This window comes from Acipenser ruthenus, chromosome 6 (genome assembly GCF_902713425.1).
Source record: "Acipenser ruthenus chromosome 6, fAciRut3.2 maternal haplotype, whole genome shotgun sequence".
In the NCBI taxonomy this organism is placed as follows: domain Eukaryota; kingdom Metazoa; phylum Chordata; class Actinopteri; order Acipenseriformes; family Acipenseridae; genus Acipenser; species Acipenser ruthenus.
Genome location: NC_081194.1, coordinates 17,413,507 through 17,557,685, shown reverse-complemented (window position 1 = coordinate 17,557,685; position 144,179 = coordinate 17,413,507). Strand labels below are relative to the sequence as shown.

The 144,179-nt window shown below is 36.7% G+C and overlaps 6 protein-coding genes and 1 long non-coding RNA gene across 10 annotated transcripts; 1 reads left to right on the top strand and 6 right to left on the bottom strand.

Moving 5' to 3' along the window:
* Positions 1–27,999: 27,999 nt before the first annotated feature.
* moxd1 (monooxygenase, DBH-like 1) lies at positions 28,000–61,370 on the bottom strand. The gene is made up of 12 exons (XM_034019075.3): positions 60,726–61,370; positions 55,663–55,809; positions 54,287–54,454; positions 54,110–54,193; positions 45,472–45,651; positions 44,574–44,676; positions 43,641–43,807; positions 42,943–43,134; positions 42,319–42,378; positions 40,582–40,724; positions 35,374–35,542; positions 28,000–29,841 (listed from the first exon to the last, which is right to left on the bottom strand). The coding sequence occupies exons 1-12, from the start codon at positions 60,996–60,998 to the stop codon at positions 29,674–29,676; spliced, it is 1,854 nt and encodes a 617-aa protein (XP_033874966.2). The 5' UTR covers positions 60,999–61,370; the 3' UTR covers positions 28,000–29,673.
* An 11,899-nt stretch (positions 61,371–73,269) lies between these two features.
* LOC117410508 (syntaxin-7-like) lies at positions 73,270–96,041 on the bottom strand. 3 transcript variants are annotated; one of them, XM_034017101.3, is made up of 10 exons: positions 95,944–96,041; positions 91,559–91,665; positions 81,688–81,757; positions 81,247–81,337; positions 80,235–80,372; positions 77,421–77,458; positions 76,397–76,493; positions 76,140–76,212; positions 74,674–74,756; positions 73,270–73,942 (listed from the first exon to the last, which is right to left on the bottom strand). In XM_034017101.3, exons 2-10 carry the CDS (start codon positions 91,641–91,643, stop codon positions 73,847–73,849), a joined length of 771 nt encoding a protein of 256 aa, XP_033872992.3. In that variant the 5' UTR covers positions 91,644–91,665; positions 95,944–96,041; the 3' UTR covers positions 73,270–73,846. The 3 variants fall into 3 exon arrangements, with proteins under 3 accessions (XP_033872992.3, XP_033872993.3, XP_033872995.3); XM_034017102.3 differs by lacking the exon at positions 95,944–96,041 and adding an exon at positions 95,571–95,699; XM_034017104.3 differs by lacking the exon at positions 73,270–73,942 and adding an exon at positions 73,967–74,084.
* On the top strand, positions 92,480–95,583 carry LOC131737264 (uncharacterized). 2 transcript variants are annotated; one of them, XR_009328854.1, is made up of 4 exons: positions 92,480–92,608; positions 93,114–93,224; positions 94,786–94,881; positions 95,267–95,583. It is a non-coding gene; the product is annotated as an uncharacterized LOC131737264 (long non-coding RNA). The 2 variants fall into 2 exon arrangements; XR_009328853.1 differs by having other exon boundaries at positions 94,974–95,583.
* A 16,654-nt stretch (positions 96,042–112,695) lies between the features above and the next one.
* On the bottom strand, positions 112,696–113,727 carry LOC117411258 (trace amine-associated receptor 13c-like). The gene has a single exon (XM_059025933.1). It carries the CDS (start codon positions 113,725–113,727, stop codon positions 112,696–112,698), a length of 1,032 nt encoding a protein of 343 aa, XP_058881916.1.
* An 8,386-nt stretch (positions 113,728–122,113) lies between these two features.
* Positions 122,114–123,435, bottom strand: LOC117411257 (trace amine-associated receptor 13c-like). Its single transcript, XM_034018546.3, has one exon. The coding sequence runs from the start codon at positions 123,335–123,337 to the stop codon at positions 122,306–122,308; it is 1,032 nt and encodes a 343-aa protein (XP_033874437.3). The 5' UTR covers positions 123,338–123,435; the 3' UTR covers positions 122,114–122,305.
* A 5,253-nt stretch (positions 123,436–128,688) lies between these two features.
* LOC117411259 (trace amine-associated receptor 13c-like) lies at positions 128,689–129,823 on the bottom strand. The gene has a single exon (XM_034018548.2). It carries the CDS (start codon positions 129,821–129,823, stop codon positions 128,777–128,779), a length of 1,047 nt encoding a protein of 348 aa, XP_033874439.1. The 3' UTR covers positions 128,689–128,776.
* Positions 129,824–139,665: 9,842 nt separating this feature from the next.
* LOC117411260 (trace amine-associated receptor 4-like) lies at positions 139,666–142,939 on the bottom strand. Its single transcript, XM_034921637.2, has 2 exons — positions 142,840–142,939; positions 139,666–141,142 (listed from the first exon to the last, which is right to left on the bottom strand). The coding sequence occupies exon 2, from the start codon at positions 141,094–141,096 to the stop codon at positions 140,056–140,058; it is 1,041 nt and encodes a 346-aa protein (XP_034777528.2). The 5' UTR covers positions 141,097–141,142; positions 142,840–142,939; the 3' UTR covers positions 139,666–140,055.
* Positions 142,940–144,179: the final 1,240 nt, after the last annotated feature.

Genomic DNA, 144,179 nt, shown 5'->3' with positions numbered 1-144,179 from the left:
TGGTTACCAAGGTTGCCAATTTGGAGAATGAAGACCCTTTTAAAATCAATTTCATACAGGAATACAATCATTTTAACAGTATGAACTAGGAAGATACTGTTCATAGCAATACCCTAACAGCTTCTCATTGCTATTGTTTTATTTGCATTGGCCTTGCACTTGTTTAACAAAAAAGAGCCTGTGGTGTACTAGGAAAACATATAGTTTAAAATATATCTAACCAGATCTGACCTACTTTTTCATGTCTCTATAGATACCTAAAAAATCTAGACTAAATAAGTAGACTACTTAAAATATTTCCACTATGGTCCAACGGATATTTAACATACGAGTAATGTCAGTGATTATTCTTTTTTGTCCATAGTTCACATAGGTTTGGTAAAGAGCATTCTTTATTTAGAAGCTTTATATAAAAGCGTAGATGGCTCTTGCAGTGCAAACATTCTATCCCAGTTTTTTTGTTTAAAGATTTTTTTTATTTTTCTTGCCACTTAAAGCACTTTTCCCTTGTGACAGCTATAGTAGACTGCTTTTGTTAGGAGGCGTGTGCAGTTGCACAAGAATAAAAACCTTGTGCAGAAGCAGGCCATAAGCATGATTATTCAGGATGATAAATGATTTGAATTTAAATTTCTTGGATTTACAGTCTAAAGCATGATTTACAAACACTTCAATGCCACTTCACATTCATATTGTAAAGTTCAGTTTTACACAGAGTTGAAAAACTAGCACTGGTATCAGTACTACAAAGCATCACCTACTCACTAATAACAGTCTGAAATACAATTGATAAAGTACAGTGCTCTTTGTCAGTTACAGTATCTTTTTAATACAATATACAATGTTGTAAGACATGGGCTGTGTTTCAGAAAGAATAACAGGTGATAATATTGAAAAAAAAATATTAAGGAAATATTTATTGAAAGAATTGGAAGGTATTCTAGGAATATTTTGTATATTTATTTTGGTCAGAGGGATGAAAGAGCTGTTCAGTTATTGAGGTGACATGATCAGTTTCTGGGATGGACTCCCATTGACTCACAGTTTGATCCATTGCTGGTTTTACTCTGATTTTAATAAAACACACCAGAGCTTGTTACCTATACACTGTGGCTAATTAAACTCATAGTAAAACTTGGAATGGGTGAAACATATGTGATAGTAGTCTTATTTCCATCCTTGAGTTTATATATGAAGCATAGAGCATAAAACCACTAACAATCAACATACAGCTATGGCCAAAAATGTTGCTTCATAAAGTTGAATGAAACCTGGGGAATAATGTCACATTAACATATTGAATTACATACCCGCTTTGTAGTTTTCCATATACTTAAAGAAAAACTGACAATTAAAAAATGTGACATTTTGAAATCTAACATGATATACTGTACTACCTTTATGGCTTCCGGTAAATTTTGCAATATCATTTTGTAGTTTCTTTGATTACATGATGTTAAATAAAAATAGTTTTTTTTTGTCACAATCCTAAAATTTTAGGTGATACAAAACTTTTGACAATAGCAGTACTATAGGTAAACTTATGAATTACAAGTTATTACTTATTATGAGTTTGATAAAATTAATTTTTTTTTAAGAAAAAAAACGTTGCAAAAGATATGTTGGAGTAATGATACATCTGGCCCAATGTAATGCACCGCTTCAATGACTTTCAGCAAACTCATTTATAAAGTGCAACAGATGTTTTAAAATGAAATAACAAGACAAACGTCATCTGGATTATAACCAATTGTTAAACAATGGAAAATGCTGTTCATAAATAATAAATGTTTAAGACTGTTTGTATTTAAATAATTAATCTAAGGGAAAAATGTTTGATGGAAGATTCTAATTGTGTTCACTGCTCCAGGATTCATATTTTGTTGCTATAGCATCACAGCTCAGAAAGTGGGTCTGGCATCTCTCTCCTCCTTTTTAAAGCTGTTGACATAGTTTGCAAACAACTTATTGACAAAGGGAAGGATTTTGTCAATTGCCTTCTTCAGCCATCTTGTGCTTATATACCCTCACAGCGCAACAGGGATCATATCTCTCCCTCCCTGCTCTTTTCTGTCCTCTCTGCTCTCTCCCTCCCTGCTCTTTTCTGTCCTCTGCTCTCTCCCTCCCTGCTCTTTTCTGTCATCTCTGCTCTCTCCCTCCCTGCTCTTTTCTGTCCTCTGCTCTATCCCTCCCTGCTCTTTTCTGTCCTCTCTGCTCTCTCCCTCCCTGCTCTTTTCTGTCCTCTCTGCTCTCTCCCTCCCTGCTCTTTTCTGTCCTCTGCTCTCTCCCTCCCTGCTCTTTTCTGTCCTCTCTGCTCTCTCCCTCCCTGCTCTTTTCTGTCCTCTGCTCTCTCCCTCCCTGCTCTTTTCTGTCCTCTGCTCTCTCCCTCCCTGCTCTTTTCTGTCCTCTCTGCTCTCTCCCTACCTGCTCTTTTCTGTCCTCTGCTCTATCCCTCCCTGCTCTTTTCTGTCCTCTCTGCTCTCTCCCTCCCTGCTCTTTTCTGTCCTCTCTGCTCTCTCCATCCCTGCTCTTTTCTGTCCTCTGCTCTCTCCCTCCCTGCTCTTTTCTGTCCTCTCTGCTCTCTCCCTCCCGCTCTTTTCTGTCCTCTCTGCTCTCTCCCTCCCTGCTCTTTTGTGTCATCTGCTCTCTCCCTCCCTGCTCTTTTCTGTCATCTCTGCTCTCTCCCTCCCTGCTCTTTTCTGTCCTCTCTGCTCTCTCCCTTCCTGCTCTTTTCTGTCCTCTCTGCTCTCTCCCTCCCTGCTCTTTTGTGTCATCTGCTCTCTCCCTCCCTGCTCTTTTCTGTCATCTCTGCTCTCTCCCTCCCTGCTCTTTTCTGTCCTCTCTGCTCTCTCCCTTCCTGCTCTTTTCTGTCCTCTCTGCTCTCTCCCTCCCTGCTCGTTTCTGTCCTCTGCTCTCTCCCTCCCTGCTCTTTTCTGTCCTCTCTGCTCTCTCCTTCCATGCTCTTTTCTGTCATCTCTGCTCTCTCTCTGTTAGCACCTTTGAGTTTCACACTGTTCAAATCACTTACCCTTGTTGCCTCCGCCTCATTGTTCTCTACCGCCCTCCTGGACCCCTTGCTCACTTTCTTGATGAGCTCCTCTCCTCCCTCCCATCTCCCTCCACCCCTGTTGTTCTATTAGGTGACTTCAACATCCACCTTTCCAACCCTAACCACTGCTGGATGTCTTCCCCTTCTTCACTTTCTGTCTCTGCCTTCTGCTGATGATGCCCAGATCTTCCTCTCCTTCCCCCCCTCTGATTCTGACATTTCCTCCCATATCTCTACCTGTCTCAGCCATCTCCTCCTGGATGCGCTCACAACATTAAACTCAACCACTCCAAATCAGACCTTTTCTTCCCCCTCTTCCTCCCCCAACGCTGATCTCTCTGTCTCTATTCCTCTTGAATCCACCATCCTCTCTCACTCCTCATCCACCAAGAACCTCTGTGTCACCCTCGACCCCTCCCTTCCTCTCTTACTCTCAGCACATCTCTACTCTGGCACGCTCCTGTCGCTTCTTCCTCAGCATCAGATGCAGAATTTGCCTCTTCTTCACCAACTACTTCACTCAGCTTCTAGTTCAGGCCCTGGTACTGTCCCCCCTTGACTACTGCAACTCCCTCCTGGCTGGCCTCCCTGCCTGCTATCCATCCGCTACAGCTCATTCAAAAGTCTGCTGCCCGCCTCGTCTTTTCCCTTCCTTGTTTTCCCCACGCTACACCGCTGCTCCGCTCCCTACACTGGTTCCCTATCGCTGCTCGCACCCAATTCAAAACTCTTGTACTCGCCTATCGCTGTCTTGACCTTTCTGCTCCTTCCTATTTCCAGACTCTTATTTCTTCCTACACTCCCCCTCGCCCCCTCTGCTCCTCCAACACTGGCAGATTAGCTGTACTCCCCCTCCGCTCCCCTGCTTCCAGATCCTGCTCCTTCTCCACCCTTGCCCCTCAGTGGTGGAACGACCTACCCATGGATATCAGGACTGCTCAGTCCCTGACCACCTTCCGGCGCCTCCTCAAGACACACTTGTTCAGACAGCACCTGCAAACTTCACAACTGGACTGGACTGGACTATATGGCACTGAATTGTACCAGTACTTGCATCATCTTGTACTTGCACTGAACCACTCCATACTTTGCCGTATTCTGCTACTGCTCTTAATTATAAACTATTTCCTGTATCTTGTACTTGATTTTACTCTCATAGGTATCCGTAATCACGTTTTTTTTTGTAATTGCTCTTATTTGAAATTGTTCTTATCCATTTATCGTACTTACTACGCTCTTAATGGAATTTACTCTTATAAGCAAATATTTTTTGATATTTAGTGGAATTTACTCTTATAAGCAAATATCTGTACTGTAAGTTTAACTGCTCTGTTGAACATAATTATTTACTGTATTCTTTATTTTGATCTTATCTGAATTTGATCTTATTTTCTACTCATTTTACTGTACTTTATAACTGCTGATATTCTGTAATGTGATATTTTGTAATGTGATACTTTGTATTGTGATATTTTGTAACAACTGTTGGTTTGCGTTTTGATTTGAGAGAAATTAGAAGGATTTGCTCTGGCAACGAGGGCAACAAGGATTTGCCCACAACAATGTCAACAGAGGTGCGCTGTTTCCACAGAAGCCCTTAGCCTATAGCCAACTATATACATTCCCAGAAATTAGAACTATTTACTGTACCAAATACAAGAATATCTAAAATATTTAAGTACAGAAGGATTGATTGACAGCGAAAACACATAACTTGCACTATTTGCTTAACATAAGAAAAAACTATTTGCACTCCAATATGGACTTGAAATAATTTCAATGCAATGCAACAATCACAACAAACAATTCATTCATAATATTAACTGAATACATTTAAACTTCATCCCCCATGAATTAATTGACCGTAAGGTTGCAATGTTCCATTTGTTTAAAGCAATTCAACAACAAAAACAAAAAAATACAAGACGTAGGCTACAAGCTCAGTAGCAAAAAATATGCACGTTTAAAAAATAATATCCAAGTCCAGCAAGAAAAAAAAAAATAATTAAACTGTGTAGCAATGAGATCTTCTGAGCAGCAGTGTAGTGAATCATAAAAGCATGTTCAGTGAAACAGAACAAGTCCATTCTCTCTGAACTAAGTTAACTTGATCTTAACCAAACTTTCTTTCTTTTCAAGCGCTAATACAAACTATTGATAAAGAAAAATAACAAACAAGCGGCAGTGAGCAAGCCTCAAAGCTAGGCAGTCCCTCCCAGCAGACCTGCAGGTGCGCAGCTAAGTACTGTATGTGAACTTCCCTCGCGCACTTAATGCATGTCTGCACAGGGCTCCCCGGGTCCTAAACCCTACTAGGTACAGACGGGGATTGCAGTAACCACACACAGGCTATGACTTTTGCAGACATTAAAGGTTTGCTGACAAGGTTTTTTTTTTTTACTCGTGTATTAGTAACCCCCCCGCCCCCAACTTCAGGATTGTGTTTGGGGTTAAATTCCTCGACTTATACTTGAGCAAATACGGTATATATATAGTAAAACAGCTTCACAGCTGAGGTTCATTTTGCCCTTTTAAAACAGTCCCAGACAACAGAATTGCACTTTAGCACTTGCGTGCACTTTTATTTACAGACAAAATTAAATAAACAAAACAAAACTCCCACATGGAGCGCTAACTGAACTTTCTCTGTCCAAACTACACACTGGATGGCTAAGCTGTTTACCAGTAAAACATAAACACTTTCACACACACACAACGGTTTCACACAGTACCATCTGTTACTGACAGCCTCTTGCCTTCACACTGACTGCAGACTGCCCAGAACAAACATTTCTGCCCAGTTAAATACCTGCCTGCTAATCACAGGCAGGCGACATTCATTAATAGTGAGAGCCAGGTGTACTTCATCCTGGCTCTCACTGGCTCCTGGCTCCTTCCCGTGGCATTCTGGGGAATGTAGTCTTTAAGCCCCTCTTGGACTACATTTGTTTCTCCTCCTCCCCCTAGTGTGCCACTATACATACATATATATATATATATATATATATATATATATATATATATATATATATATATATATATATATATGCAACCTTTTCCATTAAACAAGAATAGCAAGTCATTCACAGCAAGGAAACATTACGTAACCTAATTAAAATACAAGTTTAATATCAAATTTGCTTCCCCACATACAGAAGAAAATAGAAGCCCGTGACAGGTAAAGATAAGGAATTATGTCATAAGCTAGAATCCCTATAATGAAAGTGGTTTTGTGGGTTGCAGTCAAATGCTGGTTGTGACCCATGTGGCGGGCTGTGTTTTGGGGAAAGTAAGGTGTAAGAACACTAACCAATATTACAGGCAGATTTCTTACGAGGATATGCAGATTAATAATACAGCCAAACAGGTTTGATCCACTTCTCAACAATCGTTTATTCCTTATTAAAAAGTAAGTAAATATTTGACTAAATGTCACTTTTGACTGTGTGGATTCTACTCAACAAGCCCATAGCTGTTTGAGACTCACTGAAAAGAATGGTTTAAAATACCTTGACCTATATATGTTGACACCACACAACACAGGCTGTGTTTAATATTATAGCATATAACTGGGTGTGATGAGAGCTGACATCCAAGCATGTGTTAGTTCAACTCCAAACTATCCACACCAGAATTTGTAGTGCTTTGGACAATTATTGAATAATTGGATCTCCCATTAGTGTCTGTTGTTATGTCTTTTAAAGAAAATGATTAAGCTAGCTTGTGTTATAAAACTTAAAAATACCAGTAGTATTAGTTTATCTTTTTGTTCAGTCTGAGACTTCAACCTAGAGGAACTGTCTGCAGAATCTAGTTGTCTGACTTTTAGAATTTTAGAATTGTATCACATATACAGAAATTACAATTGTGCACATGTGTTCTTGAAGTAGTAACCGATTTCCTTTTTTTTCGTAAAGAAAGATTAGCTTAGGGCATACAAGCTTGTCAAAAGCCTTTAATCAGTTCCACGTGTCAGAGATTAAATGTGTTCTGGTCATGTGGAATCTAAACAGAGAATTATAAACAAACCTCAGCTGAAGGAAAATCAGCATCATACAAAAATCACTTGGTTTATATGATCTTCATTTGTTAAATTCAAAGCCCTACACAAATCAATTGAAAACATCAAGAACGTGGCAGAGTTGATGTTAAACAGTATCACAGTAAATCTTCTGTTTGATAAGGTGTAGCAGGGCAGGAGCCCTGCACATGAAGAGGGGGTTTGTGTGTGAATACATTGTTAATTTAATATTGTGTAAATGTGTGTAATGGTTATTTAATGTATTGCAGTACCTGACGCTCTTGGGATCGCCTGCCTGCTGTGTGTGATTGCCAGCTGTGGATGATCAGCGGGTAGGTGTGTTCCAGCACAGCGTCAGGTATAAAGAGGTCCTGTTTGTTCACCTCGGGGCTGCTGCAAAGCCACGGACAACGGGCTGAAGATCGTCCACGCTACCCGAGCATAGTGAGAGAAATAAGTTGCTGAAATCCTCCGATCGCCGTGATGGTGAACCGGGATCGGAGCCAAAAGAAGCTGCCAATACCGCCGACAGCCGGAGTCGGGGTTTGTGTTGATACATAAAGATTAGTTCGGGGATGGTAGATCCCTTTAAAGTATAGCGAGGTGAGCAAGCGGGACCTCCATGCATTAGGGAGTAGCGCACGCCGTTTTTACGGCACCTTTTATTTTATAGTTTTTTGTATTGTGTTTTATTTTGTTTTTCGTACGCTGGCCGTATGCACTCAGTGAGCTACCATGGTTGGTAGTGTCACGTGAGCTGTGGTGTGTATGTGTGTAAATAAATCCTGCGCGCCTGCGGGGCGTGTCAATTTCAACCTGTCTGGTCTCCTGCCTATCACTCAGCAGCGAATGCACGCACCCACAAGCAAGAACCCTTTCACATAAGGATACGAGGGTACAACCATGCTACCAAAACCTACCACTAAAGGCGCTCTCTCACACATATTACACATGGCAAACCATAGTAAATTTTATTAAATTCACAGTATAATTATGGATAAAGCTTGGGAAAAGTGCAAATTTACTGAGGTAAAATGTTATTAGTGACACACCTTATTACAACGCCATGGTATACTGTAAAACATAACCCTAGTATACTGTGCACCTCATATATTATGTGTAACAATCAGAAATTCTCCATAGAATTGTGTATTTATACCTGGTAATTACTCTACAGGAATTTGTCATTTTACAGTTTTAATAAGGGGTGAGGAAACTGTAAGATACATTTTACAATTTGGTGCAATTTAAAAAATGTGTAATGTGGTAGCTTAACTGACAAATGAAAAGGTGTGTTTGAATGAATAAATGTACATTGAAAATGGTTGCAGAAATGAAACCTGATTCCAGAAAATGTAACACATCACTTCTTGGGAGAATGCCAACTTCAATCATGGTTCCAGCTATTCAGCATCTGGTATATTCTAATTGTCTAAATATAATAATACTATTTATGTTAAGAACCCCCAAGGTTTCAAACAACAAATACATATTTTGTAAACCCATCAGATACGAGGGCAACAATGGAAATGATCATCTGTCATTTCAATTCACCCAACACATCATTCATTTCTGTCCAATGCTTTCACTGTCTGCGTGGCTTTTCTTCAAATTATGCAACAAAGGCATTGGTCAGAAACATGTAGCCTTGTATAAAAGATGTCTCTACGGTTACTATTTGCATCATAAACAGAGATTAAAATTGCCAGAAGATAGCAAAGGGCAGTCTTTAGCAATCTTTGATGTTTCCAATGATTGACATTCCTCTTTGTTCCAGTAGTAATTATCACCGAGCTCACCCTCAGTATAAATTGCTCTCCCAGCAATCCAACAGATTTTCATCAGGACATGGAATTTCTGCGATGTAGTGTTTTAAGCCACCCTCTCTACACCACTGATATTACCTGGTGTCTTAAAGAGGGACCACTGACAGTACATGTCTATACAGGATCTTTAGATCATTTAGGCCTTGTAAAACATTTCCAGTTTAGCTCCTTCAAAATATTTATGGTCAATTCAGTCAAATAGTCCACTGTGCATTTGTTGTATGTGGTTTCTTTCATTAACCTATAGTTTTCAGTTCATCAGAGAATGACATCATAAACATGTTCCAATAATGTATAACGAATGACTTCCACACATTTTTGTGAAGAACCTTGCTGAAAGGTCATTTTGACTGACTTAATAAATAAATAAATAAATAAGATATTGTACTATAATAGTCCCTGACATAATGGATCAAACAGTCCTTTGAAACCCAGGTATTCCCTTTCATCAATGCTCCGCTTTCAAACTCTGTGCAATAGTTTTTTGAAAACACACCTTTAAAACCATAATCTATATGTGTGTGGTAGGTATTAAATGAAATACATATCTATCACTCTATAGATAGTATCTAAATATATACTTCAGTATAATCTATACACACAAGAAAAGAAAATAAACAAATCTCCACTGCAGAAATCCTGGAGATAATTCCGGAATCTGCCACCACACCATGCTGGCTACCCAGCAGCCACAAAGAACACCACTGTGAGGGCCTGCATTCCAATCTTTATAAGTAGCACTCTCTGGTCCCTGGGCTGTGGATGTGTTTTTGTAAGCTACTTTAGAATGTTTATGCAATACACATTTTGACCAGTTAATTTAAAAAAAAAACGAAAAAAAATACTTTTGATGCTTGAGCTATGTCCTGTTGACCTAGGCAGTTCGAACTGGTTTGAAAAGATATAAACATTTTTGGGGTGGAACGGGACATACTTGTTTCTAAATATTTACTGGGCAGCCTAACCACAAGTATTTGCAAGACCCATTTTCTTTACTAATACCAATGTGATTATGTCTTCTCCACTAACTTAGTAAAAAAACCAACTAGATTTGCAAACATATTCACTGATATCTCAATTGACTAAGTTTGCTTTACTTGTCTCTCCACCTGTCTGTCTATCACGTCCCTTGAGCCACCCTTACCAAATGCTCTACTGTGGCACTGCAGTAGCACTACAATGACAAATTAATAGTGTACTAGTGGCATTTGTAGCACACGGGTAGCCACTGTGGTATGAGTATCACAATGAACCAGCAAGGAGAGGTAAGCTTGCGTACTATTGATACCTGCCACGGATGGAGGATTGACATGAATGTGGGAGTTAATTTTTGGTAATGGCTTTCCTGGCCATCAAATGATCATTTTTGCAATGTCACTAGAGTTTCCCCCCTGAAACTTTGTAAAGCACATTCTTTTTTATATTAAGAGTGTTCCGATGCGTTTCCTTGATACGTTTTTATTGGGTTAAAAGCTCTAATTTCTTCTTTAGATATGGCCTGCAACTAGCTTAAGCAGTACTAGCCTATATATTATATTGTATGATACTTTATGCACAACTTTTGGTGTAAATATCTTGCTAAAACTATATTGAGGTGGTGAAGTGCTGCTATTTTTGTCTACTAAATTTATCACAAAGACCATAATCAACTGACTCCCCTAGGACTGAGGTTTGTGAGACAATCCTTATGGAATCAAAAATATAATTTTACAGCAACATAAAGAATCTATTTTACTATGACAGCACGAAACCTTGTCGCTTATGTACGGACCACGGAAAAGTAGACAATTTGCTGTTTAATAAATGTCAACTTGAAACACAAAACAAAATAAACAGCTTGTAAGCCATTTTTTTATATTTATTTATTATTTTATTTTATTTTTTTACTGTCTAAACCACAACCATCTTTTATGGAGGTTACAGGAAACACAAAGTGTGTTCCATAATATGAATACCCACCTTTCCAAATATGATAGTCTGTACGCAAACTGACCATTAAAGCAAACCATAATTAAAGGCTGTATTGCTTTTTGTGAGCTAGAAAACAATGGCTAAAAAAGCACTCACTCTCACTCTCAAAAAGGTATTTTTGCAAGCAACATATGCTATATTTAAAGTCTAGTACTGGATCCCTTTGGATTTATGCTCATTAATATATTTTCCCCATCATAGGTATTTATTTCGCAATAGTCTATGCAAGAATAACAACACATAATAATGAACAATTAAATAACTGACGGTTTAATCCTCCTCCAGGTACTGGAACTTTGTATAATTGTACTGAATTATGGTGGATTTGTGTTTGCATTTGCAGCTACAGACAGTCCGCTTTCCTTTAATTGAATATAAGTAGACAGGACAATGATCATTGTCAACAATATAAGCCTTGTTCTAGTAGTGTCTAGTCTAGGGCTGTGTAGATACTCATATTGTTACACGTAATTGCATTTAAGACAATTGAAGTTGTTGGTAATTAAATAACACATTCAATATGGCTCAACACAAAACAAATATCTTCCTCAATTGTCCTTGTTTGCACAATAATTGAGTAGGAATCAATAACATTCAAATCAGTTGTATTTGTAATGAACTAGTTAGTTCATTTAGAACCTGCCGACAACAAAAACATCTTCAAGGTCTTAAATGGTACATATCAAACATATATCCAATGGGTTTAACCAATCAATTTTAGTTTGTACACGAAACTATACTTGACTACTCTCAATTGTTTATATCAAACTGCAAAAGCACGTATTAATTGACTATCAATTAACTCATTTACTGTACAGGCCAGTAAAAAGACTGCTTTATTACATGCTAATGTGTTACCTTACATTGAATAATACACACAGACACCATATTTCCTAGTTTGGGAGACCTTCTTGGAAAAACCCTTTCAATAAATATATCTAAGTGTTTTGTCAGAAATTATCATATGGTAAAGGTTTAAGCACTAACTTGTATATTTTAAGCATAGAATCATTGTAATTCAATAATATTTTCAGGGATAGTTGCAGGTAATCATTATGTTTGTTAGTATTGACAGAATAAAGTTGAAAACTATAGCTGGAACATTTTACAACATACCGGGGCTGTATTATCATCAGCTAGATCTATTTACATAGTTATTGTGCGTCACTAGCATGGTCAGGTCAAATATTTAAGATTTTTGCAGGGAGGCGAGGAATGTGAATAATCAAGCAATATTCTTTATGTTATTCCCAATGTGATTTCATCTAGGGGATTACAATGCTACCAGGAGAAAAAAGTTGCAATAGGAATGACTACAGAGTATCCCCCTGAAACAACATATATTTACAGCTGCATAATGACAAAGAGCCAGAATAAATTATGTTTGTAAAGAAAATAATTTTCAATTTTGGGTCAATTGCTTATGCACAGAATAAAAATGATTCAGTCCTCAGTACAATATTGAAAGCTTTAAAAACTCTGTTTAAGCAATAACACCCGAAAGGCCAAAGCCAAAATGATTTATAATCTCTGCTTATTGGCATAAATACAGCTGAAAGAACTGTTGTGATTTGACAATTCTTGCATTGCAATATGTTCATTGTGTTTTTTTTCAGTGTCTTGAAAAAGAGATAGCTTTACCTAAACCGAGACATTGCTAAAGAATTAAACTTAAAAAACGTCAATGTCTACTTATTCGTTTAGGTGGATGGCAGTGCCAAAACTTGACTTGTCTATAAACAAACAGATTACTAATATAGAAATGGATTTAAAACCGTAGAGATATAATTATACAACTAATACCGGCTTAACTAAAAACAACAAAAATGTTTTTGTTCTCTAATGACTAAGATACTGTAGCGTAGTAAGTTACCAGACACATTTAGTTTTATATTAAGGTTAAAATAAATATATTAAATGTTTCAAAGGATAGTAGTTTAATAACTAAAAATGACAGCAAATAAGTTGCCAAAAAACAACAACACAGGAGATGTGTTATAGGATTTCAGTTTTTGGCAGTTTGCTCCAAATTGCTGAAACTATGTACAATAATATCAATATTTATACAAAAGCTGGTCATAAACAAATATGTTTTCACTTATACCGCCAGTAAACCTGCAAGGTGAGATGTATCTCATCCATATTTATTAATTTCTACAAATTTCCTATTCACATGGCTTACCACAGTGCCCCTTTTCATGGCTTATATGGAATTCCTTCACACACAAATTTGGTACAATATGAACTTCAGACTTGCTCCAAAGTAAAGTTTACATTCCTCAGAGACTTAGATGCATGTGATGGAATGTGTGGTGTGTATGTTTTTCTTTGAATATGTTACTGAATTTGTAAGTAGGACCGGATAGATATATGTTTTGTGGCAAAGACAGAATGTTCTGAACTCTGTAACTGCAGCTTAGGATTCCTTATTTCCTCTGTCTCAGAAATGGTAAATAAGTTAAGCTATTTCATGTGATTCTTTCATACTTAATATATAGCCAGCTAAATATACGAGGAACTGTCCTGCTTTGTTTTGAATATAAATTAAAGTTAGATATGAATAAACACTGTCTGCAGAATATTCAAAGTGGGTGGGCCCAATGGCTTGGCTGTTCAACCAGGATTCTACCATCTGATTGAATCTTGCTAAAGGTGGAAGCTGATTGGCTGATTTTACTGTTTTTTTTGTATCAGTTAAAGATCTAGAGCTCCACTAGCCAACCCTTGTTTACAGAGACTACTTTTCATGAAAAGACCCTTTAAAATAGCATCTTCACTATTTCAAAGTCAGCACATTCAAGCCTTTCTGTCATAAAGGTAGGGTTGAAGATTTCTATTTCATAATTTAGCTCACTAGTATTTGACACATGGACAATCATTTTGATATTACTCCATATAATGCAACTACACTGTAGTTCATTTTGTGGATAGTATTTATTAATACCAGTTTGACATGTTGCACAAATAAAACGTATTGTATACATGTAAATGCTGCCAGTTTTCAAGTTAATTACAGAATTTGCTTTTTTCAGTACAAATTACAGACAATGAAAGTGAAATTATTCATAATTCTGTTAACAACAAACAGAGACTAAACCAGTTGAAAGAATGCATTCAGCTTTCTCAATGTTTTCATTCTGGTTTTGGCGTCATCCTCTGTAGTGATGTAAAGAGTGGTCAACTCCACCATACTGAGGAAAGCAGAACATGATGTCTATGTAACTGGTTAAGCTTGTGCATTTTGTTAACACAGGGCAAGCATTGAAAGGCAGTGTTGTGGGGAAGTGTGCAGCTATTTCAGTCTTGCCTCAGGTAAGTGACATTACACTATGTGGTGTATTAGATCATTATAACTGGTAGTTTGCCAAAAGAGCAAAGCTGTATAATTTGCACCAGCAAACGACTTACACCTTTGAATCTGTTTTTACTCATTCAGCACACTTAATGAATCTTATGTTCACATGTAAACTAATATTCACTGTGCCTTAAGTGCTCTGTCACACAAATGTCAAAGCCTCTGTTGCATCCAGCTGAAATAACCTTTTTAAAAGTAATTGATGCTAAAGAAATCCATAAATCTCAACCATTTTGCACTTCCATTAGCTAGTACCAAAACTCAAGTGTGTATTCTTTAAATAAACCCATGTTTAGCAAATATGTATTTTCATTTTAAAACAGACATCTGCTACTACACTAGATCTCCGTTACTGCTTTATCTTCTTGGTAATTTCATCCCAGCAGTCTTTAACTTAATATAGTACCAGATATCATGCTTGAAAATGAAAATGAACGTTTGCTAAAAGACCTACAGTAAGGGCCACGGACCAGCCTTCATGGGCCCTGGGGAAGGATTGGTATGTGGGCCATCACCCCCCACCCCCTATGCCCTCCGGTGACCAAATGAGTTGGTTCAGTTTCAGGGTTCAAGGGTCTAAGCTTCACTACAGTACAGAACTGAGAAATAACATTAAAACTGACAGAGCAACTTATTCTACAAATCCACACTTCCAAATAACAACTACTGTAAAATGCTTTTATAGAGCAAGATTAAGGCGTATCCTCACAGTTGCAAGATGTTTCTCACTATATATTTTTAAATACTGAATTTCAAATAAATTAATAGCATTTTGACAGCTGAGGGCTGGCACTGTTAATTGTTTTTATTTTAATTTTGAAATGTTCGGTATTGTTTGACTAAAATTATAATATATATTTTTTGCCTTCTCCAGGGCCCCCTTCGGGGTAGCGGGCCCAGGGGAAATGCCCCCGGCCTCCCTGCCCTCTCGTGGGACTGGTGATGGTATATGCAGTATATAGAGACCTGTAGATGTGTACGGCAGAGAACATTTATGGAATTATTATGTTAACAATAATTAGATTTTACAGATACAAATTATAAAAGTCCCTTTCTGCAACCCATTAGCCATGATTTATAAAATAACCTATTGTTTTCCCGAAGGAATGTCATAAGTCCTATTAATCCTACATCTACAGTACTTGTTTCCTAATCAATTTTCATAGCCTTAGATGGGCAACTGGTCTCTTTAAAAGATTATTTTGTAACCTGTTAAATCTTTCGAGTTTTGTCCATGACCAAGCCCCCATGCTGGTCACGAGAACGATCAACATGAACTGCCAAAAGTAACACATTAGCATGTAAAAGAAAAAAGAAAACAATTAAAAGGATGTACAGTAATTAAAAGAACAAACATAAAATACATATACAATGACCAAGGACAAAGAGAATATGGGACAGTTTCCACATGGTCTGAAAGGATTTCAAATGTATTGGTAAAACACTGATAGGGTATTAGAAACCCTTGTGAGGAAACGTTTACTGTGTCATGTATCTATTGTGAATACAGTACCCAGAAAACAAAACAGTTGCTATACATACTTCAGTTTTGGTACTTGTGGCAGGGCATAGTTGTCCTTCCCCTTTAAGGGTAGAGGTCACATGATTGGCAACCATTCTGGTTCTGGAGTGGAGCTACAGCCCAGAGTCGGAATGGCTGCCAATTAAACACATGATCCCAATCACCAAATTATTTAATTGGCCCAGCTGGCCAATATAAAGCCGGCCAAGCTGCAGCACGCCAGATATTTCTGTTTTGTTTAAATCTTTGTTTTGGCCACTGTGCCCTTTATTTTGCCGTGTGGCGTTTCTTTGTTTTATTTATGTTTTGGTTACAAAAAAAACCCACCATTTTGCTAAAATACCCTGTCTGAGTCTTGAGAACGCCAGTATCCTCTGCCATCCTGTCACAGTACTATAGCCATTTATCAACAACTGTAATTCAACTGCTGTTAAAGTGAATTTAATTGAGACAAATAACCAATGAGACAAATAATGCACTGCAGCTATTACGTACCTAAGCTAAGAGGGGTATCACATTGGAGTACTGCAGCTTGCCATGCATTTTTTTTAATATTGTTTAAAAATCCATTCCACATCAGCCCATGCCCTTTACTTTTATAATGTACCACCCATGGCTTTAACAAATGGCTTTAAAAAAAAGACATATCTGTCTTTTTCTGTAACTTCTTTATGAAACTCTAAGTCATCATGCCTTATATAAGCGGCTGTCATCCTGTCTGCTGAAGAGCCAGAGAATTCACTTTACTGTGAGTGTAAATTGTTGACAGAGCGTCTGCTAGTGTTAAAGTTTTTGGATTCACAAAGGTCACCCCTTAGTGGTTTGGCTAGACTCTTATTTACCTTCTCTGACTTACAGTCTGCGAGGACCTGAGAACTGACACTGGGCATGGCTCTTGTGACTCTTGCTATAAAACAGAAAATATATTTTTCCATCATGTGATGTGTTCAGCTTTGAAAACATTAATCCAACTTGAGAAAGGATTCAGGCCAAACAGTAATGATTCATGATTCTGATTCCTGACATAACTGAATTATTATGCAAGGGTGCTAGGGTGGGAGACATCCTTCTCCTTCAATCTCCAATCAATGGCGCCGAGGTCCGGGGGTGAAAGGGGTAGCCAGGGGAAGAAGGGGGGGGGGGGGAGGGGGGGGTGGGCTAGCAAGGTTTTTCAGGAATAATTGAAAATACAATTGTAAGAATTCACTTTGATTTTGACGAAGTAAAACTTCTAAAATGAAGCCATAGCATAATATGAGATATATTAATTTTGTCCGCCCACCCCCCCCCCCCCCCCAAAAAAAACAAACAAACATGCAGCACAACCAAAAACAACCTTTTGAAAATAAATACATCAGCAGGAAAATCTGAATCGGTCAAAAAAATATATATATATTTTTTATTTTCCAAAAAAACGTATTGTAACATTATTTTAAGATGACTGTAAACAAGACAGTTATCAATCAAGTAACAGTATATCCAAACATTTTAATAAATCAGTTCTGTAAGATTAATCAATTTGATTAATTACTCGATTTCATTAATATATTAATAGCTTCAAATTAGTCACAAAACGCATTAATCATAAGTATCAATTACATTTTCAAATTAATGTTATCATGTAGAAAACATAACTTAGTATGAAAACGTTTTTATTAAAAAAAAAACAAAAAAACATGTTTGCATCTCAAAACTTTGCCCACAGTACAAATGCATTCATGAACACACTAAACAAATGAATATCCCAAAAGCATGTCATTTTTTTTTAAACAGAATTTTTACCATCCGTTAGTTAAGGCAGAATTTCGTGAGGCGGACACACTCGGACACGTTCAACTTGTTCGATGTGGAAATGGAACAGGTTTTATTTAGCCTTTTCACTAGATCATTTAGTTCCATATCTGTTCTAGCATCATGGTCACTATGGATCAAACCTAACATTTTGACCCAAACAAGGTGCCCCTAAATCCTGATTATCGAATTACCATCAGCTGTGTTTGTATAAGGCCCCAGCTGAATCATCCAAATTGGGAGTTATTTCTGTTAATGAAAGGTAGAATAAAGTGCCCCAACATAACACTGTGTCTCCTCACAAACACACACATACAAATTGCTATAAAGAATGCAAGGATATTAATTGCTATAAAGAAAGCAAGTTGTTACAAAGGAGGATATGGACAACATGCCCCACATGTTGACCTGTTCCTACCCAGTTTTAAATAACTTTAGCTTAACAGAGGCAGAAGTGTTAAAGGGACTAGGAGCTGTTAAAATAAACAAATCCCCTGGGCCGGATGAGATCCTCCCAATAGTACTCAAAGAAATTAAATAAGTTATTTACAAACTGCTGACCAAGATCATGCAATAGTCTCTTGAGACAAGGGTTTTGAGGCCAACTACATAGTTATTGGGGTAACTACAGACCAATAAGCCTGACTTCTATTATATGTAAACTTATAGAAACTATAATAAGATCCAAAATGGAAAATAATTTATTTAGATTTCCAGAAAGCTTTTGACAAAGTCCTGCATAAAAGATTATTTCTCAAACTGAACGCAGTAGGGATTCAAGAAAATGTATGCACATGGATTAGGAAGTGGTTAGCATGTTGAAAACTATTAGTACTGATTAGAGGAAAAACCTCAAAATGGAGCAAGGTAATCAGTGGAGTACCACAGGGATCAGTATTAGGCCGTCTACTCTTCCTAATCTACACCGTTGCAGCAGCAAAGGTCATTCAGAATGATCTAGACAGCATTCAGAACTGGGCAGACACATGGCAAATGACATTTAATATAGAAAAGTGTAAGGTATTGCACGTAGGCTATACAAATGTCCACTATAAATACCATATGGGAGATACTGAAATTGAAGAAGGAATCTATGAAAAAGATCTAGGAGTTTATGTTGACTCAGAAATCAAGGGAAGTAATGTTAAAACTTTACAATTAATTAGTAAGACCTCAAGGTGTTCAGTTCTGGTCACCTCGCTACAAAAAGGATACTGCTGCTCTAGAAAGAGTGCAAAGAAGAGTGACCATAATTATTCAGAGTTTAAAGGGCATGTCATATGCAGACAGGCTAAAATAATTGAATCTATTCAGTCTTGAACAAAGAAGATTATACTGTGATCTGATTCAAACATTCAAAATTGTAAAAGGTATTGACATTGTCGACCCAAGGGACGTTTTCGACCTGAAAAAAGAAACAAGGACCAGGGGTCACAAATGGAGATTAGATAAAGGGTCATTCAGAACAGAAAATAGGAGGCACTTTTTTACACAGAGAATTGTGGGAGTCTGGAACCAACTCCCCAGTAATGTTGTTGAAGCTGATACCTTGGGATCCTTCAAGAAGCTGCTTGATGAGATTCTAGGATCAATAAGCTACTAACAACCAAATGAGCAATATAGGCCGAATGGCCTCCTCTCGCTTGTAAACTGTCTTATGTTCTTAAGTAAGACTTGTATTTACTCATCACTGATGTTTCTCAGCAGTGGCTGTTACCAAGATGACTTGATGTGCACCCACTGCCCTCTGCTGGTAAACTATCCTACTTTTTTCTTCTTTTTATTTTTTTTTACTATAATAACATCTTTAGTATGGCTTATATAGTAAGTTTTACATAGGCTAAATTGCTTAATTATCTATTTTTTTGGAAATTAAACCAAAAATTCCTAATAGGTTAATTTAGTGTCTGCATGTACAGGGCTGTAGCCAGCCATGAATAATCATAAGCCACTTGCCCATTCACTGCGTCCCCCCCCCCCCCCCCCCCCCCCCCAAGTTTTTATAACAGAAGAAAAAAGATATGAGGACATTATTATATGTTGTTTATTTAAAAACAAAAGTTTAGTTAACAGGTTTTTCTGAATAAGATACTGGTATAGATTTTTGAGTACTCCAGGTTCTAAATTTTCAGGACCTGTGTGGTTTTGTACAGTGCTGTGACACAGCAACTATATACAGAAATATAAGTCCTCTCATTCAGGAAATGCACTGCTCTGATTGGCTTTTTTTTTACACAACATCATGCTGTTGTGGCGTGATCAATCTCATCTGTGTGACAGTGCAGCAGGGTAAGACCACGGATTCGATCTTCAGACATGGAAGTTCTTGTCCAGTGCTTCAAACAATGAATAATAATTGTGATGATTCATTATTTGTTTGCATTATAAGAGTACTATTTAAAATGCAGAACAATTACTTTTATTCCGCTGCCTTCATTCTGCACATTATTTGCTGGAGTAGAAAGAAGTCTTAAGCCCCTTTCACATGCTCTACTCGGGTCGGAACCTACCCAGGCAGGACCCGGTGTCATGTGGGTCGGCTATGTGATTTCACACTGCTTTTGATAAAGCAGGGTTGACCTGGGTGACAGATGCAAGTTAACAATACGTGTATCAATGCCCTGGAAGCAGCTTGTTGCAGACGCTTCCATCCAAGCTTCTCTGGATTGAACCGTCGGCCCAAATGTTAATTAGAGCAAATGTTTCTTCATCCCTGCTGCAATCTGACTCATGGTGTGTCTCAAGCAACAAAAATATGGCTAAACAGAATAAACAAAAACGTTCCTTGTGGAAATGAAACCTTCATGCAGGCGTGGCTGTTTGTTATTTTGTCAGCCGTCATGCATTTTGTCTCGCTCAAGCCGGTTCAAAGCGTGTCGACCCACATCCTAAGGTGGGTCGCTGGGACCCTGGTTAACCCGGGTACGACCTAGGTACATAATTTCACACTACGTGGGATTGTGACCTGGGTAGCCAGAACCCGGGAAGAAGTGCCAGGGTGAAAGGGGCTTTAGTTAATCTGCTCATTTTACTTTTTAATACAAATAGTCGGCAAAAAACATATTTAAAATAAAACCCCAAAACCAGAAACTCTAAATATAATTTAAATACAGATATAAAATTTAAATAGACAGTACACATCAACATAAGTCAATACAATTTAAGTATGTCGAGCTGCACACTGATTGACTCAACACGAAACAACCATTTATACACCCGATTTCAACTGTGTATTGGCCTATTCACGGAGCCCAATGTTTGGGTCGTGGGACTCAGCTGTGGCAACACCGCAGAAGTCTCTACACGTATAAGGCATATTTATGTATAGTAAGTTTCAATGTCTATTGTTAGCAAGCCCCCCAAACCCTACCTAAAATGACATAATAATATTCACAACCTGGGTACTGTACTATTGTATAGAATTGTTAAAATGTGCATAAACTGGGTCTACTAAACTGCAGTTTACAAGCTGTTTCCACTAGTGGTTTAGAATTGGAATATTATAAGCCATATTCAAAGCCATCTGAATACGTTTAACTAAATGTAAATGTAAGTGTAGCTTATTTGTTCCTCTCAATGTGTTCCTCTCAGATTGTTGGTTTGACTTCTGGAGTACCCCAAGGTTCTATTCTAGGCCCCATTCTGTTTTTGATTTATATGTTACCTTTTGGAATACAAAATATGTTACCTTTTGGAATACAAAATAGTGGCCTTATGTTTCCACAACAACCCCATGTATTGGGGGCGGATGCAGTGCTGTCGGGGTGTCTTACTGAGATTCAAAACTGGATGTGCCAACATTTTTTACAACTAAATGTTAACAAAACGGAGGTTATGTGTGTTGGATCTCATAATAATTTGCTCTCTCTCTCTCTCTCTCTCTCTCTCTCTCTCTCTCTCTCTCTCTCTCTCTCTCTCTCTCTCTCTCTCTCTCTCTCTATTAAATCTGACCTTGGGAAATTGCTGCTTTACTGTTAGCCCCGTCATTAAAAATCTGGGGTTTTTGTACAATTCTGAATTACGCTTAGATGCACATATCAAATTTATCTGTAAATCATCTTCTTTCCATCTTAGATATATTGCACGTGTCCGCTCTTATTTGGAACCGTCTGCAGCGGAGACCTTAATCCATGCCTTCATTAACTCTAGGCTTCTGGCTGGACTTCCAAAATGTGCTATTTCCAGGCTTCAACTAGTCCAAAATTCAGCAGCTGAGTGTTGACTCATGTAAAGTCCCGTTGTCACATAACCCCCGTTTTGTCCCGTCTTCATTGGTTACCAGTCAGTCAGAGAATAAATGACAAAATTGTATTACTTACATTTAACATGGCCTGGCACCCTCCTATCTTTCTGATCTCATACTCCGTTATGTTCCTAGTCGGGTGCTGCGGTCTGCGGAGGCTGGCCTGCTGTTCGAACTGCCACGTACGGATCACATTCTTTTAGCCATCTTGCACTCACACTGCGGAACTCCCTACCTAGGGACATTAGAAGCATCCACTCTCTTCCCCTTTTTAAAGCACATATAAAAATATTTTTGATTGATAAGATTTTTTATTAAAATTCTTATTGTAGTATATTGTTTTTTCTCTGTTTTTGTTATTATTTTTTGCAGATTTTGTAGAGAAAAGTGTTTGTTTTTGCTTTTTCCTTTGCTGACTATGTAAAGCGCCCTGAGACGCTCCCCGTGTATATGGGGCACTATATTAAATGTAAAGTTGATTGATTGATTGATTGATTGATTGCTGTAGAAAATGCAGATGTGCATGCTCGCTATGCTGGCTGTGTTGAACACAGACTCACAATGTTAAGGTCATATAGAAATAGAAAAAAAAATGCAAGTTAAAATATTTAATACTGCTTATTTATTGTATATAATGTATCATTTGTGATAACATGTGAGATGACATTATTTATTTATTATTGGTTCTCCTTTAAATACAGTAATATTAAACATGACCAAAAGGCAGTAACTTTCTAACAATGTCACTAAAATAAATGCCTTCCAAGATAATTAATATGTTAGAAGCTACTGTACTTCAATTTGTCTGGACAGTTATATCAAGTTCTTAATAAAGAAATACTGTATAATCTCAGAAAGCAGAAAGGCAGCAGTGATTTTTACACTGATCTAAACGCAAAATCAAGAGGGGAGGGGGGTTCGAGGGGAACAAGCAGCTCTCACTTTTGGTTACATTTAGCAAGCTGATACGATGTGTTGGTCATTTCTGTTTAGTTGTAATCTCCCAAGTATGTGTGATGAACCATTACACCTTAAAACAACACCTCACTATGGCAAGTCCTGACATGGACGTCACTGATCCAGGAAAAGAAAGGTTTCTTTGTATATTTATTTAATATACAAAAACAACATTTTAACTGATACAAAGTAAAATCCTTTTTATTTTCAGTTGTCTGTGAGTCTGTGAGTGTGAGGAGGCTCACAAGGAATAAATGTATTGCATACACAAGAAGTTCATTTAATATAAGGCTTTAGTATAAATGAGCTTCAGTCATGTAAAATGATCAGGACTTGTAAATCTAAATATAAGTAATATGTAATGCCAACATTAAAATTAACAGCATAACATAAATGAAAGAAACACTGCACACAATCTCAGCTAGTTAATTAAATACAAGCCAAGGGACTCCAAATATTGTAGTTTTGCACTATACTATACTGTTAAAAGAGATACCCAGTCCTCATGCTTGCATTAGCCCTAACTGTTTGGGAGTTGGGACTCCTGCAAAGTTGTACCTTGAAGCTTTAATAGTTTGACTAGATGTTCCATTTATACCTCACAAGGAAACAAGGTTAACACACTTATTTTACAATTAAAGCCTGTGTGTGCTGATGCGCCAGGGAGGCAAAATAAGCTGATCCCTGGAGCCAGCATTACACTTCAGCCATTAACACCAGACAGAAGGATATCTACATCATCATATGGAAGGAAACGTAAATGGATGGAGACGCATATGGATCACATTAGTTTACTGTAAAGCTACGTCTTAGTTGGTGCTTATCTTGGCGAGAGCCGAGTTCAAATCAGCATGAAGTTTTAACATCTACTCTCGTGTAATGGAAATCATGTGTAAAACACCACCAATGGATTGAGCCTATCTATCATTCAAGCACACTTGCATTCTGCAGTGATTCAGCCCAATGCAGTCGCTTAAACCTGTTGTAAAAGAGAAACTGGTAGCAGCCATTTTATTCACAACCAGGGTTGTCAGTCTGTCAAAGGTTTACTTGTATATGGTATAAGCAGCCTTTGGGACACTATGGAACTTCACAGTGCTATCCATTGGCGGCGTTTGTTCCACGGTAGCCCCATGCAAAGCTTGATTCCGGAGCTCCTATTCCCTATTCTTATCAGTATTAGTACGCTACGATACCATGACTTTCAAACAGGGCAACAACAACGCTATTAAATGTATTGCATTTTACAAGAGCAATCGCAAAAAAAAAATCACACTCACAGAGAAATTAACCTTTCATGCTTTTGCCGCTGCAAAGTCTGCAATTATAGCTGAATAATAGATATAGTTGAGCATTGCATGAGTGTTTCCAGGTTCATTTAAACACGTAGCCCTAGACGTGTGAGACACCTATACTTGTATTCCCCTCTAGTTTGCACAAGAAAACTTTGTTTGTAATGTGTCGAAATGAGTTCATTTTTAAATGTCATTTTTAGCTCAAATCGTGGGTTACAGTACATGATTGCAAAGCACATACTATGGAAGGCCATCTGGGTTAAAAACACATTATTTAGTATGCATTTCAAATATTTAGTACATGTTTCAATTTGACTTTAGTATGCGCTGTAATTTTAATTATTACACATACTAATCTGGCCAATCACATTTAAAGAAAACAGTATGTGTAATAAATTATCCAATTAAAAGTCGCCTTACATCTGCCATTCCCGCCCAATCCGTGGCGGTATATGGACTTGGCATTGGGTAGTCTAGTGAAAGACTTGGACTGACACTGGATCTAATATTTGCTATGGTAACTCAATATTTTAGTGTAAAACTTAAATAAATATACCGGTAATTAGAAAAACAAATTGTGCACATTGTGTCACAGTCAATATTGTCTATCTCAAGAAGTCGGCAGCACTCTATATTTGCACAGTAGAAGAAAATCTCTCTCCGCCATATATATATATATGTATTTTTTTTAAATTAATCTATCAAACCATTCTGGCCATTTCATTTTAGATTTTGATTTGTCTACTTTTGGGATGTATTTGTTTTGTGCCTCTAGTACTACATTTTTTAAAAATAGCCATCTTTTCTCAGTGGATGTCTCTATTTTACTCCAATCTACTTTTATTAGTCTCTGTTTCATTCCTTCATAGTTTGCCTTTTTAAAATTGTAAACCTTAGCTTTAGTTGTTACTTTTTGGGTTTTGAAAAGCACTTCAAATGCAACCATGTTGTGATCTGAGTTTGCCAATGGTTCTCTGACCTGTTTTAGTTATTCTGTCTTAGTTATCTGAAAAGACTAAATCTGAAGACATGCCCCCCTCTAGTTGGCGCCTTGACAAACTGTGTTAGGAAGTAGTCATTTGTCATTTCTACCATTTCAATTTTGACATTTGTGCTCCCCACTGGGTTTTCCCATTTTATATAGGGGAAGTTGAAATCCCCTATTAGTATGGCATCTTTTGCTACACGCATTTCTAATGTCATTGTAATACAGATTATTTTGCTCAGTATCTGAATTTGGCAGTCTATATTATTATGCCCTTTGAATTTTTGTACATTATTCGGACCCATTTTGATTCTGCGTTGTTTTATATCTCCCAGATTTAACACTTGGGCTTCAAGACTATTTTTGATGTATAGCGCTACCCCTCCACCTCTTCTGACCTGCCTGTCTTTCCTATACAGTGTATACCCACTAATATTATATTCGTCTCCATCACTCTCGGGTAACCAAGTTTCTGTAACACCTATCACATCGTAGTTACTTGTTAGTGTAGTAGCACAAGTTCCAACATTTTGTTTTTGAGACTTCTAGCATTTAGATAAATACATTTAATGGCCATTTTACCTGAGTTGTTGCCCTTGTTTTGATGTAGTCTCCCTTCAGTTTTTTCGTTAATTTCTCCCCCTTCCTTTCTCGTTTAAATGCATTTGAACCTCCTCGAGGATACTTTCTCTGAGTAGATTGGTTCCCTTTTTATTTAAGTGCAGTCCGTCCCACCTGTATAGATAGTCCTTGTTGTAGAATGTGGTCCAATGTTCAAAGAAGGTGAAGACTTCCTGTGTGCACCATGATTTCATACACTTGCACACAGCTTTAAACCCCTTCTGTTTATGGCTTGTGGAATATAGATAAAACAAATGGTAAAATGGCTAATAATAAGTCATTCATTCTGGTGCAGACTTGAGGTGAATACAAGTTGTTTTTTTATAGTAACTGAGCCATGACAACAGGGCTCCTTGCTGCCTCAGGGATGGGTTCCATGTGCCTAAAACCATTACTGGTGCTGTCAGGAAATGTGAACAAACCCCCTCACTGGCTAAAAATATAAGGCAGCCTCCTCTGCACACATTAATTAAAAATTATACAGACATATTTGTTAATGATATAGGTATTCAGGGGTGCAAATCATTTTGAAAAAAGGGGCTAAACTGTTTTAAAGTTTAGCACCAGACAGCCTAATGGTGCTAAATTATCAAGCCCCCTCACAACTTCCCACACTACACAAAACTTTCTCTATGTGGATGTGGATGAGTGTGGGTGGGTCATGTGAGTAGTCCAGACCAAATGAAAAAAAATCATTATCTATGGTTGCTAAGCAATAGAAAATAATAATAATAATAATAATAATAATAATAATAATAATAATAATAATAATAATAATAATAATATATTAAACATGTCCACCAGCCCCAGAATTTAATGTTGCTGGTGCTGCTAGATGTTAGATATTGACCCCTGATATTATGATAAGCTTTTTTTAAACAATAGTACCCATACATTAGTCTTTATAGACTAATTAGTCTTTATAGACTAATGTACTTCAGAAAATAAAGTAGGCTTTCATTATACTGTACAAGACCTATAAACTATAACTATAAACCATAACAAGCTAATCAATGAGCCTGATGCTTGCACAGATTTCTACATATCCAAACTAAATGCATTCAAAATGTTATTTCAGTTAACATTCACCTTATTAATAATTGTTTATACAGTATGATGTGTTTGTCTTTGGAGAACCCAAAATGTATTAATCATATTTCACAAAGAAGTAACAGGTGCAACTTTGTTAAATGTAGAAGTTTGAATTACCCATAGTTCATATTCCACATTATGACCTGTTGTTAACCTTAATTACCACTGATATTGCAGTGTCTTTATTTGGACATTCCTGTGGAATTAGGAAAAAATGTTAATTCACATTAACCGATTTCTGTCTACAATCTAGCACTTCTATGAACATAAGCTTACCTTTTTGTTGAGTTATGGACGGTCTTCTAATAATCATGCTACCACAATGACAAATCTTGTTTCTCTGTTATGATATAAGCCACCATCCATGCTACTGCATAATGTCACAGCACTTGTTGGTTCAGTTACAGCTACAGTAATTAGCAGAAGCCTGCACACATGTGAAGACTGACTTCAGGAGCATAGTTGATCCTTGTAGTACAGGACGTCCATGGTGGTAACAGGTCTGTTACATAAACCACTGTCTGAGCTCTTGTGGCAATGCGCCCCGCCCCTGTGTGCATTTGTGTGTTGTGTGTTGCGTGCGTGTGTTAATGTTGGTGTATAGTCATTGGTACACGGGATATAAATGGGTCTGTGTTTCACGTGTATTTAAAAAGTGTAGATTTGTATTTAGGCACGAGGAGAGCACAAATCACTTCATGTGCTGGTTAAATGTAATATGTGAGCACGGGGTTGCACAGAATTAATTCACGTGCTGGGATTCAAGTGAATAATTAATTAGTAATTGAATCCCAGCACAACAGTATATATAGATGCACGTTTCTTTCACTCAGGGTTAGGTGTTCGGTGAGTGGAGAACGGGAGAGAGAGAAGGAGTAAAGTAAATCGTTAAGAACGTAAATATTAGTGTTATCTGCTCACCGTGTTTTGTTCGTCTGTCTGTGCACTGTCTAGTCCGTTTTGTTCGTCTGTTTATTTTGGCTACAAGTGCCGTGTCCTGTGTTTTTGTCTGTTCCAACCTTTTATTTTCTGTTCTGTTTATTAAATGCTGAACGCGATCACGCGTTCAGCCTCACCAAAACCCCATCTCTCTGTCGTCTGTTTACTCCCTGCTTCTGGTCTGACGCCACCCACTCCGGCCGTCTTTGTGACAGCTCTCCAGAACAACAGGGGACCAAGTCACATTTTGAGAAAACAAAATGTTTCACTTAATAAAAGCCTAACAGCAGAACATTAATGGAGATTTGCAAAAACATAAATACAAGATGATCTGATTTAGAGTATTGCAGCATGCTTTATTGTAATGGGCAGTTTTTTTTAGTTTATTAATAGTTAACAACTAGCTTACTAATATTACTATTATAGGTTTTTGCTGTTAACATTTTGTAAGTACTGTATATGTTACAAAGAAAAGGTGGTTACAATAAAGTAGTTTCAAGATACAGTTCAGCCACTTGGTGGCACCAAAAGAACCTTTGTTGCTGGGTCGCCTTGTGGGCTTGAACCTTGAATGCTGAATCCAGTAGTACAGTAATATTAACAACACCAGGCTACAGTGAGATCCAAACTTCATACGTTTTCCTGTTGTTTGCAATCAATACAAGTGATTTGGATACAGTATTTTTGAACTTGCATCATTTAATGGGCCTCATTTACAAAAGGGCTCTAAACTTTACAATGACTGATAATTGCAATCAGTGTGCATGTTAATGATTTCCGTATTTACTATTGCAATTTTATTTATTATTGCGTGTAATCCTTGGCATATTATGGCACACACTTTGGTAATCAGAATGAATATGTGATTTGTATGGTAATGCATGCTGATGTATTTAAATGAACATCAAGCTCAGAATAATGAGCTGTATTCACATGGTATTTACTAAAGGGCGTTAATGTTAGTGTGAGCATTGAAGTGATCATTTATTAGTGTGCATGGAAACAACCACTGATAGGCGCGCTATTTAAACCACTTTTTCTGGGCTGAAAACTAGTGATGTGCAGTTTGATTCTTTTTACCGACTCGATTTGTTTGATTCATTCAGTTTAGAGAATCAATTCAATCTGGCAGCAAGGGCTATTTAAGTTAAGACTGTTCACTTGGTGGGCCACACCATGAAAAAAAAAAGTTATATATCGTAACGTACCTGAAAATGTCTATAGAAATTGTATGTAGGCCAATTTATGCGTAATTTAATGCGTTCTCTGTTAGTAAATGGGGCTGTAAATTTGGATTTATCGCACATGTTAGGCTCACTACTTTATGTGTGCGCTAACTACAAATGTAGTGCCCTTTCGTAAATGAGGCCCAATGTGCACAGTCTTGCAAAACCCCTGGTAAAACCTTGTCTCACACATATCTAAAATCTGAGCCCTTTACAGATTCTTTCTGTAGTTTCCAAGAAGGCTGGAGTTTTGGAATTCCACAGCTGTCTCGAACATTTCTTCATTGAAGATCCAGAAGACCAAAAGTGAAAAAGGTTACATACTGTACATACTTAATAGGTTACTTTTTAAATCTATTGCTATATTGCTGGAAAACATGTTGAACCAACCTTTCTGTTTTTGTCGGGTTCAGTTTATACATATACATTAATCACATCAACAACTGTTAATAATAAAAGTAGGTTTACTTATTATCTGTAACTAGAATGCAGTGCAGACACATATATTTTGCATACAAATCATATGGCAGAATAGGCATGATTCCATAAAATGTCCTTACATCTGTTTTCTGTGATGTGCTGTTGCTTTTATGCACATACTTCATGCTTATAATGGCTGTTTAAATAAAAAAAAGTCCTGCTTAATATACACTATATTACATTATAGTTTTCACAGGGTCATACAATGCCATATCTCTTGGAATCTGCAACACACTGAATACTATTACATAATGTCTAGTAGATGTTGGTGTTCTCCAGACAAATCTTTACTCAACATGTTTACAGGTACATTAACCACCTGATCCTGATTGTACTGTATGCAGCACATATGACTGGAAAGAGTAGCAACACTGAACTCAAGTGCAGTGGTGATGCTCTGTTGCAGGTGGCAAGTTGAGGTTCACCAGTTTGCTTTACTTTGGGGGGAGACACGATCAAGCCATGAGCCTAGAATACAAAATTGAATACTTGAATAAATCTTACCAATGATGCCAATTATTTCACTCATAATTTAGTATCAGCTCAGCCAATTGCCTCTTTTTACACTCAGGAGCATGACAGCAAATGATGACGAGCTACTGGGTCCTGGAGGACAAAAGCCAACCCTGTAGGTGTCCGCTTTAACTCACTGGGGCCACAAGCAGAGGCCACTGAATAGACTATCACTCTATTTTACTTCCCTCTTGGGGGCACTCACTGTTTTGAAGAACATAGCTCTGAGTTTAATGTGGTTCATATGATGTTTCTGATTAGGGTTTGCACTTCAGTACAGTACAGTAGATCCCAAGTGTAAATTTCAATGGTTTGTAACTTTTTGTGCTTTGTGTAGGAAAATATTGGGAAATGTAGGAAACGACAACTGGACTGTATACCAGTGTCTTTTGTACTGTGATAAAGAAAGGGTTAATGTATTTCAAACAAGTTGTGTGAGCAAGAGGGAGTGGAACAGATGCAGCTGGGGGTGCAAGTTTTGTCTGACAAAGCAGAACATCCTGTTATTAGTACATTTCGTGGTAAATAGGATAGGTTTAGCAAGAACTCATTGATGTAATGGTTTTGAGGAAATTAAGCTAGGTTGTTTGGGTTTAGCAAATGATTAGGTACAAGGCAGGTTATGACCCTGATACAGTATAACCAATAAGGCCATGCAGGCAATTATAGTTGTGTGTTAAGGAAACTGGGGGTAATGTCACCGAAGGTTGTAACTGCCAATTAGCTTAGGGCACGCATACAGTTAGTCTAAAGCTGGTTGTTAGCTGGTATATATGGAAAAAGTACATAAGCATCTGGGCACTACTTGGGGAATTCTGATCTAGAGGATAAAATTTCCAACCCCATCTTGAGAAAGACTGTCTAGTGTACAGGTAGGCTTGATAAATCTATTGCTGTTACTGTAAGCTAGGTGACTAATATAATCTGTCAAAGAACAGATTTGCTATAATTGCTTGTTGTTATATTACTATGCAATAATGGAATGAGTATTGTCTAATAAACCATATTTTGAATAATACTTGTTATTGTCTTTATTATTGTTCAATTCATATGTACTAGGACAAAGAAATAATTGTCTAGACCAGTGGTTCTCAAACTTTTTGGGCCGTGCCCCCCTGCCTCTTGTCTGTGTAACTTGACCCCCTCACCCCCCATCTACAATGTAACTGCAGCAACTTGGAGAACAACAAAGAAGGCCTTCAAATCAGTTTCAGTATTTATCGTTCTTATATGGCACTTAATTTTAAGGTACTGGTAAACTTTAACGATAAACATTTGCTATCTCTCAGTGTTAAAACTTACCTATGGTTCACAACATAACACAGGGAATGATCACAGTACTGAGATGCAATATTAATTGTAGGGCAGTATTGCTACATGTATAACAATTAATCCAAAACGAAAGTTTTAATTTGCTTCAAAATCATTTCAAACTGGTTATTAAACTAGCAAGCACTGGCAAAATCAGCCCAGTTTTATACGGTGCAAAACTAATTTATTTTAATGTTTTTTGTTCAATTCTGGACTTTGCGATACCTGCACGATGCCTGCATTAATCTACAACGTATCGACAATAACAATCAACTATTTTGTTACACACTTTCTAACAAGTCTGACACAAACAACTGTAGCTGTTACTTAATTAAACCTTTGTAAAAAAAAAGTATAACACAAAAAAAGAACAGTCCTACTACAATAGCAGGTGTAGTTTACACTGTCTCTGGGTTTCTGACCGCATTCATCAATTCTAGATTTATTTTAATCAATTGATGGAAATGTCCGGTCTACTTTTAATGTTTTCAAATAAATTGTCTTCGTCACTGCCATTCTCATATCCACTTTGACATCTGACATATTACTCCCCTTGTCCAGAGCTTCTTTAACCTGTTCTGTATACCAGACTGCGGGATCGCTATGAGCACTGTATGCAACCCTCTGGTGGAAGTATTATTGGCGATCCAATCAAAACCACCAATAAAACCAAAACAAAGTATCCGCCCATTATACGGTATAACCTAGGTTAAGATGTGCGCTGTAATAAAAAAAAAAAAAATCCTGAACCTTCTAACGCCCTCCCAGGATACAGTTCGCAACCCCCAGTTTGAGACCCACTGGTCTAGACCACAATCCTCCCTATACTTTCATGGGGATTGTATTCTCAAACACTCACACTGTTTTATTTTTTTCTTAATAATGAATGTATTATTTAATTATTATTTATATGTAGTATTTAGTATTACCTCCTCTGACATCTAAATTGTACTTAATGTTCCAGGAACACCCACAGTTTGAATAGCTTCTGTTGTACAGAGAATAAGATTGCAGCCATCCCACTCCATTTTGCTCTGGACAAATCAACAACGCTCATCTAAAACAGGGCTGCAAAATTAAGGAAAATAATTTTTGGAACTAGTAGCCTACCATGTGTGGGCTTCTTAATTGTGCTGGTGGTGTTGGTGGCGTTATTTTATTATCCTGCGTGTCCAGGCAATTATTACAACAATTTAGGAATCAGTATAATTTGGGGGCATCTTACTATAGTGCTGCTGTTGTGAGTACTTGATAGGCTGCCATATTAGCACAGCAGTTCCCCAAAACTACTGAAAAATAGCTGTCATGTAGGGTGGCAAGACATCCTGGTTTGACTGGGACTGTCTGCATTTCCCATCAACCATCCCATTGTCTCAACATTTTTTCCTTAAAAAAGTCCTGGTTTGCAACTGTGCCAGATAGTACTCCTGAAAATAATTAACATATAAAATCTCTACTATGGAGGGTTTCAGTCCAGCTGCTTGCGAGGTACAGCAGCAGGCAGTTTGAAAGATTTGTCATGGATTAAATAAAAAAAAAAAAATAGCAAAGGGTATGGATTACAGTGAGTAAAAATAATTCAGTATTACTAACTAAAATCACCATATTAAAGGTTAATTGAGAAATAAAATAACCAAAAAAACATAAAAGGAATGTGTAAAATACTATGTTCCAGAATAATATTTTTCATATCCGTTACTTTACTAAATAAAAAGCATGCTAAATTATAACATTTAAATGGTAAAATAGCAATGCATACATATGGTTAGCACATGTAGTTAAACGTAGCCATGAATTGGAAAAAAGTCAGAGGTTCTTGATTTTTGTTAGTTTAATGTGAAAACAATGAAAAAAGCAATATATTCAAATAAGAAGCCTTCTTAAAACTCACACACACACCTCACACACACACACCCTCACACACACACACCCTCACACACACACACCCTCACACACTCACACACACACACACACACACACACACACACACACACACACTGCTTGTATAGTTTTACAACTATTTTAAATATGTGTCCCGGGTCTGAGCTTTGGAAATATGGTCACCCTTCTGTCATGTAGCTTCACGCATGTAGCATTATGGGGCTAAAATGGCGTAGCTGGCCATAGAATTGGTGAATTCCACAGGGGCATCCTGCAAAATGCTCCTTCGCAAAATGGATCCTTTGTTTTTAAACTAATGAATGGCTTCTTTTGTGCAGCGTTGCCATTGAGTTTAGATTCATGCAGCCTATTTATAACTGCTTGATGATGGACAACTGCTTCTCCACTTTGTGGCTCTTAGCCACCTTTGCTGCTTTCATGACAATTTTTTGGCCCCGTCTTTCAGTCTTCCTAGGACAGCCTATTTTTGGCTTATTTCAAATTCTAAGGTATTTGCTGTGTTCCTTTGTTTTCCTGTTGAGGAGAGTGTTCTCAGCAATAATGGTTGCTAATTCACTTGTTTATTGTATTGCATGAATGAATTTACTCAGTAAATGCATTAGAGCCATTTAAAGACATTTTGTAACTTTTATCCAAGAATGCTTCACTTTGAATGACCATTTAAAAAATATGAACATTTGATTTTATGAGGAAGAACTGAAAGCCATAATACAGTTACAATATTGAGTAGACATGAAAACATACAAACAAATAATTTTAATGTTCCACTAAAGAAAATGTGTCAGTGGTAAAAAAATCTTAGTCTCTTATTATTTTGATATATAGGGGTAGATGTACTAAGATCGGGCAGTCACAGCGCAAACATACCGCAATTTGTATTTTGTCGTATGTACTAAGAGAAAATATGTTAATGAAAAGAGCCGCAATATACTAATATAAATATTTGTTCCGTCTTCTTAGCGAGATCTGTAGCATTACACATTCCGGGAGTCGGGTGACGTTGTTCAAATAAAATAGCGGCAGTTGAGTTGTGGTTTGCTGCAGCAGAGGGTGCCCCGAATGATAATGTCTATACATGCAAGGATGCAAAATCAAAATAACATTGTTTTTGTTAAATTTAAACGTCATCTGTACAATGCATTCTGTTCCGTCTTCATTTTACCTATTTTAATAAGAAAGGCAGTTTAATCCCATCATATTCTATAGTGGGGCCCCCACCTTCACTCCCAAAAAGCTTTTCATAATCACACACTAGCCCCTCGCTATACCGGACATGTTTGTCCAACATATGGAGGTGTTGGGTTTAAAAACAATACAATAAAATTGCACACACATACATTTATAGTGCTCAATGCATTTTAAATGTAAATCATTGCGCTGAAATAACAGTAACGTGTTTTGGGTAAGCTACACATTACATTATATAAACATATAATTCTGTACAGTATACAGTACAGTAGTAAAATCAAATAAACACCTAGCACACTTTCTTTTTACTTTAGCCTACCGGTAACACAAAATAAATCATGCTGCTGCATTTTACACATTACTGTACAATGCAAATAAAATATTTTTTTAAATTGAAAGTAAATGATTTTAGCGGTTTAAAAAAAAAAAAAAGATCATTATATTTAACTTGGCCTGCTTAATAGCCTAGGCAATTTAGACAAAATAGATTGTGGTACTATGCAGATGCTCAGAATGAGCTGGAGGGGTTAGTGGCACATCTGTGCAGTCTATTGCTCCCAACACGTTGAGAAAACCAGATATGTCATAGAAATTCATTTTCAAGGCTTGTGAGTACACCCTGACTGTAGTGAAAATTTGGTACTTGTGTGTTTGCTTTAAAAATGCACTGAGCACAACTGACAATGCACGAGAAAAAGCGGACCTGGAAATGCCAGCAACTATTGCGACTGTTTAAAACATGCTTTCAAAAGTTCTTCAAAAATTGATGCAATTGTAAGTGTTGCAATTGCTGGCAGCTTTAGTACATCTCATTATAATGTTTGAGAACCCTAATTTACACTAGCCCCTCCCCCTTTTTGTGAATTTATGCAGGAACGCCCATAATTACATATTCATCTAAGGCTGAACTGCAAAGAAAAACTGCTGCCGCAAAGCATTCCCTAAAAAGTCACTAACAGCATTGCGCTTGTTTAGTACATTTCGCCCCAGACTTCTGACAGGCGTAACATTTTAATACATCTACCTCATAGACTGTGGGAGGAGAATGAGGAATATGTTCAGGCATGATTTGAAATAGTTACTCACCGACCACCTTTCCTGAGCATGTCTGGAACATCTCACATTCATTGGTAGTTGACGTACAAGGTCATTAAAGGCATTCCCCTTTTTCTCGGACCAGCTGAATTTGTCCATGGCTTCCGTGAAGGTAAGATTGTTGTACTTCTTAGGGCTTTTGATTATAAATGGCCAGGTGCTTGGAGGAAAAAAAGTAAAAACAACCAGATAATACTCTAAATTGGTAATGCTGTTTTTTTGTTTTGTTTTGTTTTTTGTATATATTCTACTTACAATGATGTAATTCTGTATTGTTGGTGTCCCCTTATGTTTATACAAAGTCATCATCTCCCTGCCATGTTTATTCTACATTTTATTTGTTAGTTCTGGGTTCACTAAGTTTCCTTTATGCCTCGGAACTTCAGGCCTCAGCTAACCTGTACAATAAACTAATTTTATCTTAAGAAATACCATTAGGCTGAATAATACAGCTGCATATACAGCATACGGTTAGACTTCTGTAAGTAATTAAGGAGGGGCTTTTTCATATAGCATGCATCTTTAAAACATACCAATAATTAAACGTGCATTACATTAAAGATGGTGTTTACAATGACTTTGTAAGACTTTATAATGATAATACCGAAACATTCCAATTTTATATACCTAATCATGGCCACCTGGATTTACAGTAGATGTCACTGGAGTGTTCTTTTATATCTCCAAGGAGTACCTAAATGAATATGTGCTTTGCTATTAGAATCACTACACTGTAACATGAACTTGATAAAGAGTGTGTCTTAACTTCAAATCAATTCATGTTCAAAGAAAGGCTTTAAATAATATAATCATTAGAAAAGAAGTATTTTGTATTAAAATATTTTTCCACAGTGATTTGATGCTATGATCTTAAGGACCGTAAGCTTATTTATTGATGGAGGGCTCCGTTTGTAGCTGAGATTTCAAAGATTTATCGGCCACAGTCTGGAGGTATGTATATCAACTTGAATACTGCATTTATAATTTATATGTGTATAAAAAATGTATAGTATAAACAGATTAACCTGTTTTGACAATATTCAGAGATGTATGTTTTGAAAATTCTGAGAATGTACTTTTGACAATTGTGGGGAAGCACTGGTGTAGCTCAGTGTTCTGTCTCTGCCTTTTGTTTAATTGGCCCTTGTGCTATTTTGTTTGATATAGTGCAATAGGTATTTTTAACACACGATTTGCAACAGGATTACAGTAGATAAGGACGTGTATTTTTGTCCCAGTAAGATGATGATTCTTCAGTTTGTCCCTTGAATTTGACACATTGTGACCCATGGAACGATGTTAATTGTTCCAAGCTAACACTGGCCTACCCCGTGCATTTCCAAAATCGAGAATACTATAGTACAATGATGGTATGATGACATCAAAGTTCTGGAAAAAAAATCCATTCTGGCTGCAAGAAGTCATTGTTTTACATAATTGCAACACAAGTTGTTGTTTTTATAGAGCTGTTCCAGTACATTGCTTACATTAACAGATACAACAGTTTTGTTTTTTCCATGATCTTTTTCAAAGAGTAAAAATGTGTCAAAGTCCTGTAAATCCACATAGTCCTTCAAGAATGTTTTTTTTTCTGATTTGCTATATATCACACAATATTCCATAAATAAAGCCCCTGCTTATTAATGCAGTCATAGCACGTTTGTGGGAAAGTTACTACTTATTCTTATCTTACTATAATCTTTTTAGTACTGCACAGCAGGACCTGTACACAACTTTTCAGTTCCTAAAAACAAGTTCACTGCACTCAGCAGTACAAAGAAAGACAGCAATAGACCTGTAGGGTAACAAATTCAGATGGTTCTCATTTGCAGAATTCCATCATTACGTGGGCCGAAGACTCATGACCAACAGCAAATTAGGCTTGTTGGTTTTGTTCTGAATACTAGGAACATAAATAATGTATTCTTTAAACTGTTCTTCTGTCTCAGCTTAAGGGCATGTGAGGTGAACATGCAAAGTTAAGAACAAGTTATTTCCCTGGATTATGATATAAAATCATTCAAAGGTAACATATGCAGCAAATGCAATCTTAAACATACGGCTTGTGTTGCATAATTTTATTATAAGAATAATATTTATATGTTTGCAATTTGTATTTTGTGATTTTTATATTTGTCAAAACCAATTTCAGACAAAGTAATGCATCACGAAACTACAAATTAAGAAACACAAGACTTTTTGCATCAAACATCTAATCCCCCCCCCCCCCCCCCCCCCACAAATACATGAATACATCCATAGGTATTAACCCTTTGCGGTCCTATGTCGGACCAGGTAGAATTCACAGTACCATCACTATCCAGTTTCCTAGTCATAGGTATTCATTCTTGTGACCATTCAATAATTCCTGATAATAATTTCATTCTGTTCCTTCACTCATCAAAGACTGACAATTTACTCAATTATCCAAGATAAACTCCCATCTCTGCCCTTACGCTTCCTTGTCCAGGTTCCTATCTGTCAAAAAAACCTTCAGTCCCCTAGATCCCCTGTTTATCGAATGTTCCCGTAATGTCATTACAAGACACTGGTTCACAACTCACCTTTCTTCTCTTATCTCCAAAGCAGGTCCCTCTCCCCAGTTCTATACCCCACACTCATTTAGTACTGGCGCAGTCTCATCAGCAGCAAAAGCCAACGTTAGTCATCACCTTATAAAAACTATGGGTCGCTGGTCATCAGCAGCAGTTCATTCCTACATTCATTCTCTTCCTGCAGACATCTCAGCAGCTCGCCAATCAATTGCTAGTATGCCCAGAGTGGGGGCACCCTTTCCGCCAGGACCAACAGAGGGTTTTTTTTCCTCTCCACCGAGCAGAGGGTTTCACATAGCCTGTTTTACTAACCATCTCTCTCTTTGTCCTAGTTTGTCCCTCTTCCCTGTTTTATGTTGTGCATTGGCACATGGTCTTTTGTCTTCACAGGTGCGGTTCTTGCGGGGAACCGGTAGTCCATCCTTTTGGGGGGTTAGTGAGTCTCACTTCCCTGGCCTCTAGTCAGCCACAGCAAATCAGAGGGGACCACCGGCCACACTGTTCTTTCACAGCTCATGTGCTAGTTTCGTGTCTCACCCAGAGACTATTGTTTCTCTCTCACTGTACCAGTAAGAGCTGTAGTCATCTACAATCCTTAAATACTAAAGTCCAAATACTAACAAGCTCTGTCTTTCAGATACCCCTGCAGGCGCACTCCAGTGCCTGGCCTCGGAGGACTTGCCTCACCTCTTTGAGGGCAGCTCCTGGAGACAGGGATTCATTTTCCTTCCTTCTTTCCGGGTTATGAACCTTTCCGTCCTCTGGGGACATGGCCCGGTCCACGAGGCAGCGCCTCCAGGATTCTCCGCAGAGTCAGACGATTTTTCTGTTTTTTCAGGGGGTCCTGGGGGCCCATGAGGCCGACCTCTGCAGTACGAGGATCTTGTGGTATAAAGTCCGTACCCCGTCCTTTGCCCTGGCCCGCAGGCCACTAACAGGTCAAACCTTCCATGGCCAATAGGCCACTAACAGTTCAAAACAAGCACTCCTGGCCTGCAGGCCATCATCATTCCCTCGAGGCTAAGGCTCTAAATACTAACCTACATTCTTCATGCAGCTCCACATATTTTTAAATGTGGGTCAACCTAATATTATGAAAATGGCGCATGTAACATGTGACTCTGTAAGCCCCAATGCGATAAACAAAAGCCCATTTCTTTATTTGTTTTTTAATTTCTTTAAATAATAAAGATAACATAATAAATCCATCACATAATGTCAAGATTTTAACAAGTGTGATATTATTGGGGTATGAATAATGTAATATTCTAGCTGTAAGAAGAAAGAACCAAAGGCACATCCACAACCCAGACACGTTAACCTTTTCACATAGTTCATATTACAACCAAAAATACTCTGCAGTATTTTGGTTTCCATGATCTGGCATCAAAAATGTCAAAGATATATATCAAGATATATATATATATATATATATATATATATATATATATATATATATATATATATATATATATATTCAAGTTAACTTCTGCAATTAACGCATACATTTTTTGGGAGATTCAATGCAGTACTGACGCATGTTCATCGCACTCCTGACTCCTGCGGCACCATTTTAGCATGCCAGGATTTAATGAGTGTATTGGTCACTGTTTGTATATAAAATTTGTCACGGAACCGCATTATGTAGCAAAGCACTCAAACTGAAGGACTTGTGACAGATCATTGGATAGAAAAAGGGTTACATGTATTGACTGTCAAAGTGAGTTCCAGTATCAAAGAAGTGCATCTAGTCTAAACATGCTTTCACTTCTCGAAATACACTCTAGTAGTTTTTCTGCTACAGACAACCACAACACAACAACAAATGAAACCCGTCAGTTTCGACAGAGTACTCTTTTAAAGATTCAGGATCGCTGCAAACCCATGAATCAAGCTAAATACGATACTATAAGCACAGCCAGTGCTGTTGGATAGCTACCGACTGCAGACCCATTAACATTGTAGCTTTGTTTTATTTCAATAACCCCACATTTATTTTTAAACAGTATTATTTACAATTACGAAGAGTATAACTCTTACTCAGTGAATGAGTCATTTGCAGATCATCGCTCATTGGGTCACTTAGTTTAGTTTACATTTCAAAATACGCCATATTCAGAATACTAGCCCACCTCATTTCCTGCACAGTTTATTGCCCTGCCAATAAGCTTCTGTTCAGAGCCTTTGTAGTACAAAGATGGTGGTCAAGATTTGTTATCAGAGCAACTAAAAGCTACACTATGGACTTAATTTGTTTAAAGAGATGTATGAACACAAACACATCTCTTTGAAAACACCCACAATGTGGACTATTTTTGTGACTGCCTGTCTATTTAACATAAACAATGGTTTATATTACACCACAACTAGAAAGAAGTAACATTTCTAACATTTTGTAAGACTTACCACAGTTTTATAAGCGAATGTACAAATCTTTACAAAAAAAAACCTTGTGTTGTCGTGGGTCTTGTTGTGGTTTATAGATTCATAGATGTTTGCAAAACCATATAAACTGACTGTAAAACACATACATAAGACACATGGTTAAACAAATAAACGTCATGGGACTGTTCTCAGGTGTGTTTTTCATTATTTTAGTATCTACAAGACTGGACCTATTGTCGTGAAGAGGAAATCCACTTACGTGACTGTCGTATACATTTCTTTTACTCCAATAAATGTAAGCTGTTTTCTTATCTGTGGAAGGCTTTCACATCGGGTTAGATTAATTCTCGGATAGTAAAGTAGAAAGGAGAGACACATTTCATCTCTGGTACTTAAGCCACCCTGTAAAATGAACAGATTGAAAAATAAAACCCTTGTAGCACTGTAGTGCTACAGAGACAATTTAAGAAAGGACTGAAAGGAAAGCAATGGCAGGTGATAGGAAGTTCAGTGGAAGGAACACCAGGTGTTCTAAGGTAATACCGGGAACTTGTAGTCAGAACTGAGCATTACTGTGGGGGGGGGGGGGGGGGGGGGTGGTCACATCTTTAAGTTGAGACTCCAAGGTTTAGTTTACTTTGTAACTGTACTGTATGTCACTAGACTCCATAAGGTGCTGGAAGGTGTCTTGAGGGATGTTAATCCATTTAGTCATTAATATTTCACTGAACTGGTACAGAGGGGTAAGCAGAGGATCGTGATGACGAATACGTAATTGAAGTTCATCCCAAACATTCTCAATTGGATTTTGGTGGCCATGGAAGATGCCTGAAGTCTCTGTCATGCTCCTAAAACTATTCACGCACAATTCTAGCACAGGGAACTGCAGTACTGTTGGTTGGACTTTATTTGAAACAATGCATTAGTACACTACAGCATTTGTACAGCCCTCCAGATTAATCAAGGGCCCTGACAACATATTATTATTATTATTATTTGTTTATTTAGCAGACGCCTTTATCCAAGGCGACTTACAGAGACTAGGGTGTGTGAACTATGCATCAGCTGCAGAGTCACTTACAACTACGTCTCACCCGAAAGACGGAGCACAATCCCTTAGCCACAATATAAAAACAAGCAGCTTTCGCTTAACAGGGTTAGTGTGTTCAGAGGCGGAACGAGAGACGAGAGTCGTGAGATAAGTGAAACTAAAAGAGAAAACAATTGCTACTCGTGCTAGTTTTAGACTAGCATGATACTTGTTAGTTCTGTGTCTGTTTTGGCCATCGTGCCATATTGTTTTGTATAAGTGTTTTGTTTTGTTTGTTGAAATCTTTTAGAATGTCCGGGCCTGTGCATCTCGCAAAATAACACCTTCACATTTTAGAAGACCTTACTTTCTGAGCAGCGGTAATTATAAGTGCAAAGAAGAACAATTTATCATAAATGGCATATTTACCATCATCACTCACATTTATCATTTTGATATTTGTTTCAGAATATGAGCCAACAGCTGTTAACACCGACATAACAGATTGGTGTCTGGCGCTGTATTTGCAGGCTGTTTGTTGAGCCGAGAGAAGCCATAAATTCAGGCAGATTGGATGGTTGTCAGAATCTTAAAATTGTTCATCATCATTTCCTAAAGAAAGTGTTAAAATATCTATTGTTGAATGACATTTTTGCATTCAACACACTGCAATCAAAGTAGATGCAGGGCTTGTTTTAAATTACAGTATTCTACCACCAAGGACTATGTAATATCCCCACATAATAATCTACAATATTACCTTAAAGGGAAAGTGATGTCAGCCATGTTATATTTTTAACATCACTAGGCCTAACCCAAATGTGTATAGATAGGACTGGAAGATTTAAGCCAACAGGAGATATTTGGGATACTTGAAAATAACAGAGGTGGGTTTAAATTAGTGACTAAGAATTAAATGTATCTGTAGTAAAAGTTTAATGATAGTAAATCAGGTGAATTTCTTACCCATGTCATATTTTTACGATCTTTGGTGTTATACTTGCATTCAGTCACCAAATTATCTCCCTAAAAACAGATAAAACAACAGATAAAAAACAGATTAAAAAAATCACATAAATATATTATCTTTGGCTTTACAATTTATTATTACTGGGGTTGAAAATATTCATAAAGATTTACTTTGAATGTTGAGACCAACCAAATAGTGCCTAACAAAGAGAAATAGAAATAAAGAAAAAGAAAATTGGCAGTTATTTATAGCCTTATTTGTCTGCAAAAATTGAGATTTAAAAGTTGCTAGAAATGTTTATTAATGTTCAACAGTGTTATTTTGTTTCTTTCATTACAGATTGTAGATCTGGTTGGTTAGATATTTGGTTATGATTGGGGTTAATGTTAGGTGGGATAAATATGGCATGTAAGATTTCATTTGCATTCGATGTAGTTGTAAAATTAAAGCGATTTGCCACCACAAATTCCTACATTTATTTAGTTCATGTATTAAGATATTTTTTTATTCAGATTCAGATTCAGATTAATATTCTAATATTCTGAGAGCATTATATGCAATGCAGTACTGTTTCTTGTAATAGACTGTTATTTATGGAGTGGAAAATCATATTTGCATACAGGCAGTAGTGTTCTTTCTTCCTTCAGGTATTGAAATTCCTGGAAGTTGAAGTCATATGCATCGTCATAAGCCAGCAGCTGCTGTTCATCCCCATTTCTGAAATGTCTTGTTTTTAGTGATTGTCCAGCAAGGTGTGAGTGAAGGAGAACAGCAAACACATGAATTCCTGATGGCATCTCAAGTTCCAAGGCCTAAAGAGCAGTATAAATTAAAGGTAAGTATAGCAGCAGCTGATGCCCACTGATAGGGAAATATTGTGAGACATAAAAATCAACTGTTGTGTACAAAGACATTTTTTGTATTGGGTTTTTTTCTTCCGGTAGAATAATGGCATATCAACTCAAAACCTGAGGGTTTATAATTTACAATACAGCGCATTATTCCGAACAAGGACAGATTAAATGGTTCAGGGATTTCTAAATAGAGATTTGGCAACAGGAGTGACAAATCACATCTGAAAGACAACATCAGCCACGTTTTCTTTAATTATACCATACAGTACAGTACATGTATGTGATAGGACGGCATTTGTCATGCCAAGTAAAACAAGAACCTGATTTTTATTTGCTTACATATAATATAAACTAAAACAGGAATATGTTGATAAAACATTATCTCACTATTGTCATTTCATTGAGGCTGAAGTTTAATACTTTGAATTAACTACCATTTTTATTCTGATATAACTAAGACCTACCTCCTGGAGACACTCTGTAGTGCAATGCCCTTCTGAAATGTATTCAGGTAAGCTTGGTGGGATCATATGGTACAGACTGACCCAGACTCCAGTCTCAATCACACCAGCATCATATTCCCTCAGCACCGGGGTATAGAACAGTCTGAGGCCTGAGCTGTCTTTTAAATCTGCAGAATAACACAGGGACTCCTCAGTAATTACATTCTTGTCTGGGAACAACAGTAATGACCAGAGGAATCATCTGGTCATCAGAAACCCAGTAAAAAGTAAACAATTGCCTACTATAGTCTTTTTCCAAGGATTAAAGAAACATATGCTATCCCTAAATGTTTCCACCTGTTTTAAGTATTGGTGGTAAGTTTCCTTTTAAAACACTACAAATAAGATTATCTCCAAGAAAGCATGTCCAACTGGTTTGCCATCGTTATCATTCAAGGTTGCAACATACATGGTATTTTTCAAACTTTTTGTTCTCCTGCTATGCTGTTAATTATGGTGTATTTAAATGGGCTGTGGTTGTATTTATTTCTGTATTCTTTTTACTTTTTGGTCCAGTTCATGTCCAAAGATTTGAATCTCCAAGAAGTTATGTTATTATACAACAGTGGCATTGCCTTACCCACTTTCTATTACAGAAGTTCCAAGTCAGAACAGCCTACATGTGATAAAGGCTTTACATTTGAAACCAGCACAACATGCTCCAGCCACTGAAAGACTTTTTGAAACTGACACTGACCTGTACTTTCAAAAGGCCTATCATTTCTATGACTCTGAGACAGACCTGCACTTTCATAGCTGTCAAAATATAGCTGATTTTTTTCATTTGTTTTTAATACCAGCTTTACAGCCATGTGAAAAACATATCATATCATATCCTTTTGCATAAAATAAAATTAGGGTCACCAAACAAGCATAGAAGCTAAAAATGCCTACCTGCTTGATATGTTGGGTTATCATAGTGCATTTCCATCAAAACATACACAGGATCTAGTGATGTACCAATGGAAACACCAACATGAGGTGGGTACGTGAAAGCCTGCAAGTTTAAATAACAGTCACTAGCCATTTAACAGGCTGTGGAATAACTCAACCAATTGATTTGCTCTTCAAATAGAAAAAAAAAACATATGCCTGGTTGAACTTTTTTAATTGGTCAATTTAGTCTCTTCATTTAATGGCTGAATAGACAATAGGAATATGATAAATCAAGTTTGTATAATAATAATAATAACTATCATGATAATGAAACACTGCATATTCTGTAGTTAATTATCACTATATGAGGTTACACTTCAAAATAAAGTGCATATTCATGTGAAATAAGAACAGTGCTTGTGTTAAATATGTAAATGTAGAATGTACCATGAATTGATATTTACTTCATATGAATTCTTTGGAAAATATGAAATGACATTTAAATTATCAGCATTATTTGTGCTTCCTAATACAAATATATTGGTACTGAATTTCTACAAAAAGAACCTGAGCTACAAGAAAAAAATACATATATAAAATGTTGTCAAAACAAAATTACAGTAGCATTAACAGTATCTCGTAATATTTGGACCAAAGCATTCCAAAAGGTTAAGTTCCAACTGGGCTTGCAACCAATATTTGCGTTTCCTAGACTAACCTTATAAAGCAACTAGAAAGCACAGTATAGTAAAGTAAAACGATTGTAAATGCATATTATAACCATGGGGAAAGTATGGTAGAACTAAAAAAAAAAACATTCTATAAATGTAAGACTACTACTATGACTAATAATACTACTAATACTACTACTACTACTGCTACTACTACTACTAATATTAATAAGATATATACTTACCTCTCCTCCTATTGCCCAAGCAAAAATAACACTTTCACATGTAAAATATGAATCTGGCATGTTGGGATGGAAACACTCATGACCCAACTCAAGTTCACTGTCATTTAAATGGCTATCACACTGATACACCAATATGTGATGGACCACATTTTCATGGCCTTTCTGAATCAGAGGTTCAATCTGCAACATAAGAATAGAAAAAAAACACTGGTACATTTGAACTTTTCCCTGATCTAAACCCTAGTTTATACTTCTGCATATTCACAGTAAGGTTCCCCAGCTTGCAATACTAGTAGGGCATGCTGTAATCCACACAACAAACCATGTGATTATAGTCTGGGACAGCAGGTACTAGACAGAAGCAGAGGAAACCAAAAGAATTACAAAGGTTATAGTTTAGGGTTACAGCTTGGCATTAACAAAGCACACCTAGAAAAGCTGTTCAATTTTGAGACACACATTTTCATAAGCCAATAGAAACGTGTTTTCCTTCTTTGTCTAAAAATGGCAGATTTCAGATTTGGTGAAAGGACAAGGCTAATAGTCTTTTGTTTATATAAACCTAAATCATATTAGACCATTACATGTAGTCTGAATACACACACTCAAGATCTACCAGAGTTAAGAAACTGGAGTGAGGCCATGAATTGACTTTCAATTTAGGAGTACAAGGAAACAGCATTGTAAACATTCATCAGCTACATCATGGTACTTGAAAACTGCATATAGTAGAACAATGAAAACATTCAGAGAACAACAAGATCTTCATGATTTAATGAAATGCCTTGTTTATCACAAAGTCATCTTCGTTCTTCTCCAGGCAAAAAAACAGACACCAGGGAAAGGTCATAACTAAATATACGAGTCTCCAGTGGTTCACCCAGTAAAGGCACCACAGTACAGGTTGGATCACAGATCAAGAACTGGCTTGTTTGAATCCTGGTCATGCTAGAGATTTCAGGGAGTACTGCCTTTGCACTTGCATGGTTGGGAGATAGTTAACCTCATTGCACTTCTTCATCTCCTATTGGTCAAACTCCCCATGAATCCAGGTGAGGATATCCCAGACAGGATCCTTGTCTCCAGTCTCTTTTTAGTAATAGCAGCAATAATGACAGTACAAATCATACTGTAGACATAACAGCTGCCAAAGAAATACTGGCACTCCTGCTTAGTGCCAAATAAGTGCAAAATACTTCCCCAAAGTGTCACATAATATAGACGATCCAGTGCTCCCTGTTTATTTATCTGTTTGACTTACAAATTGAAAAAAAAGAAAACTCGAAAACAATTAATTAGTGAAGGGCCCTTATATAGGAAAATATAGGACTGCAATTTACTGTCAATAGTGAATTAACCAAATGAGTGAATAATTGAATGGTGAAATATCGGGGGAGAACTGTATTTGGCTTTGATCTTTTTTGAAGAAAAATCCAGTTTTGTCCCTGCTCAAATATTTTCATAACTGATGTAACCAAATACCTTTGTTTAATCGACAGCAATTTCTGTGTTCAGCTGCACAAATAGGTATTGAAATAGGACTTCTAAAGAATTTCACACTGTGATATTTATTTTAAGATCAGCAGGATATAAAAAAAAACATAATCTTGTGGCTGCTGTATAAATATTTATGCATTTTTGCCTTCAGTTCTTCTAAAAGTTATGTTGATGTGTTGATGGTGGTTACATCTTCCTCTAAAACTAAAATAAGCATAAACCCAAAGGCAATGACCCATTTAAGCCTTATTTGCTGGATGAAGCTGTGAGCTAATTAATTAAAGTTAATTAAATCTACCATTTTCCAAACCAAATCTAACTCCAGTTTCATCTTCTATGGCATATTCTTTGGGGGGGGGGGGGGTTGTACATTGAGGAACCAAATTAAAGAAAATCAGTCACTATATTCCTCCACAAAGCCTTTGCAGAAAGAGATTTTAAAGACACAACATATATGTCTTCATAATATATATATATACTGGTACATAACAATATACATATCAGTATAAACCAATCAAGGTCCTGGGGAGCCATTCCACGCCAGGTTTAACGGGTAATTGATATAATTACTAGTGGTGGGCAATTGTATGAAAATTGTATATCAATATCGTGCACGTATTTCAATACTGATGTAGATTATATCAAAGTCTTCCAAAACACAGAAAAATATAATAACACAATTGTAATATCAAACATGTTTACATATATAGACGTTAACAGATATTTACATATGAAAAGCAATAACTTACTTTAACTTAGTGGTGCTTTGCTTCACAATATCCATGGAGAAAACAAGTTCTTGTTATATTGTTTTACTATTCCATCATCAGCCACCTCAAAACTGAAATATTTCTGTACTTCACAGACTTCGGGGTTGTTTGTGTTCTAGCCAATCCGGAAGTAACTGAATCTTCAGCTGCTGCATGTAAATACTGACTCACGACACCTCTAAAAGTATTAAGTATGGCGTCAGGCTGAATTTTGCATTATTTTGAGATGTGTTTTGATGTTTTAAAAGTACTCATTTAATCTCATTTATAATACCGAAAGTTCACATTTTAAAAATGCATTAATAATAGCGTAAGTAATCACAAGGACAAAATGTAATGAACTGCGAACGCATGTGCATATCTCAAAATAATGCAAAGCGGACGGCCAGTAGTGTTTAATGCAGCATGTAAATAGCGTTTGCTACCTAAACACCAATCAATGGAAAACAATGGTTAAATAGTACTGTAGTGTGTGGTGTTTGCCTACGAGACTGACTGTGATTGGTATATTTAGGGTTTGTTGTGTCTTAATATAAAATAAACTTGATTATACTGCGTTTGTATTTTTAGCAGTATTAGCAATACAAAGTATGTTTCTGCGAGCATACGTGAATTATTCTTTTTTTAATCCCACGATATTGCGATACGGAAATTATTATCGCTATTGAACGATATCGATATCATATCAAAATATTGATATTGGTGCCCATCACTAATAATGACCTACTTCAGGGTCTGGATGGAGGTTTAATTGGTTCAATTAAACAATTTAGAACAGGTTGGAATAAAGTCCAGGAGTGGAAGGGCCAGCATGGACCACCCCTGATATATATAGATATTTGTACACTGAGTTTGTAACTCAGTCGATACAGTCAGTGAACAGCTAGCAATGGTTCAACCCTCAGTCAGCAAAATTCAAATTCATGTCAAAATGACATGCCAGAACGTATAAATAAGTAGGCCACCATGACCTAGATTTCAGTTTCATCTCTATTTAATGACTGTTTCTGTATAAAAAAAAAGTATGAAATCAATATGTATGGTTCAAGCACCTTCACCCTGTGGCCTCAATAGACCTCCCAGAATTATGTCTAAACTCTGTCAGGAACACCAGAGTGTAACCATTAACCTGTCCACCTGCAACACCCCTAGTTGAACTATAATCTTTCTTTTGACCAAAAACTAAATATCATGTTTTAATTATTTCAAGATTACCGTAATATATTTTGAATAAGACCCATGGACAGAAGAAATTGGTTCTTATGAAAGGTCACAGCTGTTCCCCATTCACACACATGTTGTGGTTGGAATTAATAATATAATACTTTAGCTATGGAAATAACAGCTAGAACAAATAGACACTTGGAACATAAATATTTAGTACAAACAAAAAAACACTACAACTGGAACCGTTCCTGTTGGAAACTGTTTTCTACAGTGATTTTGATGGATTTCAGATGTACATTCCTGAAAACAAATTGTTTTGTTCTTACTGGGGGAAATGTGTTTTGGTATCCAATAGCAGGCATTTTACTTACTAAATATCTACTAGTCATCTCCTCTTTAAAAATACACAGAGGATTTTAATGATCAAGTGAGTGGTACCCCAAAATGTAATTGTTTTTCAAGCATGTAGCTAGAGATGGGCCTTTTTATTGCCCCTTTCTCGCTAAATATCTTGGTATCTCTGAATAGATAATCACCTTCTCTTTAAACATATGTAAAATATTTTAATGACCAATCCATCCCACAAGTGTGACGGTACCCCAAATATTATCAATGTACTACCAATGCAGAATGATTGTGTGGGACCATTGTTCTTCATTAGATTGTGCACCAGTCTTGACACACCACTGCCTGTTTTGGGGTACAACAAAAATAACATTTCTCACATAGTCACGGTGCATTGGCAGTAAATATTTGGGTTACCTCTGCACCTGTGGGACAGAATCTTCTGTATTTATTTAAAGAGGAGATCATTAGCTATTCAGGGATAACCAGATTTTCAGTAAGTAAGGGGTATGAGTGGGATACAAGGGACAATAAATGTTCCACCCTGTCACAAAGACGGCCAGAGTGGGTGGCGTCAGACCGGAAGCAGGAAGGAATTCAAACACAGACAGACGGTGATGGTGATGAGCTGAGTGCAATGGCTGCACTCAGCGTTTATTAACAAAATAAAAGGTTTCAAACAGCACAAAAACAGGACACGGCACTTGACGCCAAAATAAACAGACATACAAAACGACTAAACACTAAACAGACGGTGCAGGACAGACAGACGAACAAACACGGTGAGTGAAAACACGTTAACTATTACTCTTATTCTAACAATTACTACCTCCGTCTCCAATCCCGTTCTCCACTCACCGAACACCCCACCCCGGCTGAATGAAAATGTGCATCTATATATACTGTTGTGCTGGGATTCAATTACTAATTAATTACTCACTTGAATCCCAGCACGTGAATTCATTACGTGCAACCCCGTGCCACACATTATACACATTTTATCTGCACGTGAAGTGATGTGCCATCCTCGTGCCTAAATATAATTATACACTTTAAACACACGTGAAACACAGACCCGTTTATATCCCGTGTACCAATCTATACACCAACATTAACATACGCACCCATACATACATACACAGAACACACAAATGCACACAGGGGCGGGGCACTTTGCCACACACCCCCAGACATTCTGTTTCAGGGCCGGTGACACCATAATTTTGACAACCAGTGCATACTGTAAATAAGACAATATAAGACAACACAGTACAGCTGCAATTCCAGTCAAATATACATGAATGGCACCCAAATATATAATTTGATTTTGGCTTCAATAACCTCCTAATATCCTATCTTCATAACATCTTATCTTAATTGTGTGTACACACTGATTACAACCTCAGAAAGTTATCTTTAATAATAACAGAAAATGGAAACATTTGCAGAATAAAGGGAACAGTGAGGCCTCAGTATTATTGTCTCTTTTTATGACATACTAGTGAGTGAAAGTTGAGTAAATAAACAATCTAGTCTCTTTATTTCAAACATGTATTAACCAGCACAGTATACTAGTTGGGTTCTACATGATTCAGATAAGCAGTAGGTTTACGGTTTTGTCCTGTACCCTATTAGACCATAAGTTGATAAGTTACCTTTTTGCCTGCATTTTAAGTTCCATTAATTCTATACTGCAGATATTGAGTAGTTACATTGTACATATAAATTAATTGTAATTATAATAACTGTAAAATGGCATTTTCCTTTTACAGATACTATTTCTGTGCGTTATATATGGGTTATGTGTTATATATGGGTTTCTGGCATAGCATCCCGGGCAAGGCAGGTCTGCGCCCTTTGAAATATGAGACACAGACACAGAACTGCAGTTATAATAAATAAAAAATAACAAACCATAGTTACAAAATAAAGGTTTAAACAAAACACTATTAAACTCTTCAAAATAAACACACCTCAAAAGAACCCAAGCTTTGCTATCCCGGTGCTCTCTTTCCTTCACTTTTTCTCTCTTCTGCTCCACACTCTCACTTCTCTCTGCTACATGCTCTCTCCCCTCTCCTATACACCCTCTCCCCTCTCTCCTACACGCCCTCTCCCCTCTCTCCTACACGATCTCTCCCCTCTCCTACACACCCTCTCCCCTCTCTCCTACACACCCTCTCCCCTCTCTCCTACATGCCCTCTCCTCTCTCTCCTACATGCACTCTCCTCTCTCTCCTACATGCCCTCTCCTCTCTCTCTTACACGCTCTCTCCCCTCTCCTACACGCTCTCTCCCCTCTCCTACACACCCTCTCCCCTCTCTCCTACACGCCCTCTCCCCTCTCTCCTACATGCCCTCTCCTCTCTCTCCTACATGCCCTCTCCTCTCTCTCCTACACGCTCTCTCCCCTCTCTCCTACACACCCTTTTTTGTTCCCTTTTATATCATGTTGCCAGGCGCTTGATAGATTCAATCAATCATCCGATCACCACCTGACCACATTCCACTACTTTTCCATTCACTTTCAATCAAATAATTAATCATTTAATCTAACAATCAAACCATGTGGCTGTGCAAACGGTGGCCATCTTGTTTACAGGCGTTACTATCTTTATGGGGACATTTGCTCAAATTTTGTCCGTACATTGATAGTAATACCTGCCCACACACACACACAAACACACCCATTGCCCCCCATGTGCAGTGCCTATGCTCTGTCACAGGGGTGCGCAGTATAACACCATATTAGTTGTTTACAGTTTTCTATTTATTATATGTGTTTGTAACACAAGACTGACACAGTGCATCTTATATTTCAAAAATGACTACAGTATGTATGTTGATTTGTAATGCTTTTGGCTTCTAAATAGAACATGTCTTATTATTTACGTTACTGAATGTGCTACTGTGTCTAAACAGGTCTATTTATCTGCCCACAATATGGAAAGTAGCTGTCATCACATTGTAATTACCTGAACCACATTACTTAATGTCCAACCACATTTTTTGCCTTTTGGTGTGAAACTGAAAACATAAATTTGTCATTCTTTTTTTTTTCTTCATTTTTTGGTTAAATTCAGTCTTTAAATGTTGCTGTTACTTTGAGCATGAACCCTGTTAAAATTCCTGAAAAATTCCAAAAATAACAGTGTAGTGATTAAGAGGAAACTAACAGGAATAGCTTTTCAGATCATTAAACTTTAATTCCACAAATCGGAAATACAGATCAGAATGCATTCTTTCACTAATAGAGATGATGTTGTCTGCTTCTGTGATCTAATTTCTCAAATGATATGCAGTAAGCCAAATACAGTACTACCCTGGAGGAGTCAAATAAAAAGCTATTATTGAACTGTACAATTTGTGATGAATTGCAGGTCCCAATGGAATAAAAAAGGGAACACAAGTGATATAGTTTCTGGCATTCATCCAGTCAGCTTCTTAAACTGAGAGCCTTTGTTCTTTGCATAGGGTCTGGTAAAGCATGCCATAGTCAAGACAGTCATGTTGCCATAGAAACATGAAATGTGAGGCTTTCTGCCTTCAAATCTGGGATCATAGTGCAACTCTTTAGCTATAAATGTGTATTTGTTCTATACATTAATTTGCCCCGACTACAGTTTACTTAAACATAGAAAGTCATTTTTTGGCTGTTGCAGGCTGCGGATGGAACAATTACGTCAGTTTTTATAATTGAGGAGCCGTAGTTTGCGATGACTCCTGTGTGAACAACAGCACGTCAGCTTAATTTAAAAAGGGTACACCATATTCCAAGTCTCAAACTATATTTAGCATCTACAACTATAAGTGATCTTTTGAAAATACAACATGCTTAAAGGTTGTTAAGCGGATCAAAAGCTTAATAGTTTATCATTTGCAAAAATACAGGTGTGCTTGTGAACATGACCTGGCCTGTGGGGAAACAGAAACCATCGCTGCTTGAAGGAATGCAACTTGAAAACAAGATTAATGAACAGGGCTACTGCTGTGTATGAGGGTGGTTCGATAGACCAACAGGAAGGTGTGTTCCAGGTATCCCCCTTCCGTCTTGGCAGGAAGCCTCTCACTGTGAGGTAAGGCCGGGTGGCAGGCTGGCTTCAAAGGCCAGGCCTCACAGGTGGAGAAGGGGAAAACCAAGTACATGGAGGGGAGGTAGCATATGAAAATGAACAAAGAAAAGGATGCAGCTCACCTCTTCTATTTATGTCTACTGTACACCTGGTAATACAGTTCTGTATCACTGACTTTGCCTGTCATGTTGTCAGACCTCATGCTTAACTACTTTTGTTCTGAATCCTTGTGAAAAAAATGATGTGAGATATGTCATCACATAAATGATGACATATCTCACATCACATCAAGACCAATCAATCATCATAGTTATCTTAACTAATGTACAGTATTTGTTTTGTTGTTTAGATTCACTTTGCATCATTTTCTGTTTTAGTAATCATATTTTAGTGACTTTGTAAAGCATCCTGTAGCCTCAGTACAGCTCTCAAAAACACTACACTATGTCATATTATTAGAACAAGTGCAGTATTTTTTGCATCTTCTAATGACAAAAATTGTTGCAGGTTAATGTGCTTAGAGTTCACACATGATTCTGAAAGCTCTATTGTGGCTTCAGAGCTGTTTTAAACATACAAAAAATAATCTAAATCATAAGAAGACTAAATCAGCTTAGATAATTCTAATATTTCATACCCATACCAAGTTGTTATTATATACCTTTTTACACACAGCTGGTTTGAGAGTTTGCATGTGTTTTCATAAATCATCACGTGTTGATAAAAACTAAATTGCAAATAACTATTCAGTCCTCATTTTAAAATAAAGCGCATTTAAACACTTACCTTTATGATGTGATGTTTTCTATCCACTTCTGGAATCTTAAATATTTTGCACCAATATGTTGTATCTTTAACAGGCACTGGCACCTGTCTTAAAGAAACCACAGTTTAAAATATGTTCCCCTAAAGAATGTGTACAGGATTAACTAATATTCTCGGAACAATACATATTTCACTTACGTTATTATGTCTTATGTCAAAGAAAGCAGCCCCAGAGTGTGTGACTGTGTGACTCTTTGGGTTAAGTAACCGCAGACTTTTCCTTCCACGATTTAACCCATGGTACATGGGCCCAGGATGTCCAAAATCTTCAGGGTGATAGGCCCAAATCACTCTTATTGTACTTTCCTGGTTAAGATTAAAGACATGTAAATCAGAACTAACTTAAATATACGATATTGCCTATGGATTACACATGAACACCTAGAACACACATTTTCATAAACCAAATTTGAAAATGAAATGCCAAACAACGCTGGTTTAAAAATACTAGATTTAGACATTTTCACAAAACAGGATTTATCGCACAGGGCCAGTACTAAGCTTGCAGTATACCTTAATGGGACAATTAGAGACAACATTTGTACTGGCTTAAAAAGCTGAAGCATACTGTATATGTCAGCTCATATGGTTCGCTTTTGTGTATTAAGGGCACATTCTACACCAAAATACAACAATTAAAAAAAAACAAAACTTTATTTGCAATTAACAATTTTTAATTTGTTCTGTAATAGGAGAAGAAATAAAAAAATGTGCATCCCAAGCCAGTGGTTTTGAAAGGCTGCCAAGTGAAGCTGTCAGCCACATGAAGCAGGGATCAGCTGAGAGGTCATCGGAAAGGATTCAAATGTTTGCAGCAGTACAGCTATGACCAAAAGTTTTGCATTACCCTGTAGCATTAACTAATTTTGCTGTATAAAGTGGAATGAAACCTGCTGAACAATGTTACATTAACATATTGAATTACATACCGCTTTGCAGTTTTCCATATACTTAATGGAAAACTGACAAAAACTGAAAAAAGCAACATTTTAAAATCTAACAGGAACTATTATGGTTTCCGGTAGTCTTTTAAACTATCACTTTGTAGGGGACTTGGTGGTCCAGTGGTTAGAGAAAGGGGCTTGTTAGGAGGTTCCCAGTTCAATCCCAGCTCAGCCACTGACTCTCTGTGTGTGACCCTGAGCAAGTCACCTAACCTCCTTGTGCTCCGTCCTTTCGATGAGATGTAAAACCGAGGTCCTATTGTAAGTGACTCTGCAGCAGTAGTTGTTGATGCATAGTTCACCCCCTAGTCTCTGTAAGTCGTTTTGGATAAAAGTGTCTACTAAATGACTCAATAATAATAATAATAATAATAATAATAATAATAATAATAATAATAATAATAATAAATACATGATGTTAAATAAAATATATAAGTTATGTCTCAATCCTATAATTCTAGGTGATGAAAAACTTTGGCCATAGCTATACATTCTGGGATTTCAGTAACTCTGTCATACAACATAGTAACATATACAAATGTTTTAAGAAAGATCCATAACCGGTCATACCGTAATAGTTTTGTCATTTATATCACAAGTGTTGAGATCTCTGCTGAAACCTAGGATGGTGTGTGTGCTGTTTTCCATTCCATACTCCAGGCGATAATTCTGATGGTAATCTCTCAAGACTTCTCTATTCATGTCTGTAAAATAATCCTGTTGGAAGTATTATAAACAGAGATGACAGTCTGCATCCGTTGAAGAAGACCAAAACAATTGCCTGAAGAAAAGCAGTAATCTGACACAACATGTTTAATCAAAACACATCTGCCATTAATAAGAGCATGCATGACATTTTAAATGCATGCTATTCAGTACTGAAAACAATAAATGCTTGAATACTAACCCAAATATCATTTGTTGAGTTACCTATTTAGCTCTTTACAGAATGATAATGATAACACACCTTTCTTCTAGCACAAGGAAACAAAAGAAAGTAATTTATACACCATTTACATTTGCGATTTAAGGGTGGTTTTGAGGCGGCTTAGCTCTTAGGACATCTTTTTTTCATAGTCCTTGTTTGAGCCATCCTAAATGTGATCTAGTGGAGAGGTACTGTAGTCTCAGAGCAATGTTCACGCAGAGGCATGTCCTTCTACCATTTCCTAAATGGTGTTTCGCCTCAGAAACTGTATGCTAAGAGTAAATATTGGCAAGTTGCTGATTGAACATGGCTGTATATATATATATATATATATATATATATATATATATATATATATATATATATATATTCAGTGGCAAAAACTTTGTTAAAGTAACAAAAGGTTAGGACATTGCAAGTTAAAGTAGCCACGCAACCTTAACTCTACACCCTTCTGTGTATGTTTCCGGTCACATTTGACATCACATATGTCATCATCAATGACATCGACAATTGACATCACTAAGCACATGACAAATTCTCCCCGAAGACTGGCCATACAGACATAACACTGGGAAATCATAGTCCTTGTGGTTCAGTAACTGCATTAACATTCCCACAATGTTTGCTGTCACATGGTTTGTTGAGCCTGCCAATCCGACCACACATGAAAATGTTCATGCATATTGTTGGTGTTTTACCACCCTTTTGAGCTGGCTGTAAAATCGACTTTAAACAGGACTTTCAAATGGGGCTCCCGAGTGGCGCATCTGGTAAAGGCACGCTGCGTGGAATGCAGGATGCACACTATAGCCTGGAGGTTGCCAGTTCAAGTCCAGGCTATTCTACTGCCAACCATGGACGGGAGCTCCTAGGGGGCGGTGCACAATTGACCAAGCGCTGCCCAGGGGAGGGGGAGGGCTTAGGTCAGCCACGGTGTCCTCAGCTCACCGCGCACCAGCAACCCCTGTAGACTGGCTGGGTGTCTGCGGGCTTGCCTGTAAGCTGCCCAGAGCTGCATTGTCCTCCAACGCTGTAGCTCAGGGTTGGCTGCATGGCGGGCCTGTAGAGTGAAAAGAAGCGTCAGGTGACGGCACACGTTTCGGAGACAGCGTGTGTTTGTCTTCGCCGCTCCAGAGTCAGCGCAGGAGTGGTAGCGGTGAGCTGAGCCTAAAATACAATTGGACATTTCAAATTGGGAGAAAAACAGGGTAAAATCAATTGGTGATTACTAAATTAACAACAAAAAAATGGACAGTCATTCAAACCTTAACTATGTCTAGTTAAGACTACACAGACATAACATATATATTTTTAAATCCACAGACTGCTGCATCAAATATATCCATATTTATTGATTTGTCATCCTTTGTATGTATAACAGTATTGATGTTGAAGAGATTTGAGTGGTTTAACAGCAAGCATCATGCAAGACTAGACTACTACTCAGACTACTCACACCAATACCCACTATCAGTTTTGCAAAAACAATAATGTTTCAGAACAAATCTTAATTACATCTACACCACAATTTTGTATGCAGTTAGAAATATACAGTATGTACTACAACATGGTCTCTGCTTTTTCTGTATAGTCTTTTCTGCATGGTTTAGATTTGGTTTTTATCAAAATTGTAAATCTATAAATCCCCCACAAGCCCACAGACTACTATAATTGGTATTCACTTCCCCCCATTCACACTGAAAAAGGAAATAAATAATGCCTATAAAACTGGAGACTTGTTATTTATCATCTGGACTGGGTTTTGTAATTGCTTTAAACATTTTGAGGATATATTTTCAGTCTAATTTCTGTATCTATCATGGTAACATAAATACATTGCACATAACTGTAATAGTTATGTATTTAATGCTAGTTTCTATATTCTTAATAAACTGTATAAAATCACCAGTTCATTATCCCACTTACTATATGATGGGGCTGGTAACTGTCTTGAGACAGACATTTGCTTTGTGTCTAGAAACAGGATTTGCCTCTGGCAAAGGAAGTGGTATCAGTCGTTTTTTATCTGTCAGCTGTACAGAGTGGTATCAGCACAAAGATCATTCTCAGCTCTGACAAACCAAAGAATAGAGAATGCACAAGAATCCCTTGTAACATTTTATGGGACCATGGTGAAATCACTGTGGTAAAGCATAAACAACTAATGATAAATATAGATTGTAAATGTGTAGCATTATCTTACATGCCTTATAATTGAGTGTTTTATAGTCGTTGGTGAAGACTATACATGTAGAAAAAGCCTAAAATGCAAAATAAACTTTATAACAGACAAGAAAGTGTGCTATTAATGACACATGTGTGGAAATGTACTGAAGGAGGGCTACATGAAAGTAACCTCCCTGTAGCCACTGTTTTGATAGATACAGTATGAACAATAAACAGTACTGTAACAAATAGGTTATTGTTTACCTCTACAACACATTAATGTTTCTGTCATCTGAAACACCACTTTCTAAATACCTCTTTTGTCAGTAATTATTAATTTTCAGTATTTTGTCAAATTTGAGCATGTTAAGAGATAAAATGTAATAAAATATTTTTATTTAGAAGCTTTAAACATGTACAATAGCAGTGTGGAGTAGTGGTTAGGGCTCTGGACTTGACCGGAAAGGTCGTGGGTTCAATCCCAGGTCGGGGACACTGCTGCTGTATCCTTGAGCAAGGTACCACGCCCTGCGTTCCCCCTGCCTTGCAGGAGGGCCCGGTTGCCTGATGCCGTGGGGACCGAGACCGTCCGGGTTATAGTGCGTGCCTGGGGAGACCTGCCCCGCATCGGAGCAGAGGGAGGGAGTAGCGCGGCCACTTGCCAAGATGCCTCACGTTCTCGTGGGAGCGCTGCAGGATCTCCACTGTTGGCCCAAAGGTGTGCCCCTGGGATATCAGCGTGTTTAACACTGCCGCCTTATCAGCATTGGGAACCCTCGTCTGTGACAGGCATAGCTGTCTGTGAGCCACCACCAGGCGTGCCAGGCTCCGGTCTAGGGGTTGCCCTTGAAGGTCGGAGATCTGGAGCAGTGTGCCTGAAAGGAGGTGTAACTCAGAAGCCACAGGCTCAGGGAGCGGGGCTTCACATAATATGCCATCCATTTAGGCGGTCAGGATACCCGCTGTGTTTGCTAGGCAGGTCACCTGTGCCTCTGCTGCATAAGCCCGCTTCAGGTGCGTCTCCGTGACCCTGCACTGTGGGTTGGGGCATGCAGGGTCCTTGAGTAAGCCCCCCACTGGCAAAGACTTGACCAAGACTGCAATGGTGGAATCCACTGGGGGAAAACCTGTGAGATACAGCTTCTCCGTGCCTTCCAAGGAAGCAAGCGGGGCCGATTGCTTCAGCATACTCGGCGCTGAGGCTGGATGACCCTAGGAGGAATGCACCTCCTCCATGAACTCCTATCTCACAAGCATGTGCACAGGCAGTAACTCGCACACGACAGACAGTCGTAGTACACACAGCCTGCCACACAAGCAAAGCAGGCCGTGAAAGAAAGGAGCAAAAAAGAAGCTAATAAACAGAGCCGCTGATTCCATGACCGTGGCAGAGTCAGCTCTCTGCACAAATGCAAGGTTACTGCAGTCGACTCAGAAGAGCGCTTTCAAAAACACACTCAGTTTAGTAACACTGAAGTTTACCTTACCGTAGGTGAGAGGCAAAAGAGAAAATGGTCTCTGCGGGTTGACTGTTTAATCCCTTGGTAGGCGGGATCGAGGATGTCACCCCATGGAGGGGCCTATCGGCAGCTCTGACATAAAATGCTCAGGCATATCCCAAAAGTAATGTTGGTGGTAGACTTTGAATTTAAAGGGAAGTGCCATTTATTACATCTGGAACATGGATTATGTAGTTATATAGTTCAGCCATTCGAAACCTTGTAGCTCTAATAGATAGACCACACAGCTGTCTGGGAAATCATAGTGGCAACATATTTACTGACATTGAACAGAATTGTTGCCAGAAAAGATTGATAGTATAGGATGAATCTCCCCAACAGATGTACATCACGCATAACATAACCACTGTAATAACTGCTAATAACCAACAAAACACAGATTTCGTACATAAATTTAAATTGGAACATATTGTGTGAAAATTAGAATGTGGCTTTAATAATCTGTAGTTTGAATGTTGAAGTGAAGGTAACTACAAAAATGCGTTTCAAAAAGTTATTAATCATAATAAAGTTTAACATAATGTTTCCTCACATAAAGAACATGGCCTTATCAACTTTATTTCCCAACAACACAATGTGCGCAGAGTAAAATAAATAAATGCGTGGAAGAATTTTATTACCTCTAAGCATACTAGTGTTAAAATAAAGTGATATTTCTGCGTTGTTTTTATCTCTTAAAACGACATATTCATATGGTGATTCACTTGGTTTAGTTTAGTTTAGTTTAGTTTATTAACGTTGTGACCGCAGCTACACCAAATGTATAGCAAAGTATAATCACTAAATTATCCTCGGAAGTTCATTGGAACTTGAAGAAACTTGTAGCTGTAGTTGTTTTTAAAACAATTTAATTGAAACTGTGGCAAACCTAAATATGGAAACAGAAATCATATTGAAAGACCCAGAAACTGAATACACCTGATCATTTTTGTTAATGTACATACACACTTCATATGTTATAATAAAGTTGTTAATTGTTAAATGTATTGTTTAGCCAGTGTTATACATAAACGTACCTGTAAATAGGGTTGGCCTTTTTCCACCCCCCCTATTACAATATCTGAAAACGCCATTCCTCCGGTGGGAGATAATCCAAACCCAACATATCCTTTGGTCTCAACCACCGTTTCAAATGTGATGGTTTTTTCATCATATCTCCATTTCAGGTGGTATTTCCCATGCTCATCCAGCACTGCCGAGTGTCTAAAAACCTCTCTCGAACAGAACGACGGGCACAGTCCAGATGTTACAATAACAAACAGGATGGAAACAAAGTTGGGTATCATCATATTGGCTCTTTATATTATATTGGCTAAAACAAATATATAAAAAAAATCACTGATCGCGTCTTTACCAGAATATAATTAACGTTATAGGTTTCGACTTGTGGTGTTTGAATTTTTAGGCAGCATTAAAAGCAGACGATCCAACCAACAAGATCCTTCACTGCATTTCATCATAGTAAACCATTCCGTCCTCCGATTGAAACTGTCTAAACTTGTGCAAGTATCATCTATCTGCACAGACACGTCTTGTTCTCCTGTATGGTCAAAATTGTCTTTTAAATGCAATACCTCAGTGAGCTATGCTTTTTTTTCTCTCTGTTTCAAGAGAAAGTTTTAAGTGCCAAAAGCAGTTAAAACGATTACAAGATTGAAGCTGAGGGCGTGACTTGCACTAGATTAATTCACATTGTTATTTACTGAGAGAGAAAGAGGGGGGCGAGAGGGGGGGCAGGATCCCCCAATAATAAATCGTTTGTGAACTATTTCAACAAATCACATTAAACTGACTTGATCCTGCAGACATTTCCCGGCAATCTGATGTTAAAATGTTTTTTTTTGCACCAAAGGCTGCCGCCTGTCTGATAATTTATTGCTTTAGGGTAACTGTGTTAGGCAATACGGTCTCATTACTCAAAGAGCTCACACGCACTACACGCCACGAGGTAAATATTTTTATTATTTATTTACTTATTTTTATAAAAGGTGTGTGATAAAAACAACTACCAATTCGATTCTGTTAGTTTTCAATAGTTTACAGAATAAACTCTCCAAAAAAAAAAAATACAAGACATTGACTTTGATAGATTAACATTATGTTCCAGAACAAAAAAAAAAAAACACCCGGGGGCGGGTGTGTGCTGACTGGCAGGACCAATTTTAATTTAAGATGAACCTTTCGTTGTGCAAAATGAACACGGAACAACTAAACTGTAGAGTTTATTTCTACTTTGAACATCTGAAAATGATTTAAAACAAACAAACAAACAAAAAAAAAACAAGTATGATGGTCTGCATCAAAGTATAACAAGTATAATGGCCATACATGTAAGTTTTTACAGTCAATACTCTATTACTCTAGAGTGTATCTTTTTGTACCCATGCATATTTCTCTGCAGAGCGTATCTTTCTCAGCAGTGGATGATTGCTCATCAAGTAGTTCTGAAAGTCTTTGAGGGATGTGTGCCTGACGTTGTACTGTACAAGCAGGATCCCTTTCAGCGACTCAACAGTCAAGTTGTTCCTTTCCTTTGTCCACTGGCTTTGCATCAGTGAAACGCTCTACATTTGCATTGTGAGAGGGAACAGCAAAGAAGAACTGTTTGCAATCTTTAACAGTTCTGAGTGACATTTATTGTTTTTGGACCTGTTGAAATATTCGGTTCATTTCTGGTGTGCTAGCAAATGTCTTGAGATTGCTGAACTGATCAAGCACTCGTCATCAATTTGCACCCCCTTCTCTGTCAGGTATTTGACATAAGATTCCACATCATTCCAATTTGTTGTCCCACTCAGGGCAATCCACATGAAACAAGAGCGCTCTTCCAGGGGTGCCATCCACATCTTCAAATATTCTAAGCATGTGCTGTACAGACATTCTACTTGAGCACAAAATATGTTACACTCTTCATCAAGTACCTCCTTGCGCTTTTGCCCCAGTAGTCTCTTAACTTTCAGCGACATGAAGTTCTGGGTCTTGTGCTCAGGAAGGACAGTGCACTGACTTCAAGCAGGTCACCACTTCCACTATGGAGTTGTTTTCCCTTTCTATTTCTTGGCTGTGTGAATGGAGTGCACTCATGAGTGAGTGCATGTGCCAAAAGTGAATCTCGCTGAACTCATCTTCCAAAAATGTCTTAATCACAGTGGGTGGTTTGTCCTGTGACAGGAAGAAAGACTTCAAGGCTGGAAACATCTGCAGCAGCCTAGTATCTGGAAATAAGGACAGCCATCATGTCTTGCTGTGATAAAGTAGCTTACTGTATTCTACGTTAACAAACTCACAGCATTCCTTCTGAAGCTCAGTTCAGAAAGTGTAGATATGAAAATAGTTTTAAAAATAATGCCCTCAATGTCAACATCAAGTGTGTCTGCCCCGTGATGGACACAGTTGTTCAAAATGTGTGCTGGGCAACCCACACCGATTAAGGTCCTCTTCTGCAACAACTTCTTTAAATTTTCAAACACGTTCTTTCCTCCTTCACCACGCCGGAGTCCTCCGAACATTGTATTGCCGCTGTCACCTGCAAATGCAACACACTTCTCAAACAAACTTCTTTTCCAGTTTCCTTTATGTATTGTGCAATAGCGTCTGCAGTCTCATTAGGCGTGCTCTGGACGTCAATTAGCTTTGACTGCAACCTGCTGTTCTTCCAGTCAAAATACTTACTGGAAATGTTTTCACAGCACCATGATTGCTTCCATCTGTAGCAACTCCACATTAAGGTATGTCGTTAAGTGCTTTCACAGCAGTGTTAAAAGAAGGTGGTGCAAGCACAGAGTGAACAATTGCTTCCGTCTTGGTTCAAGCACTTAACTCAGAATAAGAGAATATCTTTTTCAGTAAGACAGATGTGCAATCCATTGACTTGAAACTGTTATGATGCATGACAGTGTGAAATGCTAAAATACCTTCTGCTGCAGTAACAGAATCCTCAGATTTGCCGCCTGGTTTGACAAATAATCTGTCATCTTTGCTGATGAGCTCTCTCCTGAAACAAACTTCTTGTGTTTCTCACAATTTATATGCTTTTAAATCAAGAGCACCTTTATTTGCAACTGAGACATAAGTGCCACCTCTGCATATCATTCACTCAGCTTCCCATTCTACTTGACCGCCACAAAAACACGGAAATATTGTTTTAAGTGCTTCAGTAAATTTACATTTTCGTTTTGGCATTATGTTCAGTGGCAGGTCACTGCATCCAACTCAACGGCAGATGTTTAGAACAAATTCAACAAAATGAATCAGACAAGAGTAAGCTTTCAATTTCGGCCTGCCACTTAACTGAATGTTGCGTCGTTCAGTCCCTGCTCCATGCTGCAGCAGCCACACCCACACATACCGCTCTAATTGATTTGCAGCCTAAAGGGATCAAAAAATGGGATCGGATCCAGGTTCACTGGAGCTGGATCATGAGAAGGTACACAGGACATGTGTGGCGCATAGACCCCGGCTGCCAAACTTGGATACAGCCTGTGATCACAGTAAATGTTACAAAGAAATGGCAAATGGATGGACAGAGATATGCGCTAGTTTTGGACAACTCAACTATTTAAATCCAGGTTGCAATACCCAAATCACTTTAGCTAAACAACAAAAAAACGTTTTAACTTTGAAACTCACTGTAGCTCGGTGTTGTTTACATATCGTCTGTGCCCTGCTGCAGTTTGATGTTCAGGCAGCATCTACATATTTTGAGTGATTGGAAACTGAAACTTTCAAAGTACTTTTTTTTTAAATACAATTTTCATAAATACCAGTACAGTACTAGTAGCATTTTAATAGCAAACTGTATTTTTCTTACGTACCTGTATTTAAACCTCAGCGTTTCCAGAAATATATTTGAAGGGGCATTCTCATACCTCCCATTAAAATGTACATTATGCCACACTCGCTTTAGAGTCCAGAGATAAAGAGCACATTTTAACATGAAAATTGGAAGTTCTCAAACCTCTGCTGGTAAAAGTACAATCTGTCAACACAATATGTACTGGTAATCATTTTGTTATGGAAATCGCTTTGATTTATTTATGTATTAGGGGCAACTGAATGAAATAATTCCTATGTATTTATTTATTTGGCAGACACCTTTATCCAAGGCGACTTACAAGCATTACAGGGCAATACAAGGAACAAAGAACAATATGTATATAATATATAGGCCTATATCATTTTTATTTATTTATTTATTTATTTATTTATTTGTTTGTTTATTTTCTGTTTTTTTCTAGTGCTGGCCAAAAAACAGAAAGCTAAAAAATATGATGTTAGATCTGTCTTTTGAATTGGTTACATGTTTTGACACCTACATACATATTTGTCTTGTTTAACAACGTGTGTTGTATTATAGTTGTTCCTGCATTTAAAAATGTTCGATCAAGTTCTGATCCAATTCTGATCCTTTTAGTACAACCCAATACGTCACAGGAGCAAGATCGAATCCAGGATCCAGGATCGGATCACCTTAGTACAACCGGCCCCAGCTGGTGAACAATACAGCCGCACGCTGTCAGCGTATGTGCAGCGATATTAGGGCACAACAGGAATTGTAGTTTTGCAAGCATCAGCAGCAGCAAAGGGGCGAGCTGGCGAAATCCTGGACGTTCGTTCATTTTTTGAAAATCCGCCCGGAGGGAGATTGGAGGCCCAAAAAGGAGGACATGTCCTGGAAAAAACAGACGTATGGTAACCCTAGACTCACATTTGTAACATTTACAAAATGTTCAGGTTTCTTGGCCTCGCATGTGCAACCATTCATTGTCACAAATATCATTACCATTATGCCAACATATTGAGCTGAATCATCCCAAATAGTTTCTGAAAACAAATTCCTTTGTGGGAACAATCAAATAAATTAATTCAACATGATGGTGTGCCGTAAATATATATATATATATATATATATATATATATATATATATATATATATATATATATATATAATATATATATATATATACATACAGTGCCATTACAGTAGCCCTTTTATACTCGTTATAAGTCGGAACACAAATAGCACGGTCTTGTAACTATGGCTCCCCACTATAGCGTTATAAAGGGTGAGCACTGTACGTATCACTTACTTGTATGAAGATAAGCTTATGCACAGTTCTAAAAACATATCAATTATGCTATTATAAATGGGTTTTTTTTAAACTGAAAGTCAAACATTTTTATTGGTATTATAATACAAGAAAACAAAGTCTAGTTGTTTTATGTCTAATTATATGACTTGCATGTAGTTCCAATACATTTATATGTCTAATTATATGACTTGCATGTATATACAGTTACTTGGATGAATCTTTAAAAGGTAAAAAATGCTTTAATGAATAGAGGACTTAAAGAGACCACATACATAAAAATAAATAATAAAACACAACGTTTTGTTGTGCTATTCTTGAGGTTGTAACCGTTATTGTTTTTGTTTCATCTAAAAAAAAACCAACAGAAGCAGCTATCAAGAATGATCAGTTTTCCATGGATCCTGTGGATTAAGACACTGACTTTACCTGATATTCTGCAGCCCTGGACAGCTGACGACTGGCTGACTGCACATGTACTTCAGCAGTTTCTACATTGGCCTCTATGCTGTCTGGATGAAGGAAAACAAAACAAACAAAAAAAAAACCCAGTTGTTTTCTGCAAGGATTTTATTAAAGCAATATTTTGGAAAGGTTACATTCTTGTCCAACCATGCATTCCTAATACAATCTAATAAAATAACAGTATTAAAATCTTATCAGCTATAAAGTACATATCTATGTATGCCTTTTCTAAAGGTATATTACCATAAATCAGACATTACCAAGTGTGATTATAGTAATATGTTCAAAAATAAGTATGTCCTTTAAAAGAGGAAATTATATATCTATTTTTTAACTATCATCAGTTACAATGGACATTTCAATTATTGTCAATGTACTTTATTTGATTTACACATTCAGAATTATGTTTAACTCAATGCTTTATTAAATAAAAAAAGCACTTTGTTTTACATGTTGGAAATACACATACATGAATTTTATTCATAGGAGTAGTAACAAGTTAGTACAGTTCAGTCTTCACTGGACCTTGTTTTACAATCCTCTAGGGCAGTGATTCTCAACGCTGGTCCTCTGGGCCCCATCTATCTTCTAACTTTCGTTCCAACTTGGCTCTCAATTACTTAACTAAACCCTTAATTTAACTAATAATTTGCTTAATTTGGCCTTTTTATTGTTTGCAGCTCTTAAACAGTTTCAAATTAATTGTAAAAATGTTTAAGTAACTTAAAATATGCAAATTTTCAGGAGCTTAGAACAATTAAAAAGGTCTAATTAAGGACATTATTAGTTTAGAGAGCTCAGTTGGAATGAAAACCAGAAGACACTTGGGTCCTGAGGACCGGGGTTGAGAACCACTGCTCTAGGGGGCATATGACTGATAGATTGTGTTTGTTGCAATTGATAATGTCTTAAAACTATCTGGAGGTGTTCGATTCTTGGCAACTGAAACTATCCTGCAGATTATCATTAGTAGTCCTCCATACTGTCACATCTGGGCCTCATAAGGGTAGACACAGGATTGGCATTTATCCTGGTGGATTAGGTGAATTATATATATTCGCCCTGAGTGAAATGTATTTAAGCAACCCAATACACATTTTAAAAGGAACAAAAATAAACAGTTATGACACTATAATAGGATAACAACTTCCTTCGGAGAAACTATATTTATTAAGAATACACACTGCCTTTGTTCAGAACACATTCTCAATTTAAAAACATTTTAACATAGTTCTGTCTTTCAAGAATATCCTCCTATTTTTAAGCATTTAGAAAAAAGAAAAGTAGCCTCTTTCAGAGAGATTATGTTTATCAAGAGTTCAGGCCCTTGATTAAAAAATGGCAAGTTTAAAACAATAGTTCTATCTTTTAAGAACTCAATTCTAATAAAAGCTTATAAAACAATACTGTGTTATTCAGGCATACACAACAATCGTATCCACCCATCTAAAATTAATAGTAATAGTATGATAAGCACATATATAAGACAACTATATAGAGCAGTTAGGTGATGTCAAGCAGGTGAGGAGTTTTCAGGCAGAGTCTCGATTTAGGATTTCAAACTCCAAAGGCTGGGTTCCGGTTGAGATTGAAGATTGAGAACATTTTGGTGTAGTTTGACTATAGTATTTATGTCTATCTTTTAGCTGCCAACTCGTCTAAATTGATGTCATCGCATCCTCTCTTATGTTGTTACAATGTGTTTGAAAACTAATAAACTAAAAAAAATAAAAATGCATATTATATGTTATGTAAAAATGCATATAATGAATAATATTCTTTTTCAACATTTTAACTAGAATAATAATTAATTTCAGCAAGCTAGCATCTTAGTTAAAACTTCCTGACTGGATCCTGTATTGGCACATTTAGCAAACATACATTTTGTGGTAATTTTTCTACTACAGTTGCAAGTAACACCATGTTGTTCAGTATACATTGTGTACATTTTGTGTTTTCAGCAGCTGCCCATTCTATGTGACTTTTGCACTCGACACAAGTTGCCCTCAATATATTTTTTCCGTCAAGGATATGGATCGGCTCTCCTGGGCTAATTCTAGTATAAGCATGGTATCATTTAGGAAAACAGGCTGAACAATCTCCCGCCTTAACTGTGCCCTGTCTTTGAATCAAAATAAATTGGAGGTATATATATATATATATATATATATATATATATATATATATATATATATATATACATATACACACACATTATATATGTATATTATACACACACACAGTAGAACCTCATTTATCCGCACCCCGTTCATCTGCGACTTCAATTATCAGCAGCTCCCTGACGAGTTTTATCTCGGAAATACAGTACATTATTGCCAATGTAGACTTAATGCCCGCGGTGCACACACACATAAGACGCATGTGACAGTCTATCCTGTGGAGTCGACGCCAAGACAGCAGCGCTACAGATGCAAGGATTCATTTTTTTTTTAAATTAGTATGTTTTCATATGATTTGAATGTATTTTGCATTTATTTAAAATACAGTCTTTTGTTATTATTTGGCAGTATGGATAGGGAAGCCCCATCCCACAAAACTTGTGTAGAATGTGACCATCTCCGAAACCGATTAATTGAGACGGTTAATTCAGAGATGGTCACAACTATATAAGCCTGCAGCTTTTGTTGTTCTGGGTGGGTGTTCAGAGGAGAGAACGACAGAGAGCGGAGATCTAAAACAAAAGTAAGAAGAAAAGAAAAAGAAAACAATTGCTACTCGTGCTGGGATGCACCAGCACACTACTTGTTTTGTGTTCGAGATCTATTTTGTTTAAACTGACTAGGCCATTGCAGAACCTTGATTTTATTCTTCTTTAACCATTCTGAAGTAGATTTTGATGTGTGCTTTGGATCGTTGTTGTGTTGGAACTTCCAATTGCGCTTTAAACCAAGTTTTGATTGGCCAATATCTTTTGGTATGCTATGGAATCCATTTTACCATGTATTGGAACTAAATGACCTGTGCCAAAAACAGCCCCATAGAAGGATATTACCACCTCCATGCTTGACAGTAGGTATGGTGTTCTTTTCTTTGTACACCTCACCAGACTTTCTCCAGACATAACAAATATCAGTGTGACCAAATAGCTTGATTTTTGTTTCATCACGCCAGAAAACCTTTGACCAGAACTCATATCCATCATTCAAATGCCATTTTGCAAACTTTTAGCTATTGTCCTTGTGACATTTTCCCAAGAGTGGCTTTTTCCTTGGCCTGTGATCATTGAGACCTTCACCATGCAATACTTGACCTATGGTTGAAATGGAAACCCCAGTTCCACTTGCAGCTAATTCACTTTGAATATCTTTGGCAATCAATCTCGGATTGTTATTAACCTTCCACACAATTCTGCTACTTGATCTTGGTGAAAGAACCTTCTTTCTTCCAGACCGAGGGAACGTTGTGACAGTACCATGAGTCTTGTACTTCTTGAGAATAGAAACAATAGTTGAAATTGGGATACTCAAATGCTTGGAAATCTTCTTGTATCCTTCTCCAGCTTTATGACAATAAATCATTTTCTGCCTAAGGTCTTCAGATAGCTCTTTACTTTTTCCCATATTGACTTATTGGTAATGACAGCAATCATCCTATGCCTTTTATACAATCCAGCATTTTCTAGACTTTTCTAGAATTAGGTTCTGCATGATCATATTGAAATTTCTAGCACCTTGTAAACAATATTCTCATAGGGTATGAATACTTTTGAATTAACATTTTTTGAGTTTTGCATAAGAAAAATGCCAAAATAAATAATTGTAGACATCTATTTCTTATAACTTTTTTCCTCATCCACAAAAGCAAAACTTTTGCTAAAATTCTTTGTTTTTGAGAAATTTGTAGAAATTATAAATTTCCATTGAGTACTATACTTTTGACTACAATTGTGTATCTATCTATCTGTCTATATAGAGTCTGAGTCCCGAGTGCTGATTTCGAGTCAAATGCGGGTCCTAGTTTGAGTCCTTGAAACAAACTCAAATCAATGTTCATTAAACTAGTGGTAGTAGTGTCACTGTCACTACCTTCTTTTCTTTTGGAACTGGTATACTGTTTGAATATACCTGAAGTTTATAGATAAGCTTTAGGTTCAAGTTTGTGGATGTTGTTTTTCACTGTGATAGAAGCCGTGATCTGGACTATAGAGCCGGTATAGTGTTATAAAGTGGTACATCGTCAGAATGTGGTATGCGTACCAGAACTTGACTCTTGTAATGTCAGAAAGTGGTACACTGTCAAATTTTGGTACAGGTGCAATCAATTTGCGATCTGATGGGTGTTTTCCTATTGTCAAACAGAGGTACATTTACCATTAATTATACATGATTTTTTTGCAAGCTTAAACTGGAAACAGACCATTTAATTTCTCTAAAAATAAAAAACATTCAGTCCACCGCAAAGTTGCACAAGTGAAAAAATGTACCAGACCCATAGTATTGCATATGATAAATATTTGCATACAATTTTTTTTAATGGTGGAAAAATATGATAAATTACATTAAAAACAATTTAAAAGACTGGAAAATATGATAAATTAAATTTAAAAAATAAAACAGCATAACGTACCAGATTTGAATGGGCGCTTCCCTGCTTTCTTAGCGGAAGTTGTTTAGGCATGCAAGAGCAGTGAGCTGAGTACCACTTTTTAACACATACCTGAAAATAACACTACACAGGTAAGAAATTAAAGTTACTTTCACCTCTGACTAAAGCATCTACTTTGACTTCAATTAGGGTAAATTCTGCCAATCTGACTTAGACATTGCTAGAACTGTATATATACTGTGTTCTTAAATAGTAAATTTAGAATTATTTGTATTATTTGTTTTACAAAACAGAAACGTTATGTTTCACTTTCATTGTATTTGCACTTTTATTAAGTCTGTAATACAGTGATGCATTTATGAGCTTGTGCTTCAGTTCATTTGATTTCAGACAATGTACTTTTTATCTTTTCTCTTTTACACAAAAACATATTTATATGTATTTCCTTTTTGTGTAGGTTCATAATAGTATAAAAACATGAAGTTCACAGACAGATTTCTAGGTTGACACAGCGTATTGTTAATGCGTTTTTCCCGCATCCATAATACATTTTTTTCATTTTGGTAAATTAAGTGTTATTAAGTTATTGTGTCGTTCTTTTTTTTTTATATACTATCAATCAGTCCTGCTGTCATTCAAGAACATAATAACATAAGAAGGAGGCTGTGTGGTCCAGTGGTTAAAGAAACAGGCTTGTAACCAGGAGGTCCCCGGTTCAAATCCCACCTCAGCCACTGACTCATTGTGTGATCCTGAGCAAGTCACTTAACCTCCTTGTGCTCCGTCTTTCGGGTGAGACGTTGTTGTAAGTGACTCTGCAGCTGATGCATAGTTCACACACCCTAGTCTCTGTAAGTCACCTTGGATAAAGGCGTCTGCTAAATGAACAAATAATAATAAGAACGTTTACAAATGAGAGGAGGCCATTCGGCTCATCTTGCTCGTTTGGTTGTTAGTAGCTTATTGATCCAAGAATCTCATCAAGCAGCTTCTTGAAGGATCTTAGGGTGTCAGCTTCAACAACATTACTGGGGAGTTGGTTCCATACCCTCACAATTCTCTGTGTAAAAAAGAGGTGACCAGAACTGAACACAATATTCTAGATTCAAGGTGAGGTATTACTAATGCATTGTAAAGTTTTAACATTACATCCCTTGATTTAAATTCAACACTTCTCACAATATATCCGAGCATCTTGTTGGCCTTTTTTATAGCTTCCCCACATTGTCTAGATGAAGACATTTCTGAGTCAACATAAACTCCTAGGTCTTTTTCATAGATCCCTTCTCAATTTCAGTATCTCCCATATGATATTTATAATGCACATTTTTATTGCCTGTGTGCAGTACTTTACACTTTTCTCTATTAAATGTCATTTGCCATGTGTCTGGCTAGTTCTGAATGCTGTCTAGAATGTTTTCAGTGCAAACACATACATTACATTCCAGATTCAGGGAGCTCAGCAAAATCAAATGATTTATTTTTCAAGAATCCAGTTTTAGAAATATATTTCTATAGTGCTTAAAAAACTTAACACATGGTTTAAAGTAGTAAAGAGAAATAATTACTGACTTGTTTACCATGCTGACAATTTATTCCTTATAAAACTTAATGCAAAAGAGGAAAAAATAAATACTTGGTCTGCGATGGTTACAGTTGGATTTATGTGGGTGTGTGTTTACGCTACAACCTAATTCACTTCCAATTTCTTATTCTTACTGTGATTGGCTGCAAAGACAACAGGGCAACCAGTGATTGGATAATGTTTTGATGGGTGGGTTTTTATTGTGCAGTTTCATAGTAACCATAATATTACTTATGTCATAGAAAATAAAAAAGGACTCGTCATTAATATCGCCTAATGTTCGAGTCAGAGTCAGTGTCTGAGTCTTTTGTGACCATGACTCAAGTCTGAGTTGGAGTCACGAGTCTGAGAGATATATATGTGTGTGTGGTGTGTGTGATTTTAAGTTTCTTTTTCAATCTTTCCATTCAGTAGTTAGGTCATTCCAAATTAAATACACTATCTAAAGTAAAAGTTTAAGATATTCTTCAAAAACAGTATACATACAAAGCTGTTCGATGCTGATTATGCTATTTGTTCATAAACTTGTTTGTATAACATGTATTCAACAGCCCAGAAATTAACACAGGCAGTTGCTGTGGTGGTGTGCTTGAATAAAACTGATTATGCCGACATCCAGTTTAATTTAAATAAGATTATTTCTTTACAAAATCCAAACCCAGGGACTACACTTTTAACAAGGACAAGGTCTGTTATGTTGCATAATATCTGAAGACAGACAATGAAAAGAAGGCAGTGAGTGACAGAATACGATAACACAGAAGAAAATGGAAAACCTACAAAAATAGGTAAGATTTGTTAGTCTGCTTCACCTCAAATTGTTCATTGTTACTGTGAAAGACAAAACAACAAACATTAACAGACTTACAGATTTTTATTGTAATAACTGACACTTTAAACCACAGCAATTTTACAAAATAACAGAAATCAAATGTTATTATTATAACACTTAAAACATTATTAAACATGTAATGCAATTCATATATTACATTCTATAAAGGCGCACATCAGGTGCACGTTTATGTACTGCTCTTAGTGCAAATATGATCAATGTAATAAAGACGTAGAGAAAATTATTCAAAACATTTTAGTTCTGTTCTTGGTAACATTCATTTAGGTGATGGCACAAATAACAAAAAATTACATATTCAAGTCAAGCACTGTCATATGGAATGCAAGTACTTGAGAAATTATTTATTAACAAGTTATAAAATATGATATTGTCTTTGAAAACAAACACAAAACAGAAATTACAACTGCAAAGAGCACTTTTCATTTTTTTTAGCACACATTAAGCATTTTTTTGTTCTTACAAACTTTGGCTACTCTTGGCAATCCTAAGTTTTCAGGCAGTAGAAGAAGAACTGGTAAAAACATTATGCCTGTGACATAAGCTTAAGAATATTTAAAAATGCACTTTCTTGTAGCATCTTTATTTTTTCAAAGAAAACCAGATGATTAGTCCAATTACAACAGCTAGTACTGAGAGAACCACAATTAGAATGCAGATCTTCTTGCGGGATTTGCTCTATCAGTAGACAAAGAAAAGAAAAAAAAAAACATGAAACTACAGAGAAATCCCTCAAATCCAATCACTAAAAGGGCTGAAGAAAAGTATTCAAAAACTGAAAGATCCACACAGTGCTTCTTTTTACTGCAAATGAATACACCTGAAGCTCACAAAGGGGAAAAGTGTACGATAAAGATTTGTTAGGGCCAAGATCAAAATATGTGATTATGTCCTATGCAGAAATAATATATTTTATATATATATATATGTATGTGTGTATATGTGTATATGTATATATATATATATATATATATATATAAATAATTATAGAAATAAGCTTATGCACAGTTCAAAAAACATATCAATTATGCTATTATAAATTGTTTTTTTATACTGAAAGTCAAACATTTTTATTGGTATTATAATACAAGAAAACAAAGTCTAGTTGTTTTATGTCTAATTATATGACTTGCATGTAGTTCCAATACATTTATATGTCTAATTATATGACTTGCATGTATATACTGTTACTTGGATGAATCTTCAAAAGGTAAAAAATGCTTTAATGAATAGAGGATTTAAAGAGACGACATGCATAAAAATAAATACTAAAACACAACGTTTTGTTGTGCTATTCTTGAGGTTGTAACCGTTATTGTTTTTGTTTCATCTAAAAAAAAAAAAACAGAAGCAGCTATCAGAAATTATCAGTTTTCCATGGATCCTGTGGATTAAGACACTGACTTTACCTGATATTCTGCAGCCCTGGTCAGCTGACGACTGGCTGACTGCACATGTACTTCAGCAGTTTCTACATTGGCCTCTATGCTGTCTGGATGAAGGAAAACAAAACAAACAAAAAAAAGTTTTTTGGATTTTATTAAAGCAGTATTTTAGAAACATTAAGGTTACATTCTTGTCCAATCATGCATTCCTAACACAATCTAATAAAATAACAGTATTAAAATCTTATCACCTATAATGTAATATGGTAAAAAATACATATGTCCTTTATATATATATATATATATATATATATATATATTTATAGCTCTGGAAAAAATTAAGAGACCACTGCAAAATTATCAGTTTCTCTGGTTTTACTATTTATAGGTATGTATTTGGGTAAAATGAACATTTTTGTTTTATTCTATAAACTACTGACAACATTTCTCCCAAATTCCAAATAAAAATATTGTCATTTAGAGCATTTATTTGCAGAAAATGACAACTGGTCAAAATAACAAAAAAGATGCAGTGTTGTCAGACCTTGCATAATACAAAGAAAATAAGTTCATTGTTCAATGTTGTCAGCAGTTTATAGAATAAAACAAAAATGTTCATTTTACCCAAACACATACCTATAAATAGTAAAACCAGAGAAACTGATAATTTTGCAGTGGTCTCTTAATTTTTTCCAGAGCTGTATATATATATATATATATATATATATATAAAAAATTAAGTACAATGGATGTAAGTCAATATTGTTGTTACCTTACATTACCTGTCAAGGGAAGTAAGTCAAGTTGAAAAACAATAAAGTGCCAGACTGTGCCTATGTAGTTTTAAGTGCTAAATGCATCAATTAAATGTGTTGTGTATATGAACAAAGCTTAATAACCACTCGGGAGGTTTGGGATTGTTCCATAAGGTTCTTTAATGATTGATCTATTCTGAGAAGTTAATCACAGTAGATCAGGAACAGGCAACCTTCAACTATGTTATTAATTATTAAAGTAATCCTCTGACCAGGGGTTGCATTAAATTAAAGTTTATGGGGCTGCCACAACTGCCTGGTCTTAAAGCACAGACCCCAATAAGTACCGATTTTGGACTACCTAAAGTTAGTAATTCATGATTATTGCTAATTAAGGTCTGTGAAACTGACCGAGAATCATTTCCATGTCCTGTGCTTCCTGAATGGAGCTGCACTTCAGGACAGAAGTATCCTTGCAAAAAAAACCCCAAAAATAGCATACTAAACACAATATTGTAACCTGAAGTATATTGCACAGATCTTATATACAACATTTTAAGTGCAAATCATTACAGTAGCTTTCTAGGCTCTTTTTCCAGCCCTTTGGTGCATAATTCAAATACAAGCCTAGGGTGGAGTGTTTATAAGTTGATGGGTTTTTTTGGCAGACAAAATGATTGATAGGATTTATACCCCCCCAAAATAAATAAAATAATAACTAAAAATGAATCTTACCAATTGTGTCCCCTTGCTCATGAACCATCATTCCCAAATCTTTGAAGATTTCATTGATACCTATAATATCAGACTGATACAATAAAAGGTCACAAATATGTTAGTGAGCATGTTTAAAAACAAAAAAACCTAATTTTCAAAACAATGCAAATACCTTATATAAACATGTTTAAATATTTGACTCAGGATAAAGATATAATAATTGGAGAAAAAAGCTAGATATATTAATAAAAATGTAAATTGCACATCATAATCACCTCCAGCTGCCTTATGGAAGTTTCTCTTTCTTTGATAAGCACAAGGTCCTCTTCCCTAATAGCATCATCTTGTACCTGTGCTTGCGGCCGATTTTCACTGTCATTGAAAAGGTTAGAGGTTCGAATTTCATTCTAAGTTCAATAAATGTGTGTCATTGTATTTGAATAAATAACTATAAAATAATGAACACACTACAATATCTATAGCTATCAATAACACGTAGACCAAGCTTCCAAGGTCACACACAACACATACAATGGAACATATAGTGCTGAATTTAGAGATTATGAAGAAACTGAAAATAAAAACTATATATTTTAAATGTACAATTTGCAGTAAGTGCAACATGACTTCAATCAAGCAATATTTATCCATATTTTTATATGATTGGATTATTAAACCTATGATACTGAATGTTTTATTTTATGGGATTATGTATTGTTTAAGTAATTATATATAACACAGAATCACAAGAGGTTATGAGTACAACAATCTGGTATTTTGAAAAGCAGTATTAATGTGTTTGTACTCAACATTAAACTGCAAAACTAGCAGAGTATGATGCCCTTTTCAAGCTGTAACAATACAATGTGGTTCAATTTTAGTTGACAATGCCCAATAATAACCATAACCCAAGGTAAAAGAGAGAACATACAGATCAAGTTAAACGTCACTACAAAAGTGTTACTTGTTTATTTATTTATTTATTTATTTATTTAATGTTGCAAATATGAAGTCTGAATATTTTCTAAGCAGCAGTCAGTTTATTCACTACAAAAAAGAATGTCGGTGGATCTTAAAACAACAACTCCAGCAGGGATTAATAAATAATTAAGATCATCATGTCTTTGCAATGCATACAATACTTTTTAAATTGCTGTGACTTAATTTACTAGTGTGTATGTCGACTGAGACTTTCACAGTACTTTGTGGGACTCATACACCTATTAAGAACTGTTCATTTGACTTTGATTTTAAAGGGTGCAGTCATTTTGTGACATTGAATACGGCCTACTTTCTCACCTTTCAAAGGACAGCAGGCCTTCATCTGGCAAACCACCCTAGAATTGAAAACAAACAAACAAACAAAAAAAATCGCAGTGCTTTTTTTTCTTGCTTTGAATGTCAGACAGTTTCCCTAAGGGAACAATTAGCATACCCATCTGTTTTTCTTGTCCTTCTTAAATCTCAATGCAGCACCCATTGGACTAAGCTTTATTTACTATGATATGTGAGAAAACTCATTAACTTGTTTTCAAAGCTTTCTGTTTACTGCTTGTAAGTGATGCTTGGACATTATATACATTATTTTTTGGATTATTGCAAATCTAGGCATACATTTTCAATGTTTTTTTTTTTTTTTTTGTTGATTTTCTTTGCTAAAATGTATTGTTAATATGACCACCATTACTGGACTGTACACAGACATTTTAATAAACATATTTTTTGCTATTGTAATTGTTTACAAATTGAGTGTGTTCTTTTATATAGAAACTAAGGGCCGGACCAAATCAAAATTAGCACTTAGTGAACAAGGATGCGAAAGCAATCGCAGTAATAAAACACAACAAAAATTCCAAGCGAAATCTCGCAGAACTAAAACAAGCCCTTTTCACCCTTCAAAAAGCAGCTATCGCTTGTTGACTACAAGTGGGTTGAGAAGGGAGAGTGGTTTGCTATCGTCCGACCAAATCTACTCAATTCCAGCTATAAATCACATCGAAAGACTTTCGCAGGACTGGATTTTATAGTCAACTTCGAACCTGTCGAAAGCTATCGTGTATTAAGCAAATAGTGAAAAAATAACACTAAACATCCTGATATTTGCAACAAAAAAAACAGTACATGCCTCAAGACGCTCCACTGACCTCATATATCAAACACTTGCACACAACACTGAATTTAAAATTAATAATTTACAGTATCAAATATTATATGTATTATGCCTATTATTATCATAATATATGTTGTGTTTGTGGCACCTTTAAACGAAACACACACAAGACCATTTTCTTCTTTAGTACTTTTTTTTTGCACCAGTTCGAGTTAAATGTTTAATAAAGCAATATGTATTATTTCTTTAATACGTACAAACAATAAACTCTTTTCTACTCGCGGAGAGCTTTGCGTGGAGCAGTGTCTCTTTCAGTGATGGTAAAGCTTTTTAGATATATAAATTTTTATTTTTTATCTTTGTAGTAAGCCACGACTATGGTACATTTTTATTTTTAAGTCCATGGACATGGACAGTCACACATCATCTGTGACATCACCTACTTCTGTTCAAATTATTCATTTCTTAAAGACACAGTGCTCCATTACATTGAACTTAGATCAAACTCGAGGCTAGCAAATGTAAACAAACTAGAATACTAATAAAGAACATATGAATGTTTTAACCACTTTAAAGATATTAACTTTTAGTTTTTAACATTTGGTTACTCTCGTAAAGTACTTCAACAGGTAGGCCTATACAGAACATTACATGAAGTCCAAATTCTCGGCATGTAAGAACAAACCCACCAATCCAGTTCAAGGATGCACAAATTTTATTTTGGCAGCATGCCAAGCGGACCCCTCGAACAAATCCGTGTAGATAACAAAATTACGTAATACCTATAATGGTAGCCTAACTGTCACCTCAGAAGCATCAAGATGAAGTTTTTAAATTTGCTTTGGGTTTTCGACAGAAGAAATAATAATAATAATAATAATAATAATAATAATAATAATAATAATAATAATAATAATAATAATAATAAAACTACCTGACTGTCCGTTTAAAAAAATTAAAAAATCTGCAATCAACGTTTTTTTTTTTTCAGGGCACTGGAAAGCTTTCATTCGACTTCTTATTGTATATAATATGTACTGGTACTGATCCTGGTGAGTGTTACTTTGGTTTTTGGATGTACTATTCACACCAAATTTGTTTGTATTTATTTATTTTTTTTTTATTTATTATCAGCATTTTAATTTTATAATGCACACACAGAGTTTCTTTGTTAACCGACATTTTTTTTTTTTTTTTAATCTTCGTTCTTGTGCAGTTACAGCCTACTATACAGCCATGTGCACAACAGGACTCTGGGCAGCACCGTGCCAGTCGGGTATGAGGATGCTGGCATTGCATGGTGCTGACACAAGCCAGGGCATGGTATGGATTTTTACAAAAATCATGAAAACAATGTGGAACGCTTTCATAACAGTGACAGAACAATGCAGCACGATGCTGCAGATGTTGTGGAAACAAGGTAATTGCCAAGTGTGTTATTTTCAATATTTTACACAATAAAAATAAAAGCAGATTATTATTATTATTATTATTATTATTATTAGTTTGTTTGTAATAGCATTCACTGATATTCAAACAAAACAGTAGTACAACACAGATTTTTATTTTATTTTGTTTCTGCCCTGGCTGTCTTCGCCTGCTTTTTCGCATGTTACCGCCTTGTTTCTGACCTTTCAAAAGTCACAAATACCGGCTGGGGATTGGTCAACAGCTGTTTTCACGTTGCTTTCGGTGGTCCCTCCTACTCCTGTGAAACTTCTCTCCGCCCCTTTCGCGGATTGGAAATGGCTAGTTTTGGTTTCGGGATAAAGAAAATGCGATATGGAAACTATCGATATTATCGCATAAACAATCTTTCGCAAGAGCAGTCGGGATTGATTTGGTCCAGCCCTAAGTACATATTAACAAATATATGTGCAAGTAAAGACTAGCAACACAGTGTACTTTAGATCGATCCTCAGTTATATATAATTATGGGTAAATATAACTCCCTAGACCCCACAACAAATGAACAGACATTTGAAAAGAAGCGTTCTACTTACAGACACTCTTGAGCTGGCACGCACTCTGGCTACAAATTCCTTTTCTTTCTGTGCAGCCTGTCTTTGAATCTTTTGGAAAGCAGCCAACGCATTAGAAAAGTCACCAACTAGACGATCTTTCAGTATCTTTCTTTGGCGCTACAATTACAAAAACAAAAGAAAAGAAAAAGAAAGATAAGGTTTGTTGGAAAGCTTGCTTAGGATCTGTCAAATACTTACTACAAAACACTACATAGAAATAAATCTATTTAAAGTATAGGGCATCCGAAAATAATACTGGTAAATTAATGTAGCTCATTAAACATGTTCAAAAGAAAGAAAATGTCTATGCATGTCATTTGTTCCTAAGAAATATTTCTTAAGTTGTATGCCTGGGGGGTTCCTCTTTAAAGTGGTCACAACTAAAAAAACAGGAAGTGCAAGTCTTAAGCTTAATGTCATAGTTAAATAATATCTGCTAGTACTATTCAAAATGAGAACAAAACACCCCAGAGTTTTTGGACAAAGAATAAAAACTATAAAATAAACAAACCTGTCACCCTTTTAATCAACACATATCGAATAGGAAAACAAATGTTTCGAACAGGTATTTATTTAAAGCCATCCACTATTAAAAAGTACTTCTCTTTTTAAATGGTGTCTTGTCCAGTATTACAGGTTTCTGTGATTTGGGCCACTGTTGTACATTGTTGTTTGTCACAGTAAGTTGCACATGCAAGCATGACACGTAGGGAGTGGCTTTTGACCCGAGCCAGTGTATATTGCTTTTTGTCACTGAATTGATGCCTTGCAAAGGAAATTCTGTGATTTGTTAGTCCATCTCCTCTAAATAAGACAGCTTACATTTCTGTATGTGAATGCTAAATATTTCCAATTCACATCATTTAAGTTGCTTTACTAAATAACCAATGACATGTTTTCTATATAATAATTAAACTTTAGTAAAACCTGTCTGAAAATACACAGAATACACAAATTAAAAACATGAGGATGAGAAAGAAGTGCACAGTACCTGTTCTGCTGTTGGTAGAAATGATCCAAACTCTTTCATATACCTGTCTGTTTCTTTGGCTAGCTGATTAACACACTGTTGTTTCTGTTGGCTAAAATTTGAAACAAACAAAAAAATCTGGTTGTCTCATTTACTGTTAACTTTCTATTACAGTATTACAGAGGTTTGTTTGTTAACATGTTAAAAAAATAAATAAATCGAATTATGTTTAATAAAAAATATGTATGTACTTAAAACATGATGTATACTATACTACTATTGATATACATGTATTTGAGTTGTGTTATTAATGTGTATCTGTAATAAAACAACATTTGTGAAAAATAAAACGAAAAACTATAAAAAATACAAATAATTTCACAGGGTTCTATGTATCACCCTTTTAGATGATTAATACTGCCACCTACTGTCAAGCAAAAATTACAACAGAGTTTAACTTACAGCTGTTGCCGGAGTTCTGTGGTGTCCTGTGGTGTTCCAAGCTGGTTTACAATCCTTTGGATTTCAGCAGCTGATTAAATACATAGAAAACAATATTAAGAATACATCTGAGAGTACAACTTGATTCTGAAAAATCGTTGAACATTTGGTGATGATTTACAACGACCTTTGCTGGTAAGCAAATTTGTAATACATTTCTACGTTCTGATAGTACCACAAGCTTTTGATTCAGACATTTCATTTGATTTTTTGTACAAAAAAAACCAAAACCTGTCAGGAAAGAGTACATTTATCTTGTACAACACCCATGATTGAACTTGGTCTATGGAATCTCAGAATAATGTGTACCGAGTATAAAGCCAATGTCTTGTAAACTGTTCAACATATATGTATTATTATTATTATTATTATTATTATTATTATTAATAATATTAATAATAATAATAACACAAACAACCTCCCCCCCCCCCCCCTCCAGGACACAAAATGTCTTAATTATTATTTTTTTAATCTAGTCCTGCCTTTGAGACCAAAAAGACACCTGAGCATGTCCTTTAAACAGCACTGTACGTGTTAACAGACCTCAGATTACACTGTTAAAAGGTGACATCAACATGTTGAAATGGATCGAAATGATGCTTGTCTACAGAGTTCGGAATGTGTTAACCATGCTAATTGTATAACAGCTCTTGGCTTTTAACACTCCTGTTATGATCAGTAGAGAATGAACAGCTTGTCAGCTTTGGACTGCGTTCCAATGCCAACGTCTAAAGAACTACAGTATACAGAAATATGGAAAAACAGACTTATGACTGACTGACTTTCAAGTCGGCACATGTTTATCAAGTACCAATAATAGCTTCCAATCCTTCAGTATTTAAACTTAAATTTCTGAATTCAAAAATGTGTTTTCAGCACTGCATCCAAATTAAAAGAATGTAAAAAAGCTACTGATAAATATTTTTCAGCCTCCACTTGGGATACATCACCACATTGAAATGTCCCAATCAGAATAATGGCTCAATTGTGACAAGCTCCTGATAATATTAATGTGGTTATTGTCACACTCTTGTTAATATCACCAGCTATATAACTAGGATTGCTACTATTCGATTTTTATTTTTTTGCCAAATTGACGATTAATATCGACGTTTATTTTATAAAGAATATACCATCTTAATTTTTCAACTCAAGCAGAGCATGGGTGAAATCGACCTTTATGCTTTAAAAAAAAACCCATACTTTTTATGCCACTGAAAAACGTGTAATTTAGCGAAACCCCTTTATCATATTCGACATGCAACAAAACCATGGTCACCAACATTCTAATTGAAATAACGTTTGGTCACAGCAGAGCTATACCTTGTAAAGATAAAGATCCTACACAAATTAAAAAATGGTCTCAAATAAACTGTGGAAAACGTTCTGCTGCGGAGACTTCAGCCGTCGGCCAGGGTATTGTGCACAATATGACTTAAGTGTTTTTCTCTTGCGCCCCATTTTCAAATCAAACTAGTAACTGTCCCCGTACACCTAAAACAAAAGCTTACGTACACCTTACCCACTAATTTCATATTAGGCACTTTGAATGACAAGCGCTGTAGCTGGCAAATGAAAGTGCACAGTCAGTGCAGGTCTTGATGATTGACAGTCATTTAAAACAAACGACAGCATTCTAGCACTGCTTCAGTCAACGACATCTGTCAGAACAGGGTGAAACTAAAGTAATAACGGACCACTGAGAAGACTGGCAGTGACCCCCAGTCATTCAGAGCGGAACGGAGACGGGACAGACAGCAACTAATAGAACTATACAAACTAGACAGGATTTCTAAATGATTATTTTGGGTAAGAAAATTAAAAAAAACAGCGAGTGGTTTTACCGACGTTAATTGTATATAAATTTATTTCACTTGAACTCATATTTTTGGGGAATTCAACATTTAACGAGCTTTACTGATTAATATCGAAAAGTAGCAAGCCTAGTTATAACTGATTTTGATCCCACTGGAACTGAAAGCATAAGATTAGAATGTTCTGACATGTAAGCAGCACAATATAGTACAATAACATTTATAATCCAGGGCTGGCAATGGAACGTGAAACAAGCAATGTGATTGGTCAAGCAAGGTTCTAGCTGTTTGTATATTGGACGGACCGCTCAAGCCTTATCACATATTAGAAATCACTGCGCTGCTTCACAGAATTTACAGTACTGGCAGCCATCTTGTTTACAGTTACAAAGTTACAGCAACTATAAAACTGAATGACCAACTACCTGAAAATATATATGTCTCTAATGATACTAAACCACCAAAAAAATCCCCAAAGTAGTAAGCAGACATGCCGAGTTAGATGAATAACAATTAAATGAACTGGAAGATAGCAAAACGGAGGGAGAGAAAATTGGGCAATTGCCATCTTTCAGGACTGGCTAAAACAGAAAAAAATTAAAATACATCTCAACTGTGGAAAATGTACATCTTAAGAAAATACTAAGGGATTTCTATGGAAATGTAAGAAATGCCCAAGGAGAAGAATATAAATTTTCAAGATACATTAGTTTCCAAGCTTATTTTTTTTTGCTTGGTTATTGATGAACTCCAGTTTAAATCAACTCTGCTTTTGTCAACATTGTGCAATGCCCTTAATTTATGCTTTAATAAGTGTGATCAGATCAGAGATTTAGCAGAAAATGACAGGGCACATATCTAGTTTCTAACCTTTTTGTGGGTTTACTATAATAACTTATACATTTATATGTTTAACTCTTTGAATCATGAAATGTTTTTAGTTTGTTTTTGTGTGTGCTTTTAATCTGGTTCTTCTTACAAGTGAAATGAGCTTAGTGGTCTCAATTTAGCCTCCAGTGGACATGAATCCACAAGCCCAAACCACCCATTTTAACATGTGGTTTGAGAGATGATTGCGGTGTGCAGTGTGCGTGCAGAGTTCTGAGGAGAAGATTGCTAAGTCAGGGATGGGGTGGCAAATTGTGTATACATTAATTATTGTTATTGTACATGTAGAGTGTGTCTTTTTGGCAGAAAAAGAGGTTAAAACCCCCTGCCAACTGCGGTTCAGTTCCCCCTCAATCAGGAAAGCCAGCCAGCCATGGGACTATGTGGCTGAATTACACTGCCTGACCTGATTGGAGGGAAAACGTATACATGTGAATACAGCTAGTCACGCTCAGTAACTTAATTGATTGGAAATTTAGCCTGACCCACCTGTATTTAAGCACAGTTCTTTGTGCTATCAGGTAGTTTTGTTTTGGACTCTAGCGAGAGGCTAGTTTCTTCTGTGCTCTCTTATTTTGCTGCACAGAGTTACTTTGTTAGAAGCCTGCTTGGCAGTTTTTGTTTGTGTATATTTAAAAGTATTTCATTTTTATTTAATTTAATAAAAGTGTGCAACCCTGTGCTTGGACCGCATCGGACTCCTGCTCCAGTCGCTACCATTCTGCTTTTGTCCAGCCAGTCAATCCTTCACAAATGGAAATAAGTCTCCCACTGCATAGCAATTTGATCCGTGCCTGGCTTTACTACGAGTACGACATACAGGTAGTGGACAAAAAAAATGAGGGACACCAAGTATATTGAAAGCAAGGGCTTCCACACAGGTGTGGCTCATGCTTTAATTAAGCAAATAACATCCCAGCATGCTTAGGGTCATGTATAAAAATGCTGGACAGGCCTGGTTGCCTATAATTATGGCTAGCATGGCTGCAAGAGGAGACCTCAGTGACTTTGAAAGAGGGGTGATTGTTGGGGCACGTTATCTAAATAACATCCTGTTCATTTAAAAGATATCTCTAAATCATTTAAAGTATCTGTACATCATTTGAAGATATCTTCAAATAGCTTCCTGTTCATTTAGAGATATCTCTAAACCATTTCAAGATATCTCGAAATGACTTCCTGTGAAAATGCTCTGTTTTCAATGGACTTCCTGTCCATTTAAAGATATCTTCAAATGAACAGGAAGTTATTTAGATATATCTCTAAATGATTTAAAGAGATCTTTAAAACCCTCATTTTAAGATATATCTAAATGACAGTTTGGCGTGCCAAGCTAGCACAATTCATATGGTTTCCATTGTATTTAAAGATATCTGTAAATCAATTTGAGATATCTATTTCATTTTCAGATATCTCAAATTGGTATACAGATATATTTAAATTAATTTTAGTATCTTAAAAACGGTACAATTAAATATATATGGAATTCAATTTGAGGTATCTGGAAATGTTTTACAGATATCTCTAAATATTTCAAGAGATCTTAAAATGCAATTTGAGATATCTCTAAATGATAATTTGGCTTGCCATAGATGTCGGCATGGAACCCAGAGGGAAAGACATCATCACCTGGGGCGCGAGCAGCCAGTTTAATCAAAAACAGTCCGCCGAGAACACAGAGCGGGATACCATAGTGGCCCAACGCCCTATTAAGTGACTTTACATTGGTGTTTCCATTTTTTTTGTCCACTACCTGTACCTCAGCTTGTTACCTATACACTGTGGCTAATCAAGCTAGAATTCAAAGCTGGAGCAATGGGAGTCTTATTTCCATCCCTGGAAGTGTATTCTGGCACCGTGCCTGACTAGAGTCCTAGTGAAATCTGGTAGGTGAAAGATATATTGGGGCCCATATTATTTGAATTAAGTGTAACATTCAATCTAAACAATATGTTGTTGCAACAATAGTTTTAGATACAAAAGGTTAAGAAAGATATGCTATTGACACTGCATTTCTGCCATTTCAGACAACCCATGTCCTATCACTGGTAACTAGTGCCCCTGGGACACACAGGTTGCATTTTACTTTCATTGAACAGTGCCTACATTTTTTTTCTCTTGGGTGACAATTATGAAATACTAACTGGTGTTAATACCTTGTTCATTCTGCTTTCAACAGTCAATCCCAAATGGCTCAAAATCAAGAGACTTCCTCAGTAGGCATACCATGACATTAAAATGTTTTATATTTACAAGATATTGGCACTGTCCTGCAACCTACACTGACACAAGACAGAAGTTCTTTTTTTTTTTTACATTAGGTCTCTGCTGATTATCACTAATCTATAAAACTAATGTGTACCTTATGGAACAGCATGCAAAACAGGATATAAAAGAGCAAGCTGAACGCAGTAATTACACAAGGGAGATAAGACTGTGACTAAGACTACAATTTACACAACAGTGCACAAGAGGAAACACCTGTGTCAGTGGTTTAATTTCAGTTATTAAAATTAAATTGTTCTTTATAACAATGACAAATGCATACTGTACATGGTAAACACAGCTACAGCCAAATGTTTTGCATCACATAGAATTTATTAGAAAGAGCACCTAGGGGCTCCCTAGTTGCGCATCCAGTAAAGGCGCTCCTCGCAGGATGTGCCCTATAGCCTGGAGATCGCAGGTTCGAATCCAGGCTATGTCACAGCTGACCGTGACCGAGAGTTCCTAGGGGCGGCGCACAATTGGCTGAGCGCTGCCCGGGTAGGGAGGGCTTAGGTCGGCAGGGGAATCCACGGCTCACCGCGCATCAGCGACCCCTGTGGCCGATAGGGCGCCTGTGGCTCTGCAGCGGAGCCGCCAGATCTGTGTTGTCCTCCGGCACTATAGGTCTGGTAGCATTGCTGTGGATCTGCAGTGCGAAAAATGACGGCTTGGAAGGAGCACGTTTCGGAGGACGCGTGTTTCAGCCTCCGTTTCCTGAGTCGGCGGGGGGGTTGCGAGCGGTGAGCCGGGGATACAGATAATAATTGGGCATGCTAAATTGGGGTGAAAACCGGGGTAAAAATAATTGGCGACGACTAAATTTATAAAAAAAGAAAAAAAAAAAAAAAAAGAAAGAGCACCTAGAAGGATGGCATACCATAGTCGCTCGAGTAAAAGTCGACCTTGGGTAAAAGTCGAGCCCCTCCATTGTGAGGGCAAGATTCGGGTATACATTTCTTTTTAAACATTTTTTCATTTGTTATTGAAACAGATTATAAGTTTAGTGAAACAGAAAACAAAAAATAACTCCCAAAATCGAAACTATTGTTAAGAGTGCATTTCAGGCGTTACTTTTCCTAAATATATGTATTTAGATATATTGACGGCGTATGAGTGGCAGATTTTTTTTAAGTTGAATTTGTCATGCATTCAAGCATTGCTTATGGCCACTTTGGTGACGCTAAAGTGCCACATAGTTCTATCCAAACTGGCTATTTCTTCAACTTTGAATTCTCTGAGGATTGATCTGGTCGCAGGAGACATTTAAAAAAAAATGGCTATCATTTCTGAACTCAGCGTGTCTGAAAACCTCCAGGTGAATTTTTCTAGAAAAATCTGAGACGGACAGGCAATGGCACTGGTTGAGTTGGCATGTAATGACCCAAAAATAACAATTTTATAAGCACTTCTACCTAGAACTGCCAGACGCGTCATTGTGACGTGTATTACAATACAGTACTTTTTTTTGGGGGGGGGGGGGGTTTGTATGTATTTCAATGGAATGTGGGAGGTGGTGTGGTCTGGCTGTAATTCAATGAAACTGCATCTGTGTTTTACATGGGATTAATTTTTTTATATATTGACAATGTTACGGAATCGTTTTCACCAAATCTTGAGATGTTTGCGTTTTGATTTGAGAGAAATTAGAAGCATTTGCTCTGGCAGAGAGGGCAACAAGGTTTTGCCCACAACAATGTCAATGGAGGTGCGCTGTTTCCACAGAAGCACTCTGCTGCAGGGTCACGCTGTAACAACCAGCCCTTAGCCTATAGCCAACTATATACGTTCCCAGAAATTAGAACTAGTTACTGTGCCAAATATAAGAACATGTAAAATATTTAAACATAGAAGGATTGATTGACAGTGAAAAAAACACATAACTTGTACTATTTGCTTAACACAAGAAAAACTATTTGCACTACAATAAGGACATGAAATCAAGTTTGCAAAAAAACTAAACAAACAAAAAAAAAACGCAGCTCTTGCACAGGCAAGCGCGCGCAATTCAATGCAACAACCACAACAAACAAGGTTGCAATGTTCCGTTTGTTTAAAGCAATCGTCAAGTACAACAAAAACAAAAAAAATACAAGATGTGGGCTACAAGCTCAGTAGCATAAAATATGTGGATTTAAAAAATAATATCCAAGTTAGCCGTCCAGCAAGAAAAAAAAAAAAAACATTTGAGAGAAGTGTAGCAATGAGATCTTCTGAGTTTTAGCGTCCAAATTAAATCTTCATTAGTTTGTAATCCACAAGGGTAAGATAGGCACGGCAATGCAGGTACACAGCGGCAGGGTAGTGAATCATAAAAGCATGTTCATTGAAACAGAACAGACTGTTCTCTCGGAACCAAGTTAACCTGATCTTAACCGAACTTACTTTCTTTTCATGCGCTAATACAAACTATTGATAAAAGAAAAATAACAAACAAGCGGCAGTGAGCAAGCCTCAAAGCTAGGCAGTCCCTCCCAGCAGACCTGCAGGTGCGCGGCTAAGTACTGTATGTGAACTTGCCTTGCGCACTGAATGCATGCTTGCACAGGGCTCCCCTGGGTCCTAAACCCTACTGGGTAGACGGGGATTGTAGTAACTACACACCGGCCATCACTTTTGCAGACATTAATGGTTTGCTGATAAGGTCTTTTTTTACTTGTGTATCAGTCGACCCCCCACAACTTCAGGATTGTGTTTTGGGGTTAAATTTCTCGACTTATACTCGAGCAAATACGGTAATAAAAAATAAAGCCATAATAGTAGTACAGTATTTCATGTTAGATTTCAAAATGTCACATTTTTCATTTTTTGTCAGTTTTTCGTTAAGTTAACTCAATCCAATATGTTAACATTATTCAGCAGGTTTCATTCGACTTTATGAAGCAAAATTAACTATAGGGTGACGCAAAACTTTTGGCCATAGCTGTGATGTAAAACTGTATAGCTTACAATGTAATTAGGAAAGTTGTAATTTCACATTCTCAACTAAAGAGAAAGTATTTTTTTAACCCTGTGTTTATTTCTAAATATTGGCATCTCATACAGTATATGTAGTGTTCATGGCCGGAACTAGCTATGAGGACACCAAGGTTGTTTTTCTGCATCATCAATGCTGATGCTCATGTAAAAATTCTGGTAAAGTACAAAAGTACTCCTTCATTTTCTCTGTTTGTTTGCTGTATAACATAGATTTTGGGGTTGAATAGTAAATACCAAGCAGTCATATAAATACTGCCAGCTACAGCTTGAAACCTAAGTTTGACCTAAGTAGAATGGCAGCTCTGGGTACGACGCTGGTAGCTGCGTTTTCGGTTTTTATCTTTCATTTATTTATTTTTTTTTACATATATTAAAATAGGGATAAAATCAGTAAAACTTGTTTTTAATTGAAACATCGGTAAAAATCACGTGGAAAAAATTTCAGTACACACACTTTACATGTGGAATATGATGCGTAGCAGTTCTGGTTTCTGATTAATAATGTTCCTGGCATGAATGATAAAACAGAATCTGTGAAAGCCGAAGCCACATTTTCCCAAGTTAGCTGGTACTTTACGAAAGTTTGGGCAATCGCTGTGCTGACGGAAACAGTATCTACAGATGGAATGATGATGACATCAGCACAAAACAAATCATAAAAAGAAAAGAAAATTGACAAAACTGGGTGGTGCAATCACACTGGAAATTTCCATCAATGCCAACTAAAGCATCACCATTTTCTGTCAAACACTTACGATTAAGATTGTCGGCTTAGGCAGTGTTTAACCGATGGACAGATAGTACTGTCGCACAAAGTCACCAATACATACCTCTGCAATAAACAGTGGCTGTCCAGCAAAGCACAGCGCTCTGACAAACTCATTAACACAGTCATTCTGCACTTCCTTTTTATTAAAGCGTGTGTAAAAAGCCACATAAATGGATTTCTTGTCTCTCAGTTCACTTTACTGTTTTAGTTTAATGTGCCGCTTATTTTTCAGTATGTTCTTTTATTATCAGCGCAAACATGTACCTCAATGCAGCAGTATTTGCAGCGCTATGCATCCTCTGCCTCATCTGACCCACTTCTGCTATTTTTGATTTTTGTTTACTTCGAAGCATTTGTTTTCTTTTGAATATTCATACACTGATTTACGTTTTCTCCCCATTCTTCGTCCAATAAAAATATTATATTTTCGTGCAAGTGTTTCAATTTAGTTTTTGATCACACTAGTAGTTACTATGCCCAGCAACTGCCACAATAAAACAGACTTTGATTGGCCAACATAATCAGGTAATAATGTGTTTGTGAAGTGACAGAGAACCATGTTTGAACGTTATTTGTCCTCTGACAACTAAATGTCTGCTGTATACTAGGATACAGTGTAGGACTGCTTATTACAATGTCGGAGTCAAAATAAAACAGCAATTTGATCAAAATATTGTGTATTTCCTAGGAAACAGTAATGGAAAAATATTGAATAATAGACACAAATCAAGTATAAATCAGTAAAAACCGACATCCAGTTTAAAAAAAAATCCTGTAATTTTTCAGTAAAATTCTAAATAAACCTGAAACGTGCGGAACACTAAGTATATGTTATCTTTAGCTGAGTTCACATTCATTGTCAACTAAAACAGTTTTTCAGATTTTTGTTATGTACTTACAAACCCTGATTTTCTTGTAGAAATTACACACCAAACATTTGTTTACAGTTTGGAACCCACTATAAGTTCGATTTCTGAAACTGAAAGGTTTGGTTAGTATATTGTTGCAACAAACATTTTTAAAAATAGATTGCAAATTCACTGTTGCCAGGCATGATCATCACAAAATGATGCTGGGTTTTCTCACATAGATACTCTAAATATTGACAAATACTTACTGTACTGTGTAATCTTCTGAATGTTTGAACCTATGGTCTGTGCAAGGCGGTTTGCATCAGCATCTGTCCCTGATTGGTAAGACATGTTGAAGCATTAGAAGTACCCCCTGAAAAACAAATGTAAGATGTGTGAGTCCTTTTCACCAAGCAGATTACAGACAAAACACTATTCTGCGAGTAAAGACAAAGTAATCACCACACCAATGATGCTTTTTTTAACATATTATTTTACATTTTAGCCTAATAATTGTGAACTAATTTTATTTAAAAACAAAAAACAAACAAACAAAAAAAAACATTTATGGGTGGAGGATTTCTTCATGACAAGGCAGAGGACAGACATTACTTACTTCTAACATATTTACTTAATTTCCTATAACATGAAGTAATCTCATAGATACAGACCATCCTCATATGTTAATTTAGCAGCTTTTAGTAGACTGATGAATCACCTCTTTTTTACTTTTACTTTTTAATTCCCTACATTTAAACAGCTCTTTTACAAACTGGCACTACATGAACATCTACACATACAGTTGGAAAGCAAAACAATTAATACATCATATTGTGTTCACACTCTAGGAGATTATCTAAGTGTGTCTTTACATTCTAAATAGTTTTCTGCCGGGTAAACTTACTGTCTGCTTAACATAGTCCTGAAAACGTCCTAATGTCTGGGGTACCGTCATACTCGCGTATATTGAGAAATTCCTTTTCAATCAGAGGTTTTACAATGTGCATTCACATACACGCACTGAATGACAAATGCCATCCATGTGAGGGGGGGAGGGTTTAACCCTCTGCTAATGTTCTAAACCTAATCTGATTAAGGTGACAGGATTGTCCCACTTTTAGAACACTGGTCCCAGTATCCCCAGAACCTTTCTTGGGATGCTCATTTCATCCCGTTTTTATCCCCAGAGCATTGTCGTGCCGGTAGCAGAATATTGGTATAATGCCACTTGATGTGTCTAAAAGCTGTCTCTAGCGTCTGACCTGCTTGGATTGTGTTTAGCTGTTGCAGTAGACAGGAAGAAAATAGCGATTTTGGTATGTACAATTGAATCCTTGATTAGCTGGTTGAAGGAATTAATTGTCTAAAGTATTCAGAGCTGTGGCTGATTGAAGTGAATTTAGATAGCGTGGAAACTGGACCAGCTCTAGACCTGTAGGACAGTATAAATTGACAGTGTCTTAGAAAGCCAGCTGTTCTAAGCGCCAGCCATCTAAGGGCCACACGACTAAGTGCAGTCTGAGCTGTGGCAGTCTAAGGGCCACACGACCAAGGGCAGTCAGAGCGAGGACAGGTAGAGCGAGGACCTTTTCCAAATCTCTCCCATTGACTACTAGAGGCCTCATTCCAACTCTTAACATTAGCTATATTTAAGTAACATTATTAAGGTGGTGTTTCAATTATTTGCTGTACTGTTGTGAGTGTGGTTAAATTGAATAGATGTTAATTTGAAATTTGATTGGTTTCCACACCGCTTTTTGTAGTTGTTTGATTCCATTGAAGTGCATTGCAACTACTGTATTGCTTACGTATTGTCTTTAGCGCATTTTAGCAGCTGTTAACCAGTTCCCTTGCAAAGTGAGGGTGCGTGGAGAGGCTGTAGGAGAAAATCCGAACCTAGCAGCGCTCTGGGAGACGCCAACTACTAGACAGGTCTGTACCCTCCCTCACCGCTCCTGCTCCCACTACTACTGTACCTATCTGTCTCACCTGTCCTGCTATGACTGTCTCTCACATCCTTGTTATTCTGTCCTCTCACTCCTGCCCTCTGTCCCACCTCCGCCGCTGCTCCCCTAACCCCTCTAACCTCATCCCTCTGCCTCTCCCCCCTCCCACTCTCTCTGGTGCCCAATGGAACTGTCACTCTTCTGTTAACAAAGCTGATTTCATCTCTGCCTTTGCCTCCCATCTCTCTCGATTTCCTTGATCTCACTGAAACCTGGCTCTCTCCTGATAACACTGTAACTCCTGCTGCCCTGTCCTCTCTCTATGTCCTGTCCCATACTCCGCATCTCACTGGACGGGGAGGTGGGACTGGTCTTCTCCTCTCTCCCTTCTTACTCTTTTCTGTCCTCCCTGACCTCTCCTAATTCTCTGTTAACACCTTGTACTGTACCGTCCTCCTGGACCTCTCGCTTACTTTCTCGATGAACTCGACTATCTCCTCTCCTCCCTCCCCTCTCCGTCTACCCCAACTGTCCTGTTGGGCGATTTCAATAGCTATCTCTCCAACCCCACCCACTGTCGGATTCCTTCCTCTCCTTCAGTTTCTCCCTCTCCCCATCCCCTCCTACCCACAAAGCTGGCCGTCAACTGAACCTCACATTCTCCAGGGCCTGCTGCCCCTTCACCCTCTCTGTCACCCTCTGGACTTCTCTGATTGATCACTATTTCATCTCTTTTTCTCTGTCTCTCCCATCTCTCCCTACCCCACCTACTCCCACTGTCACCTCCCGCCGAAACCTCCGCTCTCCTCCTCTGTCCTTGCCTCCACCGCTCTCTCACCTCCCTCCTATCGACTCCTTCTCCCAACTCTCATAGACTCTACTACCTCCACCCTCTTCTCCCCCCTCACCTTCCGTCTTGCCGTGCCCGCCCCGCCCCTCCCCTCCCCTCCCAAACCCAACCCAACCCAACCCAACCCTGGCTCTCCTCTGTGCTCAGCATGGCAAGAACAGAACTGCTGAAAAGAAATGGAAAAGAACCAAACTCCCTTCTCCTCTACTCTCTCCTCTGCTAAAGGCTCCTTTTTCCAATCTATTATCCAATCCTCCACAAACAACCCCCGGAATCTATTCTCTACTGTCTCCTCCCTCCGCTATCTCTTCTGACAACTTTGTATCTTTCTTCTCCTTTAAAATCTCTGATATCCGCAAACTCTTTAACACCTCTCCCTCCCCCCACCCCCTCCAACACCCTCCAACACCCTCCTTCTCTCCCCTCTCAGACTCTGACCTCTCTTAAGTTTACTGTTTAGAAGCATTTCAAGAAAAACTCCCTGGCAAAAAATGTAATGATTTGTTTTTCTTTCGATTTTAGTGTTGCTAACCTAGTTGGTTTTTACCATATTTACATTTGTTTTATTTAAACACTAATTTTATATATATATATATATATATATATATATATATAAGTTATTTATTGGACATGCAAAATCCATCGACTGACTGTAAATTTGTTTATGTATGAATTAATTTATGTATTTATTTTTCAGTGAGAGCAGTGCAGGGAACCAGTATCAAGGCACACTAATACAGAAACTGCAATAGAAAAAAATATATACAGAACAAATACCAAGGCATATCAAATGGTAAGAAATGTAGTATTTTGGTGGAAAAATAGATTCTACTAAGTAGCCATTTAATAAATAAAAATATTGAGATACATAATGTTTTCATACAGGAAGGGCTTGGTTTGCAGATTGGACAATGGAGGATAGCATAGAGAAAGAGGGAGAGAAAAATAAAAAGTGGAAATCAAAGAGAGGAGATGCAGTTTCTTAGGATGAAAAGGGACTAGATTTGCAGCAGTAAACAGCAAGAAAATCGAATCACAGAATTTGATACTCAAATGTTACTGTGTAATGTAATAACTACACTTGTGTAGAAATTAAATTACAAAGAAAATACGATAATTTTCTCTATCTCTCTCTCTCTCTCTCTCTCTCTCTCTCTCTCTCTCTCACACACACAAAGTTTTTGAAAGTAAAATATTCCACATTGACTATCACCATGAGTCTCGGCATTCACTTTCAATATGATATTAGCTCAAACATTGCCAAAGTGAAAATAAAAGACACTGAACTACCCGGTAGCAATGTTTCCATACTGGCCAGCACTTCCTCCATTATGTTTGTGCGGTAAGGCAAATATAATAGAATTAAAAAGCAAGTATATTCCTCTCGCACAGTATATTGTCGATTAGGCCTTACTTTTAAACAAAACTGAAAAAAATGGCCCATTCGCCGACTGTCTCACATCAAGACGCACTAACACGTACCTGCAAGTTGGCAAGATTCACCATAGAATGCGGAACTATATACGCAGCCAATTTGTGAACAAAACACGAAAAGAAAAAAAAAGAAACTAATATTATATGAAGATGTAACTTCTGTCTTTTGTTCTGTACTGACAAGTACGTTGATTTAAAAAAAACAGCACATGTGTATGATATATATATATATATATATATATATATATATATATATAAAACTTTTTTTTAAAGCATTTTTAGTAAGGCAAAATTGGCAAGATTTTCCAGTTTATATGTTTGTTAGTTGCCTTTTTTTTTGCTGTGCAAAACGATTTTAAAATGCTTATTCTAATATTTTACAATGACATATAAAATCACTTCTGTGTTGACATTTCCTTACCGCGATCCTGTAGCTTACTCTCTTCCGTCTGTTTCCTGCTGACTGAATCATGCCCTTGTCAGCTGATTGGTGTGTACGCAGGCGCACCGTTTGTCAAGTCACACAGTACACATTCAAATTACAGCAGTTTATTTTTTACCGTTGTATTAGAAACGTTATTAGGTATGAATAGTATTGGCCTACATTAACCGTTTCAGAAAATTATTATTATTATTATTATTATTATTATTATACACACACACACTGCTGTGCAAAAGTCTTACACATGCTGCATCGATAAGTGATGATAATCTTTATGGCTGTATGCATAACTTGATACTTTCTTTTGAGGCAATACGTACTACATCACAACATAGTTTGTCTGGTTTATTTTCTTTTGTATTTCTTGGATGTGCATATTGTACTGTAATACATGTAAATTATCATTATTGCTGTTAAAAGTGGCAATAAAAGTGTATTGTGTGAGTGTCCCTTATTTTTTTAATACAATATTATAACATTTCATGGACTAGAGGTAGAATTGGGTTTGGAATGACACAATTGTAAGGGAACTGAATGTATACATGGGTGGAATTGGAACTGACTAGATTGATTTTTAAAATTGGAGTTCAATTAGTGGAATTGACCCCAACTCTGGTTCTGATGCCACCTTTTAAATGTAAACCTCTATCTTCCCTACTTTCAGCTTGAAAGCTTGTGATTTAATTGTTTAGTTAGTCAAATAAAATATATCACACCACCTCCTCCTCCTACGTTTATCATTATTCTCGTTTCTGACCTTTTTTTCGTCCACGCATCTCCTACAGCTTTCCACCAATTTAATATGGAACCTGTCATCTAGCTCTGTACACTCATAAGTAAACTATTCAGTGAAGTTGATATTTTACTGCATTTAATCCTGTACTGTAATCTGCCACTAGTGTTATTCAATTTGTAGTATTTTGCATTTAATCATTCTGATGTAATTATCACTGACACTTATCTGCTCTGATTTTGATTTGTATTTTATAATATACTTGTACTTACTAGAACTGAAGTCATTGTATTTTATCTTGCTCTTAATTTGTATTAATACTTGTACTGTAATTTATTGAAATGTATTTGTTTATGATTTGTTAGTCGCCCTGGATAAGGGTGTCTGCTAAGAAATAAAATAATAATGTAAGACCTTTTTATTTTAATCTTTTTTTGGGGGGGGGGGGGGGGGGGTCACAAAATGTTTGACAGCTTATAACTCCTTAGAGCTCAGATAGGGTTATGGTTATTATGGAACACACATAGGAAACCACCTATGCTCTATCAAAAAAATAACCCAGTTTGACCTTTTCCTTCAAGGTCAAATGCAAAATTGTGAATTATAATTAACCGTTAAATTCACTTCTGCCACACTTTAAAACGACCAGTTGAATACGCAAACAATGCAGACAAAGTTTCTTCAGAGCCTTCCATTCTAGTTTCAGTTCAAATTTTCATGTTGCTCACACATTTTAAAAAATGTCTTTCAAGTTGTTTTAAGTGTTTGTCAACTATGACTTTTCTCTGACAATTCCGTGTTAAACACATCACCAAGTGCAGACACTGAAAAGCTGTTGCTACAAATGAATGTACAAAATCTTTTTGATAAATTAGCATGCTAAAAACTTTCTCACAAACTTTTTTTAATTGCTACATGAATGTAAATGGTTCTCCCTTTTCAAAACACAAGCAAACAAATCTACATTTTATTTAAAATTCAAAATCAAACTTGTATTAAATAGTTAAACAACATAACAATAAAAGTAAACAAAGTTACATGGCAAAAGTGATCTCATGCATGGTTTTAAAACACTGCATAGGTGAACAGCATCTGTCCTAAATATATATTATTTAGCCAATGCCCTTAGCCAGGGTGACTTACAAATGTTACAAAATATCACATTATTTTTACATACAATTACATTATTTTTACATACAATTACCCATTTATCATAAATTACAAGACCGAAGGTCGAGTAATTTATAAACCGTCCAGAAACCCAAGAGGGAATTGTTTTCCTGTAACTCACTGAAGAGGCCCATCTATTATTTTGTATAATACATGGATACCCTTGTGATGCTAATATTAAAAAGAAGATGAGGTTCAGCAGTACAGCTGGATTTTTTTTTAAACGTAGTGTTTCAGTGCTGTACAGACATTCTATTATCCTTTAGTGCTTCAGCTTTATTTGGATATATATATATATATATATATATATATATATATATATATATATATATATATATATATGTATTCTCATTTCTGTACTGTGGGTGTTGTCGAGTATCTAAAAATACTTTTACTAAAGTTCTTTATTTGGAATGGGAACCATTTTAAAAATAAAAAATATAGATATCTCCTCTTGACCACCATGATATTCAACAGCAAGCTACTAACAGACTTTGAAGGAAGTGATGAAAACGGTAAGTATCATTGCTGCGCACGACAGAGCATTAAAATACTAATAAACACAGCACAAGTAGAAATATTGGATTAATATATGGAGAAATTGCATTTTACAAAATTTTGAATATAAAATGTATTTCAGAAAAGTATTTCAGAAGAAGAAATATGTTTTTACTAAGGAAGAAAGAATTGTAATGGTTTCATTTTGGTCTAAGAGGAAAAGGTCTGTACAACAAACACAAAATAAAGCTACATTTTTAAAATTCATAATAGAACTATCATGGGGTATAACAGATTGAATTGGATAATCTGGTCATGCTTTGATCACAATTGTGAGGTAATGGAAATATTTCTATTTCCCAGAATTACTAATCTGATTTGGACAGACACAATTATTATTATTATTATTATTATTATTATTATTATTATTATTATTATTATTATTATTATTTTTGTAATAATGGAAATTAAACCTTTCATATCAATTTTTATTGGATGTGATCAAGTGTGTTGGCAGACCTTCATACATGGACGTCATGGTTATTTAGGATTGTTTAGCATTCAAGTCAGCCACCCCTCAAATTCAGTTTCTGAAATTTGCTTAAAAAATTAATTTTACATGGCAGGGAAGAAAGAAACCAGTTACAACAATTTTGTGTTAAAAATCAATACAACTTGCACTTCTAACACAAAAAAGTGTCAACACAAGCTCGTGGTAACAAAGTAGTCAATCATGGGGTTTCCAAGCGAGGCACTTTACATGTGAAATGGGAGAAGTACTTGTGTAAATCAGGTTTGTGGCTGAAAAAAATGGTCAAAGAGAGGGATAAGGTAAATCTCATTTACTCGTGTAAATGACGAAACACGAGAAAATCCACGCTCAGTTTTGCATGGAAACCCGCATTTCACATGTAAATGTGAATGAGCTTGTTTACCCTTAAGCGACATCACTATAAATATTGCAAGGGAGCAGGTCAGTTGTTACTGTGGATTCCAAGACGGCAGAAAGTAAGTGGCTAATGGGCAGTTTTATGGTTAGCAGTGGTGTAGTTCACCTTAATGATAATGTGGGTGGGTTTTTTATTATTGTTTTTTGCTGTGTCTGGATTGTCATGTTGTATATCTCTTGTGGGTTTACAGTTCTGTATAAAACCGCTTACCATGAACTGCGTTATGCCCTTGTTATAGTATTAAAGTAGCTGTTTGATAATACCCTTGCTGTAAAAACTATGCTAAAGTTAAACAAGTGAGCTGCTTAAATGTATAACTGAATTAATTCCTGTCCTTTTTTTGATCCGAAGACAACGCGTGTCCGCCCTCCACGTTAACAAATATAGTTGGTGAACTGGATATCACGAGCCTTCTCGATCGCCCAAAACAGAGCAACAACATCCAACCAGTTGTTGATGTCCTCTCAGAACTGACCAAATAAAATTGCAAATGAACGTATTGATTGTGTTTTATTTGTTTGCATCATTAATATTTAACACAACAGTAAATCCAACACAACTTAAAAGAAAGGAGAGAATCTTTGACAGCACAAGCCTCTTCCAATCGCTGCTGTCCAATTGAAACTGGCAGCAGGTAACCTTCACAGTTGCCAAGTCTACTTATAATAAGCGGGATTGGGCTTGGGTTTTTTTGAGAGTGGCAGGTTGGAATTTGCATAAACACCCCTACTCTAACATGGATTCCGCTTGTTTTGAAAGGTAGTGCCGTTTTTTTTTCTTGTGAGACTTGGCAACACTGGTAACCTTCCTCGTCTGTCTCACAGGCAGCCACTGATTCCTGAGCATTTTGTTGTTGACATGAGTTTGTGCAGGATGCAGCAGCAGGAGAGCCGTCATGGGCCCCGGGGAAGGATTGGTATGTCCTGCTGCCACCCCCGCACCCCCCCTCCTACCATCCCCCCCCCCCCCCCCATGGTACTACAGTCATCTGACTTTGTAGTATACTGTAGTCTAACCCAAGCTTCTAAACCAAGCAATAATACTTGCAATCTTAGCAGTGTCTGAGGAAGGTCATTTCAACCGATACAGTATTCTGATAATGGGTTTGAAGGAATCTGTCAACAGCGCGTAGAAGTTTCAATATCTCAATTAAAATCTGCAGCAGGATAGTTTACTCTTTCTCAAAGTAGTTATGTTTAAGTTATTTACAGTATTCAAACTTTTTTTTTTTAGGTAAGTGAATAAATATATTTTTTGTACAAACTCCACGTGTAATAGTCATTAATTGGAAGCTTACTTAACATCAAATAACATAAGTTTTTAGCATAAACTACATTTTAATGGTGTTGCTATACACTATTTTATTTATCCTGTACCAAAAATAAACCACTCATCTCTGCTCTTAACTAATAGCCTGTATTGGTAAATATATTTGTATTTTAAGCAATATAACTGATCATTCTCTAATTGTGTTTACCACCAGCTGAAAAAAGTACTTTATTTACTTTACACAATACAATTTTTCTAACAAACTGCTGCACCATGTTGTTTTGAGCAAATTATAGATCTTAATAATAGAATAATTCATACTGTGGTATATATTGTGCAACTTTAGGGTTCTTTTAAAGTTTTTAAAAGTCTTTTAAAAAAAATACATAAAATTGTTATGCCTTTTTTTCAGCTTTTTGGTGTAGTAAAATATGAAATGCGAAAGTTCAAATCATTGTGTGAAAGGAAGTGTTTGACAGCGCCTGGATACACAATCATTACACAACAGAAGCACATCGGCTGGGTGTGCAGTACTGGAGTTTTTCTTTTTAATGTGGTGGTGGGAATGCAAAGGGTCTTGTGCAGGGCTAGCTGTTTTAAAATATTTTATATATTAAAAAAAAAAAAGTTCCCCCTTCATCCGGGCCCCCCTTCGGGGCGTTGGGCCCCGGGGAAATGTCCCCGTCCTACCCGCCCTCTCAGTGGGCCGCAGGCAGTGGCAATTTTGGGAACGAACTAATGCTGCACTTCAGTCCGTTTCATCAGTATCCGCCACCTCCCTTTCAAGTGCAACACTACCCGTATTTGCCCAAGTGTGGTGTTGAATGCTTCCTCAGCTACTGTCAGACGTCCGGACGAGTAGGGTTTCTAAGCCAAGGTAGTATACGCAGCATCACCTGATCCCATATATGCTGTATTGTCTGAATGAAAGGGAAATATATATAACGTCTCCGCCGGTTTTCACCCATGGTCAGTTTCATTTTACATTTCATTTTTGATTAATGAGTCGTAGGATAAATGAGTTGAAACAGTATTCACTACTAACGACATGACACCCCACTAATGACATTTGAAAAACTATTTGGGAAAGCAGTAAAACACATTATTAACCAACAAGGAATGAGGTATTTTGCTTTATTACAGCAGCTTAGATTCACTCGTGTACCAGTTCTCTGCGCATAGAAACGTATGAATTAAAAGGGAACGTTAGGTTACTTATTGGAACCCTGGTTACCTGAAAGAGAAGACCACCACCAACATTACTTATGGGATATGCCTGCCTATTGGGTAGGTATTACTGAGCTCTTTATATCAGAGCTGCCAATAGTCCCCTTCCTGAGATGACACACTCGGTCCCACCCACCGAGGGATTAAAATCGTCATACTGAGGAAGCCATTTCTCTTTTTGCATTGAACCGATGCGACCTCGTGGTTGGTAGTCATCTTCTTTTTCAGGGAACCAGGGTTCACGATAAGTAACCTAACGTTCCCTTTCAATTCGAAGACGACCACCAACATTAATTATGGGAAAGTATACCAGAGCAGTCACGAGAGAGAAGGAATGGCAGCATATGAGGGACGCATCAGAACCACATAACCCACGGGTTAGCGGTGTGAGCTTACAACCTCAAGGACCCTCGTGCCTAATGAAGGCAGGGAAGGACTAGAAAATATCTCGAGTAGTACCCCTCTCTGTGGGAGGTGGGGTCTACAAGATGAATGGCTCGCTTGCACAGCAAGGAGGCCACTTCCTTCTGAAGTACCAAGGCCTGGAGAGGGTCTCTCACGAAAGTATTCATGATTCCTCGAAAGGGAGGAGGTCCCAAGTGGAATTGAAGCGTGTAACCGTTGTGCACAGTGGCGCACACCCAGGTGTTCGTGGTGCAAGCGCGCCAGTAATGCAGCTGGTGTGCCGAAAAAGGGGTCTGAGGCCGCAAGCCTTCAGGGGCCCTGCTGGGGCTGCTGAGGTTGTGGCGGGGCAGTTTGAGACGGCTGCCTAGGGCGGTGGCCTTGGAACTGCCTCCTGGGATGCTGGTGTGTGGACTGGCCATGTTCTGCATTCCCTCTGCCTTTTTGGAGTACCCGGTTGCGGTGCCTCAGGTCACCCAGCGGAGCAGTGGGAACCGGAACTGTCCTGTTGACAGTCCGAGTTGGAGGGGTTTGCCAGTGGTTCGGTGCCGACGTTGAGCTTGATAGCGGTGGCACGGTGGCTTCCGAGGCCACCTCGGAGCCAGGTTCCACCTCGGCAGAGAGCTCGGGCTCCCCACCTACCTCCATCCCAGAGGAGAAGGAGGCCTCGCTCCAGGAGGCCGCTATAGAGAGTGTGTCTTCCTGTGCCAGCTGGGACGCCACTTCCTGTTCACCCTGATCTCCCCTTGGGGAGAGAGGGCATTGTACTTGGAGCCGCCGACGGTCCGGCCGCAGGGGACGTGGAACTCGCCCTTGTGGCCCTTTCCAGATGGTTTTCGAGCAAGCGGGGCTGGAAGGCTGCGCAGATGTTACAGGCCACCTCACTCTCAAGGACCAAGGTAGCGTGCTGGACGTCCAAGCATCATACACACAGGGTATGCCTGTCTTCCTGAGGGATTTTAGCCCTACAGGACGTGCAAGTGTGAAACCCGGCCTTGCCCGTCATCATGGTGGAGTCTTCAACACTGATTGCAGTGTGTTGTGTGCACAGTGTGCACCGTGTGCACTGGTTGTATCCGAGCATCGCGTGTATCAAGTACTAATTGCACCATGTTTCGTGTGCACTACGTGCACCGAACACTGTATGCACCGAGCACTGCGTGCACTGAGCAGCAGTTGCATCGAGCACCGTGTGTACCAAAGAGCCGAGGGCGATATACTCACTGAGGCCCTAGCACTGTGCGCACCAGGCACCGTGTGCACCGAGTACCATGTGCACAATATTCACCGAGTACCGTGCAGCACCTTATGCACTTGCACCAAGCGCTGTGAGCAACGCGTGCACTGGACACTGTTAGCACCGGGCACCTTGTGCACCGAGCACCGTGTGCAATGAGCACCAAGAGCACCAAGGTACCGAAGTACCAAGGGCTGAGCGTGCACGGAGGTACCGAAGCACTGGGGGGTAGCTAAAGCAGTGGTGCCTACCCTAACTGCATGGTCACACACCTGGTCAGTGCGTAGCATACACCAGGGAGACACTACGGCCGAAGCTGCGGCGGGCGAGCTGAAAAGTAAACAGCAAACACAGTGAAAAACAGTTGGGGGAGAACACACTACTGTTTGTTATGAAAGGCCTAACTCACCGAGGTGGGTGGGCCTACGCAGCCGGCGAGGTCTACTGTACAGCAGGGTGTATGTAATACAGACCCCGGTGGAGGAATACACGGCTGGTTGGCTGTTGTTGTTAACAACCGCGCTGCAGCTAATCCACAGCACGACCCTGACAAGTGGAGGATGCGCAGCGGCAGCCAAACAAGGCCCAATCCAGCTGCCAGACGGCGGCTGGTGGAATCACTCTACAGCGGGGATGCGGCAAGGCCTAGCCCCGTGGAGGAACTGTATTCTCCCAAGAGTGTAGTTTTTAGTGAGAAAACACACACACACACACACTTCTTATAATACTGCACAGGCAGTCGCTCTCATACGACAGACAGTAAACAAAAAAGGCAGCCTGCAATGCAAGCGAGCAGGTTGCTGGAAGTGACAGAAAAAGAAACTTCAGTTTGGAGTCACTGATTCCGGGAAAGCGGCAAGCCGGCTTTCAGCACGAATGCAGGGGAACAGCAGTCGACTCAGGAAGCTCTTTTTTACAGACAACGCTCAGTTTAACACAGAGGTCTTACCGTACCGTCTTGAGAAGCAAAAAGAGAAATGGATTCCTCAGTATGGCGGTTTTAATCCCTCAGTGGGCGGGACCGAGTGTGTCATCCCAGGAAGGGGCCTATCGGCAGCTCTGATCTAAAGAGCTCAGTAATACCTACCCAATAGGCAGGCATATCCCATAAGTAATGTTGGTGGTCGTCTTCGAATTGAAAGGGAACCACAATTTCACAAAATTTCACTAGTAATCTTCAAAAACAGTAAGAGTACTTTACGCATAGCTAATTTACATATCAAACCCCACCTTTCCCATTCATTTGCATGACGTCGGGTCAAAAGCCCGGTTTACTCGAGCAAAATACACTGAGTGAATGGAAACCAAGTAAAGCATTTTACACAAGACATTTTTCTCAAGCAGATGTCTCGAGCTAAAAAAAAACACGCATGGAAACTCCACCAATCATGGGGTTTCCATGCAGGTCAATTTACAAAAGACAACGAAACAAAAAAATTATGCAAACTAAATAAACATAAAAAGCTGAGTGCAGAGGGGAAGGATTACATTAGTGCAAAGGGGAAAACAAAAATGTAATGGGCACATCACCTGTAAGTAAGCGATGACAAATATTTTTTTTGATAAAAAAACAAAAAAACATATATAATGTATACTATTATCCTGTTAGCGGGCATTTGTTTAAATGTCTGTTAACCTTGTAGAAGAAGATAAGGTGGAATTGTTCTTATTAATTAATTAATTAATTAATTAATTAATTGATTCCTCCTTTTGAAATGAATTAATTTTCACACATTTCTAATGGACAATTTTAAATGTTCCCTTTGTTATTTTACAAGTAACATTTCGCTCTCATGTAGTTAGAATTCATAAACATGACCCAAATTTTATAGTTCATTGTAATGTGGGCAACTGTGCATATTCTACTAGAAACTATTGAAGGATCTCTTATTTTTGTTGCTACAGACACACTAGCATCTCACTGGTTAGGGGGGTTCAAAGGAAGTATGAGCTTTGCACTCAAGGCTTTTAGAACATGTATGACCTCAGGGCAAGACAGGCAAAGGAAGTTTTTGGAGTCAGATTTTAGTCTGCCTGCTTTGTGGTGCAAATTACATTATTTTCTTCGATTGCCACATTTTGTCCTACATGCTTAAGCCTACAAACATGATAATTGTTTCACAAATGGCCGCTCAGTTTGCACTGCTACAATGGCAAATTGTGTCTCATGAACCGATACGCTACCACATATGAACATGTGGTATAATATATAAACTGGCTTTCTGTTAAAGAGACACACACACACAAATTTTAACTTGCAGTCAAATGTCAAATAATAAAGTTTCTTTTTTTAATTAAACCTTATTATTTTAGTAAACAATGCCACTATTTAAAGTGTGGGACTGCACAAGGCAAAAGAAGAAGCTGGTATTGACAGACACAGTACAGGAACTAATCGACAAAGGTAACCAAACCATTTATTTTAAAAGAAAAACATGCAGACATGTAACATTAAGGTTTATATAAACCTTTAGACTAACCTAACAACTAACCATTTTTAAAAGCAAAAGCTTACATTACTTTTGTGTTTAAAGCTATTGTCTTTGTTTATTTTCTTATCTTTTTTTCTGATTTTCAAAGCCTCATTGAAACTGAATGTATCCAAGCCAAAGGGAATTGTGCTCAATAGTGATGGAACGGAAGTGGACGATGAAGCCATTTTAAGCCAGTTGGGGGGGGGGGGGGGATTTTAATTTTGTTGGAGGAGGGAGATGTATGGACAGAACCAAAGTCAGACCCACAGGAAAATCTAATTGAAAAAAAGCCCTCCAAATGAAATGCAAACATGTGAGAGAGTGACAGAAACAATGACTGAATTCAGCACAAGTAGCATGTATAAAGGTAATTTTAAAATAACTGACATGTAAAAAAAATTGCATAATTTATAGTTTTAAAAGCTTTAAAATAGTAGGCGTGACTAGTAATAAACTATTTATTTTTTATTTATTTATTTATTTTTTATCATAGTGTCTTGAACTGTGGTGATCATTGCATTTTTTGTTATGTGTACAGGAGTCATCTAAACAGTTTACCTAATTATTTTATTGTTGTGATTTTTTATTATTTATTTATTTTATTCACAGGCAAAGCATAGATATGAATCTCCTACTGCCTCCATTAAGCGAATATGTAAAAAGACATGTGAAGGAAAATAAATCTACCATGGTATGGTCAAAATTGATTGAGGAATGTGCACGCTACTACCTGGGCCTATTTCCACAGCATACCACAGAATTGGACACAGATTTTACCAGACCTATCCCACAATCAAGCAGGAAGGAAATGAACCGTGGGTCTGTGAACATTTGGCCTTCGTTATTTTGATATAGAGGAATTTTCCAATTAAAATTTTTAAGTGCATTTTTAAAGTTACTCTCAAACTATTTTTTGGTATATTATTAATGTTTTCTGTGTACCTGCAGTCAATCTCTCTGGCAAACTCACAGACACTCCAGCCCCCTGCTCTTTTCTTAACCGTGTTTTAATGTATTTCACAGTCTTTCTTCTGCAAATCATTAAGTGCTCACATTCGACATTTGAGATGGAATGAGAAAAGAAAGTCGCCTGGAGGTGAAACAACACTAACAAAACAAAGGAGTTTCACTTGTTGCAATGCATCACTGCTCAAATGCAATAGTGATAAACAGTGATGACTACGAGAGAAATGTGTCAGAGGCATCCTAGGAATGGGCAAAACCACAGCCCAATGAAAATCATGTAAAAATGCTTTTAAAAAAGACACACGAAGGATGTTGAATGTGGTTGTCCACAGTCCCCAGTGGGACAGGGAAAGTATGTAAGTATTACACACAAATAAGAAAACATATTGCAGCAATGGGTGGTTAAAAGTAGTGTGATAAACTGACATAGAAACATTAGATTGAGTTATCCATATTAATTTGTACATACTTCTTTCAGGAGATATATATATATGACTTCATTTTGAGAATTGGAAAGAAGGATCTGAATGAATTCTCCAAAAAAATCATACAGCTGCTTACTGCTGTTAAGGATTGGATGAGGGAAGACTCCATTAATATGCAGGTAATCAATAATTTAACCTTTGGCAGCTTATTTATTCCATCTGGAAACTTGGATTTTTTGTTATATCATGTCATTAACCTAATACCTAATAAAAAATGCCTTATTTGTGCTCTTGTTCCAGACTCTTCTACTGAGTTCTCAAGAAGTTAATGATACAGTATGTGGAGGGGTGAGAAATGGCTGGAAAGGTGTTTTCCTCCTTAAGATCAAGTTTTTTTTTAAACACCTAGTGACTTTCTCGCTGTTTTTCGATACATGGAAAACAACACCAAATATGACAAGGGAAAGGGAGAAAAGATTAGGACTGTTTTTATGGAGAAACAGGTATGTCATTGGCTTACATAATGCTATTCATACAAAGATTATCTGGACGTGGAATTTTTTTATTTTATTTTAATCTTACACGATTTAGAGAGATGTGATTTATTATTTATATTAACACTGATATTCTCAAAAATAGGTTTAATTGAGATGGAGAGGATTACAAAAAAAACTTTATGTAAGCTATGCAAAGAATAGTGTTTTGACTCTAGGGGAAGCTTTCCTTTTGCTGTAGATGGATGATTTTTTTTTTTTTTTTTTAATGCAGAGTACTTTTTTACTATTCCATTGTGGAATATGTTTGCAAATGGCCTTATTTTCAAAAGTCAGTAAAAGGTTTAGTCCTGCATAAGGAAAGGACACTTGAAAGTCACAGTCAAAGCTTGTAAAACCAATCAGTAACTTAAGTGAAACTACAATTACTCACAATTTTTAGGGGGCGTTTCATAGAGATGTACTCTAAAATATACATATAGCTCAATTTTAAAAGTTTTTACTAAAACATGGTCTTACTCGTGTTTGTAGAACATCCCTGACGATGACGTTGAAAAGCATTATTATTATTTATTTATTTAGCAGACGCCTTTATCCAAGGTGACTTACAGAGACTAGAGTGTGTGAACAATGCATCAGCTGTTCAGGGTGACATAATGAGTCAGTGGCTGAGATGGGATTTGAACCAGGGACCTCCTGCTTACAAGCCCTTTTCTTTACCCACTGGACCACACAGCCTCCTGTTCTTCTTGTTGTTGCATGCAGCAACAACAAGAAGAACAGCACCACACTTAGTCTTATTTTCTGAATACGGGAGACTGAAGGAGGCAGAGTGGTAGTGAGGGACAGCGTTACCGTGTTCTGTCAGGCTGAGACCATACGAGATGCCGTAGCTGTCTTACTAGCAGTCTACTATGTTTTTGATTTCAGCTATCCCAAAATGTATTCCCAGGTTCTGGGACTGTTCATTCTCAATGATCCATATCTAGGTGACAAATCAAAAAAATATATGTTCTTTCTTAAAACACTTTGTAAAGCAATGAAAGGAACATTTGAGAGAGTCAGTCTGCAGATTTTAAAATTTTAAACAAAGTACCTGTTTCAAGAGTAATCAGTTCAGTTGAAGTTTGTTTGCATAATTTCAAAATTCCAACTTAATTTAACTTGTATATAATGTTTAACCAACAAAAGTATAACTACTTAAATGTGTTTATTTATTTATTTATTTTTAATTAATTCATTAAACTTGTGAATATTTATTTGGGGTGTTTACTTGCTGTATAAACCACTTTTTAAAATAAAATTAATTAATTAATTAATTAATTAATTAATTAATTAAAACACGTAATAAACACATTTTAATTTTAAGGTTATTCAGTTCGTTGTAGTTTTTTTGTATATTGTAATTCAATCCATTTCAGCATGTATTTACTGCATAATAAAGCATTAAGGTACGAGAGGGCGTGGGTTATACTGTGGATATTGTCAGTGCTTGGTGCATTGTTAGGTTCGTGGCTTAGCCGAGTACCTGCGACCAACCAAGCAGTGACAATATACACAGTAACCTACACCCTCAAGTACCTTAATGCTTTTAGAAAATTGATTTACTAACGTAAATATAAATACACACAAGAAAAATAGATTTTTTAAAGAAATTTGAAGGATAACCTTCCACAACAGAAAATAGTTCCTAAGATTTTTCTTTATTTGAGTTGCAATTTTGTGTTCGTAGACATTAATTTGAATGTTGCTGTTAACTGTACAATTCTTGCAGTGACTGTCAATTGTTGCAGAAGGGGCATTGAAGTGCAGGAAGGGGGTTTGCTTTCATCTGATCTTATTTTTTTGTTTGGCGATGCTGTGGAGTATTCCTCTGGCAAGATGTTGCTACATCGCTTTCGATTTTCTAAAGACGGTTCCCAATAACTATGCTGGGAGCTCCCCGATCTGTGACCACTTGCAATCCAGCGTTGGACAGTTTCTGTATTAAGGTACTGCGGATGCAATGATTGGTGTATATTTGTGTGGTGCCTGCCTTTCCGCATATTCTAGGCAACATTGTTGCTAGGTAATTCACTCCCATTGGCTCTAGCCTATACCATACACCGCGATAATTAAACGTGTTATGTTCTCCATTGTTAGGGTGAAGATAAAAGGCAGGCAGATTTGCTGTAAGTTTTGACAAGTACTTCTCTAGTGATGCTACTGGACACAAGCGATTTCTGGGCTCTTCAAACATGAATCTGCAGCGACATTCTTTGTTCTGTTTGTAGGGATTTTGGTGATTTTTTGTACTTTCGTTAAAGGTCATGGTGGCATACTTAACTCTGTTTTCAACTGTTTTTATAACAAAAGAATCTGCCAGTAGTTGTCTGTTTCCTTCTTTTCCCCTGCGTCCAAAATGTAACTGGGCCTCAAACCAAACATTACTCACAAGACCAACAGCTGTGTCAGGGTTCAGGGCTTCAGAATGTTTGATTATTTTAAAATCTCTTTCAGTTATTGCATGATGATGTTGTGTTTTATCCCGGCCTTCTCGCCTAAGTTTTTTAATTGTACCCACAAACACGTTGTTCAATCCAGCATGGAGCCCAACATAGCTGCTGATTCTGTATTGCTTGCCAGTTTCGGACTGTGCCATAAAAATCTCTAAGGATATTATTTAGCTCTTCTTTTGTTAGTTGTGTCAATTCAATATGACAGCCAGTCATTAAAGCATTTAACAGCCCCTGATTTGTTTGGTGGTATGCATTTAATTTCTAGTTGTTAGAGTTCTGTACCTCAGCGTGACGGTTGATCTTTTTCTTTTCTTTGCTTTCGGGAGACTTGCAAATATGAGCCGATGCAGCTTCTATTTCTACCCATTTATTGATTGTCATCGGTGCAAACAGCTCAAAAGTGATGCCTTCAGTGGAATATTCCATGACTGCCATGTATTTTGACAGCTTTTTTTTTTTTTAAATGTTATTTCAATAGGTGCAGTGATACAATAGTACAATAGTGCCACGAGTCTCGTGAGTTACCCAACAGTTACTATACCGGCTTAGAACCACTGATTGGCCAATCAGCATGCAGCATTGTAACAATCAATTTTATAATTTGATGTTTCGATCTTAAACGTTTGGATTTACAGTGTACGTCCTAAATTCAAAGGAATACGGTAACCATTTTAGCGGTCTTTTATCCATAATCAATAAAACAAAAGCGTTCTCTTGTAAAGGAAGAGAGAAAACGTGGAGAAACAAAAGGTCCCCCCTAGATGACAGAATTAAAGTTATTAAACTTGAAAAGACAGTAAGTGCCAGAAAAAACTCGGCACTAGAAAGACGCAGATACAGCATTTTGAAATGGAAAGAACTAGGGTTTGAAGTTTGAAGTTTTTATTTTTGTTCACATGACCGTGTTTTGAGCCGATTCAATATCTTAATTAAACTATTAATTACTGAACAAAGTTGCATCTTTTTCCTTGATGTCCTGATAGACTTGCTGATTCTGTTTCACCTTCTTCATTATTCGAACACAAGAGCAAGCAATGACATTAATCACTTCCCCCAGATAGGGTTGCCACCTGTTCTAGTTTTGCCTGGATTGTTCTCTTTTTGAGGCAGCTGTCCTGGGAAATCTGTAAGACTTCTCGGGACATTAAATGTCATCAAAGTATATGATTTATTTATTTATTTATTTATTTATTTATTTATTTTTGTACAATGACTCTGGTGTCCCGGTTTTTTGTAAATCTGAGGTGGGGACCCTACCCCCAGATGTTACTTTAACTTGCATTTCGTTCTCGCACTTGCCTGGGAACTATAGGTAGCTTCCAATGTGTCCATTTCGTGTTGTGTTGTTCTTTCCCGCTAATTTAACAGAATGTTCTCATAATTAGGATGTAGTGGTTTAAGACTTGGCAAACCGTTAAAAGGAAAATAAACACAGAAAAAGTATGAAAACAATGTGTGCGGTAATCGAAAAAGCTCTTATGCTTATGTTGGCGTTGTTGCTGCTATGTAAAACACACACACACACACACACACACACATAACTGATTGGTTATTTTGTACCCTTGCTTTGTAATCTTGTTCATACTCAAATCTTACAGTCTGTGTGCATAACTTTTCCACAAGGTTAATCAAATAATAGCATTATCTTTATTTTTTGTATTTAAATGTGTGCATATGTACAGTTTGTGAACATATTTGAGCTGGAGTATGAATGAACAAGGGTACAAAATAATAAATGAGTTATTTACATATATAGGTACAGTATTTACATAGCACTTGAATGTGGTCTAAGAGACAGACACCCTGCCACAATGAGCCATTACGTACAATGGTTTAATGATAAGGCATGACAGCAAAAGGTAAAAATAATAATTATACTTTCTGAAATTACACACCTTTACCACTTTTTTTTATTAGTTTATACAATTGTGGCACCACTGATAAGCCAAAATATAAAAAATGTGACCAAAATGATACCATTCTATCAACTGCATTTTACCTCCCCTTGTGTTACAGGTTTCAGCATATTTCACAAATATTTATTTATTGAATTCTAGCAATCAAACGCAAATTCTAAACAGCAACCAAACATTTCATAGATCAAAACACATTTTACAAATCACTTTGTAATTTTTAAACAGATAAGCGCATTGTCACATTTTTAAGTATTACATTATAATATTAACAATAACAGTAATAATCATTAACTTTTAGCAAACTGTTAAGAGTTTTGTTACCAAAGCAACAGGAGTTACTGCTAAAAGAAAATAATAATAATAATTCAACACAGGCTTGATTTAAATAACTTTTACAGGAATGCACTTATGTGTTTCCAGTGCAGTCTTTGATAATTTATCCCCACAAATTATCTAATTGAACATGTGAATTTTAGTGGTTTCCTGGAAACAGATTTTTTAAAGAGGATGCTGGTTTAAATATCTTGAATGTTAGTATGAGTTCCAGTGACTTCTTAAACCAGGGATAAAACAAAGCATAAATTATTGGATTCATGCAGGAGTTAAAATAAACTATCCATGTGAGAGCATTTGTCACTATTGGAGGAGAAGTAAAATGTATGTATGCCTCAACAACAGTGTAAACGTAGTATGGTAACCAGCAAAGAAGAAAGATAGCCACTACAAGCCCCAATGTTTTTGCTGCCTTTCTTTCAGACTTTTTAGGTATGTTGCTTTTGCTTACATCAGCAGAACTCATTTGCTGTATTACTCTTGCATGCCTTTTTGCAACTATAAACACTTTTGTATACAGAGTAACCATTGCAGAACAAGGCAAGACAAATGTAACTACCAAATCTACTAACCCCCAGGTTGCATCAAGTACAGTCAAACAGTCTCTAGGACAAGAATATAGTCCTGCATCATTATTAAAGTAAGTTATTAACATTGTGTAAAATAGCGAAAACAGCCAACTCACTGCAACAAACAACCACGTTATAGGAATTGTTATTTTAGTAGAGTAAAGTAATGGGTCACACACAGCAACATATCGATCAACAGCAATAAATACCAAATTACTAATAGAAACTGAAGTCAGCAACAGATTAAATATAGAGTGCATTGAGCAGTATATGTCACCAAAATACCAACAGGATTCTATGGATTGAATCATGTAGAAAGGCATCACAATTACTCCTATAAGAAAATCTGTTACAGCCAGTGAAAGCACAAGGAGGTTGGTTGGTGTATGGAGCTGCTTGAAATGAGAGATGGAAATTATCACCACAAGGTTTCCACACACTGTAAACATCACCACACCAGTCAAAAGAATATACAAGATTACATAGATTGCTGTTGGATGGATTTCTTTAGGGCAGGATACGTTGCCAGACTGGAAACAAAACTGCACTGTTTGGTGTTCTTGATGCTCAATTATTTCCATTCCAATTTCAAATCCATTCATTTTTCTTTGACAAGAAAAAAACAAACAAACCAGAATGTAGTCTCATTTGATTGAACTAGAAGCTTTCACTGTGTATCTCTCTCTCTCTCTCTCTCTCTGTATATATGTATCAGGTAGATCCTCCCCTCTCACAGGAGTTGAGTTTGAATAAACTGACAATTCAGTTTGAAGCCAGTGAAATCTGCAGGGTTTTTTTTCTGCCAGTAAACTTTCTTCAACCCTGTAATTCATGTAGATTAATACCACCTGACTTTTCCCAGAGGCCATTGCTTGGCAATAGAAACATTCTATTGTTACAAATGAAGAATAAATGACTGGGTAGTGTTTGCTACAGTCAGGACAAAAAGCCTGACAAATAACGAATTTGATTATAAACAAATTACAGTATATATATATATATATATATATATATATATATATATATATATATATATATATATATATAATTAAACAATTATTGCAATCTACATATACTATTCACATATTCAACTTTAGTACATAATAACAATACTCTCTTTTTAAGAAAATTATTATTATTTTTTATTTTACGTAAATGACACGTTGCCAACATTGGACTGCATCGCTGGTGTTTATTTATTTTATTTTTGCAGGAATGAACGTATTAAGCAGTATGGAGTAGTGGTTAGGGCTCTGGACTCTTTACCGGAGGGTTCAATCCCAGGTGGAGGACACTGTTGCTGTACCCTTGAGCAAGGTACTTTACCTAGATTGCTCCAGTAAAAACCCAACAGTGTAAATGGGTAATTGTATGTAAAAATAATGTGATACCTTGTAACAATTGTAAGTCGCCCTGGATAAGGGCGTCTGCTAAGAAATAAATAATAATATGTTAGTGTATATTCTTTTGCATTAATAGCGCTGATATCAATGGTATCATTTCCCTGTAAAAAAAATAAATTTAAAAAATATATATTTTGTGTGGTTTCTGTGCACTCACTGGGGAAGGTCCGGGCTGTCAGTTCGAAATCCAAACAACTTGTAGACAAAGGGTTAGAAAAATAATTATAAAAATGCATTCTTACCTGGAATTAATAGTATTACACCCTGACATTTACCCCACCTCCTCATCCAGCACCATCTTGGGAGCAACACAAAGGTGTTCACTCTTTCATTTTAAAATGATTATGTAATTTCTCAAAACATTACAAAACACAGTATGAGCAATGTCGAACTCAAAAGATTGAGAGACTTTTATTTTAAAATCTTTTTTTAATCAGAAAAACAGACTACCTTGAGATAATGATCCAAGAGGTTTTCTCTACTATATATTTTTAAATGAAACTACTAGATATAAACAAAGCATAATTGTACTTTAATGTTGCCAGCATAAGCACTAAGGTATCATCCATGATTCCATTCCATCAAACTGAGTGTTTGAAAGGACTGGTTTGGTTAAAACCTGGATTTGATTAATCTTAAACTGATATTGTTATGTATTGAACAGATGAACATAAAAGTAAAAAGGAGACTGTTTGAAATTTCAAAAGAACAAACTTTTTATTTTGAGCACTTCAGGAGAAGGCAGGAGTCTTCTGCACAACTTCCATTTTACTACACTGGTGTTTCCAGAAACTTCCACAAATTAATTAACATAACTGTTCTAAAATGTATCATTCTATTACATAAACAGCCAATAGAATCTATACGTATCACCATAAATAGGTGAAAATCCAATAGTAGACTCAATGATTAACAAGGTACTTTTCAAAGAAACAGCTTTCAGGAAACAGGAAAAAATATGGCCTTTTCTAATTACTAGATTAAGTATGTAAATGGGAAACTGCTGTTAAAAACTGACAAAATAAAATACAATTAGTTAACTACGGTGCAAATGCACCAACTAAAAATGCCATGTAAAATTATTTCAAAATCCAGACTCCAATAAGTAAGCCAAAACGAGTCCAAATTAAGAGTCCAAAACCAGGTTATGCTTCGGAAAAACAAAACTAAGGTACCAATTTATAACAAAATAAAAACGCATTTCTCAACAGAATACATGCATTTCTTCCAACAAATGCAATAGTGTCGAGAGAAAACAGATTTTTTTAAAGTTACAAATACAGGTTTTTTTGGGGGGGGGGGGGCGGGGTGAGCTAGGACCATGTAAAATAATATGTGTGTCTTGTGCGGTATCGAATCCAGCCAGAATAAGTACATTGTTTTGAAGTGAATATTTCCAGCTAATTTGTTGAAAGTAAAAATGGGATATTTATAAAAGGCAGTCAGAAATGACTTTTGGCAAAATGTTTTCATGTTAAAGTGTTCAGTGCGGTAATCTGTTCATGTTAATCAGCTTCAAGACAATTATGGCTTGTTGATGGGCACTCACTGTATGATATGATCAATAGGTCTGGAGTAGGGAATCCAATTCCGGACACTTCCCAATCCCAGGATTTAGGGATTGTTTTATTTTTTAATCCCACAATTCAATTTTTGGAATAATAATAATAATAATATTGTGCTTTTGCTTTTATTAATAATTACCGGTATGGAGGCGTATGGTAATAAACTCAACAAATTAACTAATAATGAAAAAACACATCCAAGCATTGCAAGTAAAGAAAACAGTCGTTTTCAATCAAAACAGTCCAGCTCAAGCGTGGAACAAGTGAGTGATTTCACTGTCTGAAGTTGGGTGGCCCAGCTGGCTGCTCACTCAATAATACTGTATTTAAAAACGTAAACATCGATAAAGCACTGAACTGATTAAAATACTAACACTGAACATTTAAACTCAAGAAAGTAAACTTACCTAGTAAATACTACACCTTTTTAAAAGAAGCAACATCATACAGTGACAATCTTTTAAAAAAAAAATTTAACCCTCAGACTGCTATTTAAATATGTAAATTATCCACGTGTGCACTCAATGCTAACTCACTGTCAGCAGACAGTTTATAGAGTTAACCTCACCCAACAGGAAGGAAACATACACCAGTACGGCTGTGGTTTTATTTGAAAGGAGATTCAGCATTGTTGATTCGATTGCTAAGTCCTGAAGTATGTAGGATAATTCGTGCCAAAATGAATAAATAATTAAATAAATAACGAAATAAATAAATAAATAAATAAAAATTGAAATACATTACATTTATTTATTTACTTATTTGTTTTTTTCATTTTGGCACAATCTTTTCACTCTAGTATTTCTCACTGAGCGTAACTCATAACCTATAGTATCAATACTGTACTACCAGGCTCTTTCAACTCCATTTCTCATGGGTCGCAGTATCTTCAGGCTTTTGTAACAACAATCTGTCACTTATTAAACTGGCATCATAATGATTTGATAAACTTGAACAGTGGAACACTTTTGCTCAGGCCTAATAATGTTTTACAGATACTGGACCTTCAATCAAGTTTCTTTAACATCATCAGTATGCAAAATATCTTGAAAAATGTCTCTTAAAACCTTAAATATTATTAAATGGCCAAATAATTTGATCAGTTAAGCAATTAAGACCTGAAGAACGAATGAAAACTAGAAGACCCTGCGGTGGCCCACGAGGCCTGGAGTTGTACGTATATATATTATGGTTTGGTTGTTCTTTTTAGGGGGAAGACTTTCTCGCTGTTTTTCGATACATGGAAAACAACACCAAATATGGCAAGGGAAAGGGAGAAAAGATTAGGACTGTTTTTATGGAGAAACAGGTATGTCATTGGCTTACATAATGCTATTCATACAAAGATTATCTGGACGTGGAATTTTTTTATTTTATTTTAATCTTACACGATTTAGAGAGATGTGATTTATTATTTATATTAACACTGATATTCTCAAAAATAGGTTTAATTGAGGATTAATGGAGAGGATTACAAAAAAAACTTTATGTAAGCTATGCAAAGAATAGTGTTTTGACTCTAGGGGAAGCTTTCCTTTTGCTGTAGATGGATGATTTTTTTTTTTTTTTTAATGCATAGTACTTTTTTAATATTCCATTGTGGAATATGTTTGCAAATGGCCTTATTTTCAAAAGTCAGTAAAAGGTTTAGTCCTGCATAAGGAAAGGACACTTGAAAGTCACAGTCAAAGCTTGTAAAACCAATCAGTAACTTAAGTGAAACTACAATTACTCACAATTTTTAGGGGGCGTTTCATAGAGATGTACTCTAAAATATACATATAGCTCAATTTTAAAAGTTTTTACTAAAACATGGTCTTACTCGTGTTTGTAGAACATCCCTGACGATGACGTTGAAAAGCATTATTATTTATTTAGCAGACGCCTTTATCCAAGGCGACTTACAGAGACTAGAGTGTGTGAACTATGCATCAGCTGTTCAGGGTGACATAATGAGTCAGTGGCTGAGGTGGGATTTGAACCAGGGACCTCCTGGTTACAAGCCCTTTTCTTTACCCACTGGACCACACCGCCTCCTGTTCTTGTTGTTGTTGCATGCAGCAACAACAAGAAGAACAGCACCACACTTAGTCTTATTCTCTGAATACGGGAGACTCAAGGAGGCAGAGTGGTAGTGGGGGACAGCGTTACCGTGTTCTGTCAGGCTGAGACCATACGAGATGCCGTAGCTGTCTTACTAGCAGTCTACTATGTTTTTGATTTCAGCTATCCCAAAATGTATTCCCAGGTTCTGGGACTGTTCATTCTCAATGATCCATATCTAGGTGACAAATCAAAAAAATATGTGTTCTTTCTTAAAACACTTTGTAAAGCAATGAAAGGAACATTTGAGAGAGTCAGTCTGCAGATTTTAAAATTTTAAATAAAGTACCTGTTTCAAGAGTAATCAGTTCAGTTGAAGTTTGTTTGCATAATTTCAAAATTCCAACTTAATTTAACTTGTATATAATGTTTAACCAACAAAAGTATAACTACTTAAATGTGTTTATTTAATTATTTATTTTTAATTAATTCATTAAACTTGTGAATATTTATTTGGGGTGTTTACTTGCTGTATAAACACCCCACCACACCACACCCCACCACTTTTTAAAATAAAATAAATAAATAAATAAATAAATAAATAAATTAATTAAAATACGTAATAAACACATTTTAATTTTAAGGTTATTCAGTTCGTTGTAGTTTTTTTGTATATTGTAAGTCAATCCATTTCAGCATGTATTTACTGCATAATAAAGCATTAAGGTACGAGAGGGCGTGGGTTATACTGTGGATATTGTCAGTGCTTGGTGCATTGTTAGGTTCGTGGCTTAGCCGAGTACCTGCGACCAACCAAGCAGTGACAATATACACGGTAACCTACACCCTCAAGTACCTTAATGCTTTTAGAAAATTGATTTACTAACGTAAATATAAATACACACAAGAAAAATAGATATTTGAGTTGCAATTTTGTGTTCGTAGACATTAATTTGAATGTTGCTGTTAACTGTACAATTCTTACAGTGACTGTCAGTTGTTGCAGAAGGAGCATTGAAGTGCAGGAAGGGGGTTTGCTTTCATCTGATCTTATTTTTTTGTTTGGCGATGCTGTGGAGTATTCCTCTGGCAAGATGTTGCTACATCGCTTTCGATTTTCTAAAGACGGTTCCCAATAACTATGCTGGGAGCTCTCCGATCTGTGACCGCTGACGGATATCATTTCTCTTGCTTGCAATCCAGCGTTGGACAGTTTCTGTATTAAGGTACTGCGGATGCAATGATTGGTGTATATTTGTGTGGTGCCTGCCTTTCCGCATATTCTAGGCAACATTGTTGCTAGGTAATTCACTCCCATTGGCTCTAGCCTATACCATACACCGCGATAATTAAACGTGTTATGTTCTCCATTGTTAGGGTGAAGATAAAAGGCAGGCAGATTTGCTGTAAGTTTTGACAAGTACTTCTCTAGTGATGCTACTGGACACAAGCGATTTCTGGGCTCTTCAAACATGAATCTGCAGCGACATTCTTTGTTCTGTTTGTAGGGATTTTGGTGATTTTTTGTACTTTCGTTAAAGGTCATGGTGGCATACTTAACTCTGTTTTCATCTGTTTTTATAACAAAAGAATCTGCCAGTAGTCGTCTGTTTCCTTCTTTTCCCCTGCGTCCAAAATGTAACTGGGCCTCAAACCAAACATTACTCACAAGACCAACAGCTGTGTCAGGGTTCAGGGCTTCAGAATGTTTGATTATTTTAAAATCTCTTTCAGTTATTGCATGATGATGTTGTGTTTTATCCCGGCCTTCTCGCCTAAGTTTTTTAATTGTACCCACAAACACGTTGTTCAATCCAGCATGGAGCCCAACATAGCTGCTGATTCTGTATTGCTTGCCAGTTTCGGACTGTGCCATAAAAATCTCTAAGGATATTATTTAGCTCTTCTTTTGTTAGTTGTGTCAATTCAATATGACAGCCAGTCATTAAAGCATTTAACAGCCCCTGATTTGTTTGGTGGTATGCATTTAATTTCTAGTTGTTAGAGTTCTGTACCTCAGCGTGACGGTTGATCTTTTTCTTTTCTTTGCTTTCGGGAGACTTGCAAATATGAGCCGATGCAGCTTCTATTTCTACCCATTTATTGATTGTCATCGGTGCAAACAGCTCAAAAGTGATGCCTTCAGTGGAATATTCCATGACTGCCAGGTATTCTGACAGCTTTTTTTTTTTTTTAATTGTTATTTCAATAGGTGCAGTGATACAATAGTACAATAGTGCCACGAGTCTCGTGAGTTACCCAACAGTTACTATACCGGCTTAGAACCACTGTTTGGCCAATCAGCATGCAGCATTATAACAATCAATTTTATAATTTGATGTTTAGATCTTAAACGTTTGGATTTACAGTGTACGTCCTAAATTCAAAGGAATACGGTAACCATTTTAGCGGTCTTTTATCCATAATCAATAAAACAAAAGCGTTCTCTTGTAAAGGAAGAGAGAAAACGTGGAGAAACAAAAGGTCCCCCCTAGATGACAGAATTAAAGTTATTAAACTTGAAAAGACAGTAAGTGCCAGAAAAAACTCGGCACTAGAAAGACGCAGATACAGCATTTTGAAATGGAAAGAACTAGGGTTTGAAGTTTGAAGTTTTTATTTTTGTTCACATGACCGTGTTTTGAGCCGATTCAATATCTTAATTAAACTGTTAATTACTGAACAAAGTTGCATCTTTTTCCTTGATGTCCTGATAGACTTGCTGATTCTGTTTCACCTTCTTCATTATTCGAACACAAGAGCAAGCAATGACATTAATCACTTCCCCCAGATAGGGTTGCCACCTGTTCTAGTTTTGCCTGGATTGTTCTCTTTTTGAGGCAGCTGTCCTGGGAAATCTGTAAGACTTCTCGGGACATTAAATGTCATCAAAGTATATGATTTATTTATTTATTGATTTATTTTTGTACAATGACTCTGGTGTCCCGGTTTTTTGTAAATCAGAGGTGGGGACCCTACCCCCAGATGCTACTTTAACTTGCATTTCGTTCTCGCACTTGCCTGGGAACTATAGGTAGCTTCCAATGTGTCCGTTTCGCGTTGTGTTGTTCTTTCCCGCTAATTTAACAGAATGTTCTCATAATTAGGATGTAGCCGCTTAAGACTTGGCAAACCGTTAAAAGGAAAATAAACACAGAAAAAGTATGAAAACAATGTGTGCGGTAATCGAAAAAGATCTTATGCTTATGCTGGCGTTGTTGCTGCTATGTAAAACACACACACACACACACACACACACACACACACACACACACACACACACACACACATATACACACATAACTGATTGATTATTTTGTACCCTTGCTTTGTAATCTTGTTCATACTCAAATCTTACAGTCTGTGTGCATAACTTTTCCACAAAGTTAATCAAATAATAGTATTATTTTTATTTTTTGTATTTAAATGTGTGCATATGTACAGTTTGTGAACATATTTGAGCTGGAGTATGAATGAACACGGGTACAAAATAATAAATGAGTTATTTACACATATACGTACAGTATTTACATAGCACTTGAATGTGGTCTAAGAGACAGACACCCTGCCACAATGAGCCATTACGTACAATGGTTTAATGATAAGGCATGACAGCAAAAGGTAAAAATAAAAATTATACTTTCTGAAATTATACACCTTTACCACTTTTTTTATTAGTTTATACAATTGTGGCACCACTGATAAGTCAAAATATAAAAAATGTGACCGAAATGATACCATTCTATCAACTGCACTTTTACCGCCCCTTGTGTTACAGGTTTCAGCACATTTCACATATATTTATTTATTGAATTCTAGCAATCAAATGCAAATTCTAAATAGCAACCAGACATTTCTTAGATCAAAACACATTTTACAAATCACTTTGTAATTTTTAAACAGATAAGCGCATTGTCACATTTTTAAGTATTACATTATAATATTAACAATAACAGTAATAATCATTTCCTTTAAGCAAACTGTTAATAGTTTTGTTACCAAAGCAACAGGAGTTACTGCTAAAAAAACCCCAAAAAACAATTCAACACAGGCTTGCTTTAAATAACTTTTACAGGAATGCACTTATGTGTTTCCAGTGCATAGTCTTAGATAATCTGATAACTGTATGAAAGTTATCTCCACAAATTATCTAATAGAACATGTGAATTTTAGTGGTTTCCTGGAAACAGATTTATTAAAGAGGATGCTGGTTTAAATATCTTGAATGTTAGTATGAGTTCCAGTGACTTCTTAAACCAGGGATAAAACAAAGCATAAATTATTGGATTCATGCAGGAGTTAAAATAAACTATCCATGTGAGAGCATTTGTCACTATTGGAGGAGAAGTAAAATGTATGTATGCCTCAACAACAGTGTAAACGTAGTATGGTACCCAGCAAAGAAGAAAGATAGCCACTACAAGCCCCAATGTTTTTGCTGCCTTTCTTTCAGACTTTTTAGGTATGTTGCTTTTGCTTCCATCAGCAGAACTCATTTGCTGTATTACTCTTGCATGCCTTTTTGCAACTATAAACACTTTTGTATACAGAGTAACCATTGCAGAACAAGGCAAGACAAATGTAACTACCAAATCTACTAACCCCCAGGTTGCATCAAATACAGTCAAACAGTCTCTAGGACAAGAATATAGTCCTGCATCATTATTAAAGTAAGTTATTAACATTGTGTAAAATAGCGAAAACAGCCAACTCACTGCAACAAACAACCACGTTATAGGAATTGTTATTTTAGTAGAGTAAAGTAATGGGTCACACACAGCAACATATCGATCAACAGCAATAAATACCAAATTACTAATAGAAACTGAAGTCAGCAACAGACTAAATATAGAGTGCATTGAGCAGTATATGTCACCAAAATACCAACAGGATTCTATGGATTGAATCATGTAGAAAGGCATCACAATTACTCCTATAAGAAAATCTGTTACAGCCAGTGAAAGCACAAGGAGGTTGGTTGGTGTATGGAGCTGCTTGAAATGAGAGATGGAAATTATCACCACAAGGTTTCCACACACTGTAAGCATCACCACACCAGTCAAAAGAATATACAAGATTACATAGATTGCTGTTGGACGGATTTCTTTAGGGCAGGATACGTTGCCAGACTGGAAACAAAACCGCACTGTTTGGTGTTCTTGAAGCTCAATTATTTCCATTTCAATTTCAAATCCATTCATTTTTCTTTGACAAGAAAAAAACAAACAAACCAGAATGTAGTCTCATTTGATTGAACTAGAAGCTTTCACTGTGTATCTCTCTCTCTCTCTCTCTCTCTCTGTATATATGTATCAGGTAGATCCTCCCCCTCTCACAGGAGTTGAGTTTGAATAAACTGACAATTCAGTTTGAAGCCAGTGAAATCTGCAGGGTTTTTTTTCTGCCAGTAAACTTTCTTCAACCCTGTAATTCATGTAGATTAATACCACCTGACTTTTCCCAGAGGCCATTGCTTGGCAATAGAAACATTCTATTGTTACAAATGAAGAATAAATGACTGGGTAGTGTTTGCTACAGTCAGGACAAAAAGCCTGACAAATAACGAATTTGATTATAAACAAATTACAGTATATATATATATATATATATATATATATATATATATATATATATATATATATATATATATATATAATTAAACAATTATTGCAATCTACATATACTATTCACATATTCAACTTTAGTACATAATAACAATACTCTCTTTTTAAGAAAATTATTATTATTTTTTATTTTACATAAATGACACGTTGCCAACATTGGACTGCATCGCTGGTGTTTATTTATTTTATTTTTGCAGGAATGAACGTATTAAGCAGTATGGAGTAGTGGTTAGGGCTCTGGACTCTTTACCGGAGGGTTCAATCCCAGGTGGAGGACACTGTTGCTGTACCCTTGAGCAAGGTACTTTACCTAGATTGCTCCAGTAAAAACCCAACAGTGTAAATGGGTAATTGTATGTAAAAATAATGTGATACCTTGTAACAATTGTAAGTCGCCCTGGATAAGGGCGTCTGCTAAGAAATAAATAATAATATGTTAGTGTATATTCTTTTGCATTAATAGCGCTGATATCAATGGTATCATTTCCCTGTAAAAAAAATAAATTTAAAAAATATATATTGTGTGTGGTTTCTGTGCACTCACTGGGGAAGGTCCGGGCTGTCAGTTCGAAATCCAAACAACTTGTAGACAAAGGGTTAGAAAAATAATTATAAAAATGCATTCTTACCTGGAATTAATAGTATTACACCCTGACATTTACCCCACCTCCTCATCCAGCACCATCTTGGGAGCAACACAAAGGTGTTCACTCTTTCATTTTAAAATGATTATGTAATTTCTCAAAACATTACAAAACACAGTATGAGCAATGTCGAACTCAAAAGATTGAGAGACTTTTATTTTAAAATCTTTTTTTAATCAGAAAAACAGACTACCTTGAGATAATGATCCAAGAGGTTTTCTCTACTATATATTTTTAAATGAAACTACTAGATATAAACAAAGCATAATTGTACTTTAATGTTGCCAGCATAAGCACTAAGGTATCATCCATGATTCCATTCCATCAAACTGAGTGTTTGAAAGGACTGGTTTGGTTAAAACCTGGATTTGATTAATCTTAAACTGATATTGTTATGTATTGAACAGATGAACATAAAAGTAAAAAGGAGACTGTTTGAAATTTCAAAAGAACAAACTTTTTATTTTGAGCACTTCAGGAGAAGGCAGGAGTCTTCTGCACAACTTCCATTTTACTACACTGGTGTTTCCAGAAACTTCCACAGATTAATTAACATAACTGTTCTAAAATGTATCATTCTATTACATAAACAGCCAATAGAATCTATACGTATCACCATAAATAGGTGAAAATCCAATAGTAGACTCAATGATTAACAAGGTACTTTTCAAAGAAACAGCTTTCAGGAAACAGGAAAAAATATGGCCTTTTCTAATTACTAGATTAAGTATGTAAATGGGAAACTGCTGTTAAAAACTGACAAAATAAAATACAATTAGTTAACTACGGTGCAAATGTACCAACTGAAAATGCCATGTAAAATTATTTCAAAATCCAGACTCCAATAAGTAAGCCAAAACGAGTCCAAATTAAGAGTCCAAAACCAGGTTATGCTTCGGAAAAACAAAACTAAGGTTCCAATTTATAACAAAATAAAAACGCATTTCTCAACAGAATACATGCATTTCTTCCAACAAATGCAATAGTGTCGAGAGAAAACAGATTTTTTTAAAGTTACAAATACAGGTTTATTTTTGGGGTGGGGGGGTGAGCTAGGACCATGTAAAATAATATGTGTGTCTTGTGCGGTATCGAATCCAGCCAGAATAAGTACATTGTTTTGAAGCAAATATTTCCAGCTAATTTGTTGAAAGTAAAAATGGGATATTTATAAAAGGCAGTCAGAAATGACTTTTGGCAAAATGTTTTCATGTTAAAGTGTTCAGTGCGGTAATCTGTTCATGTTAATCAGCTTCAAGACAATTATGGCTTGTTGATGGGCACTCGCTGTATGATATGATCAATAGGTCTGGAGTAGGGAATCCAATTCTGGACACTTCCCAATCCCAGGATTTAGGGATTGTTTTATTTTTTAATCCCACAATTCAATTTTTGGAAGAATAATAATAATAATATTGTGCTTTTGCTTTTATTAATAATTACCGGTATGGAGGCGTATGGTAATAAACTCAACAAATTAACTAATAATGAAAAAACACATCCAAGCATTGCAAGTAAAGAAAACAGTCGTGTCGCTCCAGCTCAAGCGTGGAACAAGTGAGTGATTTCACTGTCTGAAGTTGGGTGGCCCAGCTGGCTGCTCACTCAATAATACTGTATTTAAAAACGTAAACATCGATAAAGCACTGAACTGATTAAAATACTAACACTGAACATTTAAACTCAAGAAAGTAAACTTACCTAGTAAATACTACACCTTTTTAAAAGAAGCAACATCATACAGTGACAATCTTTAAAAAAAAAATTTAACCCACAGACTGCTATTTAAATATGTAAATTATCCACGTGTGCACTCAGTGCTAACTCACTGTCAGCAGACAGTTTATAGAGTTAACCTCACCCAACAGGAAGGAAACATACACCAGTACGGCTGTGGTTTTATTTGAAAGGAGATTCAGCATTGTTGATTCGATTGCTAAGTCCTGAAGTATGTAGGATAATTCGTGCCAAAATTAATAAATAATTAAATAAATAACGAAATAAATAAATAAATAAATAAAAATTGAAATACATTACATTTATTTATTTACTTTTTTGTTTTTTTCATTTTGGCACAATCTTTTCACTCGAGTATTTCTCACTGAGCGTCAATCATACTGAAGGGCCAAACACTGTCGCTGGTGAGTTGCACTGTGCTTATCCTTACATCAGACCCTACAAATATTTGTGTAAAGGAATAGCATCACAGAACACGGTAGGAACAATCTGACCGTTGTATCTAATGTTCCCCATACTGAATTACAAATAATTATACAGTCTGCTGGACAAGCATCGAAACCGTCCAGACCTTCAGTATCGCCTTTAATATAAATTATCGCACATATGTAAAGCATTCCAACTGTCCAGCTTATGGCAGCAAACAGCAATGACATAGACATTGTTATTTTGGCAGTGTACAGCAATGGCTCACACACAGCAAAATAACGATCAACAGCAATGAATGTCAAATGGAAAATTTGATTAAGCTTCACTGTAGTACAGTAAGCATCAGCATGTGTACTTTCTAAATTATATTTTTCAGTAAAGCTAAACAGTGATCTGTTAATTGGCAAAGGTATAATTTGTCAGAGGGCTACCATTTCAGTTTTAAGCATTATAAGCAGAACTGGATACCAAAATAAGCAATTTGAGTATCTAATAAAGCCTGTGGTATCTGGAAAAGGATGGCAATTGACTCCCTTGGGTAGGTAAGTCCCTGTAACTAACTCTCCCAAGCGAATCAGTTGTGGAGTCTGGTGCAGGGCTGAGATGCAATGTAGTACGGGTCTGACATTAGGAGGAAATCTGTGACTGCACGCATCGCATTGCAATGGGGGTTTTTATTTAGATTGACATCTTTTGTGGAGGTAAGGGATGGATTTCTAGATGGGACACAATAATCTAATGTGGACTCCCCTTTTGTGGGCCTTTCAGCTGCTGTAATGTGTTGTGACTGCCTTGTCATTTTTTTCCCTGTTTTTTTGTTTCCATGGCTATATTTTTGTTTTATGACTGTAAGTCGCCCTGGATAAGGGCGTCTGCTAAGAAATAAATAATAATAATAATAATAATAATAATAATAATAATAATAATATATGCTTTCTATACATGCATCAACATTATCATATTCACAAATATTAAAGGGATGTCCTTATTCTTGCCTACATTTTCACAACATTGAATTCCTTACCTGTTTAGTATTGTATTTTGTGTGTTGTGTTTAATTCCTTGTTGTTTGTGCTTAAATCATTATTTGCAACACAAATGGTTGCTGAACTGAAGGCTAAGTGAAGTGAGTTTTGCACAGGCTTCACCTTCTGTGCACAATACAAGGATGATAATGTGCTTCCCAGCCTTAAAAAAATATATCTCTATTTTTGTTGAAATAATTAGAAAGCATAATATCAAATAATTGTTATTGCAAAAACAGCAATAAAAGTATAATTAACTGAAAACTGGAGAATAATAGTATAGACTAAGAGAGCGCTATATATTTTTTTCACAAAGCCCATCAGATGCACTAGATGGACTTACAGCAATGCTGTCATTTGTTATTTTTACAACATATATTGTTTACCTTGAAAAAATAACATTGCTGTGTAGTACTCAGGATGAATCGTGAGTGTTACAATAGAGTAGGTAGGATGTTAAACATAAGAACATGTATATTATACAAAGTGTATTATTACACAAATTCAGATAACACTGGTTTTAATAAAAATGCATTACTAATATCCCAACCAAAATAAAAAGAAATGGAAATGCACAGCTGCAGAACATAATGTAATATAATAATAATAATGTAAGGCAGTTTAGACAGACACCAGTTAGGAAAATAAAATATGTATTTTTTTTTTATGTAATAAGGCGCAGGAAGTGGGATATACAGTATATAATCTATACACATTGGTATTAAGATAAAAAAAAAACATGACTGTATGATAAAACAAATAATAAAATAATACATTTAATTAATTAATTAATTAATTACATACATTTTTTAATTTCTTATTTGCTTATATGATATGTAGCACAATAGGGGTCCCTGGTAGGTTAAAAAAAACAAAAACAAAAAAAAAAAAAAAAAAAAACTTCTGTCATAGAAACATTCTGGTTTAAGTCTCTTCACATTTTTCTGTAAAATACCACTATGAAAAATGTCATGCTATTTATATTTACTTGTTATATACATCAACTGCAAATTTGATCTACTGAACCTATCCCACTATCCCTTTCAACATTTCAGTGAATTAGTTTAACCTTAAAATGTGATGTTATTTTACACAAAGTATACAATAAACAGAAAACCAAAAAATAAAACCAAATAAAAAACAATCACCTCAACATGTCCTATTGGTGCTGGATTACATGTTTAAACATGATCAGGGAATAAGTTCATGTTTGAAGAATCTGGACCAAATATTTTACAGGTAACAATCAATTTCAGTGCTTTCTGAAACCATGGATAAAAGAAACCATAAATGATTGGATTACAAGTAGAATTAAAGTAACCTAACCATACAAAGGCATCAAAAAGAATTGGAGGGGTAGAAAAATCAACATATGGATCAACAACAGAGTTAACAAAGAAAGGCAGCCAGCAAAGGATGAAGGCACCCATTACAATGGCTAAAGTTTTTGCTGCTTTTCTCTCCGATCTTTGAGACATTTTGTTTTTTTTCTCTGCAGCAGAATACATTTGGTCAGTCATTGACTCAATTTGCTTTACATGTCTTCTAGCCACTACAAAGATTTTGGCATACAAGCCCAACATTATAGAACAAGGCATGAAAAAGGCTATTAATGTGTCCAATGTTCCCCATAATGTATTGAACCAAAGAACACAGTTTCCTACGCAAGATACAGAGGATATGTAATCTTCCAGCCCCTGTATGTTTGCTTTTGAATAAAGCAGGCTGTATGTGTATATAGCTGAAATCACCCAGCTTATTGCAACCATCAGCCATGCTATAGGTATGGTAATTTTGGAAGAATAATGCAGTGGATCACATACAGCATAATAGCGGTCAATAGCAATGGATATCAGATGGAAAATGGAAACTGAAGTTAGAAACATGTCAAAGCTGGAGTGCAGTAGGCAGAACACATCTCCAAAATACCAACAGGTTTCGACAGATCTGATCATGCTGAATGGCATCACACATACCCCCAGAAGGAAATCTGCAAGGGCCAGTGACAGCACAAGCATGTTTGTCGGTGTGTGCAGCTGCTTGAAGTGAGAGATGGAAATCATCACCACCATGTTGCCAAATATTGTAACCAGCATCCCAGCCACAAACAAAATGTAGAGCAAAATCCAAGTTGTCGTTGAATAAATATCTTTAGGACAAGATCCATTAACTGATGGGTAGCAAAACTGTTCTGTGTTTGCCAGTCTGTGATCTGTAGGAAGTTCCATTACCTTTAAACAGTTTCCACTAAGTACTTGAATATTATTGCTAGATGCAGTTATACCCAAATAGTAAGAAATCGGATTGTTTAGAATTATTCAGTGTCACTAACAACAACATTCCTTAGAAAATGAGTCGTGCAAATAATGCGTTTATTTATAGACACTTCTATTCACTAAAGACACTCCTACTTTCTGACAAAGGGGTTGTTTTTTATTGTAATAATAGGTTGGAGTAGAGGGTGTTATATGTGATATAAATATGCTTTATTAACTGTCAAGAGAATCTGCTCTTTTCACAGAATGTATGCAAACACTGACGTGTACCTTACACCTACCTTATATAAAAGAGGGCTGTGTATACGTGATCCTAACATATAACAAGATAAGATTCTTCATTTGTGAGTCTTATTGTTGATTGGTGAGCTTGTTTCCAGCTGTTTCTTATAGCTGTTTGATTTTGCCTGTTTGATTACTTTTTGCTGAAAACCCTAAAAAATAAATTGATAGATATATGATCTTATTTATTTACTGTATTTTCTTAAAGTTGTGTTGTCTTTTTAAGATAAAATTGTAAGCAACTTAAGAATAATAGAAAAATAAAATAGTATAATTTCTTCAGTGTTTCTTCTGGTAATATATATATATATATATATATATATATATATATATATATATATATATATATATATATATATATATATGTTCTTTTACAAAACAGAAGTTTGCAGAATTTCCTGAGGACCCCCTGAGCAACCATTGTGGACCCCCGTGGGTCTCAGGACCCCATGAACATAGTATTTCACGTAGTGTGTAGACTGCAAGACATTGTTTCATGTTTTGCTACTAACAAGCTGTGTTAGATACCACTAAAAACTATGGCTTTCTTTTTTTTAAAATTACATCACAATGCATTTTTGTACTTGTACTCCTGCACATCTTAAAGAAAAGAACCAGGTAAAAGGCAACTGAATGTGATGTGAAAAACCTAAAGCCATATGGTCACACTTGTTATTCAGTTATCATGCCATCAGTATAATAGACATGTATTCTCCTAGGTATGTTAGCGTGGATGACTTACTGTACAGCGGTGAAAAGCTTTCAAACATATTTAGAGGTATATTACAATGTGATCCATTACTCTTTATATATCCTGCAGATATATGTTTTATTATTTTAGGAGTTTATTAAAATAAACAAATTCATCAAAGTTTGGAGCTATTTTGCTTATTAAAAAATTCCGAAGCAAAAGTATTATGACAAACATGCTATTACATTTTCTTAACAGTTTTGCATTTAAGACCTAAAGAAAAAAAATCTAGTTTCTAAAACCAAATTTTATGTAAAGATAAAATGTTTTTTTCATTTTCTTCAGAAAAGTCTATTCAATTGCTCTACACAGCTGTAAATATTAGTCATTTTGCAATTTAATTAACACAATTTAATTAACACCTTTTGTTTGCTGTAAATACTAGAGTCACGCCGAACAACAAGTACAAACAAAGCACAACCCCTGTGACAGTCTCGGGCACAGTGTGGAACTGTGTCAGTGGCATTCTGTGTCACATGAGTAAGAAGGTCAGAAAAACAGAACATTTGGTTCAGAATCTTTCCAGAGATATATAGTTACTTTTACATTGAAAAAGGTAATTCCTAAGAACCTTTCTAAAAGAAAATAATGTATTCAAATATACTTATTTTTTTTTCAAGGCTAGTCCTTCCGTTTGTATGTGTGTTCGACCATGCAACTTATTGTATTTTAATTTTTTAAAGAAAAAAATAACTAGTGTATAATTTTGGTAAGCTCTTTTTGTGTTGCATTTGTTGGTGTCTTATTTAATAGTACTGTACTAGTAGTACTTCTGGAGTTAAATGCATGCAAAATAAACAATAATTCACCTTTTAATTTACTTCAAGCAGTAGCCTTTAGAAAGACAGGTTTGTTTATATGTTGCTGATATTTTCTGTGTGTTTTTTTTCCTGTGAGTTGTGTATGCTGCCAAAAGGTAAACATATTCAATTTTACCAAACTTAGTTTTCAGTAAAATAACTGCAAATTAATAATAATAAATATAAAGTCTTGCAGATTTGGTTTATTTAATTGATTTCATCTTATTGACATACATACTGTGTGTACTACTTACCACATAACTGTCTCCCCATCACAATGAACAACTGAAATCCCTCCAAAACTAGTAAATAAATAATAAATAAATCTTGCAGGCTTCTCTTAGTTGTCTTATCAAAAGTCAACAATGTACATACCACCGCCCTTGGCATTACAATAAATAAGTCTGAAACTGGGAGTGTTGTCTATCAGTGCTGAAAACTTTAATTATAATAGAGAATACAATACCCAAGTTGATAAGACATTATAAAGACACAGTTTCGTCTTTCCCTTTACTAAACAAAGATAATTATGGCAGATAACCCAACACAGCCCCATAAGAAAACTGTTAAAAGGAACTGGTCTAATACCAGCAGCAGGGTTTCAAGTTCAGCCCGGTACTTGGCCCATGAAGAGGGCAATGCTGCAGTACCTATTCCAAAATCAGTTTATGGTCCTCTGGAACATGAATGTTGTTGCTGGGCCAGTGCATGCCGAGACTACCCTAAACAGGCCTATTTCCCTACCACCTAGCTAGCTTTCACTATAAAATGTGTAGCACAAATTGTTAGAGCCCGATGGTCCTTACTAGTACCACCAGAGACTCAAAAATTAACAGTTGATCACACTTACAGTGATAATACAGTGCCTAAAGAATGCCTACACCCCCTTTCAAAATTTTCACCTTTTGTTGCCTTATAGCCTAGAATTAAAATGCATTAAAATATTTTTTTTTCCATTTATCTACACATCCTACCCCACAACTTCCAAGTGGAAAAAAAATTTCTAAAAATTTGTAGAAAATTAATTAAAAATAACTGAAATAGCTTGGTTGGATAAGTGTCCACCCCCGCTTGTAATAGCAATCCTAAATTAGCTCAGGTGTAACCAATCGCCTTCAAAATCACACACCAAGTTAAGTGGCCTCCACCAGTGTTAAATTGTAGTGATTCACATGATTTCAGGATAAATTCAGCAGTTCCTGTAGTTCCTGCTGGGAAGTGCATTTCAAAGCAAAGACTCAACCATGAGCACCAAGGTGCTTTCAAAAGAACTTCAGGACAAAGTTGTTGAAAGGCACAGATCAGGGGATGGGTATAAAAAATATCAAAGGCCTTGGATATCCCTTGGAGCACAGTCAAGATGATTATTAAGAAGTGGAAAGTGTATGGCACCACCAAGACCCTGCCTAGATCAGGCCGTCTCTCCAAACTGGATGACCGAGCAGGAAGGAGACTGATCAGAGAGGCTACCAAGAGGCCAATGGCAACTTTGTAAGAGTTACAGGCTTTTATGGCCAAGACTGGTCAAAGTGTGCATGTGACAACAATATCCCAAGCACTCCACAAATCTAGCCTGTATGGCAGGGTGGCAAGAAGGAAGCCATTACTCAAAAAAGCCCACCTTGAATCCCATTTGAATTATGCAAAAAACACTCAGGAGATTCTGTAGCTATGTGGCAAAAAGTTTTGTGGTCTGATGAACTTTTTGGCCTAAATGCAAAGCGTTATGTTTGGTGCAAACCCAACACAGCACATCACCCAAAGAACACCATCCCTACTGTGAAGCATGGTGGTGGCAGCATCATGTTATGGGGATGTTTCTCATCAGCAGGGACTGGGGTACTTGTCAGGATAGAAGGGAAAATGAATGGAGCAAAGTACAGAGAAGTCCTTGAGGAAAACCTGCTGCCCTCTGCAAGAAAGCTGAAACTGGGACAGAAGTTTATCTTTCAGCATGACAACGACCCAAAGCACACAGCCAAAGCTACACTGGAGTAGTTAAGGAACAAAAAGGTAAATGTCCTTGCCCAGTCAGAGCCCCGACCTAAATCCAATCGAAAATTTATGGCATGACTTGAAGATTGCTGTCCATCAACGCTCCCCAAGGAACTTGACAGAGCTTGAACAGTTTTGTAAAGAAGAATTGTCAAATATTGCCAAATCTAGGTGTGCAAAGTTGGTAGAGACCTATCCCAACAGACTCACAGCTGTAATTGCTGCCAAAGGTGCTTCCACCAAGTATTAAGGGGGGTGGAGACTTATCCAATTATGATCTTTCAGTTTTGTATTTTTAATATATAATTTTTGTCTCAATAAAAACTTTTTTCCCCCTTAACAGTGTGGAGTATGATGTGTAGATAAGTGGAAAAAAAATCCTCATTTAAATGCATGAAACTCTGAGGCACTGAAACAACAAAATGTGAAAAAAGACGTTGAATGCTGCAGCGACAGCTACTACTCTGGTCTGTCGGACAGTAGTGGTGAGGGTGGAACTGAAATAGTGTGTCTACACAGCTACAGCACTCTGATTCAGTCAGACTTGTACCCTGAAGATATCAGCCCAGGACAATTAAAATCTCCACTGCCAAAAATTATAAACAACTGACCTTGGGCTCCTGCCCTCAGCAAGGCCTGCACCAGCAAGTTCCACACCACAACCTCCACGTCCATACCAGCTCCTGCAGCTACCAGTGCCAACTCTCCCACCCAAAAAAGGTTTGGAAATACCGATATTACAGATACTTTTTACATCCAGATAACTTAAAAGCTAAGCTTTGTGGAAAGTTTAATACACTGTTGATTTATTCTGGCACCTGTGATGTGCGTCTCTTGTTGTAACATGTGTGTGTTTATTAATAAAGAAACTGTGTTATATTTTTTGATAAATTAATGTTACAGCCTTTAGCACCCTGTGAATACAGAACATTGCTGCACATGCTTTTTTCAGCATGCTCCTATTTCTTAAATTGAATACCCACCTGTGACAAGTGCGAGAGGTGTGGTACATAAATTGAATGTTCAGACAGTATTAGTCTCCCAAAAATGTCTGTGTTTTTATTAAATAAACAGAAAGGAGCTGCCCCTCTACCAGCGATGGTATCGGGGGGTACACGGCTGGCTTGCAGGCCAATAACAAAACAATAACAATGAATCCCCACAGTTGTGGTGAGTGCTGGTGTTGTGAGTTGAGTGCTGTGCTTAGTTGGGTAGGCTGGCTCTGTGGCTGCAGCCCCTGGCTCCTTACCTCTCCTCTATAAGACACAAAAAGACAACACGTAACAAACAAAACAAACAGACACAACTCTAAGTTAAGTTACGTATTCGGAGCAATAGGCCATATGCACACAACTGCATCCCCTTTGTACCACCAAAGTCCTCCCTGCAATCAGCCCATTGCCATGGTTTATCCAACCACTACCTGACCCGTATCTGATCGCAGTGGAGTTGTTTAGAATACTTGCAGTTACACACTTTCCCCAAGATGGCCGACTTCCGGTTTCCGCCCACCGTCGAGTTGACCTGTCTATGGGGAAGTGTACTACCAACCTTACCCGGCACCCTTTCCAATCGGGAGGGAGATTTACAGTATCAATGCTTTCTCTCTTTATCACACCACCCCTTTTCCCTTCCTTTTTCCCCGATTGGCCAGCCTCTTATTCGGTTTCCCTCTGCTTTTTCCACTCTACGCTCTCTCTTGATTTTCCTAGGGGGAAAGAGGGATTAAACAGATTGGGTCCCAGGGAAAAAATCTCACCAATCAACTTTTCACCTGTCTGATTACTCCGAGTAGTGACATACACAGGTCGGGCCATAATCAGGTTGTCAAAATAGGGCCAGTCTCGCCGTACTATCATACTGTGATTAAGTGTGCGCTTCGATCCTGAACGCGGATCCTAACTTTAATGGTAGGATATGTTTTGGCATCTCCATGGATACAGGAGATTTCTACTGACCCCAGTGGCTGCCAAACCAAACCACCCAAGAGCGAGGTTTGAATAATAGATTGCCCACACCAGGAGTCCACTAAAGCTTGGCTATTCCTAGACCCAATCTGTACTGAAACAAAATACGGGTTCTCCCGATTATGTACATTGCTACTTCCCTGAGTGGGTCCCTGGGATTTCACCACATCGCATTCCATCGGGGCATTCGGTACTGATGTGACCAGTTCATGACATTTATAGCAAATTACAGGTGGCGGCACACTGGGGCTTATGGAAAAAGGGCCTCTGTCAGACACACCGCTTCTTCCAGGGTTGACGGTTGGTTGCGGTGACATCCAGGGAAAGGACCTGAAGCAACTGTTCAATTACCAGACAGTCCGTAATCTTTTCGACAGTCCTGGTCTCCGTCTTTAGCCAACAGCAACAAAGTTGGCGTAAATTCTGTGTGGCCACCCGGGATGTGGTTCCTGATGGAATATAGTACTCCCAGAAGTGCAACCGATATGTCTCCTCGGTAATGCCCAAGCAGTGAAGTATAGCACTTTTTGCTAGTTCATAGTTTTGTGTGTCCACCGCATCCATAGCTCTGTAGGCCGCTTGAGCTTACAGATAGAAATGGGACCAGCTTAAGAGCCCAGTGGCCACTGGGTGGCTTCTACTACCTGTTCGAAAGTCACCAAATACAATTCTGCTGCTGGAGCCACTTGAGCAAGATTTTTGCATCAATTTTCAGTAATCCTGGTCTATATATAATCTACGTGTTTGAAGTCAAGTATGTGGTAAAGAGCATTTACAGAAAAAAGTCACACAAGGCTGATAAAGTTCAAGTTCAACAGTGTTTTATTTGTATATACTGTTCATATTAAATAATAAAACTTCCATGAAGTTATAATCCAAACACAAAATAATAAAGTCCAAAATAACCAGGTTCAGGATGATCTCTTTAAAGCCCTGTGACAGGGTAATGTCACGTCCTGGATGTTATCGGCAGGGATAGAGACTCAGGCACAGAAAAGCTCCAGTTCAAAGTGCAAATGGCATGTTTAATTAACAAGTAAAACACAAAACAGAACACCGACAAAACACAATAACAAAATAACAGGCTCAAGGGCCAAAACAAACGTCTAAACAAAAACACTAACGAACCTCCTAACACCAACATTAACTCCAACACTAATTCTCTCTAACACCCGTGATCACCCTATGTATACACCTGTGGCTGGAGCCTTAATTATTTAATCACTTATTCAATTCACGGCTCCAGCCACATTCCCAAGGGAGGATTTTAACTCCCCCTAGCACCCAATACCCCCCCCCCCCCCCTGCCCACACCCACATGCCTCAGGCAGGGCTTTTGCCCTGCCACAAGCCCCCAATCCATTAATCCAGGGGTTCTGTGAGGCTGTTAGTTCCAGCAGCATAAATAGTCCACCGGCTCTCCTCTGTCCAGGTCTGTGTTTCTCCAACAAGATATCCACTTGTAATACTGCACTTAATAACAAACAAACACAATTAAAGTTCAAAACCATCATTACACAAGGTACAGAGCTGGATTTTTATACTTGACTGGTTTGGAATCACATATTTTAGGTGAGCTTAAGAAGTTATAGAATATTTATGAGGAGGATAAAAATAAACAAAAAACTTTTTTTTCATAACATTTCTCAAAATAACAAATACAAGATCAGTTTTCTGTGAACTTCTAATACCAGCTTGGTGTTATTTTAAATCTATGGGAGACAGAACTTTTTCTATTGTTAAAATCACTCCAAAAGCATATCTGCCTGTGTAGTAGGGCAGCAGGAGAGAGCCCTGCACACTATTACAGGAGGCAGGGCAAAGTCCTGCTTGTATTATTATTATTATTATTATTATTATTATTATTATTATTATTATTATTATTATTACGGTGATTTATTTATGTATATAAATGACGGTTGTGCATTTTGTTTTATTGTTTGGCAGCAGGGATGGGGACACAACTTGTGTTGAAGGTGGCCATCTCCTGATCTAATTAATTGATTAATTTGTTGCTAAACGGGAGATGGTCACCAGCATAAAAGTCTGCAGCTGTGTGTTTGATGTGGGTGTTATAGAGGAGAGAACAGGAGTGAGAGAGCAAAATCAAAACTAAACCTAAAGTAAAAGTAAGGGTCAGTGAAGGCAACTGCCCAGCCTGACCTTAGGTATTGGTTTGTTTTTGTGTTCGCGACTTTTGTTTTGTCTGAATATTTATTTTTGCTCTGTGAGCAGCGTTTTTTTTGTGTTTAAATATTTTATTTAATTTTGTTTAAAAATAAAAACAGCACTGCAGTGTCTGTCTGTGTGGTTCCTGTTTCTGGCCTGGTGTCACCACCCACAGCCATCCCTGTCACAGCCTGATAGGTCAAAACTTTAGAATAACTTTGTCATTAAAGGTGCTATGTAAAACCATTAATTTGTATTATTTTGTCTTTTAAATAAATACATATTACAGCAGTTCTGTTTTACATTATTATTATTTGTTTATTTAGCAGACGTCTTTATCCAAGAGACTAGGGTGTGTGAACTACGCATCAGCTGCAGAGTCACTTACAAGTACATCTCACTCGAAAGACGGAGCACAAGGAGGTTAAGTAACTTGCTCAGGGTCACACAAGGAGTCAGTGGCTAAGGTGGGATTTGAACCGGGGACCTTCTGGTTACAAGCCCTTTTCTTTAACCACTGGACCACACTGCTTCCTGGTACATCATTCACTGTTCCATATGTTAGGGATGAGAAAACATACCACGGAATAACCCAGATCAGTCAGATGTGATTTGTGTTTTTCTCCCAAATGGAATGCACCCATTTTTTTTTTTTAATTTGCTGTGTTTTGAAGTGTCTTGTCTTGAATTAGATATATGGATACTTTTTCACCACAATACAGTAGGTCACCCACAGAGCATTACTTATCTGACTGAGTTCATGTTCATTGTATTAATGAGATATTACTGAATGTCATCCCAAGAAAAAAGTATTGTAGAAAACCCCACAGGTTCTATTGCAGTGTGGTGCAGAAGGAAAGAAAAGGTCAGAAAAGTGCTTCTTTATGGCCTTTATAATTTTATTTCCATGGCAACGTATACAGCCTAACCAATGGAACTGTTCTCTGACAATCCCTTTAAAATGCTTGCAAATCCTCTTTTTATTGGCTGGGCATACCCTCCCCTCCCACTTATTCATGAAACCTTTTTTATGCCAACCTAATTATAACCCAATAAACAGGAAGAAAACAGAGTAGGGTTAGTAAATGATTGGCACAACACCAGTTAGCAGTGGTAGAGCACCCCCAGGGAAACGCCACCCCATAGTCTCATTTATCTTTAATAAGTAACATGAAAACTACCCAACAGGGCATGGAATTACTTCACTTCCTCCCTCCAAGTGAATCACATACTATACAATACAAACAACATTACAAAAATAATTGTAATTGGTGTTGATATCTTTAATTTCAGAATTTACAGGTGCACTTAGACTAGGGTATTTCACAGATCTATTTTCAAAAGAGTAATGGATCACATTGTAATATACCTCTAAATATGTTTGAAAGCTTTTCACCGCTGTACAGTAAGTCATCCACGCTAACATACCTAGGTGAATACATGTCTATTATACAGATGGCATGATAACTGAATAACAAGTGTGACCATATGGCTTTAGGTTTTTCACATCACATTCAGTTGCCTTTTACCTGGTTCTTTTCTTTAAGATGTGCAGGAGTACAAGTACAAAAATGCATTGTGATGTAATTTAAAAAAAAGAAAGCTATAGTTTTTAGTGGTATCTAACACAGCTTGTTAGTAGCAAAACATGAAACAATGTCTTGCAGTCTACACACTACGTGAAATACTATGTTCATGGGGTCCTGAGACCCACGGGGGTCCACAATGGTTGCTCAGGGGGTCCTCAGGAAATTCTGCAAACTTCTGTTTTGTAAAACAATATATATATATATATTTTTTTTTAATGTACAGAAAAATGTCTTACTGTTACTGTTATGGGTACAGGCCTAAAACATCCTCTTTGACTGCAGTACACTAAAGTTGAAGAATTATTGAACACAGTATCAGTGTACATTTGAAATATTAGGACATTTATTTGGCAGGGTATCAGATCATTTTATATAAAATTACGCTTTCAAAAAGACTCATTATCTTTGATTGGTACTCAATAATGTGTAGATTGCAAAGGAAGGAAAAGGCAGGTTTTTTTTATACTTTTTGTTCAATTGACCCATTTAGACTAGCCAATCTGAGGTTCTGAATTCTATGACAAATATTGTACAGTTTAAATATACACAAACAGTGAGTAAATAACATAATTTCAATAAAGCCATTGGATTTTATAGCAAATCACTATGCACTTACTACTTAAATCATGTTTTACAGGTTTTCTGTAAAGAGGTTGGTAGATGAAGAGCCACTTTTGAAGATCTTGCCAGTTACAATTATTTTGAATGCTTTCTGAAACCAAGGATAAAAGAATCCATAGATGATGGGATTGAAAGTAGAATTAAAATAACCTAGCCACACTAGGGCATCAAATAAAATGACAGGTGTGGAGAAATCAACGAAAGGATCAATAACAGTGGCAATAAAGAATGGTAGCCAACAAAGAAGAAATACTCCCATGACAATTCCTAAAGTCTTAGCAGCTTTCTTCTCCTTTTTTTGAGAGATTTCTTTTCTATTCTCATCCAGAGACAATTTTGTGCTCTGCATTTTGTTTATCACTCTGGCGTGTCTTCTGGCCACATATAAAATCTTTATATAAAGCGATATCATAATTGTTCCTGGAATAATAATTGCTAACATGGTTACAAGTACTCCCCACAATCTGTTAAAAACCAGTACACATGTGCCCACACAGGAATTTGAAATGACAAATTCCTCAATGCCAACTAAATTTATATTTGAAAACACCACCCCAAAAGCAAACATAATAGAATAAACCCAACTGATTGCAATAAAAATAGCAGCTACCGATGTGGTTATTTCTGTTCTGTATCGCAAAGGATTACATATAGCATAATAACGGTCAATGGCAATAAAACAAAGATGAAAAATAGATGCTGTTGACATCATCATGTCAAAGCTGGAATGGATTTTGCAAAACAGATCTCCAAAGTACCAACAGGTTTCAACAGAACGTATCATGCTGAAGGGCATAACAATTGTACCCAAAAGTAAGTCAGCAAACCCTAAGGAAAGGATAAGGAGATTGGTTGGAGAGTGAAGCTGTCTGAAGTGTGAGATGGAAATTATGACTACCAAATTTCCACTTATTGTAATCAATATTGTACCAGCCATAAATATGTACATAGCAACATGAATAACAGTAGGTCTAAGTGTTTTGGGACAGGACCCATTCAAATTATCAAAACAATACTGTGTTTCATGAATAAAAACTGTAAAATTCATCATTATTCTTTGGTCTTGGTCTTCGAGAATGTTACTGGTTTTGTAGAACCTAAAATGAAAAAAAGAAAAAAATCAACTGTTAAACATTACCATTTATCAGACATATTAGACGTAGGAGAGACTATGACAAGTTGTACCATTTTCACAATTTCTTTCTTCACCTAGGGAACACATACAGTTTGGGACACAAGAGAAAATATGTGGAATGGTTATCTTGGTAACCTGTTTTACCTTTTCTTTGACACTAGTTTCAGCTCAGTAGGTTGAAGGTTGATTTGTGTGTGTATATATATATATATATATATATATATATATATATATATATATATATATATATATATATATATATATATATATTCTATGTTACCATGGCAAAATAACGTTAAACTGGAAAAAAACTCTGATATTATTTGTGTTCATGCGTCATCACTTTCGCCAGTGTGCAGTGCCACTTAATATCAACAGCTGCCATATGTATCACTAATTAAAACAAGCACTGCAAAACAGACAATAATAGCCTACATTTACCAAGTAAAGTGGTAAATGTCTGAAATAAACATGCTGTACTTAGGACATTTACTGGTAAATCTCAAGAATAACCAAGTGCCTTTGGCTAATAACTGAATGTCTTTCTAATCACTTTCGCGCATTTATGTAGTTGTCAACATGACAGGGAAATGACAGGGAAATAGTTTCTAAGTAGTCTCTTTTGCAAGAGACTACTTAGAAACTGCTATGTATTTGGAGTACAATATCCTTCAACACCATTGTGAATTGTTTCATACACAAATCTACCAGAATGTTGGTTGTTCAACATAAGTGGATTACAATATTGTTCAATACAATGCTGAACTAGTTTAAATTGCTCAATTGTGCATTGCTGTAAAACCATTAATGATTATTTTGTTAATAGGAAATGTGTATGCAGAAATAAATATATGTATAAATATATGTTCGACATTAATGTTTTTTGTTAATTGACAAATAAATAAATTATTCAATGACATACCTGCATCTATCAATACGCTTTGGCAAATCATAAAATTAACTGGTAAATGTCTGAAAAGCAATCTATTTCATCATAATTTCTGACATTTACTACCTTATTTGGTAAATGTTGACATTTACTGGTAAAACGTAAGATTGACCAAATTCAGACTTTTACCGTAACATGAACACAATGGAATTTAAAAGTACTATTTGGCTTCACAAAACCTAACTTCTGATGATGTATTCCCTTGTTATGAAATACATTCTTTAAAAACCCTTGGATAAGACCCTTGAACTGTGTCATGTACAGTTTTATGGTTTGAATAAAACTCCCAGACAAAGAACCCCAAATACATAGTTTAATTAATAAAAGGATACACACATATTCAAAGCCCTTGCAATTGAACATTTTTCTTATTGTATATCCCTGTATGTTAATACAATCTTCCTTCTAAACTTTAAGTTATTTAAAAACATTTCAATAATCAAAAACTGTTCTATTGTCATTGTTACATATTCTAATTAACAACATAAGCCAATGATCAATCAATCTCCACACTATACAGTCATTTTCCATGATTTGATTAAACACTGCAGTACAAAACTCATTCCATGTATCTACATTAAAAAAAATAAAAAAACACTTCTATAAAATGTATAGAACTATATAAATGTATAAGTCCAGCAGACAATTTAAATAAAAATATAAATGAGTTATCTTTCTAACATGGTTTGTTAGCATATTTTAAATCTCACCTTATAGTCGCTCTGCACACTGTGTTTCCTAAACTTTTTGCTGTTATGTCCACTGCAGCTTCTTTTTTTCATGTACAATTCTTACTTTTTTAAATCCAAATGCTTCACCAAATCGGTGTCCTAGAATATAAAAAGAGGTGTTGTGGCTGTCAAATAAACGTTGTTCCCACAGCTATTACACCAGGTTACACCCCCATAACCTCCTGAGTGTCATTGGACAGATTTAACTGATATTTACCCAAGGGCCTGCTTATCTGCCATTGTTAGTAACTTAACCCTCCTTTACTGTGTGAAGCTGTCAGAAATTGATCCTGTTTAAATATTTACTTTGCTGGTGTTTGTTTTGTTATTTAATTCTTATTGCATTAGGTAGAAATCTAAAAGGTACTGACTATTTCTCTATAGACTAATGGCATTTACTCTCCAAAATGCATGTGGGACCTATGTTAGTTGTTAGAAATATGGTTGCAAATAGTGGCTTCGAGCATGGTATGGTAAAATATGAGATATACACAAAAACATTATTTACCATATAGAAAATGTGCAATTCATTAATGCTCTTCAAAAGTGAATTCCTTCAGGTCTCTGGTAGAACATTTCAATCATTAACGGGTAAATCATTTTAAATGGTTTTTTTTTCACCTTTCTTTTACCTCGTGTTTTTAAGTGTTCTGTTTCAAAATTAATTTTTTTTATATTTTTCCTCTGTATCAGAATTCACCTGGCATTACAAGGGTGGTCCCGATTTGGCACCAAGCACATCTTTAGCGCAAGTGTGACACCAGCATTTCCCAACTTACAATCTTTCTATTAGTGTACGTTTGCTGCAGCCCACTGCCCAATTTACAATCCAAGAGTATTAGAGAAACTCCATCCTTGTTTATGATTGCATACATTACATGTATGAAATGTAGTTTAATAGTTCAACAAATTGCTAATCTCTCTGCACTCATAGAGGTAGCACAAAAACCCACAGTCCAAGCACAAAACACAAAATCCAAGTCTCCATCATTCCTGTACTGGTAGTACTGAGATACTAGCAAGTCAGGGTCAGATAAGTTGTTGTTAAACTTATTTGCAGCTGGCAGAATGCTCTATGTATTGGCTCTATAAAAGCTACATTTGCTGACAATTAATTCAGTTTCTAGGTATTGCAGTAACGTGGTATCAGCGATTACAATTACACATACAATTACAAATGCTTAAGCACAGAGGTGCTGGATTATTACAGTCCGGTTTCATGCAACAGTTATGATGGTGACCAAACATGTGTGAGCACTGTTGTGTAAAAAAATGATTAAAATGAACAGTTGCATTCAAAAAATGTAGAACAGCGAAAA

What these genes read in the sequence shown, in the direction of transcription:
- moxd1 (XM_034019075.3), bottom strand. Translation starts at nt 60,998, where the DNA reads ATGATGATACCCAACTTTGTTTCCATCCTGTTTGTTATTGTAACATCT. An exon ending in CTTGGGCAATAGGAGGAGAG is followed by an intron (nt 44,677 to 45,471) that starts GTAAGTATATAT and finishes TTAAACTTGCAG; the next exon opens with GCTTTCACGTACCCACCTCA. An exon ending in TAACCCAACATATCAAGCAG is followed by an intron (nt 43,808 to 44,573) that starts GTAGGCATTTTT and finishes GTTATTCTGCAG; the next exon opens with ATTTAAAAGACAGCTCAGGC.
- LOC117410508 (XM_034017101.3), bottom strand. Translation starts at nt 91,643, where the DNA reads ATGTCTTACCAATCAGGGACAGATGCTGATGCAAACCGCCTTGCACAG. An exon ending in TGAGCAAGGGGACACAATTG is followed by an intron (nt 74,757 to 76,139) that starts GTAAGATTCATT and finishes TCCTTCATCCAG; the next exon opens with ACAGCATAGAGGCCAATGTA. An exon ending in CCAGGGCTGCAGAATATCAG is followed by an intron (nt 73,943 to 74,673) that starts GTAAAGTCAGTG and finishes GTCTACTGATAG; the next exon opens with AGCAAATCCCGCAAGAAGAT.
- LOC117411258 (XM_059025933.1), bottom strand. Translation starts at nt 113,727, where the DNA reads ATGAATGGATTTGAAATTGGAATGGAAATAATTGAGCATCAAGAACAC.
- LOC117411257 (XM_034018546.3), bottom strand. Translation starts at nt 123,337, where the DNA reads ATGAATGGATTTGAAATTGAAATGGAAATAATTGAGCTTCAAGAACAC.
- LOC117411259 (XM_034018548.2), bottom strand. Translation starts at nt 129,823, where the DNA reads ATGGAACTTCCTACAGATCACAGACTGGCAAACACAGAACAGTTTTGC.
- LOC117411260 (XM_034921637.2), bottom strand. Translation starts at nt 141,096, where the DNA reads ATGATGAATTTTACAGTTTTTATTCATGAAACACAGTATTGTTTTGAT.